The sequence below is a fragment of the Fringilla coelebs genome, assembly GCF_963513975.1.
Source record: "Fringilla coelebs genome assembly, chromosome: 22".
Classification (NCBI taxonomy): Eukaryota; Metazoa; Chordata; class Aves; order Passeriformes; family Fringillidae; genus Fringilla; species Fringilla coelebs.
Genome location: NC_140048.1, coordinates 8,846,504 through 8,984,917, shown reverse-complemented (window position 1 = coordinate 8,984,917; position 138,414 = coordinate 8,846,504). Strand labels below are relative to the sequence as shown.

Below are 138,414 nucleotides of genomic sequence, written 5' to 3'. Positions count from 1 at the left end.
ATGTATGGAAACCATGGCCATGGAGAGCCTCATGGAGCTGGGAGGGAAATGCGGCAGGAAATGCACGGGAAATGCAGCAGGAGATGGGAGGGAAATGCAGCAGGAAATGCATGGGAAATGCAGCAGGAGATGGACTGGAAATGCAGCAGGAGATGGGAGGGAAATGCAGCAGGAGCTGGGAGGGAAATGCAGCAGGAGATGCTTGGGGGATGCAGCAGGAGATGGACTGGAAATGCAGCAGGAGATGGATGGAAATGCAGCAGGAACTGGACTGGAAATGCAGCAGGAGATGGGTGGGAAATGCAGCAGGAACTGGACTGGAAATTCAGCAGGAGATGGATGGAAATGCAGCAGGAACTGGATGGGAAATGCAGCAGGAGATGGGAGGGAAATGCAGCAGGAACTGGACTGGAAATGCAGCAGGAACTGGACTGGAAATGCAGCAGGAACTGGACTGGAAATGCAGCAGGAGATGGACTGGAAATGCAGCAGGAACTGGATGGGAAATGCAGCAGGAACTGGACTGGAAATGCAGCAGGAACTGGACTGGAAATGCAGCAGGAACATCTCCTGCAGGCCCTTCCATGCCCTCTGAGCCCCCGCAGGCACCTCCTGCCCTGGAGCCGCCCCGCACGGAACAATCCCGGCTCGGGCACCCGAGGTCTGGCCGAGCTCCAACCGCAAACCCCCGGGCGCTGCCCGGGATGCTCCGAGCGCTCCCCGGAGCCGGCAGCGATCCAAGATTCTGCTCCAGCAGCGCCCGGGAGCTGCCGGCAGCTCAGCCAGCCCGGGAAAGGCCATTCCTGGATGGAGAAGGCAGCTGGGCTGGGAATCGGGAATTCCAGCCGGGAATTCGGAACCTGGAACTCCAAGCAGAGCCGGGGGAGGCTGCAGGCTTTGCCCGGGGGGGTGTGAAATCCTCCATCCTCTCCCAGGCAGATCAACACCCCCTCCCCGGGTCCCCGCGGCCTGGCAGGGGGAGAAAGGCTTTAATGAAAAATTTAAAGGCCGGCGTCTTAAAATAAATTCCAATCCCGGCTGAAATTTCACAGCGGCTGCTGAATGTCTCTGTCTCTCGCTCCAGGACTTGGGAGAGGGGAGAGAAACAATTGCTCCCCTTCCAAGGGGGTGAAAATGGGCTGGGGGGACCCGGAGCCGGCTGGTCCGGAGGGGTGGGAGGTGATGGATGTAATGAAAAGCCCCGGGGGAGGCAGAAGGGGAGGAGGGAGAGAGGGGAGAACAATAAATGGACGCCGCTTATCTCGCGGCTGAGAGCTGATCTTCCTGGACGTGGAACATATGGGATTTTCAATAATGGATAAACACTTCCAAGGGGACCTGCAAATGCGGGCTTTTAACGAGCTGGGCCTGAATCCCCCCGAATTCAGCTTTTCCCTGCTGCCCCAGCAGTGCCCGGCTCCTGGCACGGCTGCCACAAACCCCGAGGGCTCCAGAGGGGAAATAAAATTCCCCCGAGCTGGATTTGGGCCAGCTCCCCTCCTGTGCTGGGGGGGTTTAATTCCCCTGGAATTCCCAAAGCCCCTCGGGTTCCCCAGGACATTTCCAGCCCCACACAGAGGTCGTGGCAGCCCAGGGGCCCTGGGATTGTGCCTCTGGAAAATGGGTGGGATTGGGAACTGGGGTTGGGAATGGGATTATCCCACCAGCAGGGCTCAGGTTTTGCCGAGTCCCAGAGGTGACGATCGGGAGGAAATGTCCTGGCAAATGTCCTGGCAAATGTCCTGGCGCCGCCCTTCCTGCTGCTCCATCCCAGCACCCAACATCCCCGGGCACCAGGGGAATTCTCATCCCGGAAAAAACGCGGCTCAGTCTCCCAGCCCTGAGCCTGAAATTCCATGGGAACCATCCCCAGATCCCAAACCAGGGAATGCCTGAGGAGCAGAGGGAGCTCCTGGCTCCACTGACTCCTTCCCTGGAGCCCCCCGGGGGCTTTTCCGCGGGTGGGTTTAACCATTCAAACCCCGGGATTTCCTCATTTCCCCCCCAGAGGAAGCTGTGCCCACCCAGCAGAGACCCTGGGAGCGGGCAGAGGTGGAAGGGAATTCGGGAAGGGTTTCCCTCCCTCCCCAAATCCTCGCTCGCAGGGGATGACCCAGCAATTCCCTTGGAATTGCAAAAAGAAGGGGGATTTGTGGAACTCAGCTGAGGCCAGAGGAGGCAGCTGGGTGCGGGGGTGGCAGCGGGTTCAGGGTGGGCTCAGGGTGGGCTCAGGGTGGGCACAGAGTGGGTTTGGGTGCCCTCCATCCCCACCCCTGGCAGCTCTGGGAGAAAATTCACATTTTAATCATCTGGGACAAGCGAAGGGGGAGGGAGCAGTGCCCAGCTCCTCGGCAGAGGGTTAAAGCAAATCCACTTTGGAGCTCAGCTTTGAGCTGGCACAAATCCCCCAGAGCCCCCACGCTCCCTTTTCATGCCCTAATCTCTGCTCCTGTGCTGGTGCCCGGGATTGTTGGGCATTTGTGCCCGGGATTGTTGGACATTTGTGCCCAGGATTGTTGGACACTTGTGCCTGGGATTGTTGGACATTTGTGCCCGGGATTGTTGGACATTTGTGCCTGGGATTGTTGGACATTTGTGCCCGGGATTGTTGGACATTTGTACCTGGGATTGTTGGACATTTGTGTCCAGGATTGTTGGACATTTGTGCCTGGGATTGTTGGACATTTGTGTCCAGGATTGTTGGACATTTGTACCTGGGATTGTTGGACATTTGTGCCCGGGATTGTTGGACATTTGTGCCCAGGATTGTTGGACATTTGTGTCCAGGATTGTTGGACATTTGTGCCTGGGATTGTTGGACATTTGTACCTGGGATTGTTGGACATTTGTGCCTGGGATTGTTGGACATTTGTACCCGGGATTGTTGGACATGTGTACCTGGGATTGTTGGACATTTGTACCTGGGATTGTTGGACATTTGTGCCCGGGATTGTTGGACATTTGTACCTGGGATTGTTGGACATTTGTGCCCGGGATTGTTGGACATTTGTGCCCGGGATTGTTGGGTATTTGTGCCTGGGATTGTTGGACATTTGTACCTGGGATTGTTGGACATTTGTGCCCGGGATTGTTGGACATTTGTACCCGGGATTGTTGGACATTTGTGCCTCTCCTCCATCCCCTGGGCTCGCTCTCGCTGCTCTGGCCTGAGTTTGGTGCCTGGGTTGGTTTTTGTGGGGTTGCCCTCGTGTCTGACAGTCCCTGGGGAAGGAAAAGTGAGCTGGAGCTCATCCAGGTTTTATCTGGTGGGTTTAAATCTGGAGAGCTCCTGAGCTGAGCTTGGGGAACGCTGGAGCTCATCCCATGAGAATTTAAATTGGAGAGCTTCCAAACTGGGCTTGGGGAGCTCTGGAGCTCATCCCAAACGTGGGATTAAATCTGGAGAGCTCCTGAGCTGAGCTTGGGGACCTCTGGAGCTTATCCCAAACATGGGTTTAAATCTGGAGAGCTCCTGAGCTGAGTTTGGGGACCTCTGGAGCTCATCCCACATGGGATTAAAGCTGGAGAGGTCCCAAACTGATCTTGGGGAGATCTGGAGCTCACCCCATGAGGATTTAAATCTAGAAAGCTCCTGAGCTGAGCTTGGGGACCTCTGGAGTTCATCCCATGAGGATTTAAAGCTGGAGAGGTCCCAAACTGATCCTGGGGACCCCTGGAGCTGATCAAACCCCGCACCCCCGGCTCCTCGGAGCCCCCCCGGCTCCCCCATCCCCAGCTTCCCTCCCTGGCAATCCGGGGGCGTTTGGAGCGACCCCAAACCCGCCGGAGTTGGGGGCGCCGCCCCTTTGTGGCAGCTCGTTAGGGGCGATCAGCGGCCCCTGCCCATCTGTCAGCCCCGGGCACGGAGCTGGCACCGGGGGCTGGGAAAGAGGCGCTGGAGGAGCCTTAATCCGCTCGGCTCCGGCAATAATTACAGCCCAGTGACAGAGGCAGTGAGTGGAAATTGATGAATGTAATTAAAATCCCAGGGGGAGAGAGCCGGGGAGATGGGGAAGCAGGGAGGAGAGCAGGGAGGAACCGAGGGAGGTGTGGGGAGAGGAACCTGCGCTGCTTTAATTAATGAGAAAAAAAAAATCTAGGAACTTATTGCTGATAAATTCTTGTATTTTCTTCTCTTAAAAATTTTTCAAAATCGCGGCCTGAAGGACAAATGGAACCAGCAGCTCTGAGCTGATGTGGGAAGCCAGGATTGCTCCAGCCCTTCCCTCCACAGAATCTGGGGGTGCCAAAGCCACGGTGCCGACCTTTGGGGTGCCTCAGGCTCCAGGACAGCCCTGGCTGGGATCCTCCCGAGCTTCCCCACAAATCCCAGAGGATCCCATGGAAGTTCTGTGTGGGGCGAGCTCGGGGCACTGGGGTTGCGCTGACCAGGCCTGGTTGTTCTCCCTCTTCTTCCCTCTTTAAAATCCCCTTTTTTACCCTTTTCAGGGCATTTCCCCTCCTGCTCAGCCCCTTTGGAGAGCTCTGCAGAACTGGGGTGGGTTTTTGGTTGGCTTTGGTGGGCGAGGCTGGTGCTGAGCAGGTTTTTCCTGGAGGAAGGCATCCCCAGGGGAAATCGTGGAATACCCGGGAATGGGGGCTGCTCTCCTGGCCCTGGTGCTGCCCTGGAGCTGGGGTGGGAATTCCGAGGGGGATAAAGGAGCAGGGACGGAGCATCTGCTCCCAGCTCGGTGTGTCCCAACCCCTCCCAGCCGCACCTCAGGGCCCGGGGGAGTCTGGATTCCACAGGGAAGGAGGGAAAGGCCAGGGAAAGGTTTGCGTCCTCACCTCGAGGAGAGAGAACTTTGTGGGAAGCCGCTCCCCACTCCCGTCCCTTTCCAGAGGGAGATGTTGTCCCCATCCCCCTCGGCCGCCCTCCCCTCGCTGGGGACGGACGGGAAATGTGAGGAATGCTCGGATTTGACTCATTAGCCCAAGCTCCCGCTGGCCCCGGTTTAAAACAACCTGCAGGGGCTTCCCTTGATCGGTGATGGATGCGTGGCGGCCGCGGGGCAGGGCAGACACCGAGCCCGCCTGCGGCCGGGCTGCCTCCCCTTCCCTTCCCTTCCCTGCCCGGCCCGGGACCGGCACCGGCACCGCGGGGGCTCCCGGCACCGGGCCGGGCTCGCCAGCGGCCGGCGAGGACCTTCCCGGCTGCTCCAGCCCGGCTGCTCCCTTGCCTTGCCCCGGGGCGCTGGGCAGGGGAGGGGAGAGGCTTGGCAGAGACGGGAGCGCCCGAGGGATCAGGGAGGGCACTGGGATCTTGTTTGGGCACCCCGAAGATCAGGGAGGGCACTGGGGATTTATTTGGGCACCCCAAAGATCAGGGAGGGCACTGGGGCCTTGTTTGGGTACCCCAAAGATCAGGGAGGGCAGTGGGATCTTGTTTGGGCACCCCGAAGATCAGGGAGGGCACTGGGGACTTGTTTGGGCACCCCAAAGATCAGGGAGGGCACTGGGGCCTTGTTTGGGCACCCCAAAGATCAGGGAGGGCACTGGGATCTTTTTTGGGCACCCCAAAGATCAGGAGGACCTTGTCTGAGCAGCCCAGGGATCAGGGAGAGCAGTTGGACCTTTTTGAGCACCCCAGAGAACTGGGAGGGCAGTGGGGACTTGTTTGGGCACCCCAAAGATCAGGGAGAGGAACGGGGCCATGCTTGGGCACCCCAAAGATCAGGAGGGCCTTTTTTGAGCACCCCAGAGGTCTGGGAGGGCACTGGGACGTTTTTGAGCCCCCCAAAATTCAGGGCAGGGAATGGGATCTTGTTTAGGCGCCCCAAGATCAGGGAGGGCGGTTGTGGGTTTGCCACAACCGATCCAGCTCAAGCCATGGAATCCCGGAGTCCCAGCCTGGTTTGGGGTGGAAGGGACCTTAAATAATCCCTTAAATAATCCCTTAAATAATCCCTTAAATCCCGCCCGGTGCCCCGGGAGCGGCTGCGGCGGGCGGGATCCGCCGCCCTTCCGTGCGGGGCGTTGGGGCTCGGGGTTTTGTTGTTGTTGTTGTTGTTTTTGGGGAGGGGGGCACTCCCTGGGGCTTTCTTGGAGCGCGTCCCCGCGCTCCGTGACGGGAAGGAGCTGGCGTTCCATGAAAGCCCCGGCGCTCGTTATTTAGCGCTCCAGCCCTTCAATTAGTTTCATTGGATTCCCTTTGATGCTTTTGTTCGCCGGCGTTTCCAGCGCGCACGGGGGAGCTGCTCCACCTCTCCGGGGCTGCCCCACTTTGATCTCCGAGGGCCTCCTGCCACTCCCGGGCGCTGCCACGGAGGCATCCAGCCACAGCATCCCCTGCCCGGGCGCTGGCACCGCCGCTCGGGTCCCCCCCCCGCTCCTGTCGTCACCCCCATCTGTTCCAAAACCAATATTGACTCGGGAGCGGCGCGGCCTCCCCGCCAGGCCGCTTTAATCAAAGCTGGCCCCGGCAAATGAAGTTTTTCCGAGGGGGTCTCCAGGTGCTGGGGCTCGCGGGGAGGGGGACAATGCCCAGAACGGGGGGAGCGGCCGCCCTGGCGAACGAGGGGGGCTCCGGGGGCCCAGACAGAGCTCGGAGCCAAAACACGGAGCCCTCGCGGGGTGATGAACGGGGAGGGGAGGAGGAGAGGTTCCAGCACCGAGGTGGAGAAGTTTTGGCAGCGAAATTCCTTCTCGTGGGAATTCTGCAGCGCTGCGTGGCAGAGCCCTGCACCAGAGCCCCCCAGTTTGCCCACAAAGCCTTCCCATCCCCTTTCCCATCCCCATTCCCATTCCCATCCCATTCCCATCCCCTTTCCCATCCCATTCCCTTTCCCATCCCCATTCCCATCCCCTTTTCCATCCCATTCCCATCCCCATTCCCTCTCCCTGGGCTCAGGACAGGCTGGCAGTCCAGGACATGTCCCCAGCACAGGACAATTCCCAGTGGGATTATTCCCCCTCTGAGCCGGTGCAGAGGAACCAATTTCCCCGGAATCCTCCTCCTGCCTGCCCTCAGCCAGCTCCGAGCGCAGCAATTCCAGCCTGGAATTGGCTTCCCCCGGAGCAGTGCCATGTGGAGGGGAGAATTCCAGAGGGAGGAATCCCGCCAGAGAGGCTCGGTGCCCTCTATGCCCTCAAATATCCAGGATTTCTGCGGCTCTCTCTCCCTGCTGGAGGTGCCAGCCCTTCCTGGAGGGCAGCCAGCTTTGGATAAACCCCCACCCTTCCAGCCGGGAGGAAAAGGGATGTGCAGGAGCAGGGGGAAGCTCCGGAGCGCTGGGAAGGTGTCGCGGAGCTGCTGTGCCTTCACTCGGTGACAAATGTCACCCGGGGACACACGCAAGTGACAGCAGGGAGCGGCTGCCGGGCCGGCGGCGCCTGCGCTGGGAAATGCGGGCTGGTGTCAGCATCCATTTGGGAAAGGCTCCGTCAGGCAGCGCTCCGGGAGAAATCCAATTCCCCGCTGGGCAGGAGCGCGGCCGATCCGCCCCAAAGCGCGCCCCGAGCGAGCCCGGGCGGCTGGAGAGGAGCCAGGGCAGCGATAACGCCGCTTATCAGCTCCAGCAGCTGCTGAGTCAGCGCCAGCATCGCCCCCCAGCCCGGCTGGGGCGGATCCGAGCCCCTTCCCGCTGATCCATCCCCCGGAACCCCCCGATTCCCCGGGACCCCCCGATCCCCCGGGAACCCCCGGTCCGCCCGGCTGCGCCTTTTCCAGCCGGGAATGCGGGCACGGCTTTGGCCGCCCCTGGTGGGTGGCACCGCGGCGCGGGGGTCGCGGATGTCGCCGGGGGTGGCGGCAGGGGCAGGAGGAGCGGGCAGAGCCCCGGGGGCAGCAGATGGGCAGAGCCGCAGGTGCCGGGGCTGGGAGGAAGCGCGGCAGCGGGAGAGGGAGGAGCGGAACGGGCAGGGACTGTCACCCTGCCGACGGTGACATCCCGCCGCTCTGGGAGGCTGTGCAACCCGAGCGCCGCTGGGGTTTGCCGGAATGCTGAAAATCACCGGCGAATTCAGCTCCCTGCGCTGGGCAGGGGCAGCTGCTCGGTTTGGCCACCCTGGCTGAGAAATCCCAGGGAATTTCTCCTCCCTGCCGCCCCTCCCATTCCCACGGGAGCAGTGGGAGTCGGTCCAGTTGAATCCCAGTTGCTGGGAATAAGCCGGGAGAGGGAGCTGGGAGAGCTCAGCGGGATGAGAGTGAGGCGGGAATGCTCTGGAAGGGCTCGGGGTGTCTGATTTCCCGGCAATATTTACTGTCTCCACCTGGCACTGCTGGATAGGATCGGGATGCTGCTTTCCCAGGGCCTAGAGTTCCCAAATTTCAGCTCCACTTCTAATTTAAAGCCTGTGACCCGCGGTGCTTTGGAGCTGAAGCAGGTCTGGAAAAGGCAGAGTTTTTTGAGGTTTTTTTTTTGCAGAGCACAAACTCAGCTCCGTTTCCTTCCTACTCATCTTTCAAACCTCCACAGGTTCTTCCCCAGCGAGCTTTGCTGCGCGTCTCCCTTTTCAATCCATCACAATTCCCGGGGTTTAACAATGCCGTGAGAGGCAGGAAAACCCCGGGCCAGAACGTTCAGTGTCTCTGCAGCTGGAGCTGTGGGGGAGCAGAGAGGGTGGAAATTTCCCAGCATGAGCCACACGCTTCCCCCACCCCCCCAAAAAAAAAAAAATTAAAATTCCCTGCTATAAAAAACAGTGGGAAAAGCACACAGGATGGTGAGAGGGGCTGGGGACTCGGAGCAGCTCATTCCAGGGGATCCCAGCCAGCACCTGCACATCGTTCATCTTCTTTTATTGCCCTCTCGCAGCTCCTGGCTGGATTTTAATGCAAAGCCCGACACCCCCTCTGCAAAGAGACATTTTCCAGGCCTTCCTGAGGGCTTGGGAACGCTGCTGGCCCTGTCTCCCAGCCAGATAAATAGGCCAGGAGAAGGATTTGGGAGCAGGGATGTGATGAAAGTGTTTTCCCCATCAGAACTTCCCTCAGGTTGTCCCAGGCAAAGCCTTTGTGATCCAAACCCAGACTTTCTGGAATTGCACCTTGGCACCGCTCAGCCCTGAGGAAGCACTGGAGCTTGGGTCTGAAAATCAGGATTTTCTCCCACTTCCAGGATATTTTTATCCTTACAGCCTTCACCTTGAGCTGGGGGGGAGGCAGTGCTGGGACTCCTTGTCCCCAGATCCCCTTCCCAGTGGGACCATGCTGGGATCCAGTGTCCAGCACAGGGGCAGAGCTCCAGAAGCTCCACGGAGTGCAGGGCTGGCTTATCCAAGGGGCTGGAAGGGCTGGGACAAGGGGGGATAATCCTGTCCCCAGCCCTGGGGGGCAGCAGGTGTGGTGTGACATGTTTGGGGCTAATCCCTTGTCCTTATTTTCTTCTCAGCATGGGAAAGCAAATCGCTGCTTTTAATCCCATTTTCCAGCTCCTGCTCCAGAGGGGAGCAGCCCCAGGTGAGGAGGGGGCTCGGGGTGTCCCCTGATCCTGCAGGGGGGATGGTGACAAGGCTGGGGCCACTGGGTGACCTCAGGGCAGGGAGGTGACACGGCAGGGAAGGGGAGGAGCAGCGCCAGGGGCTCCTGGAAGGGGTCCCTGCTGGAAGGGGTCCCTGCCCACGGGTGGGGTGGGAATGGATGGGATTTAAGGCCCTTCCAGCCCAAACCACTGCACGGTGCCGTGATACGGAATGTGACGTGGATTTTGTCTCACCTGTGCGTGCTAAACCTGAATTTTAGCACCGACAGAGCCTCCTGCACCTCGATCCCAGCAGAGCCGGGATCCCCAAAACTGCCGGAGCAGGGAGGGGAGATAAAAGGGGAGCTGCCCTTTGCCCAGCTCTCCCCTCCCCTGTCCTTGTCCCCGGTGACCCCAGAGCCTCCCCCTCCCTCCCTCCCCTGCCCGGGAAGCCTCTCCTCCCTCTGCAGCTCCTCCCGCAGCCGCGATTTGCAGCTCCTGCGCCGGCAGCAGCAGCTCCAGACGCATTTTGCGGCCACACGCAGAGCCAATAATCACTGGCAGTCTGGCCCCGGCGCTGCCACCAGCCTGGCTGGCTCCGGGGACGGGTGGTGGCAGCGCTGTCACCCGCGCCGGGGCCGGGCTGGCCCCGTCCCAGCCCCGGGAAGGCTCCGGGGCCGCGGGGCTTGAGGAGCAGCGGGGCTCCTGCAGCCCCACATGGCTCTGCCGGGGGCTGGAACGTGACTGGGGAGGGTGGGTGGGATGAGACTCGCACGACCTGGAGCCAGCGAGGCGTGGGCAGCATCCCGGGGATGATTAATGCGGGGGGAGGCGGAGAGAGCCCCAGCCGGGAGGGAGGAGGGAGCGCTGGCAGAGACAGCGACAGTGACAGCGAGGACCTGCCTGTCAGTCACGGCCAGAATTCCCCCCCTCGGGAGATGATAAATCGGGTTTGCCACCTGCTCCCACCTCTGCTGACTCAAACCATGGGATACCTGCGCTCCCACTCCGAGATTTCCCGGGTTTGTTTATTGGGGGATCGTCATTCACAGGAGAAAATGGGAAATCTGCTGTGGTGCCTCTCCTGTCACAGCTGCCTTCCATCCCCTGAAGCACACCAGGATCCAGCTGCTCCCTAAAACCTCACTGTGGGTCCAGCTGCTCCCTAAAACCCCACTGTGGATCCAGCTGCTCCCTAAAACCTCACTGTGGATCCATCTGCTCCCTAAAACCACACTGTGGATCCAGCTGCTCCCTAAAACCTCACTCTGGGTCCAGCTGATCCCTAAAACCTCACAGTGGGTCCAGCTGCTCCCTAAAACCTCACTCTGGGTCCAGCTGCTCCCTAAAACCTCACTGTGGGTCCAGCTGATCCCTAAAACCTCACTGTGGGTCCAGCTGATCCCTAAAACCTCACTGTGGATCCATCTGATCCCTAAAACCTCACTGTGGATCCATCTGATCCCTAAAACCCCACTGTGGATCCAGCTGCTCCCTAAAACCTCACTTCCAGAGGCTCTGGAGAGCTGGATCCTGGAGAATCCCCCCGGAGGAGGGTGGGGGGCAGGAGTGGGATGAGCAGAGGTCGGAGCAGAGAGCAGCTCTGGGATGCTCTGGGGATGCTCCTGCAGGACCGGGACCCTGCTGGTCCAGCACCTGGCAGGACCTGGCAGCCGAATTAAGGAGCTCATTAGCAATCAGTGCTTCTGCCCTTCTCTTTGTGGCCAGCCAGGACCTGCTGCCGGCCGGGAGCCTCCGCGGGAGCCCCGGTGGGATCAGCCGAGGAGCTCCACGGGCACATTCCCGGCGGGATCTGCAGCCGCCCCCTCCCCACCGCGGCTGCATTTGGAACAGAAGAACATCGGCGCCTTCTGAGGGTCCCGTCCGGGCCGGCTGAGGGGGAGCAGGGCGGGCAGGGACGTCCCGGAGCCACCCCGGAACCGTCCCGGAGCCGCTGCGGCGGCGCGGCCGGGCTGCGAGTGCCCCCGCGCGGTGCCGGGATCGGGATGGGGATGGAGCCGGGAAAGGGGTGGAGATGGAGGGATGGAGCCGGGATAGGGATGGATGGAGATGGAAAGGGGTGGAGATGGATGGATGGAGCTGGGATGGGGATGGATGGAGATGGGAAAGGGATGGAGGAGCTGGGAAAGGGGATGGAGCTGGGAAAGGGGTGGAGATGAAGGGATGGAGCCGGGATTGGGATGGATGGAGCTGGAATGGGATGGAGCTGGGAAAGGAGATTGAGGAGCTGGGAAAGGGAATGGAGCTGGGAAAGGGGTGGAGATGGATGGATGGAGCTGGGATGGGGATGGATGGAGCTGGAAAGGGGTGGAGATGAATGGATGGAGCTGGGATGGGGATGGATGGAGCTGGGAAAGGGGATGGAGGAGCTGGGAAAGGGGATGGAGATGGACAGATGGAGCTGGGAAAGGGGATGAAGGAGCTGGGATTGGGATGGAGATGGAGATGGGTTTAGGGATGAAACTGGGTCTCGGGATGGAGCCAGGAAAGGGGTGGAGATGGGAGGGATGGAGCTGGGATCAGGATGGAGCTGGGGATGGATGGAGTCAGGAATTAGGGATGGATCTGGGAATGGACCTGGAGAAGGATGGAGTGGAGAGTCAGGGGTGGAACTGGGGATGGATGGAAGAAGGGGTCAGGATGGAGCTGGGAATGGGGATGGGGTTGGGGATGGAGTTGGGTAAGGATGGAGTTGGGAATTAGGGATGGAGCCAGGAATGAGGATGGGGATGAGGATGAGGATGGGGATGGGGCCAGGAATGGGGATGCAGCCAGGTTTGCTGCAGTGATGGGAACAAGACCAAGAGGATTTTCCCTGTGCCTTTTTTCCTCCAAAAAATCCTTTCCCGTCACCTCCTGTGCCCCTTCCAGTGACCCCTTTGGTGGCCACCTCGGGCCAGGGTTTGGCTCAGCAAAATTCCTCAGTCTTGGAAGGGGATGTGTGCAGCAACTGGGCGCCCATACATTAATTAATTAATTAATTAATTGGGCTCTTACAGACAAATTAACTGGCCGACGTAAATAAATTAATTTTGCGCCCACGCATCAATTAATTGGGTGCCCATGCACGAAATAGCTGTGATGTAATTGGGCATTCATGCGTAAATTAATTGGGTGCGCGTGCATGACGTCATTGGGCGCTCATGCATACATTAATTGGGCGCTCATGCATACATTAATTGGGCGCCCATGCATAAATTAATTGGGCGCCCAGGTGTGATGCCGAGGTGGTCCTGAGGAGCGCTCAAGTACGGCCTAATTGAGCAATCAAACATGAATTAATTGCGAGGGGCTCATCAGGTGCCTGTGCTAATTGGGCCCTCGTGCATAAATTAGCGGGGTGGAGCATTGGGGTACAGAGGGGGGGTGGGAAGGGGCTGGATCCCACTGGGAGGGGTTGGGGTTGGGGTTGGGGTTGGGGTTGGGGTTGGGGTTGGGGTTGGGGTTGGGGTTGGGGTTGGGGTTGGGGTTGGGGTTGGGGTTGGGGTTGGGGTTGGGGTTGGGGTTGGGGTTGGGGCCCCACCGAGGATGCTCCATCCCCCAGGTTCCCTTTTTGGGGTTTTGGCAGCAGGAATTCCCCAGCATTCCTGAGCTGTCGGTGATGGAGAGGTCAGGCTCAGCTGGAAATTTGGGAATCTTCATTAATTGACCCAGAATTCTCGTTTCAGGACTCGTCCGCAGCCTCTGGAGCCTCCCGTGTTCTCAGGAATCTGAAAAAATCCCACCCAGGCCTTCCAACCAGCTCAGCGGCACTTGGGGAGGAAAAAGCTCAGTAAATTACACTTAATTAACATTTAATTAATGCATTTGATGGCTTCCTGTGTTTCCATGTTTTCCTCTTCCCTGGATCTGCCTGCACAAGAGGTTCCAGGATTGTGGAGGTGGAAATTGGGAACCTTTCTGTTCTTTCCAGGGGGTTGGGTCCCTTTTCCACCTTTGCCATGGGCTGGGAATCCCAGGATGGTGGCGGCTGTCCCACAAATAATTTATGAATAAAATTCTGATATCATCAATAAAATAATTTATAAATCGAATCCTGTCAGAATTTATAAAATAATTTATAAATAATATTCTTGTAAAATCTATAAATTATTTATAAATAAAAATATTAAAATGAAATGTATAAAATATGTTATAAAATTCTGATAGAATTTATAGAATAATTTATAAACAAAATTCATATAAAATTTATAACATAATTTATGAATAAAATTCTTAAAATATAATTGATAAAAGAATTTATAAATAAATTCTGATAGAATTCATAACGTAATTTATAAATACCATTCTTAAAATGAAATTTATAAAATAATTTATAAATACAACTATCAACTATTAAAATAGACTTTATAAACTACTTAGAAATAAAATTATTATAACATTTATAAAAGAATTTATGAATAAAATTTTAATATAATTTATAAAATAATTTATAAATAGAATTCTTGTAAAATATAGAAAATAATTTATGAAAAAATTCTTATAAAATTAATAAAATATTCCTGTGGAATGCTGGAATTTCCTCCCAGCCTCTCTCTCCAAACAGCTCACGAGCGCCGTTCTTTTAATTATTTTTTTCCCCCTTTTCCATATGGTGCCCAGCCCAGCTCGGGCCGGATTCCCGCTGGCAGCCAGCTGGGAACAGAGGGAGAGCAGCGCCCGGCGCTCCGGGGCTGGCGGGGGCCCAGCGGGGCGGGAGAGGGATGCGGGGCCGGGAGCGTCTCCCTGGAAACCGCAGCGTGGGAGCCGCGTCCTTGTCCCGTCCCTGCCCTGTCCCTGTCCCTGCTCCGGGATCCCTGCCTCGCTCCCTTCGCACGGGGCCCGGAGCCTCCCGCCCCAAAGCGCGGCCTTAGGGGCTTGGAAAAGCTCGGGTTTAGCTCAGCCGGGACTTGTGGGGGAGCCTCGCTCATGGCAGGGAGGGAGGGAGGGAGGGAGGTCATGGAAAGGGTGCGCGGGTCCCGGAGGGGATCCTCGGGAAAAGCAGAGCGGGGAGGAGCCCTTGCATCGTTGGGTCCTAAAAAAACAACAAACAAACAAAAAAAGACCCCAAAACAAACAACCAAAAAAAAAAACCCCAAAACAACCAAATCCCCCCCCACCCAACCCCTCCAAGAAGTGGGGATTGCTCCCAGGGAAGGGCATCCAGGCTTTTTCCCAGCAATGGAACCACCCCTGGAGCTCCACCCCTTTGCCTGCTCCCTTTTTATGCTTTCCCCCATCTTTATTTTTTCTTTTTATTTCTTTTTCTTTTTTTTTTTTTCCTTGGTTATTCGAGAAACGAATTTTAAAACCTGGAATCACTTCTTCCTTTTCGTGGGATTAACCCCCTCACCATTCAGAGCAGGAAACAGAGGGGGTTTTATTTTAATTTTTTTTTTTTTTTTTATTCCAGCTCGGAAAGCCCCTGGCTCTGAATGACCCCCGGGCCCTGAATGAGGAGCCTCTCAATTAAAAGTTTCCCATTGATGCCGCCTGAATGAGACCTTGCTGGGGAATTCTCCGCGCCTCAATGGCCCGGGCCCTCATCAAATATTAAGGGGCCAATAGATTTCCCACAATATTTGTACACCTTCCTTTGTGGGGATTTTTCCCTCCGCTGAACCAGAAACCTTTAACACATCCGCTCCCGACGTGCCGCTCATTAGGGGCCGCCTTGGGGACAGCGGTGGCGGTGCCACCCCAGCGGCCACCGCCTCGGGTTCATCCAGCCCAGCTGGGAATTCCATGGAAAAATGGGATTTTTCTCGCGGGGTGGGAGCGAGAGCAGCTCTGCTCCATCGCAGGGCGAACCCCCGCGCTCGGGGAAGGCTTTTGGTGGCCCCAGGGAAAGCGGAGCCTCCCCTTCCGCTCCTGCCCGCCACAAAGGGGACTCAAGTCGGGGACAAAAAAACCCCCGGGACACTTCAGCATCCCCGAGAGCCCGGCTGACAGCTCTGATTGTCACGGCCTCATTAAGGATGCTAATTAGCGGCCGTGCCGCGCGGGCTGGCGGGGGTGGGCTCTGCATAATTTATTCGGGTTTAATCTCATTAAAGGCGGGTGAAAAGCGGGACAGGGGAGCGCGGTGCGCCAGGAGAGGAGCTGCTCCCGCCTCTCCCGCGGCCCTGGGACTCGCCCCGCTCTTCCAGGTGGGGACAGGAGGGGTGATGGAGGGAGCTGAGGATGCTCAGGGGTTATTCCCACCCTAGGAGAGGAAATCCAGGGGTTATTCCCATCCTAGGGCTGAAATCCAGGGTTATTCCCATCCTAAGAGGGAAATCCAGGGGTTATTCCCATTTTAGGAGGGAATTTCAGGGGTTATTCCCATCCTGGAGGGAAATCCAGGGGTTATTCCCATCCTAAGAGGGAAATCCAGGGGTTATTCCCATCCTAGGAGGGAAGTTCAGGGGTTATTCCCATCCTGGAGGGAAATCATGGAGTTATTTCCACCCTAGAAGGGAAATCCAGGCATTATTCCCACCCTAGGAGGGAAATCATGGAGTTATTCCCACCCTAGGAGGGAAATCCAGGGTTATTCCCATCCTAGGAGGGAAATCCAGGGTTATTTCCATCCTGGAGGAGAAATCCAGGGTTATTCCCATCCTAAGAGGGAAATCCAGGGGTTATTTCCATCCTAGGAGGGAAATCCAGGGTTATCCCCATCCTGGAGGGAAATCATGGAGTTATTCCCATCCAGCCCAGTCTGAGGTTGCAGACCAGGGTTATAACCCCTAAATTCCCCTCCTAGGATGGGAATAACCCCTGAATTCCCCTCCTAGGATCGGAATAACCCCTGAATTCCCCTCCTAGGATGGGAATAACCCCTGAATTCCCCCAGACTGTGGCCAGACAAGCCCCTGCTCCCCACGGGCTGAGTGAGGGGTGCGGGAGGTGTGACCTGGATGAAATCTGGAGTTTAAGCTGTTCCCAGACCTCAGGAATCCCAGGAAATTCAGGCATAAATCAAGGTCAGGGCAAAGCAGAGCGAGGAAAGGGAGTCCTATTTAATTTTTTGCTTTCATTTTTTCCTTGCTCTAAGAACATTCCCTCTATTCCACAGGGGCATCATTCCACGAGCTCGGCACCGGCCTTGGCAGCTGGAGCGTGAAGTGGAAAGGAAAGAGCTTTTCCCAAGGGCTGTGGGGAGAAAATTTCCTGGAGAAATCCCTGGAGAGGGCCAGGGAAGTGAAGGGCAGGAGCAGCAGCTGCTGCCTGACACCCCTGAGGTGTCTCTGGGGTGGGTGGGAGAGCTTTAAGATCCATCCCAACCCGAATTTCCTCGTGATTTTATGATTTTATCTTTTTTTTTTTGTGCACAGCTTTTCACCTGCTCTCCTCTAGGGCAGGGGGATGTGGGGAACCTTTGGGGAATGTGGGGAACCTTTGGGGAATGTGGGGCCTTTGGGGAATGGGACCTTTCCCAGCTGGAATTTGTGCTCCTGCTCGGGGATGAGGAGGGATCTGGCTCTGCTCCTCGGGCTCAGAGCCACCCTAAATCTGCCTCCAGGGCCGTGCTGGGGGCTGGGAAAGCCACATCCTGTGGAGCAGAAGGACCAGGAAATTGGGAACACGTTCCTGCAGCTCACCAGGCTGCTTTTTTTGGGGACAATCAGCCACCTCTTCCCAGCCCTAATCCCACTGCTGGCTCCACGGATGTGGGGAAATCTGGGAGTCAGCTGGGTTGGAGATAGGGAAGGAGGAATCTCAGTCTGGAGCTGGGGCAGCAGAGCCAGACCAGCTCAGCAGCTCTGTTCCCACCCAGAACCAGGCTGGGACAACTGGGGGGGCTCAGCCTGGAGAGGGGAGGATGCAGGGAGATTTTGGAGCCTCTCCTGGTGCCTAAAGGGGGCTTTAAACCAGAGGGAGCCTCCTTTTTCCAGGGGCAGGTGGAGACAGGACACGAAAGAGGAGAGATTTAGATGGATTTTTGGAAGGAATTCTTCCCTGGCACAGGTGATTCCATGGATTCCCCATCCCTGGAGGTGTCCAAGGCCAGGCTTGGAGCAGCCTGGGATGGTGGCAGTCTCCCTGCCACGGCAGGGAGGGGACAAGGGGGATGTTCAAGGTCCCTTCCAACCCTTGGCTCGTGCACAGCTGGGATGAAGGAGCCCAACAGGAGCCTGGGGATGGAAGCCAAGCACGATTCCAGGCCGGGAGTCCCTCCCCAGCAGCTCCCTGGGGCCGTGGCCCTGCTCAGGGAGTCCAACAGTAGCACTGGCAGAGCTCTGCAGGCGCCCCTGGCCTGCCCTGCCCTCCCTGGGGAGCCATCCATATGGGGAGCATGTGGAATTCCCTGCTCCATGTGCTCTGCAGATGGCTGCAGCACGTGGAGGGGATGGTTGCAAAGGCAGGGGACCCAAATGAGGAAAGAAATAAATTGAATTAATGCCCGTGATGAAAAAGCTTTAATCAGCCCTCCCTCTGCCAGGCTTTGATGCTTCCCCACAGCCTTTGGAGTTTTGAGGGATGGGGCTTGGAGCGTCCCAGGAAGGTTTTGTGGAATTGGAAATCCCGGCTCCTGCTGTGGGGAGGATGGAGAAATCCTGGAGTCTCCATCCCAGGGTGCTGTGGCCCCCTCAGGGGTCTGCAGGTGAGACAGGGAGCGGGAGGGGATCCACAGGGATCAATCCAACCTTCATCCCTGCACACACATCCCAAAATCCCACCCTGGGAGCGCTGTTCTCCTGCAGCTCCAGCAGCCTCGGGAATGTTCCCATTCCCTGGGGGGTGAGAGAGAATTCCTTCAAACCCATCCCAAGCTCCCTGGCACAGCTCCAGCCATTCCCTGCATCCCGTCCCTGTCACTGCGAGCCTGTCCCGCCCCGAGGGAGCCGCGCCAGGGGCACACAGCTGGAGCCAGGGGCTGCCGCAGCTCCCGGGAACAATCCCGCTTTTTATGGGAACGCACGGCTGACATCCGGGAGCCAGGGGCTGCTCCGGCTCCCGGGAAGGCTCCGGGCATCGGGAACAATCCCGCTTTTTATGGGAACACACGGCTGACATCTGGGGGAACAGGAAACAGGAAACTCCCCAGCAACGGCGTGTCCCTGGGACACGGGCATGGCACTGGGGATGGCACTGCAGATGGCACTGGGGATGGGACAGGGGATGGCACTGGGAATGGCACAGGGAATGGGACGGGGGATGGCACTGGGGATGGCACTGGGGATGCCATTGGGAATGGCACTGGATGCTACTGGGAATGGCACTGGGGATGGCGCTGGGAATGCCACGGGAATGGCACTGAGATGCTACTGGAAATGGCACTGGCAATGCCACTGGGGATGCCGCAGGAATGCCACTGGGGATGCCACTGGGGATGCCACTGGGAATGCTGCGGGAATGGCATGGGTAATGGCACTGGAAATGCCATTGGGAATGGCACTGGGGTTGCCACTGGAAATGCCATTGGGAATGCCGCGAGAATGGCACGGGGAATGGCACTGGGGATGCTGCGAGAATGGCATGGGAATGCCACTGGGAACATCATTGGGAATGCCACAGGAATGCCACTGGGAGCGCCGCGGGAATGCCGTGGGGATGCCGCGGGAAATGCCGCGGAGCTCGGGCATTCCGAGCCCACGGCGCCCGGGGGACGGGCCGGGCTCCGTGCGGAGGAGGGGGTCGCTCAGCGGGAAGGGGCCGAGGGCGCTCCCGCGGTGTCGCCGCCCCGTCCGTCCCCGCGGCTCCCGCGGGCCGCTCGTGCCCTCTGCCGGTCCCTGCCCGGCGGAGCGGGGACGGAGCCCCGCGGATCGGCAGCTCCCCGCGCTGTGAAATCCCTGCAGCAGCCTGGGAGAGCGAGGGAGGCGAGGGATGGTCCATCCCAGCCGGGGCTGCGTTGGGATGCAGCTGCAGCCGAGCCGTGAGAAAGCGGAGTGACAGAATCCTGGCATGGTTTGGATGGAAAGGACCTTAAAACCCATCCCATTCCCTGGGCAGGGCCACCTCCCACCGCCCCAGGGTCTGTCCTTGGACACTTCCAGGGATGGGACATTTCTGGGCACCCCCTTCCTGTGTCTCACCACCCTCACAGGGCAGGATTTCCTTCCCCTAATTTATCCTAAATCCCCCAGTCCGGATCCTGCGATGATCCATGGATCTGCTGGAGCAGGGATGCCCTTTCTCAACCTCCTGCAGCTCCGGGTGGGGAGGGAGATGCCCGCGCTGTGCCCAAATTTCCCTGCTCGCATCCCTCCCTGGCAGCAGGACCCGGTGTGCCACCGCTCCCAGGGCACGGTGCCAGCCCTGGTGTCCCCAGCTGTCCCCACCTGCCTTCCTGGGGACCTTCTGCTGCCCCACAGCTTTTTTTCCCCGCAGTTTTCCTGCACTTTTCATGGAGCTGCAGCACAGTTTCCATCCACGAGAGGCCACTTTCCTCTCGCGTTTGCTGCTGCGGCGCCAGGGAAAGGCTGGAAGAGGAACCTGGCGCTGGATGTTTCTCCCAGTTCCTCTGGATGTTCCTCCCAGTTCGTGGCTTTTTGGGATTTCCCGCCCAGCTCCTTCCCAACTTTTCCTCACTTCTTCTCACTAGGAAGAGAGGAATTGGTTAGAAACCTCTCTGGAGTTTTTCCTTGGAGTTGTATTTCCTTAAATAATTCTTTTGGCATTGCAGGGAGCCAGGTGGGAGCAGAGAAGCCTGGAGGTTTCTCACCTCTGGTGTCAGCAAATCCAGCGTCCCCTGCCATGGGAAAACCTCAGCTGGGAATTCCGGAAGGGTTTGGGCTGGAAGGGACCTTCAATCTCATCCCATTCCAGCCCCCGGCCACGGGCAGGGACCTTCCACTCCACACTTCCAGAAGGATCTGGGGGCAGTGCCCTCCAGGGTGAGCCTGCAGAGAGCCTGGAGCAGATCCCAGAGCCGCTGTGATCCTTCCCAAGCTTCCCCATTCCATGAATCCCACTGTGCCCTGCTGGGATGACCCTGGCAAGGAGGGCAGTGACCCCTCCAGTGTGCCCAGGGGACGGGAAGGGACCAGAAATCGAAGTGGGAAAACTTCAAAGCCTCGGGGGGCAGGAAATTCCCCCTGGGCAGGAGGAAGAACTTCCCTGGGCAGTGCCCGAGCCCTGAGAGGGGTGGGGATGCTCCAGAGGGGTGGGGATGCTCCAGAGGGATGGGGATGCTCCAGAGCCAGCTGGGCACCATCGTGGGCTGGTTCCCTGGCCCTGCTGAGATGGGCTCTGGGGTCCCTCCTGGGACTCCGTGAATCCTGTGGGGGAGCAGAGGGAGGCTGGGCTGGTCTCACCCTCCTGGTTCCTTTTCCTCTCCTCTCCCTGTGCCAGCACTTCCATCACTCACCCCAAATCCCCAGTTTCCCTCTGCACTGCGGGATCCATTGATTTTTCCAGTCACTGGGAGTGACACCCACTCTCATCTTGGCTGTTCCCCACTTTTGGAGGTTGATGGGATTTCATTCCACTCAGCCCTGCTGCTGCCAGGGGCTCCAGCCAGCCCTTCCATTAAATCTCCTGGCTCAGCCCTGTGCTGATCTTTAATTGAACGTTCTCTGCCTCCTGCTCATCCAGCCTTGGGTGGCTTCCAGGGCTGCAGGGAAGGGAAAGGATGGAGGTGGCACTGGCAGAGGGACCTGCCCTCAGTGGGGTGAGGAATGAGGTGGGAGCTCTTCCCTCTGCTGCTGCCTCTCAGGGGGGATGGATGGAGGTGTTTTCTCCTGGCCGTGGCACGGGGAAATCCGCTTAGATGGGATTCCTGGGAGGGAAAATGGATTTCCTCCTCGCTGAAGGAGGGCAGTGAAGGGGAAAGTCCTGAGGAAGATGGGATCAGCTGTCAGTTCCTGATGGCACCGGACAGGTTTCCCAAAAATGCTGTGCCTGTCCCTGCATTTCCCCAGGGCAGGCTGGAGCACCCTGGGACAGTGGGAGGTGTCCCTGGAAGGCAGGGCTGGAATGGGATGATCCGGAAGCTCTTTCACACCCCAAACCATTCCCTGATTCCATGAAAACAAGGGAGGGAGCTTCACCTGCAGAGAGCTTTGCCTGTCCTGGGCTGGGGCCTCTTCCCTCAGACCCCTCTGCCATGTCAGGCTTGATCCCTTCTGATCCCAAATCCAGGCCCAGCTCTGGGATCGGGCCCATCCTGAGGCATCTCCTTGGCTCTGGCAGAGCGTTGGGAGAAGGGGAAGGGGCAGGGATGCTGCTCCCACCCCCCTCCCCAGCTCCTGTCCTGGGCTGGAGGGGCTGCCAAGGCCTGCACCACCCAAACTGGGACAAAACCAGTACAAGAAGGATGAACCCAGCTTTAAACTGGTTTTTCACTGGGGTGGAGCAGTGTATCAGAGGAGGTGAGGGTTTCTGTGCAGGGCCCAGCACCAGCCAGCCTGGTTTGGCCACGTTTGCTACAAAAAGCAGAAATTTAATGAATATTTGTGCCCTGCGAGCCTTTCCCAGGCTGAGCATCCTCACAGGAGCCGCCTGCCCCTTCCCATGGAGGTTCCTGGGGCACTCCTGGTTTCCAGCAGGATTTGATTGACTCAGTTATGAAGCCAGAAGAGAGAGGGAGCTGCTTGCAGCAAATCCTGCCTGACTGGACTGGGAGCAGGCCCTGGGCAAGGCTCTGGTCCCAGGCTGAGCTTTGATTTAAGCTCAGCCTGGGCAGATTTCCTTCCCTTTCATCAAAGCCTCTGGATTCAAACTTCAGCCTTTTCCATTTTGGAATATTCTCCTTTGTTTTGTTCCTGTGAAGGGGATGGGATCCGACAGCTCTGCAGGACAGGATCCTGTTCCTGACCATAGACAGGTTTGGGGTGGAGGGGGCCTTGAAGGTCACCCCATTCCCATGGGCAGGGACACCCCCCAGCACCCCAGGGTGCTCCAGCCCGGCCTTGGACACTCCCAGGGATGGGGCAGCCACAGTTTATCCAGCAAATCTCCTCCAGCGCCTCCCCACCCTCACCTAAAGCTCTTCAACCCTGGAATGGAGGAAAACCAGCCAGGATCCTTCCTTGGAGCGGGAGCCGAGCTCCTGTGGCCTCAATCAGCTCCTGCACCCCCAGAGCCCCCCTCGTGCCCGAATGGCCCCCGTGCCCCTCAGCCCCGCGGTGTCAATGGTGCCACTGTCGCCGCCCGGGCAGGGGACACGGGCGGGGCCGAGGCGCTGCTCCGCTCCCAGCCCGGCTCTCCAGCCGGGATTATGTGTCTGGACAAGCCCTCGGCAGCTGTTTTCCAGCTCTTGCCTAACAAAGAGCACTTTCATGGCTCCAGGAAAAGAGCAGGAGCCGGGTTTGCAGCTGAGCCAGGAGCAGAGGGGCTCAGGAGCCCTCTCGAGGGGGGTGTGGGCACTCAGGGTGGCACCCACGGGCTCTGTCCCCCCTGGCACTCCCCTCCCTGCCTGCCCCAAAACATCCCCAAGCTTTCCTGGACACTGCACCAGCCCCACTTTTGCTGCTAAAACCGAGCCCAGCCAGCCTGGGGCTGGGAAATTCGGGTTTCCCTGGTGGGCTCAGCTTTTCCCCCTCTGCCCCCTGCTTGTCCCCCTTTTCCCAGCTGGAACACGGCAGGAGGAGAGGGGGAGAGCTGGTCTGGAGTGCCTGAGTCAGAGCAGCCCTAATGGATGAGGCTGCAGCTCCTGGAGAGCACTTTGGATAATTGGAAGGCTGTGCCAGGATGTGCTGCCCTGACAGCTCCTGAGCAGCTGACACAGAATCTGGAGGCTCCTTGGCTCCTCTCCCGCTCCCTGCAGCAAACTCGGTGGCCTTGGAGGGACTGGGGTGCCTCACCAGGTGGTTTTAGCTTAGCTGAGGGCTTAGGGCAGGTTTGGGTCCTGGCAGAGCTGAGGGAGCTTCCCTTGGCTTCCCTTCTCTTCCATAGCCCAGCAAAGGAGATTTGGAGGGGAAAGGATCAGAGAATCATGGAAAGGGTTGGGTTGGAAGGGCTCTTTAGAGGCCATCCAGTCCCGCTGCCCTGTGCTGAGATTTCCCCTGGATTTTTCTCTTCCTCTCCTGCCACTTTTTGTTGGGGCTCTAAAATTCGGATTCAGCGCTTTGCAGGGGATCCAAGTGGCAGGTTCAGGGAAAGGAGCTCTCCATCCCTCCATCCATGGATCCATCCATGGATCCATGGATCCATGGATCCATGGATCCATCCATCCATCCATCCATCCATCCATCCATCCATCCATCCATCCATCCATCCATCCATCCATCCATCCATCTCTCCCTCCCTCCCTCTCTCTATCCCTCCATGGATCCATCCATCCATCCCTTACTCCATTTCTCCATGGATCCATCCATCCATCCCTCCATGAATCCACCCCTCCATCCCTCCATGGATCCATCCATCCCTCCATGGATCCACCCCTCCATCCCTCCATCCTCATCAACCTCCAGCTGGCATTTCCTTGGCTGTTCCAGCCCTGGGAAGGGGATTCCTCCCCAAACCCCTCTCACTCCCTGGCCAGCAGGTGCAGAGCACCCTCAGCTCCCCTTTCCCTGCTCCCTCTCTCCCTGCAGGGCCTGAGCTGAGCCAGGAGGGAGGCTGGGAATGATTCCCGTGGTTTTGGGTGCTCCTGCCTGCCTGGGACAGCATCCCCGGCGTTGTCCCCGTTTCAAACCGGGAAGAAGCGGGAGGAGAGCACGGGCAGGGGCAGCATCCCGGGAGGAGCAGGCAGGAAGAGGTTAAACCCGTCCTGCTGCCCGCTCGCTCCGTGTGTGTGCGGAATGACGAATGCAGAGCCGAGCTTTGGGCAGATTCAGATCCCGGCGCTGCCTCCTCTCAGCGTGGCCCCGGCAGGATGAAATATTCCCTGGTCATTCCCTCTGTGTGACTCACAAACTGATTTCAGAGAGGAGAAATCTTTTCAAACCTCACACTTTCAATGTCTTTTTTATTCTTTTCTTCCCCCCCGCTTCTCTCTTTTTTTTTTTTATTTTTCTTTTGCCCACGCAGCAGCTGCAGGAAGGGTTTGGGATAAAATTCCACACAAAAGCCTTCATCTCCTGGAGAGCCTGGGCCAATAAATCCTGCTCGGAGGACGAAATGGGGTCGGGAGAGTGTGAAACCACGATTTGGGAGGGCTGGGTCCCTCTGTGCCCAGCCCTGGGCATTCCAGCCCTTCTGGGAGAGGCTCCAGCAGCTCCCCAGGGGTTGCCAAGGGCCCTCGGAGGGACTGGGAAAACCTTGGCTCCTTCAAAAAAAAGAGGGAGAAAGGGAAAAGCTGGATCCCTGCATGCTCTGAATCTTAATCTTTCCTCTTTCAGGTCATTCTGCTTCCCAGCACAATCCGTGTTTTCCACCAGGGAGCTCCTGGAAGCTTTGGGAGCCTTTGTGGGATGGGGCAGTGCCAGCCCTGGGCACCCGGGGACCCCCTGGGATCCCCCCGGAGCGCAGGGAACGTCACTGGAGGGAACTGGGACTGCCCTGGCTCTGGGATTTCCCAGATTCCTGTGGGTTCAAAGATCATGGCAGGAGGAAACCTGTGGGATTTGCCAGGAGGAGCTGTGGATTCACCCCTGGAACTGTCCAAGGAGCAGCCTGGGATGGTGGAAGGTGTCCCTGGAATGCAGGGGGAGGGATGGGATCAGCTTTTTGGTCCCTTCCCACCCAAACCATTCCAGGATTCCCCATTTCCCTCGGACAGGGCCGGGTTCTCAGCTCCTTGTGATAAATTTGAGCCAAATTTGAGGGTCCAGAGATGGTGGCATCCCCCAGATGTCCTTGGCACGGCGTGGCCAGCTGGGAAATCCAGACCCAGACAGCTGGGAGCACACTGGGACAAGGCAGGGAATTCTGGAATTTAAGGCAGGAAAGGTTTTTGGGGTTTGACTCCAAATATTCCTAATCTCTGCATCCATCCATCATATCCAGGGAATTCTGGGGTGGGATGACAGGAGATGTCCCGTTCCAGCTGGACAAAATTCCCAGTGCCCCTTACACAGAAAATAGGCTCAGAAATTCTCTGGGATTTAAAGCAGGAAAGGTTTTTGGTATTCTCCTCCAAATATTCTCCATCTCTGCATCCACAGCTCCCACATTGAACCCAGTGTGTGGGGTAAGAGTGACGTCCAAACCCCTGGACAAAATTCCCAGCGCCCCCTTACACCCAACACAGGAATCCCTCTGGAATTTAAACCAGGAAAAGATTTTTGTGCTCCATTCCCAACCTTCCTCAGCCCCCCTGATGCCCCCACCCCAAATCCTGCTCCACATCCCCAGGCTGAGCCTGCCAGGGCTGAATTTCCCCTGGCTGGCAGTGCAGAAATGCTGTGGCTGCACTTTCCCTGCCCAGCTAATCCCATTTGTCTCCTGGCTGCTCCCAAAATGCCTTTTAAGGATTCCCAGCAATGCAGCAGAGAAATCCATTTGCAGGCACGAGGCAGCCAGGAGGGGAATTTTGATTTCCCAGTTATTAGCGGATGACAAGGTGAGGGAACCGGGGGAAGATTGATCGCCCAGAGAAGCATTTTTACTCTCCCCAATTAATCCTGGCGTGGCTGTAATCAATCCAGGGGCGGGAGGAATCAGGTGGGAACGCTTCCCTCTGCTGCTGCCTGCCGTGGGGGGATGGATGGAGACATTTTCCCCTGGATGCAGCGCAGGGAAATCCACTTAGGTTGGGATTTCTGGGAGGAAAAAAACGGATCTCAGGGGGCCAGGGCTCTCTTTTCCCTGCAGGGAGAGCAGATTGAGGCCATCAATCCACATTAGGGAGGCTCTGTGGCCACATAGAATTCCAGCAGGAGGAATTCCAGCAGCCCCCCGGGCGTTTTTGAGGGTAGGATTTGATCCCGGGGGATCCTTTGCCCTCAAGTTCACGCTGGGTTTTCCTTCTGCTCCTCTCCCTTTTTCCCTTTGGATTGTGGTTCAAAGAACCTCTCCCTTTGCCCCTTTTGATTCGGGTTCCTTGTGGTTCACTGGGTGCTTTTGCCCCTGAGCTGGGGTTAAGTTTAAACCCTGCTGGAGGCTCAGGGCCGCTAAACCCAGCCCTAAAACACCTGTAGGGGTGCGGGGGGCTCTGAGCCCAAGGATTAGGGGTTAAAAATCCCAGAAATCCCAGCCCTTGATCCCATTCCAGGCTGAATTCCTGCCACCCTGTCATTAGAGCCCAGAACCCGCCCTGGTTTGGGGTTTTCTCCTGCAGTCCCGGGAATTTGGGCACATTCAGCACAATTCCCCGGATCCCAGGGGCTCCAGGAGATCAGCTGGGAATTTTTAACCCTGTTTTCACCCGGTTTTTAACCCAATTCAAGGCTGCTGGCCCGATTTGGGGAAGAAAACACCGAATTCTCGATTTTTTTTTCCCCTCCAGGATGTGAATTTTGGTGCTCCACTCCAGATATTCTTCATCTCTGCATCCACGGCTCCCACATCAAATCCTGGGACAACCCAGGGAATTCTGTGGCGGGATGGGAGCAGCAACTGAGGATGCCCAGTTCCATCTGGACAGAATTCCCAGTGCCCCTCACACTGCACACAGGAATTCCTCTGGAATTTGGGGAGGGAAAAGCCAAATTCTCGATTTTATTTTTTCACTGGGATGTGACAGATCTCTGTGAGTTCCTTGATTTTTTTTTTTGGGAAAGGCCCACATTTTCCTATGAGTTCCTTGCTTTTTTTTTTTTGGGAATGGCCCACGTTTTCCTGTCCCCCAGCCCAGCAGAGGGACAGAGTGACCCCCCTTGGGTGCTGCATGGCCGAGGTGAAGCTGCTGTGGGGCTGCTCTCAGCCCTCAGCCCCGCTCTAATTAACAGATTTACTAATTTGGGACTCATTATCCCGGAGCATCCCAGGGGCAGCCCGTTCCAGCTGCTCTTGAGTGACATCCAGAGGGTTCCTAACAGCACACAAAAGGAATTTGACAGTGGCAAGAAGCACCGGGAGGGATTAAACTTGAAAGAGAAATAAGGGGGAAAATCACATTAAATCATTTCAGAGCTCACAGGAGTGGGAGCAGGGAAGGAATCAGGGGACGCTGGAAATCAGGGGTGGGGACGCTGCTGTCACCTCTGGGGCTGGGTTTTCCTCCCCAGTGCCTTTATTTGCTTTCCAGGCAAATATTTGGCTCCAAACCCTGAGGGGTTCCTGCCCTGACGTGTGGGCAGTGTCAGGCCCTCCCTTCCCTTCTCCCTTCCCTTCTCCCTTCCCTCCTCCATTCAGCCCCCACTCCCTCCAAAAAAACCCTTGGAATTCCCACCCAAAATCACGCAGCACTGTCGGGAAGCAAACCCTGCCCAATTCCTCGCAGTTTTTCCCAGATATTTTGATTTTTCCCAGGGGCAGACTGAGCCACCTCTAAAGGCATTTCCAGGCGTTTTCCCGAGCCCCAGGTTCCCGGGACAAACCCCGGTGTTTTGTGTATTTTTGGGAGCTGCTGTTTATTTGTTTTGGGCGCTGATTTGCCGAGGAATTTGCCTCAGTTTTCCCACAGAAACATCCCAGGTTTTTTTTTTTTCCCTCCTGTTTCTCCTTTTATCAGCAATTCCCTGTGGGAATGTGCTGCTCCCTGCACATCGGCCCTAAAAAAGGTGATTTTGTTATTTTGGAAAAATCCTTGTCCTCCTGAATCCCATGAAAACCCCACAAGCAGATCGAGCTCCTCACATCTCACCTCCACCAAAAAACCCCTCAAGGCCAAACAATTCTCCTCAAACCACACCAGATTGGGGCAAAAACGTAAAAAAAAAAAAAACCAAAAAAAAAAAACCTGTGAAATCCATTTTCCTCCTCACATCCCAGCTCTGAAAGCAGATGGAGGGGTGGGGCTAAAAGGAGACAACTCGAACCCAGAAAATTGTCAAAACTGAGCAGAAATAATTCCTCCCCTCTGCTTCTCTGCCAGGTTCTGGAGCAGGGAGTCCCAGCTGAGCTTCTTCCTGGGATTTCCACTCCAGCAGTGCTCGAGGAATACAATAAAAATTAATTATTAAAACAGCAGGGTAAAAAAAAAAAAATCAGCTGCCAGGGCTCTGAAATATTTTTAGCTGATTGCTGGAGTTTAGAACGACGACAGAAATGGAGTAATGGAGCTCCCCTGTCAGGAGTTGTGGGGCCTGGCCTTGGCTTTGAGGCCTCCCAGTGCCCCTCAGCCAAAATCCACTTTTGGGGAAGTTTTTGGTGAGAAAATGAGAATTTTCTTCAGGTTGCTTCATGCTCCAGCTTTTTTGGAGTTTTACAGTGTAGGGAAGTCTGGCAGATTTGGAAATTGTTCACTGAGAGGTTTCCTGCAGGCCTGAGCAGGCTCTGGGCTGCTTTTTTGGTGAAAATGATCTCCCCAAAGCCCTTTTTGATAAGGATTTTATAAAACCCTGCCTGCTTTGGATCAGGCAGCCTTCCCTCACTGCTGACCGGGGAAATACAATTTTCCAAGGGAGAAGTGGAAGTTTTGAATGGAGAGAGAACTGGGAGAAGCCGTGGGGTTGCACTGTGAGAATAAAAATAATAATAATAATAAAAATAAAATGTCCGAGGTGCTTTCCCTGCAAACCCCACAGGATTTGGGATATTTCCAGGCAGATTTATGGGACCTGTGGTGCTCCATCCTCTTCGGGGACAAACTATGGCACGCTCAGCAAGATTCATTTATTTCTGTATGTTACATAAATAAGAGAAAGGGAAATGTGGCGCCCACAGGGGCAAACAGCACAGAGAGATGGAGATTTAGGGGATTAATTCCACTTAGGGACTGAATTATTTGATAATTTCGGGGAGGAGGGGAGCGCACGGGGCAGGGCGCTGCTGAGGGCTGAAATGGGCTCACCACACACGGGGACACCTCAAGTGTCACATCCTCGGCTGGCAGCCGGTTAAACTTCACCCTAGCACCGAGAATCGGCCGGGTCACACCAGCAGACTTTTTTTTAGGGCCATCAAGTGAAACGAGGAGTTTTTTTTAGGGCCATCAAGTGAAACGAGGGGGTTTTTTAGGGCCATCAAGGGAAGCGGCCTGGTCAAGGCCTCTGGGGCCCGGCTGATTTATGGAGGGCACAAACAACATCCCTCCCCCGGTGCCGCTTAACTTTTCATTTTCTGCCTGCCCTAATTGCGGGGAAATCACCCTGCGGCCCCCGGGGAGGGATGAGATGGTTTTAAAGTTCTTTTCCAACCTCTCCGTGGCTCCTCGGGGTGCTCTGTCGCGGCTCGTGTCCCCAGGGATGGACCCGTGGGGTCCCAGCGCAGCGGGACCAGCCCTGCCTCAGTTTCCCCGTGGGGAAAACACGGGAGCATCTTTGGGGTGGAACTGGGGGGTGACAGGGAGGGAAATGCCACCTCTCTTTGAGCGCCTCGGGGGTGCGGGATGGAGGGGACAGGGGTGGGGACACCCCGGGACAGGGCTGGGGGTGACAGGGAGGGAAATGCCACCTCTCTTTGAGCACCTGGGGGTGCAGGATGGAGCGAGGGACACCCCGGGACAGGGCTGGGGGTGACAGGGAGGAAAATGCCACCTCTCTTTGAGCACCTCGGGGGTGCGGGATGGAGCGAGGGACACCCCGGGACAGGGCTGGGGGTGACAGGGAGGGAAATGCCACCCCTCTTTGAGCACCTCGGGGGTGCGGGATGGAGGGGACAGGGGTGGGGACAGCCACTGCTTGGGCTGGGGGTGACAGGGAGGGAAATGCCACCTCTCTTTGAGCACCTGGGGGGTGCAGGATGGAGCGAGGGACACCCCGGGACAGGGCTGTGGGTGACAGGGAGGGAAATGCCACCCCTCTTTGAGCACCTCGGGGGTGCGGGATGGAGGGGACAGGGGTGGGGACACCCCGGGACAGGGCTGGGGGTGACAGGGAGGGAAATGCCACCTCTCTTTGAGCACCTCGGAGGTGCAGGACACCCTGGGACAAGGCTGCGGGTGACAGGGAGGGAAATGCCACCCCTCTTTGAGCACCTCGGAGGTGCAGGACACCCCGGGACAGGGCTGCGGGTGACAGGGAGAGAAATGCCACCCCTCTTTGAGCACCTCGGGGGTGCAGGATGGAGAGAGGACAGCCCAAAACAGAGCTGGGGACAGCTGCCACTCAAAGTGGGGGTGACAAGGAGGGACAAACCCTCCCTTTGGGCATCTCGGGGGTGCGGGACGGAGTGAGGACAACAGAACGGCGCTGGGGACAGCTGCCACTCGGAGTGGGGAGTGACACGGAGGGACAAACCCTCCCTTTGAGCATCTCGGGGGTGCGGGACGGAGCCAGGGACACCCCGGGCCAGAGCTGGGGACAGCTGCCACTCACGGTGAGGGGGTGGCGGGGCCGGCTGCGGTCCCTACACCTTTAAAAGTCTCCTCACGTTGCGGCGCTGATTATCCATTAACCGCGGCTCCCTTTCCTGGGGGCGGCGTTCGCACCGAGCGCAGCCAGCAGGGCGGGCGGGCGGCCGCGCTGCCTTCCTCCCTTCCTTTCTCCCTCCCTCCTCTCCCCCCTAACCCCCGCTCCCTCCTTATCAGCAATTCAGATTGCATGCAAATCTGCGCGCTTTCTTCCAGGGCCACGGCAGCGAGCGCCGAGCGCTCCTCGGCGCCTTCCAGATCTCCTCCTCCTCCTCCTCCTCCTCCTGGGATTTTCCTCCTTCTCCCCTCCCCTCGCTGCCTCCCTCCCTCCCTTTCCCTCCCTCCTCTCTTTCTTTCCTCCTTTTCACCTCCTGGAACAAAAGTGGCCCTTTCGGCTGCGCCAGCGCTGCCTGCGAGCGGGGCCGCTTTGTCTGCCGGGCTCCCCGGCACCGCCACCGGGCCGCCACCGCCGCCGCCACCATGGGCACCGGGCGGGCGGCCGGTGGCCGGGCGCTGCCGCCGCTGATGGTGGTGGCACTGCTGGCGCTGGCACGGGCCAGCTGCCCCGAGCGGGAGCTGGAGCGCCGGGAGGAGGAGGCCAACGTGGTGCTCACGGGCACGGTGGAGGAGATCATGAACGTGGACCCGGTGCACCACACCTACTCGTGCAAGGTAAAGCCGCGCGGGGAACTTTCGCCCCGTGCGGTTTGGGCTGGAATCGGGGGTTTTTAGGGTTGCGGAGAGGCTCCAGCTGCTGTGTGGCCGGGGGGGTGGGGGGGGGGATCTCCAGAGGTTGCTTTTTATGGGCATTTCCCTCTTCGGCTTTGGCGTGATGCGGAGCTGCCTCCCAACTTTCCGGGAGGTGCTGGGAGCCTCTCCTGTTGACTTTAGCAGCATCTCGAGTTCCTGCAGCCCGAGCTATTGTTTAACCACCAACCTGGCCTCGGGCTCTGGGGTTTTTTTATCTCCCCCCGAAGCGGAGAGACGCTGAAGTCCCGAGCAACCTGAAATCCCATCCGCCCGCTTGACAGAAAACGTGCCGGATGCCTTAACCCTTGCCGGGGCAGGAATCTGGCTGGCAAGGACACGCTCCTCCCTTGCCTTTCCCTCTTCTCCCCGTCCCCCTTTTCCTCCTAAAAGCCCTGCTTTTGCTCGGTGCCGAGCAGGGCCAGGGCCGATCCTTTGGTGGCAGAGAGGAAGGTGAACTTTTCTTTCCCGCGGAGCTCTGGAGCATCCCCCGAGCATCCCCCGAGCATCCCCCAGCCCCTGCCCGCTCCCAGCGCACCCCGACCCATCTGCAGCTCGCAGCCCCCCCGGGCGAGAGCCGGCACCGTCTGTTTGCAGAGTGTCTGGCACATCCTGGGTGCTCCGCCGAGCATTAATGAGCTGTGCCTGTGGGGCACAGATGGATGTGGCCACCTGAGGCCGGCGCGAGGTGGCCACAGGAGGTGACCCGGTGGCGCTGGTGGCGAGGCAGAAATGCCAGGGTGAGAAATAAATCCCTCTTCTCCCCACTGCGGACTCGCAGCGAGGTGTCTGCCTGGCAGAAAATCATCCTGCAGCAGCAGGGCAGGACTCTGGGCCGGGGAAGAGCTGGGATGGGGGAAAAGGTGGGATGGGGGAAGAGCTGGGATGGGGGAAAAGCAGGGATAAGAAAAGCTGGGATGGGAAAAGCAGCTCTGCCTTTGCAAGGTGCAATCCAGCCCCAGCTGGAGCAGCCAGGAGTGGGATGGGGCTGCCCGTGGTGGCTTTCTGGGAAGCACAGTCTGAATTCCTTACACTCTGGGGAGGGAATCTCTTCCCTGGCTTTCCCTGAGCAGTGCCCGGGTGAGGTTTGTGCTGCTCGCTCTGGAGTTTAGGATTTTGCTCCTGCCCGTTCCTGGTCTGCAAAGAGCACAGAAGGGCCAGGACAGGTTCCTGAGAGATCGTTCCAGCCCTGGAGTGGTGGAAAAGTGAAAGCAGGAAAGCTTTCATCCCATCCCATCATCCCGCTGTGGCAGTGCTGTGACATTCGGGAATTTTCACAGGACAGCGGTTCCCTGTCCCTTTCCCTGCCCATCAGGCCTTCCTGTGTCATTTTTAAGTGGCATTCCGTGGTGTCTTTGCAGGGCAAAACAGCTTTGGAACGGGATTTGGGGTGTCCCGAGGACCGGGGAGCAGATAAATCTCCTGTCACTGCAGTGACTTGGGGATGTGCGGCTTTGCAGCAGCTCTTGGCTCACTGCCCTCCTCAGATCTTCCCAAGTCTTGGAATTGCAACTGTGTGGATTTGCCATGCCTGCAGTTTGTTTTCTTTTGGTTTGGTTTTGTTTTTTAACCTAAATTCCAGCAGCAGCTCGGGATTAAACCTGACCCCCGGCTCCTGCTGTCCTTGCGCTGCCCCCGGGGGAGCTGGGAGAAATCCAGGATCTCGTGCTGAGGAAATTCCTGCCCCAATTCCTTCTGTCCTGCCCTCGCCGCTCCCCGGACCCCGCCGTTATCTCCTGTCAGCCTCTTCCTTATCTGCAGAGGAAAGGCGCGTGCGGGGAGTTCCCACACCCAAAATCCCGAGTTTTGCCGGAGCTGGGTGGTCCGGGAGGGAGCGGGCACGTGGGGATCCGCGAATTCCGTGCTGGGGCATTGTTCTTCCCAAACCCTCCCAGCTGAGCGCTTCGATGGACGCCGATAAGCACCGGGAGAAATGTGAAGTTAATGTTAGATAAACACCCCGAAATAGCTGCCAGCCGTGCCTGGGCTGCCAGGGGAGCTGGGGGGGGGGGAGGAACGGGCTGACAGAATTCCCAAAAAGCGGCTGCTGTGCCCGTTTTCCAAGGGATTTGGCATTCCTGCCTGCCGGTCTGACTTCTGCCCAAAGCTGCTGCTGTTGCCGGCATTGTCCCTTCCTGCTCCGGCCCCCTGAAGTGCCTTTTTCTGGGCTGTCCCGATGGTTGGGAAGGCAGCTGCTATTTATAGGATAAATCCAGGTTCTGCGAGTGCCGTAGGAAGTGTGGAAAAGGATGTGGATCCTGTTCCGGACAATGGAGCACAGATTTTGGGGGGGTTTTGTGGGTCCTGGGGAAGGGGCAGGGAAAAGGCACAGGGAGAGACAAAAAAGGTGGAGGGGGAAGGGTTGGAAGCAGAGCTGATTCTGGCTTTTATCTCCCAAAAGTTCGTGGAAGCGGAGCTGATTCTGACTTTTATCTCCCAAAATTTCCGGGTGATCCCTTTCAGTGCTTCCCATCCCAAGTGACAGCTCCTCCAGAGGGGACTTTGCTCCAACTTCTCACCTGGCTTTACACAACCAAACCTGGCATTTCCTGCGGCGTTTTCCTGGCAGGAATGTTCCTGTAGAGGTGCCCTCCTTCCCTATTATGGCATGCACCCCCCTGGCATGTTGGAAAATCCTTTTTATTTGGGGGATTTTTAGTTTTTCTCCTGGATAAAGTTGTGGCTACTTCTTCTGTGCCTCCGCGGAGCTTTGAAACCCCCTTAAAATCCAGCGTTTTCTGTTCTCCCTGGAAAAACAGAGCTCTCCAGGGCAGGGTCCTCCTCCAAGCAGGTCCCAGCCCCATTTTTTCTCTGTCTCCCTTCCTCTTCTCCCCCGATGCTCGCTGCCGCCGGTGAGTCAGCGGTGACAAAGTCTTAATTGCGCCGCGCTGATGAATGGGATGCCCCGCAGGTAATTGCCGGGCTTTGGAGCCTCGCACATCCATTCATTAGGGTGGGGAGGAGGCCGCCGGACTCTGATGTTTCTGCGGCCTGGCTCGGAGCTGCCTGAGCGCCCCAGCCACGCCAATTAACGCCAATCCCCATCTGCTGCAGAGCTGGGGGAGAATTCTGCTTTTCCCCACCCAAAAAAAAAAACCAAACCCCGAGCTGTGAAAATGCCCCGCACGCCGGAGCCAGCCCCGGGCTGTGTTTTCTGCTGCTGGAGGAGGGGTGGTTTTTTTCCCATTTTTCCTCCTTTGTCTGGCTGGGTTTTGCCCTGGTTTGCTGCTCACCTCCTCCGGAGCCTGCCCCGGGGCTGCGGGAGGTGCGGCTGCGGGAAGGTGTCTCGACTTGACTGCGGGGAGAGCAGCTCAGGGCCGGGCAGGAGGCGGGAGGAGCGGCTGGGGAGGCGGCAGGGCTGGCTGAGAGCAGGGCTGTGCCCTCCACGCCTTCCCCCGGGCTCGGCTGGGCTGGCCCGTGGCGCTGCGGGTGCCGCGGGTCCTCTGGGCTCAGGGCAGGGAGGCTCCTCCCGGCTCCGTCGGGGAGTCCTGGAATGGTTTTGGGGTCGGGGGGGACCTGCAAGGAGGAGAGTCTGACTCTTATCCCGGCAGAAATCCCACCTGGGCATCCCTGGGAGCAAATTCCAGTGTCCCAGCACCCTCAGGGGGAAAGGAAATGTCCTGGTCTTCATCCTAAACCTCTTCATCCTAAACTTCTCCATCCTAAACCTAGACCTCTCCATCCTAGACCTCTCTATCCTAAAACTAAACCTCTCTATCCTAAACCTCTCCATCCTAAACCTAAACCTCTCCATCCTAAACCTCTCTCTATCCTAAACCTAAACCTCTCTATCCTAAACCTAAACCTCTCTATCCTAAACCTCTCCATCCTAAACCTAAACCTCTCTCTATCCTAAACCTAAACCTCTCTATCCTGAACCTAAACCTCTCTATCCTAAACCTAAACCTCTCTCCATCCTAAACCTGAACCTCTCTCCATCCTAAACCTAAACCTAAACCTCTCTCCATCCTAAACCTGAACTCTCCATCCCCAATCTCTCTCCATCCCAAACCTCTCTGCATCCCAAACCTCTCTCCATCCCGAACCTCTCCTGGCACAGCTCCAGGTGTTCCCTCAGGTGCTGTCCCTGCTCCCAGCCAGCAGAGATCAGAGCTGTCCCTCCCGGGGCAGCTGGAGCCTTTCAGGCCCCTCTCATTCCCAAATATCCATGGAAATGCTGCTCCTGCTCCCGGGGAGGATGAGGAGGAGGATGAGCAGAGTGGGGTTTTTTTGAGTTAAACCTCAGTAAATTTCAGGGAGATTTCTGCCCTCTCTGCTGGGATTGGGGGTTTGAGCACTCCTTCCACCCTGCTGGGAGCTGGGCTTGTGCTGAAGGACCAGGAGGAGAGAAAATCCCGTGGAGACCTCGGAGCAGCCCCTCAGTGGCTTTGCAGGAGGAGCAAAACCTTGTCCCTGTCCCTGTCCCTGCCCAGCAGCTCGGATCTGGGACATGCAGGGAGGGACACATCCCTCGTAGGAATTTTTCCATTATTATTTATTTTGTATAAAAATACTTTTTAATAAAAATACTTTTTTTTAATAAAAATACAGTTTTATAATTCTATATTTATAACTCTATTTTTAATAACTCCATTTTTATAATTCTATTTTTATAACGATTTAAAAATTCTATATTTATAATTCTATATCAACAATTCTATTTTAAAATTCTACTTCTACAATTCTATTTTTACCATTCTATATTTTTCTATTTTTATTTATTTTTTTCCTTTGGGAGCTTTGGGGTGGCTCAGCCCCCCCGGGGGACCCCCACCTTCCCTGCTGGAGCATGAAGCAGGGTGGGAGCACGTGGCTGAGCTCTCCACGCCTGGGAGCAGCCGAGGCATGTGCAGCTCCAGAGGAGCTGTCACAGCCCTGTTTGCACCTGGGCTGCTCCTGCAGCTCAGGTATGCGGCTGGGCAGGGAGGCTGCAGTTGTTGGGAGGATAATTGGGGTAATTTATTGCTTTTTTTGGACGGCTGTGCTGCCTGGGGGCTCAGACCCCCCAAGCCCGGGGTCCTGCTCCGAATATTTCAACAGCAGGAGAAAGTGTGAGGAAAACGGGAGGCTGTGAGGAAGAGATAAACTCCTAAACTCGGTTCTTCACCTTGATTTGTGCCTGCAGGGCACAGGCAGTGTGGAATTTATGCTGAATTTATGCTGAATTTATTCCCTTTTCCTGCTTGGCAGGTGAGGCTCTGGCTTGTGGCTGCCGTGGCCACAGGGAATGTGGGAATGACCCCATTCCCATCCTCCCAGCCCTGCCAGGGACACTCTGGAGGAGTTTGGCTCAAGCTCAGTGTGAACTTTGGAGCCTTTTCCATCAGGGCTGAAATTCTGGAGCTCAGGCTGCAAAAAATAAAAAAAAAAAAAAGAATTAAATTTCCGAGATTGATCAGGGATCAGAGGATTTGCGTTCCCCGGGGCCCCAGCGAGGTTTCAGCCCCTGGTCTGAACTCTGCAGCCTCAGATCTGGGCTGCTCAGGGAGGAATTTGGCACAGGGGAAAAGTCTCTGTGCCTGAACAGCCCCTCGGGTCTGGGGGGGACACCTGAAGGGCCACCGGGGCACAGGCAGAAAACTGGGAATGGGTCCTGTTCCAGGGGGAGAAAATCTGTCTGCCAGGGCCACCAGGAGCCCAGGGAGGGGAAAGAACAGCTCAGGAAGGGAAAATGGGAGCCCAAGAGGGAAAAGAGGAGTCCGGGAAGGGCAAGAGGAGTCCAGGGAGGGCAAGAGGAGACCAGGGAGAGAAAATGGGAGCCCAGAAGAGGGGAGAACATCCCAGGGAGGAAAAGAGGAGTCCAGGAAAGGGAAAGAGGAGCCCAAGAGGGAAAAGAGGAGTCCAGGAAGGGCAAGAGGACACCAGGGAGGGAAAAGAGGAGTCCAGGGAGAGAAGATGGGAGCCCAGAAGAGGAAAGAGCAGCCCAGGGAGGAAAACAGGAACCCAGAGAGGGGAAAGAGGAACCCAGAGAGGGAAAATGGGAGCCCAGGGAAGGGAAAGAACAGCTCAGAAAGGGAAAATGAGAGCCCAGAGAGGGAGGAGTCCAGGAAGAGTAATAGGAGTCCAGGGAGGGAAAATGGGAGCCCAGAAGAGGGAAGAACATCCCAGGGAGGAAAAGAGGAGCCCAGGAAAGGGAAAGAGGAGCCCAGAGAGGGAAAAGAGGAGTCCAGGAAGGGGAAAGAGGAGCCCGGAGAGGGAAAAGAGGAGACCAGGAATGGCAAGAAGAGTCCAGGGAGGGAAAAGAGGAGGCCAAAAAGGAAGAGGAGTCGAGGGAGGGAAAATGGGAGCCCAGAAGAGGAAAGAGCATCCCAGGGAGGGAAAAGAGGAGCCCAGGGAGCAGAAGAGGATCCCCCAAACCACGCCAACGCGGTGACCTCTCCCCTCCCCGTGCCAGGTGCGGGTGTGGCGCTACCTGAAGGGCAAGGACATCGTCACCCACGAGATTCTGCTGGATGGGGGCAACAAGGTGGTGATCGGGGGCTTCGGGGACCCCCTGATCTGTGACAACCAGGTGGCCACGGGCGACACGCGCATCTTCTTCGTCAACCCCGCGCCGCAGGCGCTGTGGCCGGCGCACCGCAACGAGCTGATGCTCAACTCCAGCCTGATGCGCATCACCCTGCGCAACCTGGAGGAGGTGGAGCACTGCGTGGAAGGTGAGGACTTTGGGGGTTTTTTTTGGGTTTTTTTGTGGGGTTTTTGGGGTTTTTTTGGGGGGTTTTTTGGGTGGTTTTTTGGGGTTCGCAGCCCCTGAACAGGCAGTTCAACTCCAGCCTAGTATGCATCACCCTGCGCAGCATGGAGGAGGTGGAGCACTGAGTGGAAGGTGAGCACTTTGGGGGGTTTTTTTGGGGTTTTTTTGGGTTTTTTTGTGGGGTTTTTTGTGGGGTTTTTTGGGGTTTTTTTGGGGAGGTTTTGTGGGGTTCGCAACCCCTGAATGGGCAGTTCAACTCCAGCCTAGTACCCTGTGCAGCCTGGAGGAAGTGGAGCACTGCATGGAAGGTGAGGCTGTTTTGGGGTTTTTTTGGAGGTTTTTTTTTTGGTTTTTTGGGTTTTTTTGTGGAGTTTTTGTGGGATTCCCAGCCCCTGCATGGGCAGTTCAGCTCCAACTTGATGCGCATCACCCTGCGCAGCCTGGAGGGGGTGGAGCACTGCGTGGAAGGTGAGGCTGTTCTGGGGTTTTTTTGTGGGGTTTTTATGGGGTTACCAGCCCCTGGATGGGCAGGGGTGGTGGCTGAGGGGTGTCATGCTGGTTCGTGTGTGTTTGGGGTGGTGGCACTGATTTTGGGGTCAGTGGGTGATGATTTAGGATCCCTGCCCTGTCCCATCCCTGTCACCCCCAAGCCCCAGGGTCCCTTCCCTCCCTCCCTGTGGCAGAAATGTGAAACACCCCCGGGCTGGTGGCAGGAGCTGAGAGGCTCCATTTGTTGAGCAAATTCCTGTGGAATTTTAATCTGGAGTGGGAGGCTGGGACATCCTGCAGCACTTCCTGCAGGATCAGCTCCCGAGGCTGCCAGCCCGTTCCTCCCGCCCAGGAGCCCTGCACTGGGCAGGGTTTGCCCAGTAGCCCTGCCCTGACCAGTTTCTCTTTTCCCAGTAGCCCTGACCAGTTTTTGCCCAGTAGCCCTGGCCTGACCAGTTTCTCTTTTCCCAGTAGCCCTGACCAGTTTTTGCCCAGTAGCTCTGGCCTAACCAGTTTCTCTCTGTCCAGTAGCCCTGGACTGGTCAATCTTTTCCCAGTAGCCCTGAACATTTCCCCCTGCCCAGGATCTCTGGACTGACTAGTTTTCTCCTGCCCAGTAGCCCTGGACTGCCCAGTTTCTCTCTGTCCAGCAGCCCTGGACTGGTCAGTCTTTGCCCAGTAGCCCTGACCAGTCTCTGCCCAGTTTCCCCCTGCCCAGAATCCCAGGACTGACCAGTTTCTCTCTGCCCAGGAGCTCTGGACTGGTCAGTCTGTGCCCAGTAGCCCTGGACTGGTCAGTCCCTGCCCAGTCCCTGCCCAGGCTGTGTTCCCATGCCCTGTCCTGGCACAGATCCTGCCCTGCCAGCCTGGAATTCCAGCTATGCATCCCTGGGATGCAGGGCAGCTCCCCTTGGGACCCTGCCAGCAGCTCCCGGCACTTCCCAGGAATCTGGGCACTGCCAGGGCTCGGGAGGTGCTCCAGGGAATTTGGGCACTCTCCAGGGCTGTGAGGGGAAAACTGGGGAGCCCCGTTGGTGCCTCATTTCCAGGGAATTTGGGGAATTTCAAGGGATGCAAGAGGAGTTTTGGGGAGGTGCCACTGCTCCAGGGAATTGGGGCGATTGCCAGGGGTGTGAGAGGATTATTAGGATTATCACTGGTGCCTCAATTCCAGGGAATTTGGGGAATTTCCAGGGATGTGAGGGGAATGTTGGGGAGCCCCATTGGTGCCTCTTCCAGGGAATTTGGGCACTTTCCAGGGGTGTTTGATTGCCAGGATTATCCTTGGTGCCTCAATTCCAGGGAATTGGGCAATGCCAGAGCTCACCGAGTGCTCTGAGGGGAAAATTGGAAACTTTTCCCTGCCTGCTCCAGGGAATTGGGGCAATTTCCAGGGGTGTGAGAGGATTATTAGGATTATCATTGGTGCCTCAATTCCAGGGAATTTGGAGAATTTCCAGGGGTGTGACTGGGATATTGGGGGGACACCATTGGTACCTCATTTCCAGGGAATTCGGGCAGTTTCAAGAGGAATTTTTTGGGAGGCGCCACTGCTGCCTGCTTCAGGGGATTTGGGCAATTTCCAGGGATGTGAGAGGAATATCAGGAAGGCACCACAGTGCCTCAATTCCAGGGAATTCAGGCAATGCCAGAGCTCACCAAGGGAATACTGGGGAGGCACCTGCCTTGCCCAGAGCAGCTTTTTCAGGATGGTTTTTCCCAGCACGCTGGATCTGGGCTCTGCTGCGGTGCTGGGAGTGGAAAGCAGCTGTGCTGTGGTTTTTCCACGGTGCTGGGGCAGCTGTGCCCTCCATGGAAATGGAATTCTTTCCCACTCCATCTCCCGGATGTGTCCCGTGGCGAGGTTTGTTTGGTGTTTTTATCTCCCGTGGCCCAGCTTTGTTTTGGAGCTGCTCAGTGGAACATCAAAGGCTGGATTTTCCCACCCACTCACTCAGGAAAACACTGGGGGCTGGGCTGGGTTTGGGTCCAGGGCTGTTTTTTTGGGTCCAGAGATACTTTTTTTGGTGCAGGGCTATTTTTTAGTCCAGAGCTGCTTTATTCCAGGACACATCCCAAGTCTGCTGCCTCCTTTGTCCTGCCTTGGACAGACAGACAGACCCAGGTTCCTGCTCTGCTCCCCCAGGATTTGCTCAGGGGAGGGGAAAGCACCTGGAATTTCCCTGCTGCTGGAGTGGGATGCAGCTTTTTTTGGGATGCAGCACCAGGAACCTGTCAGGGTTTCGTGTCCAAATCGCTTTGGACACGACAGGATCCTTCCACTTGGAAGTGATGGATAAAAACTGCTGGGAGGTTTGGGAGGGGTTTCAGATTGAGCATTCCTGCCAAATTCCCTTTAAACTCTGCATCCCAAAGTTTCTCCTGCCTCCAGCTGACCCTCCCTGTGCTGCTGTGGCTCGTGGAAGCCCCGAGCTCAGCGCTGCTGGCCAGGCCCCAGTTCCCAGGCACTGAGGCAATCCGCAGAAATCCCAGCTGGAATTGTTTTTCCTTTCTCCCAGCCCTGCTCAGACCCTGCACTTGTCCTTTCTGTGCCCAAGGGAGCCTTTTCCAGCCCCTGGAGCTGCCAGGATGCCTCAGCAGTGTCCCTGCTGTGGGTTTGGGGGTTCAGGCTCCAGGCTGGTGCTGGGGCTCCCTCGGGATTCCCCCCAGCCCAGATCCTCCTTTTCCACCGAGCTTTGGTCCTGCAGGCTGGGCTTTCCCAACCTGGGGAAAGGAGGAGTGCAGGAACCCTTTAGGAGGCTGAGGGACGTTCCTGCTGCTGCAGCCTGTGCATTATCCTCCTCCTCTTCCTCCTCAGGAGCATCCCATGGGAGCATCCCCGGGCACTGGGAGCACTGGGAGCACTGGGGGCACGGGGCTCTGGTGTTTCCACGGCCTGTGCAGCAGCAGGAGCTGTGTGTTGACAGCCCTGCTGCCTCCCCAGGGGGAGGATTTCGGACATTCCAGCCCCTCCAGGCGTGGGAACCCTTTGGAGGAGCTCTGGAATCCGTCCCGGAGGTGGAGGGAGCAGCTGAGGGGGCTGGAGCTGCTGTTTGGGGACCCTGGGGACGCTCTGGCTGCCACATCTGTCCTGATAAGAGCAGGGCCCCGCTCCAGATCCAGAATCCTGCTTTCCACACACACAGCCCAGGCCTTTTGCTCCCTTTTTCCTTCCAGCAGGGATTTTTTCTTCCTGAGAGCTCTGAAGCCTGACCCCGTGCCCTGGGATCTGCAGGACAGACACTTCCCAGCTGTCTGTCTGTCTGTCCGTCCAGAGGGCTCCCAGGGGGTGGCCCTGTCAGGAAAAGGCTGGAATGTGTCCCCAGGGGCTGTGACCTGGGAATGGCCTGGGGCAGCTCAGGGTGCTGATCCTGGAATCCAGGCTGTGGGTGGTGTGGCCAGAGGGAGGGGGGAAAGTCACATCTCAGCTCTGGAATGGGTGGAGAATGGATAAAAAAGGATAAAAACGGATAAAAAATGGATAAAAAATGGATAATTGGCTCTGCTGGGTCGTTCCAGCTGCACCATAACAAGGAGGTCAGACCTCAGCTCCTCAGGGGACTCCTTGTTCCCTTCCAGTGGGGAAATTCAGGCTGGATATGGGGAAGAAGTTTTTGACAGAAAAGTGATAAAGGTTTTCACAGAAAGGTGATAAAGTTTTTTACAGAAAGGGTGATAAAGTTCTGGAATGTTCTGCCCAGGGAGGTGGGTGTGTTTAACAAAGCTTGGATGTGGTTCTGGGTGCCAGGGTTGAGCTGAGGGGTTGGGGCTGGGCTGGACTCGATGGTCTTGGAGGTCTCTTCCAACCTGGGGATTCTGAGAATTTGGGGGAATTCTGTGAATTTTGGGAATAAACAGGAACCAGGGAGGTGGTGGAGTCACCATCCCTGGATGTGGCTCTGGGTGCCAGGGTTGAGTTGAGGGGTTGGGGCTGGGCTGGTCTTGAAGGGCTCTTCCAACCTGGGAATTCTGTGGATTGTGTGGATTGTGTGGATTGTGTGGATTGTGTGGATTGTGTGGATTCTGTGGATTCTGTGGATTCTGTGATTCTGTGGATTCTGTGGATTCTGTGGATTCTGGAATTCTGTGGATTCTATGGATTCTGTGATTGTGTGAATTCTGTGGATTCTGTGGATTCTGTGATTCTGTGAATTCTGTGGATTCTGTGATTCTGTGGATTCTGTGGATTCTGTGATTCTGTGATTCTGTGAATTCTATAGATTCTGTAATTCTGTGATTCCTGCTGTCCCTGCCGTCAGTCCCCGGGCAGGGGCTGTGCCCCGGGATGCTCCTGGGGAGCAGCCAGGTGCCTCTGGTGGCTCTGGGGTCATTGTCCCTCCTTCCCTGGCAGGCACATTCCTGGGCCCTGACTTCAAAGGCTGTTGGTGGATAACAGAGCCCGGCAGCCTTGGCAACCCTGGCACCGGCCCTGGCAGCAGCAGCTGCTGGGCTGGCCCTGCTCCCCTTCGGCCCCGCTGATTTGGGACAGGAGAGAGCCCTCCCCTGCTCCTGCTGGCCCCCTGCCCCTCTGGGGGGGTAGATTTGGGGGTCACCCCCTGCCCCTCTGGGGGGACAGCTTTGGGGGTCACCCCCTGCCCCTCTGGGGGCTGCAGCTCTTGGGGGGACCCCTGCTCCGGGGGCTGCAGCTTTTTGGGGTGACCTGTGCTCTGGGGGTTGCAGCTTTTAGGGGTGACCCACTGCTCCTCTGGGGGCTGCAGCTTCTGGGGTCACCCCTGCTCTGGGGGCTGCAGATTTGGGGGTCACCCCCTGCTCTGGGGGCTGCAGCTCTTGGGGTGACCCCTGCTCCTCTGGGGGCTGCAGCTCTTGGGGTGACCCCTGCTCCTCTGGGGGCTGCAGCTTTGGGGTCACCCCTGCTCTGGGGGCTGCAGCTTTGGGGGTCACCCCTGCTCTGGGGGCTGCAGCTTTGGGGGTCACCCCCTGCCCCTCTGGGGGGACAGCTTTGGGGGTCACCCCTGCTCTGGGGGCTGCAGATTTGGGGGTCACCCCCTGCCCCTCTGGGGGCTGCAGATTTGGGGTGACCCCTGCTCTGGGGGCTGCAGCTTTTGGGGGTCACCCCCCTGCCCCTCTGGGGGCTGCAGATTTGGGGGTGACCCCTGCTCTGGGGGCTGCAGCTCTTGGGGGTGACCCCCTGCCCCTCTGGGGGCTGCAGCTTTGGGGTCACCCCCTGCTCCTCTGGGGGCTGCAGCTTTTGGGGTCACCGCCTGCTCCTCTGGGGGCTGCAGCTTCTGGGGTGACCCCCTGCTCTTGGGGGTGAATCTTGGGGGAAATGTAGGATTTTTGGGGTGAATCTCTGGGAGGAAATGCAGGGCTTTTGGGGTTAATCTATGGAGGCTGCAGCTTTTTTGGGGTGACCCCCTGCTCTGAGGGGCTGCAGCTTTTGGGGGTGAATCTCTTGGGGGAATTGCAGGATGTTTGGGGAGAATGTCTGGAGGGAAATGCAGGGTTTCCAGGTGAATCTCTGGGGGGAAATGCAGGATTTTGGGGGTGAATATCTCAGGGGAATTGTAGGGGTTTGGGGTGAATTTTTGGGGGGAATTGCAGGGGTTTGGGGTGAATTTTTGGGGGGAAATGCAGGGGTTTGGGGTGAATCTTTGCCCTGGGGGGGCTGCAAATGTATTGGGTGCCCCCTGATCTAGGATGCTGCAGAATTTTGGGTGAATCTCTGGGGGTACTGCTTTTTTTGGGTGGGGGGTAGAATTTCTGCAGGGTGGGCTGGAGCTTTTTTGGGGGAAATCTCTCCCCTGAGGTTCTGCACCTTTTTGGGGGGAATCTCTGCTCTAAATGGAGGGGGCTGCAGCATTTTTGGGGTGAGGGTCCAGCTCCTGTCCCTGCCCAGCAGAACCACCCTGGGCTGCCCAGGCAGGAGCAGGGCTGGGCCCTTTTCCTGAGCAGGATTTCCCCTGGTCTGATCCAGCTGTTTTCCCTGTTTTTTTGTTTTTTTCCATGTGCTGCCCCGTCCCTGGTGGATTGTGGATTATTCATTAGGTAAGAGCATCATTCCTCTTCTCTTTGGGATGGAAAGTGGGGCAGGGGAGGCCACACAAGGAGGGTTTGTGTGGTTCCTGAGGTTGTGTGGGGGGATTCCTTGGATCTGCCTGTTCCTTGGAGCTCCCCTGGGCAGGAGACACAGAGGGGACGGGATAAAACCCCTCTCTCCTCCTTAGAGGGGTGTGGATAAAAAACTCCCTGACCAAAGGGAATCCCAGGGATGCTGAGGATGTGCTGGAAAGGGAGGTGTGAACTCCCCTGCCCAGCATTCCCTGATAATTCCCTCCAGGAAAACAAACCCCACGTGGCTCTGGGATTTATGGAGCCTGCTCCAAATCCTCGGGGTCACTTGGTCAAGTGGGGTAAATTGGGAGGGCTTTGCCCAAGGGTGTGACAGTTAATTAACTCCAGGCTCCCTGGGAAACCTGAGCCTGTCCCATCAGCCTCTGGAGGGCTGGAAGGGGCTGGGAAGCAGCTGGGAAGCAGAGGGTGCTCCCAGAAAAGGGTTTGGTGGCGTTTTAAGAGCACTAAAAGCAGCTCTGTCCTTAATTTTTTACTGTTTGTTTTAATGCTGTGTGATGGTTTCCTCAGGTCATTCCTCAGGTTATTCCTTTGGTTATTCCCTTAGGTTATTCCTTAGTTATTCTTTAGGTTATTCCTCAGTTATTCCTTAGATTATTCCTGAGGTTATTGCTGAGGTTGATCCTGAGGTTATTCCTCAGGGTCAGGGAAGATGGGATGCACAACAGGAATAGCTGGGGATGAGGGATTTTGGGAATCCCACCCCAAAATTCCTGTAAGGAAGGGGATGAGGGGCTGCAGCCCTGGATCAGAGCGGGATCCCATCGTCCTGGGAATGCAGGGAAAGACTGGATCCATCATCCTGGGAATGCAGGGGAATGCAGGATCCATCATCCTGAGAATGCAGGGAAATGCAGGATCCATCATCCTGGGAATGCTGGGGTGCTGGGAAATGCTGGATCCCATTATCCTGGGAATGCTGGGATGCTGGGAAATGCTGAATATCCATCATCCTGGAATGCAGGGAAATGCAGGATCCCATTATCCTGGGAATTCAGGGGAATGCTGGATCCCATTTTCCTGGGAATGCTGGGGTGCTGGGAAATGCTGAAAATCCATCATCCTGGGAATGCAGGATCCATCATCCTGGGAATGGAGGGGAATGCTGGATCCATCATCCTGGGAATGCTGGGGTGCTGGGAAATGCAGGATCCTCCGTGGGCTGGAGGAGGCAGAGCTGCAGGATTGCTGCTGGAATCAGGAGGGGATGGGATGAGCAGGCTGATGGATCTTGGGGTCTCCATGGAACAATTCCGGGGGAATCTGCTCCGGAGGTGGATCCTGGGAAGGGAGGCAGCTGCCCTACATGGGACTCCGGCAGCAGCAATTCTCCAAAGGGGAAGGGCATGAATTTTAATGGAATCTTGAAAGACTTTAAATTTTCATGCTCCCCTCAATTATTCAGGGCGGCGGAAGAGCGGCTTTAAAGCGGCGTAAAGAGGGAAGGGAAAGGAGAGGCCGTGGGATTCCTGCAGGGGATCTGCATTTGGGGACATTGCCGGGAAACGGGGACCTTGGAGAGGCTCTGCTGCTGGGGAGGAGGGAGTCTGGGAAGCTGGGATGTGCTCCTGGGTCCGTGCTGGGAATGTGGGCTCAGAATTCCCGCTGGGAGCTGATCCCAGCCGGTGTGAGCGTCACCAGATCTGTGCCAGCAGCAGGAGGGATCTGGGGGTGTCCGTGCTGGGATGGTGGGCACAGGGATGAACCCTGGGACATCATTCCCAGTTCCTGCCCTGGGAAGAGAAGGGGATTTTGGGATCCTGGAGCCCACCCATGGTTCTGTCCCTTTGGGATCCGGGCTGGGAATGTGGGCTCAGAATTCCCTGGGGGAGCTGATCCAGGGGGAATTTGGGGGTGTCCGTGCTGGAATCCATCCTGGATCCATCCCCAGTTCCTGCCCAGGGAAGGTTTTGTTGGGATCCTGGAGCCCGCCCGTGCCTGTGGCACAGCCTTTTCCTGGCCCAGGCTGGCTCATGTCCCAGTCTGTCTGCAGGGCTGTCCCCATGTCCCCATCGTGTCCCCATCTGTGTGCGGGGCTGTCCCCATGTCCCCATCTGTGTGCGGGGCTGTCCCCATGTCCCCATTGTGTCCCCTTATGTGTGCAGGGCTGTCCCCATGTTCCCATCTGTGTGCAGGGCTGTGGCTGTCCCCATGTCCCCATGTTCCCATCTGTGTGCAGGGCTCTGGCTGTCCCCGTCTCCCCATGTCCCCATCTGTGTGCAGGGCCATGGCCATCCCCATGTCCCCGTGTCCCCATCTGTGTGCAGGGCTGTCCCCGTGTCCCCATCTGTGTGCAGGGCCGTCCCCATGTCCCCATCATGTCCCCATCTGTGTGCAGGGCCGTCCCCATGTCCCCATGTCCCCATCTGTGTGCAGGGCCGTCCCCATGTCCCCATCATGTCCCCATCTGTGTGCAGGGCCGTCCCCATGTCCCCATGTCCCCATCTGTGTGCAGGACTGTCCCCTTATCCCCGTGTCCCCATCTGTGTGCAGGGCCGTCCCCATGTCCCTGTGTCCCCATCTGTGTCCAGGGCCATCCCCATGTCCCCGTGTCCCCATCTGTGTGCAGGGCCGTCCCCGTGTCCCCATGTCCCCATCTGTGTGCAGGGCTGTCCCCATGTCCCCATCTGTGTGCAGGGCCATCCCCATGTCCCCATGTCCCCATCTGTGCCCAGGGCTGTCCCCAGCAGGCTGCTGTGGCCTTGCCTCCCTGCGTGGGTGCCCCCCGGCTGCTCGGGGGGCTCGGCAGCACAAACGGGGCTTTGATTGCTCTGCTGGGAGCTGCCAGCCCTGGCTCCCTGCCCAGGGAACAGCGCCAGGCTCCAACACAGGCGCCCTTTGTGCTTCCAGCGCGGGGGCTGCGCTGGGGACAGGGGACAGGGGACACCCCGGGAGCCCCTCGGCTCTGCTGGCCCCGCTTGTGCTGCTCCCACCGAAAATCGAGCGGCTGCAGCTCCTCCTTGGAGCCACCCAGGGGTTGGTGACAGGCGCGGTGTCCCCAGCAAAGGCACCTTTGTCCCCAGGGCTGCCCAGGAAATGGGGCCCCCAGGGCTGGCACCGTGCCCCACCCGGGGCTGGGGGCCTGTCCAGGTGCTGGGAGTGGCACTGGGGATGGGGGTGTGGTGACAAAAGGCTGGTGCAGTTCTGTGTGCCCCCACCACCCCCCTGGCTCGGTCCCTGAGGGATCCTGCAGGGATCCTGGAGGAGTTTGGGATGCAGGGAGCTGCTTCCCTGTCTGTGATCACCCCCCAGACCCTCAGCAGGGCTCGGCTCAGCCCCATGGAGGGGATGGATCCAGCGCTGGGGACAGCAGGGTGGGAGGAGGGATCAAATCCAGCACTGGTGGGGAGAGCTGTGGAGAGATCCGTGCCATAAATTGGGAATTCTGTGGTGGTTTCATGGGGAGGAGTGGGAACTCAGCCCGAGAACAAAGAGGTGATTTAGGGAGCAGGTGGAAAATCACACCTGGCATGGGAAACTTGTGCAGCACAGGGGAGGGTTGGCTCGGGGTGCCACGGGGCCTTGGGAAGGGCTTGGATCCCATCCAGACCCCAGGAAACTCTGAATCCTGCCTTGCTTTGGGTCTCCCTGCTCTGAGCCTGTTCCCTGCCAGGACCTGCCTGCTCTGAGTTCTGGGATCCAGCACTGGAACCCAAGGAAAAACTTGGAACCCAAGGATGGGGCAGGGACACCTGGAGCTGCTGCCACGGCCCTGGAGGAGACCTGAGCTGTGGGGAAGGAGCTCCTGGAGTGTCCCAGGATTTGGGGAAGGAGCTCCTGGAGTGTCCCAGGATTTGGGGAAGGAGCTCCTGGAGTGTCCTGAGCTCTGAGGAAGGAGCTCCTGCGGAAGGAGCTCCTGGAGTGTCCTGAGCTGTGGGGAAGGAGCTCCTGGGGTGTCCCAGGCTCTGGGGAAGGAGCTTCTGGCATGTCTGGTGCCTGTTTTCCCCCTCTGGAGTCCAGGAGGGTGCCAGGGACTGTGCTGTGAGCCCATGTCACTGTGAGCCCATTTCCCTCTGATCCAGTTTCCCTCTGATCCAGTTTCCTTCTGATCCCATTTCCCCGTGATCCCATTTCCCTGTGATCCCGTTTCCCTGCGATCCCATTTCCGTGTAATCCCATTTCCCTGTGATCCCATTTCCCCGTGATCCCATTTCCCTGCAATCCCATTTCCCTGCAATCCCATTTCCCTGCAATCCCATTTCCCTGTGATCCCGTTTCCCTGATCCCATTTCCCTGTGATCCCGTTTCCCCGTGATCCCATTTCCCCATGATCCCATTTCCCTGTGATCCCATTTCCCTGATCCCCTTTCCCCGTGATCCCGTTTCCCTCTGAGCCCATTTCACGACTCATTAGGCCGTGCTCAGGCAGCAAAGTGGGATTTAGGCGGAGTTTTTCCAGCTTAATCTGCCGGGATGGTGTCAGATCCCTCAGCCTGCTGCCAGCCCCCGCTGAACAAACTTTCCCTGCCTTCAATCCCAAATGTTTGTGCAGCACAAACTCTGCCTTCAGGGGTTGTTTTTTCCCCTTGTCCCGGACCCACGGCGGCTCCTTCCGAGTGCTTTTGGTGGTGGTGGCAGAGAGGGGAAACCTCAAATCCTCCCGAAGCAATTACAGCTAATGAGACACTTCCTACACATCTGGTTTCAATCCTGGCGGCCTTTCGGGGACTTGCAGAGCTGGGGAAGGGAGGAAGGTGGGGCAGTGCCGGCCTCTTCCTCTCCCTCTGTCCCAGTGTGGCTCTGGGGATGCTCCTGAGCTCCCATCCCGGCTCTGGGGATGCTCCTGAGTTCCAATCCCAGCCCCTGAGCTCCCATCCCGGCTCTGGGGATGCTCCTGAGTTCCAATCCCAGCCCCTGAGCTCCCATCCTGGCTCTGGGGCTGCTCCTGAGCTCCCATCCCGGCTCTGGGGATGCTCCTGAGCTCCCATCCCGGCTCTGGGGATGCTCCTGAGTTCCAATCCCAGCCCCTGAGCTCCCATCCCGGCTCTGGGGATGCTCCTGAGTTCCAATCCCAGCCCCTGAGCTCCCATCCTGGCTCTGGGGCTGCTCCTGAGCTCCCATCCCGGCTCTGGGGATGCTCCTGAGCTCCCATCCCCACTCTGGGGATGCTCCTGAGTTCCAATCTCAGCTCTGGGGATGCCCCTGAGCTCCCATCCCGGCTCTGGGGATGCTCCTGAATTCCAATCCCAGTTCTGGGGATGCTCTTGAGCTCCCATCCCATCTCCCAGTCCCAAAATCTCATCTCTCAATCCCAAAACCTCGTCTCCCAATCCCAAAACCTCGTCTCCCAGTCCCAAAATCTCATCTCTCAATCCCAAAACCTCGTCTCCCAATCCCAAAACCTCGTCTCCCAGTCCCAAAATCTCATCTCTCAATCCCAAAACCTCGTCTCCCAGTCCCAAAATCCCGTCTCTGCAGGGAGGCAGGCAGGCTGGTGTTTGGTGCTGATGTGCTGTAACGTGCATAATTAGTGTGTAATTAACAAAAGCGTGCCCCAGACTTCAGAAAACTCCTCAATGCCTTGCCAGGCTCGAGGAGAAGGGAGAAACCCCCCGAGGGACGGCAAGGTGAAATTGCTGGGAGCTGCTTGTGCCTGTCCTGACTTCTGCCAGCCCCTCGTGCTGGCCCTGGGCACTGCCAGGTGCCCAACCCCGCTCCCTGCAAGGCAGCAGCTTCCCCTCCTGGGGATAACTGGGTTATAATGTAATATATTGGTTATAATTGGTTAACCCTGCCCTGCCCATGGTTGGGCTGAAGCCACTTCCAGGGCCTCCTTTCCAGGCTGGGCTCTCCAGGCAGGCTTTTCCCAGGAGCAGCCTGCCCAGCTGAGCTTTGCCCCTGGCCTGGATTAAAGCCCAGCAGTGACTCAGGAGCAGCTCCAGGGCGGCTTGGCCAGGCCACACGTGGCTTCCCAGCAGTGCCACTCGCCAGCTGTGAGTCAAAGGCACGTCCTGGGTGCCTCAGGAGGGCAGGGACGGGCAGGGAAGGGCGGCTTTGTCCCACGTGGAAATGCCCAGCTCCATCCTCTGCCCAGGGAAACTTCCCACTGACCTTGGGACGGAGCCTCCCGCCCTCCTTTCGGGTTTTGTTTTGTTTAATCTGGGCTAAAACAAACTCCTCTCCCTCTCTCCTTGATGCTGCAGCTCCGTGAAGGGGAAAATCAAAGCCAGGGGAATTTTGCAGGAGTTGAAAGGAGAGCCGGGCTGGACTCAATTGCACTTTTGTTCTGGAAATCAGAGGGGGACGTGTGAGCCCTGCTGGGCTGGGGGGGGTCTGGATGGGAATTGTGTGGGAAGGGGCTGGAGTGTCCATCCGGAGCTGTGGCTGAGCACAGGAATTGTCTGGAGTCATCCAGGGGTCATCCAGGGGTCATCTAGGGGTCATCCAGGGGTCATCCTTGTCCTGTGGCTCCGTGGGGTCAAGTGTCCAGTGTGGCTCTGGGGTCTCTGAAGGACAGGGGCCGTGGAGAGGACAGGAATTGTGTGGGAATGAGCTGGGATGTCCATCTGGAGCTGTGAGTGGATGTGGCTGAACACTCCAAGGGCTCTGGAGTCCCTGTGAGTGACCCTTGGCTCGTGGTCAAGTGTCCAGTGTGGCCGAGGCCGTCCCAAGGCCCTTTTAACCCTTGTGGGACCACGCTCCCCACCCCAAAGCAGCCCCAGCAGCTCTCCACCCTTTTCCCCATGTTCTCTCCCTCCCCGAGGGCAGGTTTGGGGTTTGGCCTCCAGTGCCAGCTCCATCTCCTCCCTGCCCTGCATTTCCCGGGATCCTGGGGAGGAGATTCCCAGCTGTTCACACTGGGAGGTGGCACTGACACTTTGTCACCAGCACCGAGCCCTGGGGCCACCACAGCCCGGGGGGGACATGGCCAGGGGGAGGTTTGGGAATGCCCAGGAGTGGGGCTGTGTCCCCCTGGCACTGCCCCTCCCTGCTGGCCTCGGGCACGTGTCACCTGTCCCGTGTCACCTGTCCCGTGTCACCTGTCCCGTGTCACCTGTCCCGGGCACATCCGGGCTGCCCTCAGGGGTGTGGTGGCGTGCCAGGGGACACCAGGGAGTGCCAGGGGTGGTGGCAGCAGCTCCTGTGCCAGGCAGAGCTGCGGGAGCACGGCCCTGATGTGGCACCGGGCACTGTGCCACTGTCCCCGAGGTGACAGGCAGAGCTGCCTGACACCCTCCAGCAAACAGCAATGTCCCCAAAACCCCCAGCAGCTCCCTCCTTATCCCCCTGGTGTCCCCTGGGGTGCCACCACACCCTTGAGGGCAGCTCCCTATGTCCCCAAAGCCCCCAGCAGCCAGCCCTGCTGTCCCCTCCTTGTCCCCCCGGTGTCCCCTGGGGTGCCACCACACCCTTGAGGGCAGTTCCCTATCAGGGGTCATGTCCCCAAAGCCCCCAGCAGCCCCCTCCTTATCCCCCTGGTGTCCCCTGGGATGCCACCACACCCTTGAGGGCAGTTCCCTATCAGTGGTCATGTCCCCAAAGCCCCCAGCAGCCAGCCCTGCTGTCCCCTCCCTGTCCCCCGGTGTCCCCTGGGGCAGTTCCTCCCTGGCAGGGCTGGAATGCTTCCCCAGCCATCCCTGCCAGCCTGGCAGAGTGGAGCCCCCCGGGATGGGCTGGGATTTAAGGTCCCATCCACGAATAGCAAAGAGGGGCCGAGGGCTGGGTTGGGTTTCACCCCGGGAGCTCCCCTGGCCGGGTGACAGCTCCTGCTCCCACAGGGATTCCAGGAGTCCCAGGAGTTCCCTGAGGGACAGCCCGGGCTGGGAAATGCTCAGCTGTTAACCCTGCAGCTCCTGGCAGCCCTGCTCTGCCCCAAAAGTGCTGCTGGCCCAGGTGATGCCTCTGGGATGGGACAGGGGAGCGCCTGAAGCCGTGGCAGCTCCGGGTGCAGCTCCTGAGCATCGTCTGGTTTCAGAAAACCATCCCCTGGAGCGGGAAATCCACGGGATTTAACGGGGTTCATGGAAGTTCTGAGTGTCTGGGACATTGCCCAGGATCCCCTCGAGTTCCAGCTCCTGAGGATCAAATCCAGGGCACTCACCCAGGAGCCACTGCTGGGGTTTGTGCTGGGGTTTGGCCTCCTGGGCTGTTTCCCCCTGGTTTTTCCACTCACCTGGGGGCCCCTGCTGGGGTTTGTGCTGGGGTTTGGCCTCCTGGGCTGTTTCCCCCTGGTTTCCCAGGCAGGGTTTGCTGTTGCTGTGTGTGGGATCCCAGCAGGACCCGGCTGTTCCCGTTCCCTGCGGATTTGGGAGCTCCTGGTGCCGCTCAAACCCTCGTGCTGGGAGGGTGGGATGGCAATGAGCTGAAATGAGGGTTAGCTGGGAAGAGCTGGGAGTTTTGGGGCCAGCTCAGCCCGTTCCTGTGCTGGCTGTGCCAGTCCTGCTGTCCCTCTGTCCCTGCTCCTTCCCAGCTGGATCTGGATTCTCCCCGCTCTCGAGCTCCTGGGCTCACCCCAAGACTTTCAGTGCCGACCCCAAAGCAGCGTTTTGGGGTGACTTGAGGTGGGACAAAGCTGTGCCAGCTCTGCCCTCGGGTGCCAGAGCAGCTGAGGAGGATCTGTGGCCAATCCTTGGCCTTGGATTCCCTTCCAGGACCTGCTGCAGGTGGGAAAAGCAGCCAGCTCTGTTCCCTGGGACCTCCTCCTGCTGCTTACCCGAGACATTTGGGATAAGGAATTCCTGCCTGGGGCAGGATCCAGCCTGGGAGAGACACCTGGCAGTGCCCCAGGTGGCAGAGGGGGCTCGGGGAGGAGGAAAGCTTGGGGGCTTCTCCTGTTTTCCTGCTTCTAACCTGATTTCTTCTCTCCTTTTTCTCCTCTGCTTTCTAAAGAACATAGGAAGCTTCTGGCCGGTAAGTGGTGGGGCTGTCACACCAAAAAAAACCCCAAAATTGCCATTTTTCTCCATCCACCATCAGCCTGGCTGGCTTAGTCCTTGTCATCCTCATCCCTCGGGATGTGCTGGAGCAATGGGAGCCCCCGGGGCTGTGCTGCCACCCCCGGGGCTGTGCTGCCACCCCCGGGGCCACCATTGCTGTTAGATCACAGCTGGGGCAGCTCCTGGCTGTCCCCTCCTCCCTCTCCGGGCCTGTCCTCACCCTCAGGGTGTGGAGCTGTGATCTAAGGGCTCCTCCTCCTCCTCACCTAGTACTCGCCTCATCTTCCTCTCCATCTTCAGCCTCTCACCTCCACCTGGGAGGGCGGGCAGGGCTCTCTGGGCTGGCACTGGGGCAAACTGGGAGCACTGGGCTGCTCGGGGGGGAGGTTGGGCATTGCTGAGATCCAGGGAATTCCTGTGCTGGTCCTGGCTGAGCTGGGAAGCTCCAGGCGTGCTGCAATTCCTTGGGAAATTTCAGGGAAAAGCGAGGAGAGGCAGGGCTGGGTCTCAGCTGGAGGAGGGAGGGTTTAGAGTTGATGGAATAAAGGAATTTTAACAATGAGGGTGGCAAAACGCTGGCACTGGTGCCCAGAGGAGCTGCCCCATCCCTGGAAGTGCCCAGGGCCAGGCTGGACAGGGCTGGGGTGCCAGAGGAGCTGAGGAGAAGGGATTGAACAGGGGTGCCCCAGGTTTGGGGCTGGAGCTGCTCCTCTTCCCATTCTCTGCTCCCCCCAGGACTTTTAGGATCATTTTTGGGGTGGGGTAGGACAAAGCTGTGCCAGCTCTGCCCTCGGGTGCCACAGGAGCTGAGGACAAGGGATTGAACTGGGGTGCCCCAGATTTGGGCTTGGGGCTCTTGTTTTTTCCACTCTCCAGCTCCTGTGCTCAAGCCAAGACTTTTAGGTTCAGCCCAAAGCAGCTTTTGGGGTGATTTGAGGAGGGACAAATCCGTGCCAGCTCTGCCCTCGGGTGCCAAAGGAGCTGAGGAGAAGGGATTGAACCAGGGGTGCCCCAGATTTGGGGCTGGAGCTGCTCCTCTGCCCATTCTCTGCTCACCCCAGGACTTTCAGCACCCCTGCCAGCCCAAAGCAGCTTTTCGGGGCGCTGTGGGGCGGGACGAGGCTGTGCCAGCTCAGCTGCCCCTTGTTGCCAGGGGAGCTGGGGGGATTGAACCGGCCCCAGCTGTGGAGGAGCTGGATAAAGCCGGATTTCCTCCGCGTCCGTGGGCCGATCCCGCCGGGAGCGATCCCGAGGGATGCGCTGGGAGCGTGCCCGGGGGACACGGGGACACCGAACCCGGGGACACCGAACCGGGCGGGCGGCCGCGGGCTGGAGGCTGCGGGAGGAGCCCAGGGACGTTTCCCGAGCGCACAGCATCCTCTGCTGGCTGCCGCTCCCGCTCCTCCTGCATCCCGGGAATCCCTCCCGCTCCCCGGTGCCGGGGATGCCGCTGCGGCGGGCGCGGGGCAGCGCCTGGGGGGGGCTGCCCTTGGCTCTCCCGGAGCTGCTGGGCAGCTGGAAAAGGGGCTGGGTTCCTGGGAATGCCCTTGCTGTGCCCCGTGCGGCCCTCGAGCCCCTCGGGGTGCGATGGGCAAGAGTTGGAAGGGTCCCGTTTGTCCCCCGGTGTGTCGCCCTGTTTGTCCCCTCCTCTGTGCGGGTCTCTGGAGCGGCTCCGGGCTCTGCCCCGCTCCCTCTGGAGCTCGCTGCCGAGTTCCTGGCGGCGGGAGAGGCTCGGCAGCGGCGGCAGGTGGCGGTGCGAGCCCGCGGAGGAGCGCGGCCACCCCGGCTGCGCTTCCCCTGCCGGCGGTGCCGGGCTCCGCTCCCGGGGCACCGCGAGGGGACCGGGGACACCCTCGGGAAGGTGTCACGGTCACTGCCCTGCTCTGTCCTGGCCGCTGTTGGGGACAGGGGACACCCTCGGGGAGGTGTTATGGTCACTGCCCTGCTCTGTCCTGGTTGTTCTTGGGGACAGGGGACACCCTCGGGGAGGTGTCACGGTCACTGCCCTCCTCTGTCCTGGCTGCTATTCTGGAGAGGGGACACTCTCGGGGGTTTGTCCCCGTCCCCACCCGGCCCTGCCTCTCTCCTGGCTGTCTTGGGGACACCCTCGGGGGATTGTCCCCGTCCCCACCCCGCCCTGTCTCTCTCCTGGCCGCTCTCCCCAGCGCCTCTCCCGCCTGCACGTCCCGGGAAGGGGAGGAGGTCCCCACCGAGGTTGTGACATCCCAGATTCACTGCCTTGCTTGGAAAACTCTCTGGAGCTGCGGTTCTGGCCGGGAATGGGGTCCCAGAGCTCCGTGTGAGCCGTGCCCGGGGCAGCAGCTCAGCTTGGGGAGGGCTGAGATGAGAGGATGCTCTGGATCCGTGGAGCAGCAGGAATTGCGTGGCTTTAGCTCCAGCTGCTTCCCGAGGTTCCCTTTGGGACAGCGTTTTGTCCTTCCAGACCCTCCAAGCTCTGTGTGCCAACCTTGGTTGGGTTTTTGTGGATTTAGGGGCGAGGCAGAGCCGTGAGAACGCTCCCGATGCTGGGTGGGAATGGGGGGGTCGCACTGAGGACAGGGCTGTGACAGCACAGGAGGAGAGCAGGGAAGGCTCTGCTGGGCTGGGAGGGGGGACCTGGAGTCCCCGGGCACAGATGTGTGTCCCACCACTCCATTCCGGAGCTTTTCCATCCCTTTCCAGGGATTTTCCATCCCTGAGCACATCTGCGTGGGGCAGTGCTGGATCTGCTTGGACAAAGTTCTTCAGTGGGGGGAAAAAACGAGGCAGGGGCAGCGTTTATCAGGAGTGCGTTTTGGGGATGTTTCCTGGGGAAAAAAACCCTTTTTCAGACGAGGCAGGGCAGCGTTTATCAGGAGTGCGTTTTGGGGATGTTTCCTGGGGAAAAACCCCTTTTTCAGACGCGGCAGCGCTTACCCAGCGCTCTGGGAGGGGCAGCTTTTCTCGGGAGCGCGTTTTGGGGATGTTTCCCGGGAATGGTGTGAATTACATCCCCACCCCTCCCCGCACACGCCAGCGCGGCCACCCCAGCCCCGTCTCCCACCCCCGCTCCCTCCCCTCCCGCCGAGAGCCTTTAAAAGCTCTTTATTTCCAGGCGCTGCTCAGCGGGGAGTCAAGCTGGGTCCTGCCAAGTGTTAAATGAAATAATTAAAATCCCCGCTTCCCCCCTTCCCGCTCCTCTCTCCGTAACGCCGGTAATTAGCCGGGAAAAACTGCGGGAGGGGATGGGGAAAGGGAGAAGGAGCGAGCGCCTTTCGCAGGCTGCCTCCTCCTCCTCCTCCTCCTCCTCCTCCTCCTCCCGGCCCCGCGGAGGAAGCGCTCGGCAGGCTCTGGGTGCTGTCAGATAAATCCCAATTAGCTCCCTGCCAAACAGGATTAGCGGGAAGCCAGCCAGGTGGGGAATCAGCCTGGCAACAGCAGGAGCTGCGGCTCGGAGGGCGTGACTGACAGCTGTCAATCACCTCCCGAAGCGGCAGAGCAGGTTTTTGGGAGCTGGGAGGAACGGGAAGGGATTGAAGCTCAGGCTGCTGGCGGTGGTGTCGCTCCCCGAGGGTGGAAGTGTGTTCCTGCTGCTCCCACGGGGCTCCTGGCAGCTCCAGGCTGCAGGAATTTTGGGATAACCCCTCCCCGCTGTCCCCAGCCCCTCCTGTCACCCTCCTGTCACCCTCTGGCCCGGCTGTGACAGGAACAAAGCCAGGAGCTCTGGGCTGGCTGGTGAGCACACAGAGCCCTGGGTGCAGGGAGCAATTCCAGGGGAAATTCCAGGCAGGCCATGAGGATCCGCTGGGAACTGATGGATTTTTACCCTGTGGTGAGGGGCTCCCTTGGCCACCTGTCCCTTGTCCCTCCCTCCTCTGGCACAGCAGCCACGGTGGCTTTGTGCTCCCTGTCCCCTGCTGGGGCTGGCTGTCCCCTGGGCACCTGGCTGCTGCCAGGAGGAGGAGGAGGAGGAGGAGGAGGAGGAGGAGGAGGAGGAAGGCTGTGGTGCAGGGGGGTGATGGATGAATCCATCCCTGCTGCATCCAGAGACAAATGCCAGGCACTGGGCAGGCTCTGCACACCTGGATTGGCTCCCCCAAAGGAGCCAAAGGTGACTTTAGATCCCTTTTTATTTTGCTTTTATGGCTTTCTTTTTCCTTTTTTTCTTTTTTTTTTCTTTTTTTTTTTTTTTTTTTCTGCTTTTCTGGCCTTTTTTGCTTGGCCATCTCTTGCTGGGTTTTCCTTCCTGGCCCCTCATTCCCCAAGGACACATCCCAGAGTGTCCCTGGAAGGGCTGGGTGTCCCTGGCAGGCCGAGGGAGTGGGTGTGGCACGTGGGGTGTCCCTGCTGTCACCGTCACCAAAGAGGTGACAAAGCTGGGCGGCTCTGGGGACAGGGACACTGATGGACCAAAATGCCACCCCGCACTGTGTGGGGTCACAGCAGGGCCAAGAGTGTCAGGTGCCATCCCAGATCCCACAGGGGGCACAGAGTTGGGGTTTCCCAGGAGGGTGAGGAGCCAGCGTGCCCCTGCTGGAGCTGGGGACACAAAGGCTGCCCCTAAAAGTGGCCCCGCGGTGGCTGCAGGGGACAGAAAGGGACGCGGCTGATTTGCATGTGAAAACAGCACGGGGAGGATGCAAACCTCGATTCCCTCTGGGAATTGTTCACAGCCGAGCCTGGGCCCTATCCTGGATCGCTGGGCTGGCTCTGGAACCCTGCCCTGGGGCTGGGGAGGGGACAAGGAGGGGACAGGGATGGTCACAGAGTGGTGACAGAAGGGCAGGGCCCAGGTGGGGGCAGCGGGCAGGAATTGGGCACCTGTGAGCCGGGAAGGATGGAAGGAGAAGACATGGGAAGGATGCAGGAACAGCAGAAGGATGCAGGAGGAGGCACTGGAAGGATGGAGGAGCTGGGATGGCAAGGATGCAGGAATAGGAGAAGGATGCAGGAATAGGAGAAGGATGCAGGAGCAGCAGCAGGATGCAGGGAGCAAGGCAGGTCTCAAGAGGAGCTATCTCTGGGACCTGACTTAGTTTTTTCCCCCTTTTTTCTCTGTTTGTTGTTTTTTTTTTCTTGGAATTGCACCTCAGGATGCTCCCAGCCCTCGGAGAGGAGCAGGGGGGCTTTGTGGGGTGGCTTGGGGGGCAACTTGTGCCCGTCCCACAGGGAGCTGCGGGCTCCTGGAGGAGTGCCCTGCTGGGGGACCACCCAGTGTCCCCCACGTGTCCCCGTGGGAGGGGAGGATGGGAGGATTCTTTAATCTTTGTGTCCCTCGGGCTGCAGATGGATTGCCAAGGTGAGGGAAGGATTCTTGGAAGGGGCTGGGAGGGGAACCTGCCCCCGGCAAAGGTTTTTGTCCCGAGTTGTTGTTTTTTGGAGGAGTGGGGAGCAGGAATCCAGCGGGGAGCAGGAATTCTGAGCAGCCCCCACAGCTGCCTCGATGGAGCCACAGCCCCCAGACCCCCAGAGGGAGAGGGGAAGCTCCTGGAGGCTGCAGGGGAAGCTGAGCTTCCCTCCCTGCTGCTGCTGCTGAGCTCGGGGAAACCGGAGGGGCTCGGAGCAGCTGCTCTGCCTGGAGCTCCCGCTCCCCTCCCCACACCCCTGCGGTGTCCATCTGTCCTGTGAGGGGTTGGAGGATCCCTCCTGCTGCTGCTGGGTGCTGCCAGCCCCTCTGCAGCACCCTCCTGCCCCGTTTTGGGTGGTGACCCAGCCCCTGGCGTGGCACAGCTGCGGGCTCAGCCCAGGTTCTCTGTCCCCTTCCTCTTTTGGGGTTTTCCTGCAGCCTCCAGAGCTGCCCAGTTCCTCCCTGCTGAGGAAGAGCTCGGCTGTGCTGGCTGGGAAATGACCCAGCGTGTCCTGGTGCCCTGAAAGTGCCATTCCAGTGGCAGGGATGGCGTTTGTGTTTTGCCGGGAGTGCCATCCTGGCAGAGCCTCCACCCGCGGGAGGGCGGGGTGAGCTCCTGGATTTGTCTTCGGGGCGGCAGCAATCCCTGCCCGGGGCTGTGGCAGCGCTCTCAGCCCATTGTTGGACCTTCACCTCGCTCTGGCTTTGGCACCTTCCCCATCCCTGCGGAAGCAGGAAAAGCCGGGAGCCCCGGCAGTTCATTCCCCGCTCCTTTTTCCCGGCTGGTTTTGGGGAATCCATGCCGATAACATCCTAAAAAACAATAACGGGGTTTTTCCTGCCATGCCGGGGGGCGATGCCGGGAGAGGTGCGAGCAGCCGAGGGGCTGAGCCCCCTCCCACCCTCCCTGCTCATCCCGGGGGGTCCTGGGGAGGGTCCCCCCACCCTTCCCTGCGCTGCCCCCGCCGTGTCCGGGCGGGGAGCGGCTCCTGCGCGACCCCCGCCGCCCCCGCCCTTTGTCTGCGCCGCGCCCCTGCGCCCCCGCTCCCCTTTGTTGGCCGCCGAGCGCTCGGAGGGGCTCGCCGTGCCCCCCCTCGCCGGGGTCGGGCCGAGGGGCGGGCGGAGGGAGGGGAGGGGAGGGAGGGAGGGGAGGGAGGGTTGCAGGGCGGGGGGGGCGCTCCGGGCTCGCTCCGCGCTGCCGCTCCCTTGTCTGATGCTGCGCGGCCCCTTCCCCGCGCGGGGGGCGCACGGAGACCACCGGGATTAGGGATCCACCTCCCTCCTTCCCTCCCTCCTTCCCTCCCATCCATCCTCCCTCCCTCCCAGCCGCTCCATGCCGGGCTCCGCGCGGAGCCGCGCTCCGGCCGGGCGGCACCGGCATGTCCGAGCGGCGTGAGGCGGGCAGCCGGGCCCCTCCCGGGCCGAACCGGGCCCCTGCCCGCCGGGCCGAGCCGTGCCGAGCCGTGCCGAGGCGCTGGAGAGCCGGGCTGGCCTGGGCAGGGAGCGGGGATGGAGCTGAGAGGAGCGGCGGAGGGCGAGAGGGAGCGTCTGCCTCGGGCTGAGCGCGGCGCGGCTCAGCCGCATCCCTGAATCCTTGGGCTGCTCCCGGAATCCCTGGCTGCTCCTGGAATTTTGGGTTTCTCCCCGAACCCTTGGGCTGATCCCAGAATCTTGGCTGCTCCCGGAATCCTTGGGCTGATCCTGGAATTTTGAGCTTCTCCTGGAATCCTCGGGCTGCTCCCGGAATCGTGGCTGCTCCTGGAATTTTTTTTTTGGGCTTCTCTGGGAATCCTTGGGCTGCTCCCGGAATCTTGGCTGCTCCTGGAAATTTGGCTACTCCCAGAATTTTGGGTTTCTCCCGGAATCTTGGCTGCTCCTGGCTGTGGGGACCTGTGGAGGGTCAGAGGCTGCTGGAGGAGCTGCTGGACAGCGGAGGAAGCAACGTGTGCCCGGAGCTGTGGATCTGAGAGGTGATCCTGGAGGATCTGAGAGGTGATCCTGGAGGATCTGAGAGGTGATCGTGGAGGATCTCAGAGGTGATCCTGGAAATAGGATCTCAGAGGTTATCGTGGAGGGAGGATCTCAGAGGATATCCTGGAGGATCTCAGAGGATATCCTGGAGGATCTCAGAGGTTATCCTGGAGGATCTCAGAAGATATCCTGGAGGATCTCAGAGGTTATCCCAGAAGGATCTGAGAGGTGATCCTGGAGGATCCTAGAAGTTCTCCCAGAGGATATCCCAGAGGACAGCGATATTCCCGATCCTGGGAGTGCTCCTGTGCTGTCCCTGTCCCAGCGCTGCTCCTGCTGTGACATTCCCACCGTGTCCTTGTCCTGGTGGGCTCAGCCGCGGATTTAGAGCCCTCGGCACCAGGATTTTGTTTTGCTTTCTGGGCATTTTGGTTTGCTTTCTGCCAGCAACCGTGGATTGACACCTCGGGGGCTGGCTGAGCGTCCCTGTGCCGCTGGAGCTGTCCCCACGCTGTCCCCAAGGCCACGCCTCTGCCATGGCATCGCAGAGTCCTGAAGGTGCCCCCATCCTGCTGCCCGCCGAGATGGGAACCTCTGGGAAAACTTAAACCGCCAAAACCGCCCGGGGACAGAGGGAAGGGATCCCCGTGAGGCTCGTGGTGACCCCTCCGGGCGGGCAGGGTGTGGGAGCCCAGCATGACGGCGTGCCAGTACCCCATGGCGCCGGGAGCCCTGGAGCGGGACCGGCTGTACCAGCACAAGGTGTCCCTGGTGGTGCGCTACTTCATGATCCCCTGCAACATCTGCCTCATCCTGCTGGCCACCTCCACGCTGGGATTCGCCGTGCTGCTCTTCCTCAATAACTGTAGGTGTCCCTGGGAGGGCAGCGCGGCCGCCCGGGGCTCCTCCCGCGGCTCCTGGGCACAATCCCGGCGTTGGCAGCTCCCTGCCCCACTTTTCCCTGGCAGGGAAGAGGGAGCAGAGCTGTGAGGGCGGCTCTGCGTGGGCCAGGACAGCTCCCACCTGCTGCTGCTGCTGCTGCTGCTCTTGGCAGGCTCCATCCCAAATCTGGGTGGGGATCCGGGGATGGATGGGGGGATTTGGGAAGGGCTGGAGATGATTTGGGGTGTGAGGATTTGGGAAGGGCAGGAGATGATTTGGGGTGTGAGGATTTGGGAAGGGCAGGAGATGATTTGGGGGGATGTGAGGATTTGGGAAGGGCAGGAGATGATTTGGGGTGTGAGGATTTGGGAAGGGCAGGAGATGATTTGGGGTGTGAGGATTTGGGAAGGGCAGGAGATGATTTGGGGGGATGTGAGGATTTGGGAAGGGCAGGAGATGATTTGGGGTGTGAGGATTTGGGAAGGGCAGGAGATGATTTGGGGGGATGTGAGGATTTGGGAAGGGCAGGAGATGATTTAGGGTGTGAGGATTTGGGAAGGGCAGGAGATGATTTGGGGGGATGTGAGGATTTGGGAAGGGCTCGAGATGATTTGGGGTGTGAGGATTTGGGAAGGGCAGGAGATGATTTGGGGGATGTGAGGATTTGGGAAGGGCTGGAGATGATTTGGGGGGGTGTGAGGATTTGGGAAGGGCAGGAGATGATTTGGGGTGTGAGGATTCCCCTGAGCTCTGGCTGTGAATCTGATCCCTGGTGCAGCTGGGTCGATTCTGCCCCTGGGTGTGGATCCAGGTATTTCTGCCTCCTGCTCCCCTTCCTGAGGAACATCCCATCCTCAGGGTGTGGGGCCTGGCTGTGGGGAAAGCCCTGGAGGGCAGGCAGACCCTCCAGCCTGGCTTTGAGGTGTGCAGCTCCTTCTTGGGGTGTGCAGCTGTGCTCGGGGATGAACCCACGGGTGCCTCCAAGGAGCGTGCTGGGGTGGGATTATCTCTGCCACAGCCCAGCCCCATCCCAAATCCCGGGGTTTGGGGGGCTCCCCTGCAGCCTGGGAGGGGTTTTGGAACCTGAGGGAGCTCAGCTCAGCTCCCCTCAGCTCAGGCAGGGTCCCCAAACAGAGGGGTGGCAGGTGACCCTTGCTTGGGGGCCTTGCAGCTCTGCTGCCACTTCCTCCCACTTTTTGGGGGCAGCAGCATTCCTTCTCTGGGATGAGCTGCTGGGTGTGTGTGGGGTGATCCATGGCAGTGGCAGGATTGGCCTCAGAGCCCCCAGGAGATGGGGCAGGACAGGCTGGGGCAGGTCCAGCCCTGCAGGCACCGGGGGCTGCTCCCAGATCCCGCGCCAGAGATGCTCCCCCGCTACCTGGGGCTGTCCCAAACTGGCTTTGGGGGGATCCTGCCTCCTCCTGGGACCTCCTGGGAGCCAGACCTGCTCGAGGAGGGGTGAAACACCACCCCAAAAAGGGCTGGGGGCCTGGTGGTGCCCGAGGAACCCGTGACAGCTCCGTGCTTTTTGTTTCCTCGCAGACAAACCCAACAGTTACTTCACGCAGACGCCGCCGCCGCCGCGGGATGGTGAGTGCAGAGCGTCCCCAAACCCTGGGGACAGCAGGAGCCACTCCTGGGCTGGCCCTTCCCTGGGGGAAACATCTCCTGACCCCACTGATCCCTGGGCATTCCGGGTCCCTTCCAGCCTGGCTGCTCCCTGGCAGTGCTGGGGTGCAGGATTTGGGTGAGGAAGGAGGGCAGGAACCCCTCAGTGCTCCCTTTTCCAGGGAATTTCCTGGGGGTGCAGGATTTGGGTGAGGAGGGAAGGCAGGAGCCCCCCAGTGCTCCCTTTTCCAGGGAATTTCCTGGGGATGCAGGATTTGGGTGAGGAGGGAGGGCAGGAGCCTCCCAGTGCTCCCTTTTCCAGGGAATTTCCTGGGGATGCAGGATTTGGGTGAGGAAGCAGGCAGGAGCCTCCCAGTGCTCCTTTTTCCAGGAATTTTCCTGGCTGGAAGCAGGGAAGGGCTGGAAAAGGTGAATTTCCTGCAGCCTTGTGTTTTCATCCTTGGTCTCCCACCTTTCCTCTGGTTTCACAGAGAACTTTGGGGGTTTTTGTGTTTTTATTTTTCTTTTTTTTTTTTTTGTGAGGTTCTTATCAGCTCCAGGAGCTGCTGGATACAGGGCAGGCAAGCCCAGGCTGAGATAAAACCATCACAGGAGCTTTGTTCCCTTTTAAAACCAGGCTTAAAACCCCTGCCTTTGCTGGCAGGCTCTTCCCCCACCTTCACGTGCACAGATAAGAGCCCAGCCAACAGAAAGCAGCAGCCAATTAATAACCTGCTTGTTGCCTTTTTTTTTTAATTTTTTATTTTTTTCCCGATTTTTACCTCCCCTGCTGGGGGTGGGGGAGAAAAGGATGGGAGATAAAATGTGATTAATCTATAATTGGCCCGGGGGAAAGGCATCTCGAGCGAAAAATAAACCCCCACGTGGGTGGAACTCCTTGCTCAGGGCTCCGAAACATGAACAGCCCAGCCCAGGCAGATGCCAGACTTCCAAAAGATCCCTGCTGCTCCCAGGGGAGAGGGAGAAGTGCCCACTCTGGGAGGCTGCCAGGGCTCCTGGGGAGAGAAATCCTGGGCTGGGGTCTAGGAGGGGTTTGGGGGGACCAGGGGATACAGGGAGAGGGGTCCCTGCTGGGGGAGGGGGGGTTTGATGGGCTTTGGGACAGGGCTTGGGCTTGGAAAAGGCTGGGATTTGGCTCAGGAGCTGGGGGGGTGAAGAACTGGATAAACCTGGAGGTTTGGGGGGGGTCCCTTCCCCTCCCAAAGCTGGGCAGGATCATGGTCTGGCCTAACAAAGCCAGAGCTCAGGTTTGGGGTGCAGGATGGGGCTGCCAAGCTGGGCTGGGTCACTGTCCAGCCTAACAAAGCCAGAGCTCGGGTTTGGGGGGCAGGATGAGGCTGCCAAGCTGGGCAGGGTCACAGTCCAGCCTAACAAAGCCAGAGCTCGGGTTTGGGGGGCAGGATGGGGCTGCCAAGCTGGGCAGGGTCACAGTCCAGCCTAACAAAGCCAGAGCTCGGGTTTGGGATGCAGAAGAGGAGCAGGTGAGGCTCAGGCAGAGCTCGGAGCGGGGTTGGGCGGCTCCTCCTCGCTTGAATATTGGTGGGGCGGGGCCGAGTATTGAATATTGATGAGCAGGGCTAAATATTTGAATATTGATGAGCAGGGCTGAATATTTGAATATTGATGAGCAGGGCAGGGCTGGGCTGGGGGACAGGAGCACCAGCCCAGCCACTTGCCATGGCAACGGGCACCTCGTTCAGGCAGAATTAATTAATGCCCAGCCCGAATTAATTAATGCCCAGCCCTAATTATGAATGCCCACCCCAAGTTAATGCCCTCCCCGAATTAATTCATGCCCAGCCCTGCTGTTCCCACTGCCCCTTTTGGGCACAAGTTGGTTTTTTTTGCCAATCTAAGCTTTTTTTAGGACAGTAAATTCAACAGATGAAACAGGTTAAAACAACAGCTTCATCTCTGTGGGTAAACTGCAAAGTGAATCATTGAAAACGTTCATTGGGGTGAATGCAATCATCCCCTTTTCCATTTAAATCTGAGATAGATTTTTACTTTAAATCAAGAATTAACTCTGTGCCTCAGGAGGGCATGGGCATGGTGGGGGGATGCAGCCCAGCTCTTCCCTTGGCATCCCAGGGCTGCTCCCTGGGATGGGATCTGGGGAAGGAATTCTTTCAGTTCTTTCCTGGCAGGATGGGGAGGGCCTGGCCCTGCTAAAACCATGGATTGCTTTTTTTCCCCCTTTTTTATCCTCTTTTTTTCCCCCTTTTTTATCCTCTTTTTCCCCCCCTTTTTTATCCTCTTTTTTCTCCCCTTTTTTCCTTTTTTATCCTCTTTTCCCCCCCTTTTTTATCCTCTTTTCCCCCCTTTTTTTATCCTCTTTTTCCCCCCCTTTTTAATCCTCATTTTTCCCCCTTTTTAATCCTCATTTTCCCCCTTTCTCCCCCTTTTCCCACCTTTCCCCCTCTTTTCCCCACCTTTTTTCCCCTTGCCTTTTCACCTGCCTTTTCCCCACCTTTCCCCCACCCCTTTTCCCACTTTTTCCCCTGAACCTTTTTCCCCTGCACCTTTTTTCCCCACCCTCCCCTCTCCTTTTTTTTCCCACCCCTTCTTTTCCCACCCCATTTTTTTCCTCCCCTTTTTCCTCCCTTTCCCCTTCCCTTCTCCTCCAAGCCAGCCCCAGCTCCATTCCCACTCTCCATCCCCTTCCCTCGGGATGAATCCCACAATTCCCATCCCCTGGAATTTTCACACCTCATCTGCATTTAAAAAAATAAAAAACCCAAAGAGAAGGAGAGAGCAGCACAGGGAAGTGCAGGAGAGACTCTTCAGAAAATGATGAATCCCTTTAGATCCCACTGGGAGAGGAGGAGAATCCTTTTCCTTTTGATTTCCCGGGATTTATGGGATTTATCTCGTGCTGGGGAGGCAGAGGAGGCGAATCCTTTTCCTTTTGATTTCCCGGGATTTATCTCTGGGCTTGCAGCTCCGGAATCTCCAGGCAGGCAGAGGCAAACTCCTGGGAATCGGAGTGTAAATGAGGAGTTTGATTTTTGCCTTTTAGGATTCCTCTTCTCCCTTTTATGTCGGTCAGGTTCTGGCTCTGACTTGTGGGGTGCCCTGGGAGGGGACACTGGGGGACACTGGGAGGGGACACTGGGAGGGGACACTGAGGGACACTGGGGGGCACTGGGGCAGGGAACACCTCAAGGAATGGATGCAGCTGTCCCAGGGAAGGGGAAAATTGGACTTTAGGGAAAGGTTTGGGGTCCCCTGTTGTGTGTCCCCATGCCCCCTGGCATGTCCCCATGCCCTTGTGTGTCCCTGTGCCCATGGGATGTTCCTGTGCCCACAGGGTGCCAGGGGATGCTTTGTGGGTTTGGTGACCCCCATGTGTGTCCCCATGCCCATGGGATGTCCCTGTGCCCGCAGGGTGCCAGGGGATGCTCTGTGGGTTTGGTGACCCCCCATGGGATGTCCCTGTTCCCATGGGATGTCCCTGTGCCCGCAGGATGCTGGGGATGCTCTGTGGGTTTGGTGACCCCCATGTGTGTGTCCCTGTGCCCATGGGATGTCCCTGTGCCCATGGGATGTCCCTGTGCCCACAGGGTGCCGGGGGATGCTCTGTGGGTTTGGTGACCCCCGTGTGTGTGTCCCTGTGCCCATGGGATGTCCCTGTGCCCCTTGTGTGTGTCCCTGTGCCCATGGGATGTCCCCGTGCCCGCAGGGTGCCGGGGGATGCTCTGTGGGTTTGGGGCTGTGTGTCCCTGTGCCCATGGGATGTCCCTGTGCCCATGGGATGTCCTCGTGCCCACAGGGTGCCAGGGGATGCTCTGTGGGTTTGGGGCCATGTGTCCCTGTGCCCATGGGATGTCCCTGTGCCCGCAGGGTGCCGGGGGATGCTCTGTGGGTTTGGGGCCATGTGTCCCTGTGCCCATGGGATGTCCCTGTGCCTGCAGGGTGCCGGGGGATGCTCTGTGGGTTTGGTGACCCCCATGTGTGTGTCCCTGTGCCCATGGGATGTCCCTGTGCCCATGGGATGTCCCCGTGCCCGCAGGGTGCCGGGGGATGCTCTGTGGGTTTGGGGCTGTGTGTCCCTGTGCCCATGGGATGTCCCTGTGCCCATGGGATGTCCTCGTGCCCACAGGGTGCCAGGGGATGCTCTGTGGGTTTGGGGCCATGTGTCCCTGTGCCCATGGGATGTCCCTGTGCCCGCAGGGTGCCGGGGGATGCTCTGTGGGTTTGGGGCCGTGTGTCCCTGTGCCCACACATGTCCCTGTGCCCGCAGGGTGCCGGGGGATGCTCTGTGGCTTCGGGGCCGTGTGCGAGCGCAGCCCCTCGGAGCCGGGCCAGGCCTCGTGCGTGTGCAGGAAGGGTCCCTGTGCCCCCGTGGTGGCCCCGGTGTGCGGCTCCGACCACTCCACCTACAGCAACGAGTGCGAGCTGGACAGGGCCCAGTGCAACCAGCAGAGGAGGATCAAGGTGGTCAGCAAGGGACCCTGCGGTGAGTGAGGGGCGCTGGCTGGCCCCAGGGCGGGCAGGGACACCGTGGGGTGTGGCTGGAGGGGTGGCACAGGGCTGGGGGCTCTGCGGGGTCAGCAGAGTGTGTTAAGGAGGAGAAATGGTGGGAAAGTGATGGAGAAATGGTGGGAAAATGATGGAGAAATGGTGGGAAAATTATGGAGAAATGGTGGGAAAATGATGGAGAAATGATGGCCACAGGCTGGGCCAGTGACACCAAAGGCTGGGAAAGGACCCCACAAAGCTCTGCTTTGGGGGTCAGCAAACTGTGAGGAGGGAAAACAATGGGAAATTATCCATTGCTGATGGATTGGGGCGTTTGGAAGGATGGATTTGGGGGATATCAGGATGTAGTTGGGTTATTCCATGAGAGGAATGGGAGCACGTCCTGTGCTGTGCCCCCTCCTCTGTCACTCAGGCTCCAAGGATCTGTTGAAGCTGTGGAAAATTATCCAGTGCTGCTGGATTGGGGCATTTGGAGGGATGGATTTGGGGGATATTGGGATAGATTTGGGTTATTCCACGAGAGAAACGGGACACCCCGTGCCGCGCCCTCACCCGTGTCCCCTCCTCTGTCCCTCAGGCTCCAAGGACCCGTGTGCAGAGGTGACCTGCAGCTTTGGCAGCACCTGTGTCCCCTCCCCTGACGGCCAGGGGGCCAAGTGCGTGTGTCCCTCGTCGTGCAGCGGCGTGGCCGAGAGCCCCGTGTGCGGCAGCGACGGCCGCGACTACCGCAGCCAGTGCCACCTGCACAAGCACGCCTGCGACAAGCAGGAGAACGTCTTCAAGAAGTTTGATGGCCCCTGCGGTGAGGAGGGGCTCCAGTACCTCGGGGAGGAGGGGGTTAAAAACGTGCCCACCTGCGGTGGGGGTGTTGGGGGAAAGGGTGGTGGGAGAGGGGTCAAAGAGGGGGGAGAGAGGTCAGTGGGGGCTGGAAAGGTTTGGGGAGAGAAAAGGGAGGTTTGGGCATGAAGAAGGGGGGTTTGGGCAAGGGAAAAGGGAGGTTTGGGGAGAGAAAAGTGAGGATTGGGCAGGAGAAGGGGAGGTTTGGGCAAGGGAAAGGGAGGTTTGGGCAGGGCAAAGGGAGGTTTGGGCAGGGCAAAGGGAGGTTTGGGCATGGAAGGGGTCGGTTTGGGCAGGAACAGGGTCAGTTTGGGCAGGAGAAGGGGTCGGTTTGGGCAAGGGAAAAGGGAGGTTTGGGCAAGGGAAAAGGGAGGTTTGGGCATGGGAAAGGGAGGTTTGGGCAAGGGAAAGGGAGGTTTGGAGAGGAACAGGGTCGGTTTGGGCAGGAGAAGGGGAGGTTTGGGCATGGAAAAGGGAGGTTTGGGCAGGAAAAGGGAGGTTTGGGCAGGAAAAGGGAGGTTTGGGCAAGGGAAAGGGAGGTTTGGGCATGGAAAAGGGAGGTTTGGAGAGGAACAGGGTCGGTTTGGGCAGGAGAAGGGGAGGTTTGGGCAGGGGAAAGGCAGGTTTGGGCAGGAAAAAGGAGGTTTGGGCAGGGGAAAGGGAGGTTTGGGCATGGAAAGGGAGGTTTGGGCAGGCAGGGAGTGACCCGTGCCTCCCCTCCGTGCCAGACCCGTGCCAGGCCGTGCCGAGCGAGCCGGGCCGCGTGTGCCGGGTGAACCCCCGGACGCGGCGGGCGGAGCTGCTGCCCCGGCCCGAGGGCTGTCCCCCGGGCAGGGACCCCGTGTGCGGCGACGACGGCGTCACCTACGAGAGCGAGTGCGCCATGGCGCGCTCCGGGGCCATCCGGGGCATGGACATCCAGAAGGTGCGCTCGGGACAGTGCCAGCCGCAGGGTGAGTCCCGCCCTCCTCCTCCTCCTCCTCCTCCTCCTCCCTCGGAGCATCCCCTGGGTGCCCAAAGAGGCTGCCTAGAACAGAGGCTGTATTCTGGTTAAAATAGTACTAGTTCTTTGCTAAATATGTTCTTTTAATCTATTATCTAATATATTAATATATAAAATAAAATACTTAATATATAAAAGACAATATACGTAATATATTATTATACATTATGTAGTTTTACTAATATATTAATGTTCTAGACAATATAAAAGTATTATAAAAATACTTAATATATTATATAAAAATACTTAAAATATTATTTATTCAAATATACTTAATATATTTACTTAATATATTAAGTATATTTAAATATACTTAATATATTTAATATATTAAGAATATTTACATAAAAATACTTAATATACTTTTATACATAATATATTTTTGTTTATATATTTATGTTCCAGATAATACATTATATAAAATATTAATATATTTTATAAAATGTTATTGTTACAATATATTTATATGTAATATATTTTATATAATATATAATTTATATAATATGTATTTATATATTTTTATATAATATATGAAATATATATAATTTATATAATATATAAAATACATAATAGAAATTAAATATATAAAGTAATTATATTATAATATATAAAATATATAAATTATATTAGATACAATATAATATATTATATTAATCACAGTATATAAAACATTATATAGGTAGAGGTAATAAATATATATACTATATTATGTATAACTATATAATTAGTATAATTTATTGTAATGCTATATATATATATATTAATATATAAAAGCCAAAACTTAAAAGCATCAGTAGAGAACCTGAAAAATATTTTTAAAAACCGCTAAAGCATCAGTAGAGAACCTGAAAAATATTTTTAAAAAATACTAAAAAAAAAATACTAAAGTATCAGTAGAGAACCTGAAAAATACATGAAAAAAATCAGTAGAGAACCTGCAAACGATTCCAAACCAAGCCCCTCAAGGCTCCCGTTCCCGCTGCCGCGTGACCCTGCCCTGTCCCTGCAGACCAGTGCCCCGAGCCGTGCCGGCTGGGCGCCGTGTGCCTGAACCGGCGCGGGGCCGCGCGCTGCTCCTGCGAGCGCATCGCCTGCGACGGCGCCTTCCGGCCCCTGTGCGCCCGCGACGGCCGCACCTACGGCAGCGACTGCCAGCGCCGCCGCGCCGAGTGCCTGCAGCAGCAGCACATCCCCACGCGGCACAGCGGGCCCTGCGGTGAGCGCCGGGTACCGGGGGTGGGCACCGAGCTGGCCCGCAAGGAGGGTGGGCCCCAGGTTGTCCTGTAGGGATGGTGGTCCCCAAGCTGTCCCACAAGGATGGTGTCATGCAGGGATGGCGGGCCCCAGGTTGTCCTGTAGGGATGGTGGTCCCCAGGTTGTCCCACAAGGATGGTGGGCCCCCAGTTGTCCTGTAGGGGTGGTGTCATGTAGGGGTGGTGGGCCCCCAGTTGTCCCACAAGGATGGTGGGCCCCAAGTTGTCCTGTAAGGATGGTGGGTCCCAAGTTGTCCTTCAGGGATGGTGTCATATAGGGATGGTGGTCCCCAAGTTGTCCCACAAGGATGGTGGGCCCCCAGTTGTCCCACAAGGATGGTGGGTCCCGAGTTGTCCTGTAAGGATGGTGGGTCCCAAGTTGTCCTGCAGGGATGGTGTCATATAGGGATGGTGGTCCCCAAGTTGTCCCACAGGGATGGTGGGTCCCAAGTTGTCCTGCAGGGATGGTGTCATGCAGGGATGGTGGTCCCCAGGTTGTCCTGTAGGGATGGTGGTCCCCAAGCTGTCCCACAAGGAGGGTGTCCTGTAGGGATGGTGGTCCCCAAGTTGTCCCAGAAGGATGGTGGGCCCCAAGTTGTCCCACAAGGATGGTGGGCCCCGAGTTGTCCTGCAGGGGTGGTGTCATGCAGGGATGGTGGTCCCCAGGTTGTCCCACAAGGATGGTGGGTCCCAAGTTGTCCTGTAGGGATGGTGGTCCCCAAGTTGTCCCACAGGGGTGGTGTCATGCAGGGATGGTGGGCCCCAAGTTGTCCCACAAGGATGGTGGGCCCCAAGTTGTCCTGCAGGGTTGTTGGGCCCCCAGTTGTCCTGTAAGGGTGGTGTCCCACGGAGTTGGTGGGCCCCAAGCTGTCCCACAGGGATGGTGTCATGTAGGGATGGTGGGTCCCAAGTTGTCCTGTAAGGGTGGTGTCCCACGGAGTTGGTGGGCCCCAAGCTGTCCCACAGGGATGGTGTCATGCAGGGATGGTGGGCCCCCAGTTGTCCTGTAAGGGTGGTGTCCCACAGGGTTGGTGTCATGTAGGGATGGTGGGTCCCAAGTTGTCCTGCAGGGATGGTGTCATATAGGGATGGTGGTCCCCAAGCCATCCCACAAGGATGGTGTCCTGTAGGGATGGTGGTCGCCAAGTTGTCCCACAAGGATGGTGGCCCCCCAGTTGTCCTTTAGGGATGGTGTCCTGCAGGGATGGCGGTCCCCGGGTTGTCCCACTGGGATGGTGTCATGTAGGGATGGTGGGCCCCAGATTGTCCTGTAAGGATGTTGGGCCCCCAATTGTCCTGTAGGGTTGCTGTCTTGAAGGGGTGATGGTCCCCAAGTTGTCCTGTAAGGGTGGTGTCCTGTAGAGTTGGTGGTCCCCAAGTTGTCCTGCAGGGATGGGGTCTCGTGGAGATGCTGGTCCCTCCTGTCCCGTGGGGATGGTGGTCCCCAAATCATCCCATGGGGATGCTGGTACCCCTCATCCCACAGGGAGGATTCTGGTCCCACAGTGATGCTGTCCCATGGTGATGCTGGTCCCCAGATTGCCCCGTGGAGGTGTCAGTCCCCAGATTGTCCTGCAGGGATGCTGTCCATGGGGATGCTGGTCCCCCTCTCCTGTGGGAATGCTGATCCCCCACCCACCCCAGCCCTTCCCAGCCCTCTCCAGGCAGGGTGCCATGCTGGGAGGCTGCAGTGAGCAAGCCCTGGGCTCAGCCTGGAGCGTCCCTGGCCCGTGTTTCTGTCCTTCCAGCCCCCTGCTGTGTGCACGTCTGGCTGTCCTGGTCCTGTCTCTGTCTGCTGTGTGACACGGGGGACACCCATCCGTGTTTGAACCACGTGTCTGTGACCTCCTGCTGGTTTCTGTCCCCCCCCACCACGTTCCCTTCAATCCATGCCATCCATTGCTCCTCCCAGGGTAGTGCCAGTTCTCCAGACCCTTCCATGCTCTCCCTTCCATGCCTGCCTGCTTCTCTCCGCCGGGAACTCTTCCCTCTGTGCCCTCTCTGGAGCTCTCACCGTGTCTTTGTCTCGTCTCTAGGAGAAGCTCCCCAGTGGACCTTTCTCAGGAGGATGGGATGGGATGGGGCTTTGGATCCTTAGGATGCTGGGAGTGTCCAGGGGTGAGGTTAAAGCAGCCCCTGCCCTCATTTGGAGGAGTTACAAGTTGTTCATTCCGGCTCAGTTTGGGTTTTTCCCACCTCTGGAACTGCGTCCTGTTCTTTTAAGCTGGTGTTTGATCAGGTATCAGCTGGGTTGAGCCTCCTGAAGTGCTTGGCAATCAGAATCCCACGCTGGGGATGTGTTTTGTTGGCTTTGTGCTCCTGCTGGAGGATTTCGAGGGCTGCCAGACCCAGCTGCTGGAAAAGAATTTGTCAGGCTCCCAAAATCCCACTCAGAATAATCACAGCTGTTATTTTTAAGCATCCATTTCTCTGTGTTCCTGGTGGGGGAATGGCTGGGAGTCAGTTCCCCAGGTTTTCCCTGTGGGGAGGGCTGTGATCCCATTGGGGGGGATTTTTTGCAGCTCTGGCTCCCCTCAAACCCTTCCCTGTGCCTCGAGAGGCTGAACATTCCCAAATTTCTGGGATGAGCAGGGAATTCACGCTGCTCTGAGCATCAGCCAGGCATCATTTCCACCGTGCTCCGTGGAAAAAGGCCAGGAGCAGCAGGATGAGGTCCTGGTGCACCTGCCATTCCTCTCTGCACCTCCCTCTCCTTGATTTCAGCTCCCTCCCAGCTCCCCTCCCTCCTGCCCAGCACACAGCTGCTTCCAGGAGCTGCATCCTGGTGGGACAGGAGCAAAAATGGAGGAATGAATCAAAACCAGGGCTCTGTCTGCCAGAGCTGGGGTTGCAGAGTGCCTGTGACAGCTCCAGGCAGTCCTGGAGCCCATCCCCAGGAGGTGTGAGCAGGTTTTTTTAGCCCTGTCAGCTCTGGAAAGGAAAAGGAAAAGCTCTGAGCTCAGAGCTGGGGAGCTCATCCGTGCCTGGGAGCTGTGGGAATGCAGAGCTGGGGAAGGGCTTGGCAGCATTTTAACCCCTCACAAGCACCTGCCTGGCAAACCCTGAGCTCTCCTGCCTTTTCCAGCAGCCAGGCCAGGGAGGCAAAGCCAAACCAAACCATCCAAGCCGTTAAAAGGGAAGAAAGTGATTGAAAGAACAATTGGAAAACACATCACACAGGAGTTTCTATTTTGTAGCTAGCTGTTAAGAGCTCGCTTGTTTGTTTGTTTCCAGCTCAGGTCTTCATTCAAAAACAAGTTTTGCAATTTCAATTGGTAAAGTAATAATTCTTCATAAGCATTCATCACCAAATTTTTTGGTTTGAATCCTTCTGGGTGCTGCAGCTCAGAAAGAAGGGATGGGATGAGGCTGACCTGGCCAGGAGTGAAGGAAAGAAGGAAGGAAGGTGTTTGTAGTTGCATCTGTCTTTTCCTCTCTCTGCTGTCCTCTCTTTCTCTCTCTCTCTCTTTCCTGTTTCGTCTGTGTCTTGTGTTTTACAGTGTTGCCTGTGTGGAGGAAGGAATTCTGTCCTGGCACCACCCTCCTGCTCCCTGCCGGGACACCTCTGCGGGGAGCTCGCCTCTGCCCCTCCTCCGTGGCCAGGGCCCCTCCTGGCCCCTCTCACTGCTCCCACCTGGCTCTGGCTTGGCCTGAGAGCCCCCCAGGATGGAGAGCTTGCCCTGGGCTTTGTCCCACCCCTGGCCCCAAACCCTGCTGGAGTGGAAATTGCTCTTGCCCGGTGCTCGCTGTGCCTTCCAGGCAAAGGAGAGTGGGAGCAGAGGTGGGTGCTGGGAGCCCCCCACTCCTCAGCCAGCCCCCCCCGGGCTGCTGCATCTCTCTGGATGCTCCTGGTTGATTTTCCCTCTCCTCCTGCTCCCAACTAACCCCCCTGGCTTCCCCAGCTCCTCCTTCCTGGAGTGCTGCCCCAGCTGTGCTGCCCCAGCTGTGCTGCCCCAGCTGTGCTGCCCCAGCTGTGCTGTGTGTCCTGCTCGTCCCCTGTCCCAGCCCAGGGCTCCCAGCTCCCTCTGCCAGGCTCAGGGCAGCTGGTTCTGCTCGCAGTTGGCTCTTCCCTGGGGATGTTCCCTGTGGAATCGGTGGCTCTGTGTTGGGGGGATGTGATTAGGGGACAAAAAAGGGAAATAAATAGGGGGGGCAGCAGCCCAGGAGCAATTCCTGGTCCTTGGGAAGAGCTCAGAGCTGCAGCAAAGTTGGGGACAGAGCTGGAGCTGTGTCCTTGTGCTTGAAGTTGGGGACAGAGCTGTGTCCTTGTTCCTGAAGTTGGGGACAGAGCTGTGTCCTTGTGCCTGAAGTTGGAGACAGAGCTGTGTCCTTGTGCCTGAAGTTGGGGACAGAGCTGTGTCCTTGTGCCTGAGCTGTCTCCTCTCCCTGTTCCTTTGCAGACCTTGGCTCTAGGCTGGGATTAGGTAGGTCCTGATCCAGGCCCTTCCTGGCTGCCTGGCCCAGGTGTGCCACAGAGGTGCCACCACCGTGCTGGTGGCAGGGGAGGTGCCCAGGGCCACTGCAGGGGACCTTCCCCAGCTCTGCCTCGCTGCCAGGGCTGTGCTGTGTCTGCTGTCGCTCCATCTCCTCCTGGCTGCATTGTCTGTCCCCACCTGTGTCCTTGTCCTGTGTCCTTGTCACTGTCCAGCCCAGGTGAAGCCCGTGCTGTCCTTGCCTTGTCCCAGAGTGTCACTGGGCGGTGCTGGCTCTGTCCCCAGCAGCACGGCCACTCCCTCCCCAGCTCCTGGGGGCTGGGGGGTTCCTGGTTGGGAGCTGGGGCGAACCCCTGGGATGTCCCTGCCAGCAGGGAGTGGGACACGGCCTCTGCTCTCTGCTGGCACTTTGTCACCGCTGGGCATCCCCCAGGGGAGGTGCCACTGCTGGGCTGGGGCTGTGCATCCAGGGGGAACTCCCAGCCCGAGGGCTGGGCTGAGGGAAGGACTCGGGGATGTCCCCATCCTGCCCCACAGCAGCTCCCCGCAAAGAGGAGGGAAGGGAATGGGGTGAGGGATGAGCAGCGTGGTGGAACCAGGTGTGTCCTCCCCAGCCAGCCCCTCCTGGGGGACCCCAGGTGCTTTTCAGGGAGCAGGGTGGTCCCAGGGAAGGGAGCAGGATGATCCCAGGGAAGGGAGCAGGATGATCCCAGGGAAGGGAGCAGGATGATCCCAGGGAAGGGAGGTTTTCAGGGAGCAGGGTGGTCCCAGGGAAGGCAGCAGTGTGATTCCAGGGAAGGGAGCTTTTCAGGGAGCAGGGTGATCCCAGCAGTGAGCCCTCCCTGTGGGAGCTCTCTGGAAGGTTCTGCCAGTGCCGCTGCTCCGTTTCTGGCCAGGGGACGAGGTGGCAGTCCTGTCCCCGTGCCTGCTGCCCATCCCTCACCTCTGCCAGGCACATGCTGAGCCAGGCATGGCAGGGTGGCACGGAGGGCACGGAGCCCCGCAGCTCTGCACACCCACCACGGCTCGGGGCGGGCAGGTGCCCCCGTGGGAGGGACGCTGTCACCTCCTGCCCCGTGCCAGCCGCGCTGTCCCTGTCCCCCCCAGACCTGGGTGCTCCCAGCCCCTGCCTGAGCGTGGAGTGCTCCTTCGGGGCCACGTGCGTGGTGAAGAACCAGGAGGCCGTGTGCGAGTGCCAGCAGCAGTGCCAGGGCCGCTACGACCCCGTGTGCGGCACCGACCAGCGCAGCTACGGCAGCCCCTGCGAGCTGCACGCCATGGCCTGCCTGCTGCAGAGGGACATCGGCGTCAGGCACCGCGGGCCCTGCGGTGAGACACGGCTGGGGGGACACTGGGCTCAGGCACAGGGGACCCTGCAGTGAGATTTGGGCTGGGATTGTGGTGGTGGCTGTGTCCCCAAAGGGACATCGGCGTCAGGCGCCGCGGGCCCTGCGGTGAGACACGGCTGGGATCGTGGGGTGGTGGTGGCTGTGTCCCCAAAGGGACATTGGCATCAGGGACATGGGGCCCTGCAGAGAGATTTGGGCTGGGATTGTGGTGGTGGCTGTGTCCCCAAAGGGACATCGGCGTCAGGCACCGCGGGCCCTGCGGTGAGACACAGCTGGGCACAGCTGGGGGGACACTGGGGTCAGGCACAGGGGACCCTGCAGTGAGATTTGGGCTGGGATTGTGGTAGTGGTGGTGGCTGTGTCCCCAAAGGGACATTGGCAACAGGCACAGGGGGCCCTGCAGTGAGACACAGCTGGGCACAGCTGGGGGGACATCAGCACCAGGGACAGGGGGCCCTGCGGTGAGACATGGCTGGGATTGTGCTGATGGTGGTGGTGGTGGCTGTGTCCCCAAAGGGACATCAGGGACGTGGGGCTCTGTGGTGAGATTTGGGCTGGGATTGTGCTGATGGTGGTGGCTGTGTCCCCAAAGGGACATCAGGGACATGGGGCCCTGCAGTGAGACATGGCTGGACACAGTTGAGGGGGTGGCTGTGTCATCAAAGGGGACATCAGGGTGAAAAGCAAGAGGTCCTGTGGTGAAATTTGGGCTGGGATTGTGGTGTGGTGGTGGCTGTGTCCCCAAAAGGACATTGGCATCAAGGACATGGGGCCATGCGGTGAGACATGGCTGGGGCTGGCAGGGGGGACACTGGCATCAGGGACAAGGGGCCCCGCAGTGAGATTTGGGCTGGGATTGTGCTGATGGTGGTGGTGGTGGTGGTGGTGGCTGTGTCCTCAAGGGGGCATCAGGGACGTGGGGGAGGTGGCTGTGTCCTCAAAAGGGACATCAGGGTGTAAAACAAAGCGCCCTGAGACACGGCTGGGGCTGGGCTTGGGGTGTGGCTGTGTCCTCAAAGGGGACAGCAGGGCGGAGGACAAAGCACCCTGTGGTGAGATTTGTGGGGGATTATTTTGTTGTTGTTTAAAGGAAAACCTCCTGGTTGGGATAAAAAACACCAGGCCAGGATAAAAACCAGAATAAAAACCTCCAGGCCAGGATAAAAACCACCAGGCCAGGATAAAAACCAGAATAAAAAACACCAGACCAGAATAAAAACCTCCAGGCCAGGATAAAAACCACCAGTCCAGGATAAAAACCAGAATAAAAACCTCCAGGCCAGGATAAAAACCAGGACAAAAAACACCAGACCAGAATAAAAACCTCCAGGCCAACAGCAGGAACTGAGCAGGGGGTTGGTGCCTCCTCCTCCCCCATGCCAAGGCAGCAGCTGCTGTGTGCAGGAGAAAAGCAGGAAAAGCACCTTGGAGCCAAATTCCTGGTGAAATGACTGGCAGGGAGGGAGGGGAGGTGTTGGGAGGGGAGGATGAATCAGTGAATACCCAGGAGTCAGGGGATGTGCTTGCTGCTGTCTCCTGCAAGGAGGGAGAGCTGCTTGGAGAGGGGTTTTATACAAAATCAAGGTTTTTCTGTGCCCCCAGAAAAAAACTAATATGAACCTTAATGTGGAGATCAGAACTACACATGAAAGCAGCATGGAATCTGAAAAATGCAAAAGCCAAAACCTGAGGCATGAGTGCAGAATCTAAAAAATGGAAAAGCCAAAACCTGAGGCATCATTTCCCCTCTTTAGAGGCTCGACAAGGCCTTTACCTTGTTGAGTCTCTATTCTAACTGTTTCCTAATAATAGGGAAAAACAATAATGTTATATAAATATTAATATAAAAATACATATATAGAAAAATATAATAATATTTCCTAACAATAATACCTAATAATAGGTATTTAATAACAGACAAGTGGGGAGGTTGCCAGAGAATCTGTGGCTGCCTCATTCCTGGGAGCATCCAGGTTGAAGAGCAGAATCTGTCCTTCAAAAATGAGCAAATGAGCTTTACGTCCAACCCAGACCATTTATATATATATGTATATATATATATATAAAATAATATTCCCTCATATTTTGTAATAATAGGTATTTAATAATAGGTAAGTGGGGAGGTTGCCAGAGAATCTGTGGCTGCTTCATCCCTGGGAGCATCCAGGTTGAAGAGCAGAAGCTGTCCCTCAAAAATGAGCAAATGAGCTTTACCTCCAACCCAGACAATTTATATATATATAAAATAATATTCCCTAATATTTTGTAATAATAGGTATTTAATAATAGGTAAGTGGGGAGGTTGCCAGAGAATCTGTGGCTGCTTCATCCCTGGGAGCATCCAGGTTGAAGAGCAGAAGGTGTCCCTCAAAAATGAGCTTTGCCTCCAACCCAGACCATTTATATATAAGAATATATAACAATATTTCCTAACAATAATATTTAATAATAGGTATTTAATGACAGATAAATGGGGAGGTTGCCCAGAGAATCCGTGCCTGCCTCATCCTGGGAAGTGTTCAGGTTAAAGAGCAGAAGGTGTCCCTCAAAAATGAGCAAATGAGCTTTGCCTCCAACCCAGACAATGAATAGGAATATATATTTTTCTATATGAATATATATTTTTCTATATGAATATATAAAAATACAGCACTATTTCCTAATGCTAGCTATTTAATAACAGACAAGTGGGGAGGTTGCCCAGAGAATCCGTGCCTGCCTCATCCCTGAGAGCATCCAGGTTGAAGAGCAGAAGGTGTCCCTCAAAAATGGCTTTGCCTCCAACCCAGACAATGAATAGGAATATATATTTTTCTATATGAATACATATTTTTCTATATGAATATATAAAATTATAGCACTATTTCCTAATGCTAGCTATTTAATAACAGACAAGTGAGGAGGTTACCAGAGGCTCTGTGCCCGCCCCATCCCTGCGAGCCGCCGGGTTGGGGCACACTCAGAAATGGCTTCCCCTCCATCCCAGACCCCCCTGTGCAGCCCAGCCCGGCCCCAGGAGCTGCCCTAACCCCGTTTCTCGCCCTGCCCTGCCCAGAGCGCTGCGGGAAGTGCCAGTTCGGTGCCATCTGCGAGGCGGAGTCGGGGCGCTGCGTGTGCCCCACCGAGTGCGTGCCCTCGGCGCAGCCCGTCTGCGGCACCGACGGCAACACCTACGGCAGCGAGTGCGAGCTGCACGTCCGCGCCTGCACCCAGCAGAAGGACATCCTGGTGGCCGCCCAGGGGCCCTGCAGTGAGTGTCACAGCGTCCCCGTGGTCCCCCTGCGTTGTCCCCCTCTCTGTCCCCCTCTCTGTCCCCCCGCGTTGCCAACACTCCGCGGTGTTCACCGCGCGCCTTTGGTCGCGCCCACGCCCTGCCTGGGGGATTCTCCCTGATTTACCCAATTATTTCCAGGGTATTTCCAGACTCTCCAGCAGCTTTGGTTTGGTTTCCCCCTCCCTCACTGGAAGTACCCCCCGTGTTATTTGTCTGAGCCAAGCAGAGAAATTGGATTAATGTCCGTGGGGCCAGGGCAGGAATTAGGATAAAAATGTGTTAACAGGCAGCAGCAGAAGTGAGAGCAGAGCTGTGTTTGATCCCCTCCCTCCCTTCCATCCCCTGGGGTCAATTCCTCTTTGTTCCTGCTTTCCTCCCCACTCCCCAGCCCGGGGAGCTGTCTGGGCTAATTTCTTAATGAATTAAAAGCCCTGCTCGGCTCCTTGGTTATGACAAAAGCTGCGGTGATGATTTCAGCCTCACACAAACCTGTCCAGCTGGGCTGAGATTCCCCAACAATTTGGGGGAGGAGGGCTGAGGGTGGCAGCTGCCTCCTAGAATAAATGATGAAATGGGATTCTTTTCCTCCAGAAAGAGCTGCTGGGAATCCAAAATACTCAGGGTGGGCACCCAGTTTGCACAGATTAAATAAGGAATAACGAATTAATAACGAATCGATAACGAATCGATAACGATAACGCCCCCAGCTCTGTGACAGCACCCTGGTGGCCACGGGAGCCGCTCAGGGTGGCTGAGTGTGTCCCTCCCTGTGGCCCAGAGTCGTGTGGCAGCTCCGTGTGCTCCTTTGGGAGCCGCTGCGTGGCTGGGCAGTGCCTGTGCCCGCGCTGCCAGCCCCAGCCCCCGGCCCCCGTCTGCGGCTCCGACGGCGTCACCTACGACAGCCCCTGCCAGCTGCAGGTGGCCTCGTGCCAGCTGCAGAAGAGCATCGAGGTGGCCAAGATGGGGCCCTGTGAGGACGGTAGGTTGGTCCTGATTCTGCATGGGGTGGGGGGAAAGGGAGGAAGGAGGGAGGGGAGCTTCACTTGCTGTGCCCTGCGAGACCCTAAACCCCTTAAAGCGTCCCCACTGTGCCCTGTGAGACCCCAAACACCCCACAGCACCGTGTCCTGTGTCAGTCATGCTCCCCTCACTGTCCCTCTGTGCCCTGTGAGACCCCAAACCCCCAAAACAGCAGGTCCTGTGCCACCCATGCTTCCTCTGTGCCCTGTGGGACCCCAGACCCCCCAGAGCAGCAGGTCCTGTGCCAGCCACGCTCCCCTCGCTGCTCCTCTGTGCCCCAAAGGACCCCCAGCACCCCCCCCCAGTCCTGTGCCAGCCCCTTCTAATTCTAACCCCCATTCCACTATCCCAGTTTTTTCCAATTCTAGCCAAACTACAGGGAGGAATTTTTTCCCCATATCCCACATAAATTTCCTGGTTTTCAGTTGGAATCCATTCCCCCTTGTCCTGTCTCTGCATCTCCTGTAAATTTTCCCTTTTTTTCCCCATATCCCACCTAAATTTCCCAGTTTTCAGTCTGAAGCCATTCCCCCTTGTCCTGTCTCTGCATCTCCTGTAAATTTTCCCTTTTTTTCCCCATATCCCAGATGAATTTCCCAGTTTTCAGTTTGAAGCCATTCCCCCTTGTCCTGTCTCTGCATCTCCTGTAAATTTTCTCCTTTTTTCCCTATTTCCCACCTAAATTTCCTGGTTTTCTAATTGAAGCCATTCCCCCTTGTCCTGTCTCTGCATCCTGTGTTCATTTTCCCTCTCCAGTGCCATCCTTGGCCCCTGGCAGGGGTTTGGGACTGGATGATTTTTAAGTTCCCTTCCAACCCATCCCACAGCTCTGTTGCCTCAGCAGAGCTCCAGGGAAGGCTTTGGGTGAGCCTAAAAATAAAGAACCTGCCGAGTTTTCCCACTCAGGGGAAAGCTGTGGGCTCCTGCTGGCACAGGGAGGGAGCTGAGCTTGCCTGGCACACGTGGGGGAGGACGGCAGAGCAGGGCAGAGCTGAGGCAGAGGGGAGAAGGCAGAGCAGGGTGTTTGATCACAGCCCTGCTCGGGGGATTTCAGGTTGCTGTCCCTCCTCAGGCAGAGCCTGAATAATTCTGTGTGTAATGCCAAAGCCCAGCCTTTGATCACGCCAGAAAAAGGGCCAGGTTCCCCTTCCCCCATCCCTTTTCCCCTTCCAGCAGCCTTTGAAATCAGCCACATCTCTGCTGCTGCTGCAGCTCATCCTGCAGAGCTCCAGGGAGTTCAATCCTCTCCCAGCCCCAAATCCCAGCCCCAAATCCCAGCCCTTCCCCAGCTCCACGTCACCCACAATCTCCCTGTGCACACTTTGGGGTGTTTATTTGGGATTTAGGGTCCTGCATAACTGGGATTTAGGTTTCCTGTTTAACTGGGATTTTGGCTCCCATTTATTTGGGATTTTGGTTTCTGTCTGTTTGGGATTTTGGCTCCCATTTATTTGGGATTTTGGCTCCAATTTATTTGGGATTTTGGTTTCTGTCTGTTTGGGATTTTGGTTTCTGTCTGTTTGGGATTTTGGGTCCTGCACAACTGGGATTTAGGTTCCTGTTTATTTGGGATTTTGGCTCCTGCACAGTTGGGATTTTGGCTCCTGCACAGTTGGGATTTAGGTTCCTGGATCAGGGCACGGGGTGGAATTGTCACCAAAGCAGGTGGCAGCTGGCCCTGCTGGCAGCTGGGTGACTGGGGGCTCCTGTGGGGGAGGAGGAGCTCGGGCCACCTGCTGGAGCCCCTCTGCAGTTGGATTGTCCATCCCCCTCCATGTGGGGAAGGATTTTGGGGCTGAAAGGTGAAATCTCCTGGGCTTTGGAGCAGTGCAGCTCCGGGCATGTCCCCATCCCCTGCACATGCCCCCCAAAATGTCACCGTGGCCATCCTTGTAGGAATGTGCCCCCTGTTGATGTAGTGACCAAATTATCCTTTGTCTGCTTAAAAAGGTGAAAAGCCCAGAAGTTTCTTCAATTTGGTGAACAGACACCTCATAAGACCTTTGAGACCACCTCAAACCCAAAGCTGTCCGATTGGACAGAGGCCAAGAGGTCCCACCTAAATAATTCACAAAAAAAAGAGGAGAACAAAGGAAACAATCACTTCTGTAGAGTTTTTTAGCAAGAGCAAGAACCTCTTCCCCCTAACTCAAGCTTTCCTCTGTAAAACCTTTGTTATTTTACCTTTCATTAAACCTTTTTCCACATCCAACCCACCCTCCAATGACTCCATACCATTCCAAGCAGCAGAACTGCCTCCAGCCTAACAAACTCCTCTTAAAGCTCACCAAACTAAAGGGCTGACCCCCTTCCCTCCCTGTGCCCAGAGTGTGGCTCGGGGGGCTCTGGCTCGGGGGACGGCCGCGAGTGCGAGCAGGAGCGCTGCCGCCACTTCGGCGGCTGGTGGGACGAGGACGCCGAGGACGAGCCCTGCGTCTGCGACTTCACCTGCGCCGCCGCGCCCCGCGGCCCGGTGAGCCCTGCCCTCCTCCTGTCCCCTCCCCGGGGACACGGCCGTGCCAGGGGCTGCCCTGAGCCTGAGTCCTGCCCTCCTCCTGTCCCCTCCCTGGGGACACGGGCTGCCCTGAGCCATGCCTTCCTCCTGTCCCCTCCCTGGGGACACGGCCGTGCCAGGGGCTGCCCTGAGCCTGAGCCCTGCCCTCCTCCTGTCCCCTCCCTGGGGACACGACCCACGGGCTGCCCTGAGCCGTGCCCTCCTCCTGTCCCCTCCCTGGGGACACGGCCGTGCCACAGGCTGCCCTGAGCCCTGCCCTCCTCCTGTCCCCTCCCTGGGGACATGGCCGTGCCAGGGGCTGTCCTGAGCCGGAGCCATGCCCTCCTCCTGTCCCCTCCCTGGGGACACGGGCTGCCCTGAGCCCTGCCCTCCTCCTGTCCCCTCCCCTGGGGACACGGCCGTGGCAGGGGCTGCCCTGAGCCTGAGCCCTGCCCTCCTCCTGTCCCCTCCCTGGGGACACAGCCGTGCCAGGGTCTGCCCTGAGCTGTCCCCTCGCCCCGCTGCCAGGTGTGCGGCTCCGACGGCGTCACCTACGGCAGCGAGTGCGAGCTGAAGAAGACGCGGTGTGAGAAACGCCAGGAGCTCTTCGTCACCAGCCAGGGAGCCTGCAGGGGTGAGTCCCCTGGGGAGGGCACTCCCCGCTCTGGGAGTGTCCTCAGGTGTGTCCCCAGGTGTGTCCCCTGATGGCAGCCACCCCTCCCTGCTGGGTGTGTCCCCAGGAATGTCCCCTGGAGGAGGCCAGTCCCCCCTCTGGGTGTGTCCCTGGGTGTGTCCCCTGATGGCAGCCACCCCCCCCTGCTGGGTGTGTCCCTGGGTGTGTCCCCTAAAGGAAGCCATGCCCTCCCTGTTGGGTGTGTCCCTGGGTGTGTCCCCTGATGGCAGCCACCCCTCCCTGCTGGGTGTGTCTCTGGGTGTGTCCCCTGATGGCAGCCACCCCTCCCTGCTGGGTGTGTCCCCGGGTGTGTCCCTCTAGGACAGCCACCCCTCCTTTCTGGGTGTGTCCCTCTAGGACAGCCACCCCTCCTGACTGGGTGTGTCCCTGGGTGTGTCCCCTGATGGCAGCCACCCCTCCCTGCTGGGTGTGTCCCCAGCTGTGTCCCCAGTGTCCTTTCCCTGGGAATAAGCAGGAATTGCTCTCAGGGGCCACACCCCTGTCCCCGTTCTCTGCTGTCCCCTGTCCCGGGGCTCCCCTCCAGTTCCCAGCATCTCCAGGAGGATTTGTGGGAATGCTGCCACGTCTCGGGTGCCAAGGTGACCTTTGTGTCCCTGTCCCCCCCCTGCAGCCCTGGCCACCACCCCGCCACCCCTGCTGGTCGTGCACTGCAGCCAGAGCGTCTACGGCTGCTGCCCCGACAACGTCACCCTGGCGCTGGGCGTGGGAGCTGCTGGATGTCCCAGTGAGTGCCACCCCTGGGGACACCAGGGGACCCTCAGGGGGGTGGAGGGAGGATCTGGGGTCCTGTCCCCGGGAGGTGAAGCTGGACCCTCCCCAGCTGTAGGGCTGGGGGATATTCAAGGTGGAAAAGCTCTCTTGAGCTGCAGCACCGCTGTGGTCACCACAAAATCCTGTCCCCAGGTGCCACAGGGCTTTGAGCATTTCCTGGGGTGGTGATTCCATTGTTCCCTGGACAGCCCATTCCAAACCTGACCACGCTTCCAGGGAACAGATCTTCCCAAATATCCAACCTGCACCTCCCCTGGTGCAGCTTTTCCTCTGGTCCTGTCCCCTGGGAGAAGGGACTGACCCCTCCTGCCCCACAACCTCCCACTGCTGGTGATCCTCCTGTCCTTCCAAAATCCCCGAGCTAGCTCCCAGGCCTCAATCCCTTGGGAATGCAGGAGGGCAGGGTGCTGGGGGGGACACTTTGGGTGTCCCCAGAGGTGCCTCCAGTGCCTTGGTGACTTCAACCCATTGCTGGGCTTGAGGATTTCCACCTGCCTGAGTGGCAGAATATTCCAAGGAGGGAAACGTGTCACCTGGGACCTTCCAGAGGCCCAGTGACAGCTGGGTGACCCCTGTGCAGGAAGCTGAGCTGGCCAGGGGCTCATTAATATTTATTCACTAATTATCCGAGCCAGCAGGAGCATTTTGAGAGGCTCTCAACAGCTGAGGCTGTGGCTGCCTGATGGGGAAACATCAGCCCGTGGAGACACAACTGCAGGGTGGGGTAATGCTGGGCAGGGAGTGCTGGATAATGGGGGAAAAACAGCTGGATAGTGGGGGAAAGCACAGCTGGGTAATGGGGGAAAGCACAGCTGGGTAATGGGGGAAAGCACAGCTGGGTAATGGGAAAAACCAGCTGGAAAATGTGAAAGGCTGCAGGAGCTGTGGGGTGTTGCCCAGGGGGTGCTCCAGGGGACAGGAGCATTTCCATCGCTCTGGCAGGGACGGCCTTTGGGTTTTCTGATGGAAATTCTGCCCCCCAGTCCGTGGAATCCATGGACACAGCTTCCCAGGATTGCTGTTTCCAGTGGGAATCCTGCCACCCCCCCGTCCATGGACACAGATGCCACCAGACTGTGTCCCACCCGTGTCCCACCCGTGTCCCCCACCACTCAAGGAGCAGCTTGAGCCCCTGGGCCAGGTTTATCCATGGAAATTCCCTTTCCCTGCCCCTGGGATGTCCTCACCCCCTCCCCGCTGCTCCCCAGGTGTCCCTTTGTGCCCTTTCCTGTCCCTTGCTGTCCCCTTCCCGCTGGGACAAGGACAGCGCCTGGCTGTCTATCTTTGGCTGCCTTCCCTCCATCAAGCTGCTCGTTAATGAATTAATAATCACCCTCTAATAGCTTCCTTCCCCTTTGATGCTAATGAGAGACGAGCTCCTGATGGCAGCGCCTTCAGCCTGGGGGCTGATGGAGGAGAGCAGCTGGTGGCACGGGGTGACACGGGTGTCTCTGTGTCCCTGCCCTCAGGCACGTGCCAGTGCAACCCCTACGGCTCCTACGGTGGCTCCTGTGACCCGGGCACGGGCCAGTGCTCCTGCAAGCCCGGCGTGGGCGGCCTCAAGTGCGACCGCTGCGAGCCCGGCTTCTGGAACTTCCGCGGCATCGTCACCGACGGCCGGAGCGGCTGCACGCGTGAGGGACAGCCAGGGGACAGACGGGGACACTGCCCAAGGGGGACAGGGACTGCTGGGGGACAGGGACAGCCGGGGGACACTGCCCAAGGGGGACAGGGAGGGGACAGCCGGCGGACACTGCCCAAGGGGGACAGGGTGTCACCCGACAGGGACAGGGGCAGCCAGGGGACACTGCTGGGGGACAGGGAGGGGACAGCTGGGGGACACTGCTGGGGGACAGGGAGGGGACAGCCAGGGCACTCTGCTGGGGGACAGGGACAGCCAGGGGACACTGCCCAAGGGGGGCAGGGGTGTCACCCGACAGTGACAGGGACAGCCAGGGACACTGCTGGAGGACAGGGTGTCACCCAACAGGGACAGGGACACTGCTGGGGGACAGGGACAGCCAGGGGACACTGCTGGGGGACAGGGTGTCACCCGACAGTGACAGTGACAGTGAGGGGATGCTGCCCAAGGGGGACAGGGGTGTCACCCATGAGTGACAGTGACAGTGAGGGGACACTACCCGAGGGAGACAGGGATGTAACCCACCAGTGACAGCGAGGGGGGACACCCCTGAGGGGGACTGGGGTGTCACCTGCGCGTGGCAGCGACAGCAAGGGAACACCCCTGAGTGACAGGGATGGGGACCCCCTGAGTGACAGCAAAGGGACACTGCCCTCGAGGGGGGCAGAGTGTCACCCCATGAGTGGGAAATGGTGTCATCCCTGAGTGACAGCAAGGGAACACCCCTGAGTGACAGGGATGAGGCACCCCATGACTGGGACAAGGGTGTTACCCCCTGAGTGACAGGGAGGGGACACTGCCCACAGGTGGGACAGGGGTGGGACACTTTCCTGAGTGACACGGATGACACGTCACCACCCCCCTTCCCCCTTCCTCACCCTGTAACTGCATGTCCCCTTTTCCCACCCTATAACAACGGGATTTTCCTCTGTTCCCACCCCATAACCATTTCCCCTTTTGATTTTCCCCATTCCCACCCCATAACTCTGTTCTCTCCCCGTTCCCCACCCCATAACTCTGTTCTCTCCCTTTTCCCCCCCCATAACTCTGTTCTCTCCCCGTTCCCCACCCCATAACTGTTTCCCCCCCCCATAACTCTGTTCTCTCCCCGTCCCCCCCCGTGTCCAGCGTGCCAGTGTGACCCCGTGGGCTCGGTGCGGGATGACTGCGAGCAGATGTCGGGGCTGTGCTCCTGCAGGACGGGCATCACGGGCATGAAGTGCACCCAGTGCCCCGACGGCAGCAGCCTGGGCACCACGGGCTGCCACAAGGGTGAGGGGCGAGGGGCCCTGCTTCTTTGGGGTTTGGGTCCTGCTTATTTGGGGTTTGGGTCCTGTTTATTTGGGGGTTTGGGTCCTGCTTGTTTGGGGTTTGGGTCCTGCTTGTTTGGGGTTTTGGGTCCTGTCTCTTTGGGGTTTTGCCTCCTGTCTGTTTGGGGTTTTGCGTCCTGTCTGTTTGGGGTTTGGGTCCTGTTTATTTGGGGTTTGGGTCCTGTTTGTTTGGAGTTTTGGATCCTGCCTAACTGGGGGTTTTGGGACCTGTTTATTTAGGGGTTTGGGTCCTGCTTATTTGGAGTTTTGGGTCCTGTTTATGTGGGGTTTTGGGTCCTGTTTATTTAGGGGTTTGGGTCCTGTTTATTTGGGGTTTTGGGTCCTGTGTATTTGGGGTTTTGGGTCCTGTCTGTTTGGGGTTTTGGGTCCTGTTTATTTGGGGTTTTGGATCCTGCCTAACTGGGGGTTTTGGGACCTGTTTATTTAGGGCTTTGGGTCCTGCTTATTTGGGGTTTGTGTCCTGCTTATTAGGGGTTTGGGTCCTGTTTATTTGGGGTTTTGGGTCCTGCAGCACTGGGGGTTTTGGGACCTGTTTATTTAGGGGTTTGGGTCCTGTCTGTTTGGGTTTTGGGTCCTGTGTATTTGGGATTTGGGGTCCTATTTATTTGGGGTTTTGGCTGCTGCCTGACTGGGGTTTTGGCTCCTGCCTAACTGGGGTTTTGGCTGCTGCCTAACTGGGATGTTTTCCCGGATCCCCTCTCGCCCTCCCAGACCCCTCAGCCCCCAGGTCCTGCGAGGAGCTCAGCTGTGACTTCGGGGCCTCGTGCGTGGAGCTGAACGGCTTCGCCCACTGCGAGTGCCCGTCCCCGCTGTGCCCCGAGGCCAACACCACCAAGGTTTGGGGACACCCCTCTGGGGCTCGGGGACATGTGGGGTGGGACACACAATCCTGCAGGAACTGTTCCCTGCTGGGCAAGGGGAACACACGAGTCACCGGTGTCCCCTGGCACCCCTGAGCTGCCCTGGGTCCCTCTGTGCCCCAGGGGAGCCCCCCAAAAATGCTGCCAGCATTCAGCTCTGGTGTCCCCTGTGTCCCCAGGTGTGTGGCTCTGATGGTGTCACCTACGGGGACCAGTGCCAGCTGCGGACCATCGCGTGCAGGCAGGGCCAGCACATCACGGTCAAGCACGTGGGGCAGTGCCACGGTGAGTGTCCCCTGGGCAGTGTCACTGAGTGTCCCCAGGGCAGTGTCACTGAGTGTCCCCAGGGCAGTGTCACTGAGTGTCCCCAGGGCAGTGTCAATGAGTGTCCCCTGGGCAGTGCCATGCTCAGTGTCCCCTGGGCAGTGCCATGCTCAGTGCCCCCAGGACAGTGCTATTGAGTGTCCCCAGGGCAGTGTCCTGCTCAGTGTCCCCAGGACAGTGCTATTGATTGTCCCCAGGGCAGTGCCAGCCCCGTGTCCTGAGGCTGGCCCTGCCACCCCACGGGACATCCCCTGGCACAGCAGCTGCCCTTCCCGGCCTTTGTCACCCCCTTGCCGGTGCCACCCCTCCTCAGCTCCCGTGTCTGTGTCCCTGCAGAGTCCATCAGCCACACGAGCCCCCCGGTGTCCCCCACGCCGCTGCCCACCGTGCCCCCGGAGCTGCCCGCGCCCCCTCGGGCCACCCCGCCGCCCACCGGGGCGGCCACCGGCTCGTCACCGCCGCCACCAGCCAGGCCCACGGAGCGAGGCCACCCCACCACCAGGCGTGTGACGACAGCCAGGCCGGCCACCACGCCCTGGGTCACCCACGGCGTGCACAAGGCCACCATCCGCCCGCTGGCCACTGTCCCCGTGGTGGCGGCCACCAGGCAGCTGGGCTACGGCGAGTCCGGCAGCGCCGAGGGCAGCGGGGACCAGGACATGGGGACCAGCGGTGACCTGGAGTCCAGCGGGGCAGGGTCTGCCGGTGAGTGCCACCCCTGGGGTGCCACCGAGTGTCCCCAGGGCCGTGCCATGCTCAGTGTCCCCAGGGCGGTGCCATTGAGTGTTCCCAGGCCATTGAATGTCCCCAGGGCAGTGCAATGCCCAGTGTCCCATGGGCAATGCCATTGAATGTCCCCAGGGCTGTGCCACAGTCAGTGTCCCCCACACCACTGAATGTCCCCTGGCGGCTTCAGCCACCCCCGGGTGTCACCACGAGCGGGGCGGCTGCCATGCAGAGGTGTCACTGCTGGGTGTCCCTTGTCTGTCCCCCAGGTGAGGAGGAGCCGGACGAGGGCCAGGTGACATCCACGCCTGCCATCGAGAGGGCCACATGCTACAACAGCGCCCTGGGCTGCTGCTCCGACGGCAAAACCGCCGCGGCCGACGCCGAGGGCAGCAACTGCCCCGGTGAGCCTGGGGCTGGGGGGCTGGGGTCCCCTTGGGGTCCCTTTGGGGTCCCTTTGGGGTCAGGAGTGGGGATCTCTCAGGGTGGGAGGACACAGAACTGCCCAGCTGGATTTGGGGCTGGTTTGGGAAGGTTTGGGGTCAGGAGTTCGGGATCTTTCGAGGGCAGTGACACACAGAGCTCTCCAGGTGGATTTGGGGCTCCAGGAGTTTGGGGTCTCTCAAGAGGGATGACCCAGAACTGCCCAGCTGGATTTGGGGCTGGTTTGGGATCCCTTTGGGGTCAAGAATTGCGATCTCTCAAGGGGAGTGGCACACAGAACTGCCCAGGTGGATTTGGGGCTGGAGGAAGGTTTAGGATCTTCCTGGGGATCTTTTCTGCTCCCTGATCCAGCTGGGATCTCTCCTCCTTCCCACAGTCTGAGGAAGCACAGCCTCACCTCTGCTCTGTCAGAATATCCTCATTATCCTGAAAATTGTTCCTCAGGGGCCGTGTCCCAGATTTTTCCTCACTCAAGTCCTTCCTTGTTCCTGGGGTTTCCAGTGGAACCTCCCCTTTACCTCTGGGAAAACAGCACTTTCCTTTTTAACCCATAAAGGGTTAAAAGTCCTGTGTGAAGGGAAAGGGAGAGGGAAAAGGAGAAAGAAAGGGAAAAGGGAGAGGGAAAAGGGGAAGGGAGAGGGGAAGGAAAAGGGGAAAAAGGAAGAGAGAAAGGGAACATGGAAGGGAAAAGGAACCTCCTGTGTGGTTCCCACAGCAGGATCTCTCCATCCTCTGCATCCCCAGGGCAGGATCCAGCCCTGGCATTCCTGCTGCAGTTCCAGGCTGGTTTGGCAGGGCTGTGGTTGCCCTGTGCCAGGTGTCCCCCTCGCCCCCAGCCCCGGGTGGCCCCGCTGTGCCCCGTGGTGCCCCCGGGCCGTGGCGTGTCCTCTAACGTGTCTCTCTTGTCACCCAGCGGTGCAGGGGGGCTGCTCTCCGGGCCGGAGCTCGCAGGAACCCGTCTGGTAAAAGCTGCCATCTCCAGCCTGGTCCTTGCCATCTGCTCCAGCACTAATCCTCCATGGCTGTCCCCGTCCCATCCCGACTAACCCGGCACTGGCACTACCCCCACACTGCCATCCCCCCTCTGCCAGGGACTGCGGCGCTCCCTCGCCACCCCTGCCCAGCTCAAGGGCTTTGTCTTGTGTTCCCTCCTCCCCCAGCCACCAAAGTGTTCCAAGGAGTGCTGATCCTGGAGGAGGTGGAGGGCCAGGAGCTCTTCTACACCCCGGAGATGGCCGACCCCAAATCCGAGCTCTTCGGGGAGACGGCGCGGAGCATCGAGAGCGCGGTGAGCTCCGCGCCCCTCGGGGGGCACAGCTGGCACCTGGCACAGAGGGCAGCCCTGCTGCTGCCCCGAGAGGCTGTCCCAGAGCAGAGCTACAGAGGAAAGCAGGGATTTATCAAAAGCATCTCCTCGATGCATACACCTTGGGCCTACACCCGAGATGAACCCAAAATGGTCCCAAAATGGATGATGGTTCCCTGTCCCAATTGATTTATGGATCCCGTTCTTGCCTTGGCCCTAAAGAGCAGCTGGAATTGTAACAGACCATCCCTGTCCTGCTTTATGGATCCTATTCTTCCCTTGGCCCTAAAGAAAAGCTGGAATTGTTTATGGATCCCAGTTTTCCCTTGGCCCTAAAGAGCAGCTGGAATTGTAACAGACCATCCCTGTCCTGCTCTATGGATCCTGTTCTTCCCTTGGCCCTAAAGAGCAGCTGGAATCATTTATGGATCCCACTTTTCCCTTGGCCCTAAAGAACAGCTGGAATTGTAACAGAACATCCCTGTCCCAATTGATTTATGGATCCCACTTTTCCCTTGGCCCTAAAGAGCAGCCTGAATTGTCCCCTGTCCCCTCCCCGTCACCAGGCTGCCTTGCAAAGGCTGGGGAGCAAATCCAAGCCTGGACCTTTCCCTGGCAGGATCCCCGTGCCAGGATCTCCCCCTTAACCCTTTCCTTCCACAGCTGGATGAGCTGTTCCGGGGTTCTGATGTCAGGAAGGATTTCAGGAGCATCCGAGTGCGGGACCTGGGCCAGAGCAGCGCCGTCAGGGTCATCGTGGAGGCCCACTTTGACCCAGGTGGGGCCATTCCCTGGGCACTCCCAGCGGGAATTCTGGCTGGGAAATCTGCCTGGGGAGGAGAAGGAAAGAACCATCCTAAAATTCAGTGGGGTTGGGTCTTTTATCCTGCAAAATTTCCATGTGAGCGGAGATGGGAGGAGCTGCATGCTAAGGAAGCTGGAAGGGTTTTCCTTGGGAAAGGAGGGTTATTTCCTTGGGAAAGGAGGGTTATTTCCTTGGGAAAGGAGGGTTGTTTTCCTTGGAAAGGAGGATTATTTTCCTTGGGAAAGTGGTTTATTTTCCTTGGGAAAGGAGTTATTTTCCTTGGGAAAGAAGGGTTATTTTCTTGGGAATAGAGGGATTATTTTCCTTGGAAAGGAAGATTATTTTCCTTGGGAAAGGAAGAGTTATTTTTCTTGGGAAAGGTGGTTTATTTTCCTTGGGAATGGAGGTTTGTTTTCTTTGGGAAGGAGGATTCTTTTCCTTGGTAAAGGAGGGTTAGTTTCATTGGGAAAGGAGGATTATTTCCTTGGAAAAGGAAGATTATTTCCTTGGGAAAGGAGGGATTTAGGGAGGTCATGGGAAGGCAATTCCTGTTGGAATGCTCACTGTTGCTTCCCTCCTTTGCCCTCCTGGCTGGGATCAGCCACGTCCTACACGGCCGCCGATGTCCAGGGCGCCCTGCTGAAGCAGCTCCGAGCTGCCAGGAGAAAAACCATCCTGGTGAAGAAGCCCCAGCAGGAGCACATCAAATTCATGGATTTTGGTGAGCCCCCCCGCTTGCTTTGGGGTTTCAAAATGCCCGGGGGGCTCTGCTGGTCTTACCAACCCTTCAAAACCTTCCCTGGGTGGGTCCCGGAATGTTTGGGGTTGGGAGGGACTTTAGAGGGGTCTGGATATGAGCAGGGATCTTTCACAGGGTGCTTGGACATTTCCAAACCCACACCTGACCCTAAAACTAACTCATACCTGACCCTAAAACCAACCCTAAACCTAACCCATACCTGACCCTAAAACTAACCCTAAACCTAACCCATACCTGACCCTAAACCTAACTCTAAACCTAACCCACACGTGACCCTAAAACTAACCCATACCTGACACTAACCCTAATGCTAACTTTAACCCAAATCAATACCTGACCTTAACCCACACCTGACCCTAAACCTAACCCACACCTGACCCTAAACCCAACCCACACTTTTCCCTAACCCATATCTGACCCTAACCCTATCCCACAGTCGACCTTAACTCACACCTGACCCCAACCCAAACACACATCTGACCCTAAAACCAAGCCCCAGCTGCCCCCAGCCCTGTCCCCCAGCCCCAGCTGCCCCCAGCCCTGTCCCCCAGCCCAGCTGACCCCAGCCCCGTTCCCCTGCCCTGTCCCTGAGCTGACCCCAGCCCTGTCCCCCAGCTGCCCCCAAACCTCCCCAGCTGCCCCCAGCCCAGCTGCCCCCAGCCCAGCTGCCCCCAGCCCTGTCCCCCAGCCCAGCTGACCCCAGCCCTGCTGTGTCCCAGACTGGATCCCCCGGCTCTTCACCACCACGGTCACCACCACCACGGCCACCACCATGGCCCCCGGCCCCACGCGCAGGGTGCCCGCGGCCACGGCGGCCCTGGGGCAGCACGGCGAGCCCGGGGGCAGCGCCGGCCCCGTGGGCAGCACCCGCAGCCCTGGCAGCAGCAGCAGGAGGGGGAAGCCCACCCAGCTGCCCCCCGGCCCCCCAGGGCCCTGCGAGTCCCAGCCCTGCCTGCACGGCGGCACCTGCCAGGACGACGGGCACCGCTTCACCTGCAGCTGCCCCGCGGGCACAGGAGGGGCTGTCTGTGAGAAAGGTAGGTGGTGCTGTGAGAAATCACACATTTGGGGTCCTAAAAATCACTTCCCACCCCGTGACGTGGGTAGGATGCCACCTCCCCGCCGTGCTAGGTTGTGCCAAACTGGGTTTGGGCATTTCCAGAGATGGGAAACCGCTAAAAACCAACTCACCTGGAGCTCTCCTGGCTGTGGGTGTCCAGCCCTGCTGGTTTAATGGGATTTGACCTCACAAATCCCATGGAAAACGACAGCGGGTGCCCAGCCCTGCTGGTTTAATGGGATTTGGAATCCCAGATCACCTCAAGGGAGGCACAGACAAGTTGCCCTTTTCATGAACCCAAGCTCAATGAAAGTTGCCTTTCCCCCCGCCTTTTTCCCCTGTTTTCTTTCTTCTCCCTTTCTTTCTTTTTCCTTTCTTCTCCCTTTCTTTCTTCTCCCTTTCTTTCTTCTCCCTTTCTTTCTTCCTCCCCTTTTCCTCTCCCCTTTTCCTCTCCCCTTTTCCCCTCCCGTTTTCCCCTCCCATTTCCCCCTCCCGTTTTCCCCTCCCGTTCTCTCACCTTTCCCCCCCGATCTTCCCCCTGTTCTTCCCCCCGTTCTCCCCCATTCTTCACCCATTCTTCACCCTTTTTCCCCTCTCTCTCCCATTCTTCATCCATCCTTCACCCTTTTTCCCCCCTTCCCCCCCCTTTCCCATTTCCCCCCCCGTTCTCTCCCCGTTCTCTCCCCGTTCTCTCCCCGTTCTCTCCCCGTTCTTCTCCCCGTTCTTCTCCCCGTTCTTCTCCCCGTTCTTCTCCCCGTTCTTCTCCCCGTTCTTCTCCCCGTTCTTCTCCCCGTTCTTCCCCCCATTCTTCCCCCGTTCTCTCCCCCTGTTCTCTCCCCATTCTCCCATTTTCTTCCCCCATTTCTCCCCGTTTCCCCTTCCCTTTCCCCCCCATTCCCCCCCCCGTTTCCCCTTCCCTTTCCCCCCCATTTCCCCCCCCATTTCCCCTTCCCTTCCCCCCCATTTCCCCCCCTGTTTCCCCTTCCCTTTCCCCCCATTTCCCCCCCCCATTTCCCCCCCGTTTCCCCTTCCCTTTCCCCCGTTTCCCCCCCGTTTCCCCCCGTGTTTCCCCCAGCCCCCGGCGGGTCCATCCCCCGTTTCGGGGGCAGCTCGGTGCTGGCGTTCCGGACGATGCGCGCCTACCACACCGTCAGGATCTCCATGGAGTTCCGCGCGCTGGAGCCCCGCGGGCTCCTCCTCTACAACGCCCAGCGCCACGGCAAGGACTTCATCTCCCTGGCCCTGCTCGGGGGCTTCGTGGAGCTCAGGTCAGCTGGGATGGGGTTGTGTCCTCAAAGGGGAGATTGGTACCCCAGCACGGGGAATTGGCATCCTAAAAGGCCTCAGAGTGGACAAAAATCAGATTTTTTTGGGGGGGAGGGAGATGTGGCTGGAAAGCTGAAGAGCTCATTCCCTCTTTCCAGTGAAGTGAACTCACTTTGAGTGAGTTCAAAAAGCTCCCAAGTGTGGGAGGTTGGGTTTTCTTGGCAGGTTGGTTTTTTGGCAGGTTTGGGTTTTTTTTGGCAGGTTGAGGTTTTTTTTGAGAGATCTTTTTTTAACCGGGATGGGAAAAAAAAAAAAGAGAAGAGAGGAACGAGCCAGAGCGGCTTTTTTTGTATTCCAGAATCCAAGGGGGATGGGTTTGGAGTGAGGGAGGGGGAGGGCAGGGCAGGGAGGGAGGGAGAGAGAGAGAGGGAAGGGAAGAAGGAGAGAAGGAGGGAGGTGAAGGAGACAAGAAGAGAAAGAGGGATGGAAAGAGGGAGAGAGAAGGGGAGGGAGGGAAAGAAGGAAGGAGGGATGGAAGGAGGGAAAGATAAAGGGAGGGGAGAGAGAGGGAGAGTGGGAGAGGAGGGAGGAGAAGAAAGAGAGAAGGAGGGAGAGAAGGAAGAAGAGAAGGAGGGAGGGGAGGGGAAGGAGACAAGAAGAGAAGAAGGGATGGAAAGAGGGAGGGAGGGAGGGAAAGTGGGACAGGAGGAAGGGAAGGAGAGAGAGGGAGGGAAGGAGGGGAAGGAGACAAGAAGAGAAGGAGGGAGGGAAGGAAGGAAGGAAAGAGGGAGAGGGTCCCCAAGTGCCCGCAGTGGCAGTCAGCCCTGGCACAGCCCAGCTGGCACCTCGGGGCACCCACGCCGTGCTTTGGCAGGTTTGACACGGGCTCGGGCACGGGCACGGTCACCAGCCGGGTGCGGGTGGAGCCGGGGCGCTGGCACCGGCTGGTGGTGACGCGGAACCGGCGCACGGGCACGCTGGCCGTGGACGGGGAGCCCCCGGTGAGCGGGCACAGCCCCCCGGGCACCGACGGGCTCAACCTGGACACCGAGCTCTTCATCGGGGGAGTGCCCCACGAGCACCTGGCGCTGTGAGTGCGGCACGGGCACCTGGAGGGGGCACGGGGCCTGCGAGGGTGGCACGGGGACAGGGACGGTGGCACAGGGACCGGGAGGTGGCACCGGGCCTGCAGGGATGGCACGGGGCCTGCGAGGGTGGCACGGGGACAGGGAGGGTGGCACGGGGACCGGGAGGTGGCACTGGGCCTGCAGAGATGGCATAGGGCCTGCAAGGGTGGCACGGGGACTGGGAGGTGGCCCTGGGCCTGCAAGGGTGGCACTGTGAGTGGGACATGGGGACTGGGAGGTGGCACTGGGCCTGCAGGGATGGCACGGAGCCTGCGAGGGTGGCATGGGGACAGGGAGGTGGCACTGGGCCTGGTGGGTGGCACTGAGTGTGAGGGTGGCATTGTGAGTGTGGCACAGGGACCTGGAGGGTGGCATGGAGACAAGGAGGTGGCACTGGGCCTGCAAAGGTGGCACTCTGAGTGTGGCACGGGGACCAGGAGGTGGCACTGGGCCTGGTGGGTGGCACGAGGCCTGCAAGGGTGGCACTGTGAGTGTGGCATGGGGACAGGGAGGTGGCACTGGGCCTGCAAGGGTGGCACTGCTGCTGGGAGTGTGGCACTAGGCCTGGAAGGTGACGCTGTGAGTGTGAGGGTGGCACTGTGAGTGTGACACTGTGAGTGTGACACTGTGAGTGTGAGGGTGGCACTGGGAGTGTGGCACAGGCACCTAGACGGTGGCATGGGGCCTGCAAGCATGGCGCTGGGCCCGTGAGCGTGGTGCTGAGTCTGGGAGGGTGGCACTGCCCCACGAGTGTGGCACTGGCCCTGTAAGCATGCCACTGCCCCTGGGAGGGTGCCACTGGCCATGTGAGGGTGGCACTGCCACTGTGAAGATGGCACTGCCCCCATCAGCATGCCACTGCCCCTGTGGCAGTGCCAATGCAGAGCCATCTCCCATCTCACCCTCACCTCTGCCCTCCCTCCCACCGTGCCCACCCTGGCACTCCATGGCCATCACCGCCACCCCCTTGGGGACAAACTGTGCCCCTGTCCCCTCAGGGTGGCCACCCCCCTGGAACAAACTCTGTGCCCCTGTCCCCTCAGGGTGGCCGAGCGCACGGGTGCCACGGGCGGCCTGCGGGGCTGCGTGCGGGCCCTGGGCATCAACAACCGCGGGCACGAGCTGCACCAGGGCGCCGGCGACGTCCTGTACGCCACGGCCGTGGGCGAGTGTGGCACCGACCCCTGCCAGCCCAGCCCCTGCCACCACGGCGGCACCTGCCACGCCAGGGAGGACGACATGTTCCACTGCCAGTGCCCCGAGGCCTACACGGGTACGGGCTGGGCTCTGAGGGGGGTTTGGGGTGGGCACCGAGGGGTCTGAGGGGGTTTTGGGGTATGGGGTGGGCACCGAGGGGTCTGAGGGGGGTTTGGGGTGGGCACTGAGGGGTCTGAGGGGATTTTTGGGGTACAGGGATGGGCACTGTGAGGTTTTCACCCCTCTAAAGGCTTCTGAGAGGGTTTTTGGGGTATGGGATGGGCATTGTGGGGTTGTCACCCCTCTGGGGGGTTCTGAGGGAGTTTTTGGGGTCGTTGTGTCAGTGCCTTGATGCCTACATGCCCATGGGAGACCCTGGGGACGTTGGACACTGGGGATATGTGGGACAGGGGGGACGCTGGGGCCGGGGGGACATTGGGGACACACGTGTGTGGGTTGGTGACACTGAGCCTGTCCTGCAGGCCCCACGTGTGCCTTCGAGAGGAACCCGTGCGAGCCCTCTCCGTGCCACGCCTCTGCCACCTGCCTGGTGCTGCCCGCCGGGGGAGCCCTGTGTGCCTGTCCCATGGGCCGTGAGGGGGACCTCTGCGAGCGAGGTGGGACGGCAGGGATGTCCCCAGCCCCGCGTGGCCCTCGGGACGCGGGCCGTGCCCGGCGTCCCTCACGCTGCCCGCTTTGTGCCCAGTGACAGAGCAGGACCAGTCCGTGCCCTTCCTGCCCGAGTTCAACGGCTTCTCCTACCTGGAGCTCAACGGGCTGCAGAGCTTCGTGCCCGACCTGCAGTGAGTGCAGGGACAGGGAGGGACCAGGCCCTGCCCCACAGCTGGCAGGGCTGGCATTGCTGCCACACCCACGGCCTCGGGGTTATCCTGAGAGCGGCTGGGTGGGAGGGAATCCACAATCCATAACCCATAACCCATAATCCATAACCCATAATACATAGCCCACAATCAATAACCCATAACCCATGATCCATAATCCATAACCCACAACTCTCAACCCATAATCCACAATCCATAATCCATAACCCATGATCCATAATCCTTAACCCACAGTTCACAATCCATCATCAGTAATCCATAACCCACAACTCTCAATCCATAACCCACAACCCATAATCCATAATTCATAACCCACAATCCATAATCCATAACCCACAATCAATAACCCATAACCCATGATCCATAATCAGTAATACATAACCCACAATCAATAACCCATAACACATTATCCATAATCCATAACCCACAATCAATAACCCATAACCCATGTCCCTAATCCATAACCCACAGTTCACAATCCATCATCAATCCATAACCCACAACTCTCAATCCATAACCCACAGTCCACAATCCATAATTCATAACCCACAATCCATAATCCATAACCCACAGTTCACATTCCATAATCAATAATCCATAACCCACAACTCTCAATCTATAACCCACAGTCCACAATCCATAATCCATAACCCACAATTCAAAATCCATAATCAATTATCCATAAACCATAATCAATAACCCATAACCCACAACCCATAATCCATAATCAATAACCCACAATCCATAATCCATAACCCACAATGAAAATCCATAACCCACAGTCCATAACCCACAATCAATAACCCATAACCCCTAATCAATAACCCCTAACCCACAATCAATAACCCCTAATCAATAACCCCAGCCCTGCTGTCCCCAGGGACAAGATGTCCATGGAGGTGGTGTTCCTGGCCAAGAAGCCCAGCGGGATGATCTTCTACAACGGCCAGAAGACCGATGGCAAAGGGGACTTTGTGTCCCTGGCACTGCACGAGGGCCACCTGGAGTACAGATACGACCTGGGCAAAGGGCCAGCCCTGCTCAGGTGAGAGCACTGGGGGCACTGGGGCACTGCTCAGGTGAGGGCACTGGGGGCACTGGGGCACTGCTCAGGTGAGCCCCGGCTGATGCCTTGAGAGTCTGCCCTAGAACAGAGCTAAAGAATAAATCAGGGATTTATGAAAAGTTTCTCCTCCATGGATCCACCTTGGGCAGCACAAGAGCCCAGCCAGGGCTGCACCCAAGGTGAACCAAAATGGTCCCAAAATGAACCCAGGATGAACCAAAATGGTCCCAAAATGAACCCAAGATGAACCAAAATGGCCCCAAAATGAACCCAGGATGAACCAAAATGGTCCCAAGATGAACCCAGATGGTCCTAAAATGAACCAAAATGGTCCCAAGATGAACCCAAAATGAAGCCAGGATGAACCAAAATGGTCCCAAACTGAACCCAGGATGAACCAAAATGGTCCCAAAAAATGGATGATCGGTCACAAAATTGTCAGTTCTGCTCCATTTGCATCTTGGAGTGAATTGTCCCGTTCCAGCTTCAGCCCCTGCAGTCCCACCCTTGTTTTTCTCTCTCCAGCCCACGGGGTTTGTGCTCCTGGGCTGAGATTTGGCTCATTTGTCCTCGGTGCCCAGCTGGAGCAGGAATTGTTTTGTCTCCCTGCTCTGTGCACAGAGCTCCCCATCCCATGATGTGAGCCCAGCCCCACACACTAAAGCAGCTCAGAATGTGAAAAACAGAAAATCCAAAACCTGAGGCATCAGCATAGAATCTTAAAAATAGAAGAGCCAAAACTTAAGGCATCACCTGCTCAGGGCACCTTTCCAGGCTGGTTTTGTCAGTTCTGAGGGCAGAGTTTATAACATTGGCAGCAAATAATGACATTATTCAAAGTTTCAGCAGCAAAAGCCTCACTTTGATGTTACAGCCTGTTTTTATCCAGTTTTCCAAGTTGTTGTGTTTAATTTCTAATTTCAGCTATTGTGTTTTTTCTAATTTCAATTTGCTTGCTGCTCAATTTATTGCTTGGGAGGTACTTGTGTCTGTACATGCTGAGATTCTTTTTACACAGAGAGATACTATATTTTTGATTTTTTAAAAATAATTTTATAATATTTTTATAGGTTTTTAATATTTTCTTCACAGATTCTCACAGACTTTTTACTGTCCACAGTTGCAAGCCTGTTTTTCTTACCAGAACAGATTGTTCTGCAAACTGATTTTCATTCTTGTGATTCTTTCTCGTGGGATCTTCACATGCTCATTCAGCTGAACAAAGCCTGATTTTAGAAGGTTTTTAAAGCTTTTTTTCTTTTCCCTTTTGCCCTCAGGAGCAAGGAGCCAGTGCCCCTGAACACGTGGGTCAGCGTCCTGCTGGAGAGGAGCGGCCGCAAGGGCGTCCTGAGGGTCAACAACGGCCAGAGGGTGACAGGGGAGTCCCCGGTGAGTGGGGAGGGACCCCAGCCCTGCCCTGCCCTGCCCTGCCCTGGGGGGATTTCTCAGGCTCCTGGGCTTTAAATCGTGGGTTTGAGTGGAGTTTCTTGGGTTCCTGGGCTTTAAATTCTGGATTTGAGTGGAATTTCTCAGGCTCCTGGGCTTTAGATCGTGGATTTAAGTGGAATTTCTCAGGCTCCTGGGCTTTAAATTGTGGATTTGAGTGGAGTTTCTCAGGTTCCTGGGCTTTAAATCGTGAATTTGAAGGTGGAAGAGTGGAATTCTCAGGCTCCTGGGCTTTAAAATGTGACTTTGAGGGTGTAGAAATGGAATTTCTCAGGTTCTTGGGCTTTAAATTCTGGATTTGAGGGTGGAAGAGTAGAATTCTCAGGCCCCTAGGCTTTAAACCATGGATTTGAAGGTGGAAAAGTGGAATGAAGGTGGAAAAGTGGAATGAAGGTGGAAAAGTGGAATTTGTCAGATTCCTGGGCTTTAAATCGTGGATTTGAGTGGAATTTCTCAGGTTCCTGGTGTTCAAATTGTGGATTTGAGGGTGGAGAAGCAGGCAGGGAAGGATCCCTGCATCCCTTACAGCCCCTGTCCCTGGCCAGGATCTCAGCCAGGTTTCAGGGATGCCTTGGATGAGCCCCCCACCCTCTCCTGGACCCCCCATCCCTCATTCCAGGTCCTCACCCGTTCCTGTGTTGGGACAGCTCTGTCAGGCACCCCTGGGTCAGTAATTAATGGTTAATTAAGAGCCCCCCAGCAGTGAGAGGAGCTCAGGGAGCAGGAAAGCCCCAGGCCCTGCTGCTGCTGCTGCATCCCCTGGTGCTTGCTCTGCTCTCCTTCCCACTGGGAACTGTGCAGTTCCAGCCTCTCCCTGTCCCTGCATTCCCGGGGGTCCCTTCCCTCCCTCCCTCTCCAGGTGAAGGCAGGAACAGCCCTGCTGCCTGCTGAGCTCATCCCCAAACCCACAGAAGCAACCCAGGCATTTTCCTCCCCTCACTCTGCTCTTTCCAAGCTCCTCTCTGAGCAAAGCAGGTCCCTGGGTGGCAGTGACCCTCCTGCCACCCCCAGAGCCACCCAGCCCTGGTGGCAGCGGGGCTGTGGCAGCCCTGCCTGTTGCAATGGCACCCCACTGATGTCCCTTTTCTCTCTTTTTTTTTTTTTTCTCTCTCCCTTTGATTTTCCTTTGTATTTTCCCCTCCCCTGCTGTCTGGATCCCAGAAATCCCGTAAGGTACAGATAAGTATGACCCCCCCCACGCCTCCATCTCATCTGCCATTGGCACCTCCTTCCTTCCTTCCTATTTTTATGTTTTTCATCTTCCCCATCTGGTTTAGGATCCCTGTAGCTTAGAGCCCCTCATTCCCTCTCCTGTCCTTCATTCCCAGCCAGTTTTCACTTTTTGTTTTGGGACCATTTCAATTAATCTGGTCATTTATTTTGTGTTAATCCCACAAAGCATTAGTTAGTGCTCCATGTCACCCCGTCCTTGCTGTGGCTCTGCCTCCATCCCAGAGAATTTCCAGGAATCCTGGGGCTGGTGACAGCAAGGAGGGAATTTTCTCCTCAAAGACCACCACGTGGGGTGCAGGAGAACCTCCTCATGCCATGGGGTGCAGGAGAAAACCTGAACCTGCTCCTCAAACCTTGGGGCAGCCAGGCTGGATCCCTCTGGAAGGGGCTGGGATTGAGCAGCAGCCCTGCAGGGGCTCTCAGCAGCGTCTGGGTACCCCAATTTTGGGGGGCACACAAAAGCAGAGCCCCCCTCCAGGCCTGAGGGTGTGGGAAGAGCCTCTCCCCAAAATCAATCCAGGGGAAACCTTTCCCTGCTGGGGGTGGGACCTGGCAGTCCTTGGCATGAGGAAGTTTCCTGGAGGCTCCATCCATGGAATCATAAATAAAATTTCATCAAATAAATTACCATAAAATAAATTATCATCCAGTCTCCCAGATGGAGAGAGGCACGAGGATGATCCAGGCCAGCTCCTGGGACAGCCAGGGACGAGCTGACACCTTGTCCTTGATGTCCCTGTTCCCCCAGGTGCCTCACATGGTGCTGAACCTGAAGGAGCCCTTCTACGTGGGGGGAGCCCCCGATTTCTCCAAGCTGGCTCGAGCAGCTGCCATCTCCAGTGGCTTCGAGGGAGCTGTGCAGAGGGTGAGGTCCTGCTGGGACAGCCCAGTGTCCTGCTGGGTCAGCCCAGTGTCCTGCTGGGACAGCCCAGTGTCCTGCTGGGACAGCCCAGTGTCCAACTGGTCACCCCAGTGTCCAGCTGGGACGGCCCAGTGTCCCCTGGGAGCTGTGAGATGTTGAGGTCCTGTTGTCCAGCCCAGTGTCCTCCTGGTCACTCTGGTGTCCCACCTGTCCTGGGATGGGCCCAGGAGCTGTCCTGGTGGTGGAAAAGTGGCGCCAGTGGGGGACAGAAGGGGAGTTTGGGGACACTTGGAATGGATTGCCACCACCTCGTCTCAGGGGTGGGTTCCCATCATCTCGGGATGGATTCCCATTTTAGGGATGGCTTCCCATCATCTCAGGGATGGATTCCCATTTTAGGGATGGGTTCCCACCTCAGGGATGGGTTCCCACCTCAGGGATGGGTTCCCACCTCAGGGATGGGTTCCCACCTTTGGGATGGGTTCCCACCTCAGGGATGGGTTCCCAACTCAGGGATGGGTTCCCACCTTTGGGATGGTTTCCCACCCCACCCTAGGGATGGGTTCCCATCTCGTCCCCACGGACACTGCCTGGTGTCCCCAGATGAGCAGAGGTGGATGGGGAAGGACCATCAGAAGATCCCAGCCTGGTTTGGGTTGGAGGAACCTTCAAGCTCCCCCTGTGCCATGGGCAGGGACACCTTCCACCATCCCAGCCCCATCCAGCCTGGCCTGGGATGTGCCAGGGATGGGAATTCCCATTTTTCTGGGAAATCCCTGCCAGGCCCTGAGCAGCTCCCGGCTGAGCCCTTCCTGCTCCTGCAGATCTCCCTGGGCGGCGTGCCCGTGCTGAAGGAGCAGAACATCCGCAGTGCCAGGGAGGTGTCCCCGTTCCGGGGGCACCCCTGCACCCAGAAACCCAACCCCTGCCAGCACGGTGGCACCTGCAGCCCCAGCCTGGGCAGCTTCCAGTGCTCCTGCCACAGGGGCTTCTCGGGGGCACACTGCGAGAAGGGTGAGTGCCAGGGGGCTGGGGGTGGCACAGGGGGGCTGGGGGTGGCACAGGGGGGCCATGGGGGGCCACAGGGGGTGGCCATGGGGAGCTGGTGGTGGCTCTCAAGGTTGGAGGTGGCCATGGGGACCTGGAGGTCGCACAGGGGGCTGGGAGTGGCCCTCGAGGTTGGAAGTGGCCATGAGGATAGGAAGGTGCCACAGGGAAGGTAGAGGTGGCCATGGGGGGCTGGGGGTGACACAGGGGGTTGGAGGTGGCCATGGGGACCTGGAGGTGCCACAGGAAAGGTAGAGGTGGCCCAGGGGGTTGGAAGTGGTCTTGAGAAGTTGGAGGTGGCCATGGGGACCTGGGGTGGCCCACGGAGCTGGAGGTGGCCCTGGGAAGCTGGAGGTGGCACAGGGAAGGTGGAGGTGGCCCAGAGGGCTGGAGATGGCCATGGGGAGCCAGAGATGGCACAGGGAAGGCAGAGGTGGCTCAGGGGGCTGGCGGTGGCCCAGGGGGTTGGAGGTGGCCATGGGAGGCTGGATGGAAAACCTGGAAAATCTCCAGCTGAAGTTCAGCACATCCAGCAGGGGTTGTGATGAAAATGAGCACAGTCAGGAAGTTCTGGGAGAGGAGAACCCTTGGAGAGCTGGGCTGGGGAACCACGGAATGGTTCCTTTCCCATCTCCCAGGAGCTCCCTGGCCATTCCTTTCCCATCTCCCAGGAACCCCCTGGGTTTCCTGGCTGTTCCTTTCCCATCTCCCAGGAACTCCCTGGGTTTCCTGGCCGTTCCTTTCCCATCTCCCTGTCTCCCCTCAGTGATCATCGAGAAGGCAGCAGGGGACACCGAGGCCGTGGCCTTCGATGGCCGCACGTACCTGGAGTACCACAACGGCGTCACCAAGAGGTACCTGCCCCAACCAGGACCTGCCTGGGGAGGAAAAGCTGGGATCCACATGGGGCTGGATGTTCCTCATTCCCCCCTCTTGGTTTCCCCCAAATTCCCAGCTCCAGGCCTGGCTGTGGTGCTGGGAATGGGGTGGAGGTGGATCCCGAGTGTCCATCAGGGATGGGACTGTCCCAACCCCGTGCTGGGGTGGCCATGGATGTGCTGCTCCTTGGGAATTCCTCTGGGAATGAGCAGAGCTCCCCCTGAGCTGGAAATTCCTCCTGGTCCTTGGGAACTCCCTCTGGAATTCTGGAATTCCCTCTGGGAATGAGCAGAGCTCCCCCTGAGCTCCTCCAGGCTGGAAATTCCTCCTTCAGGAGACTCCCGTGTCCTTATGCCTGTCCCATTCCTGGTGTCCCAGCCCTGCTGGGGGGGTGTCCATGTGGAGCTGCTGTCTGTCCCTCTCTGGGTGTCTGTCTGCCCCTCTCTGGGTGTCTGTCTCTGTCTGTCCCTCTCTGGGTGTCTGTCCCTTCTCAATGTCACTGTTTCTCTGTTTCCAAGCCACCTGAGCAATGAGATCCCAGCGTAAGTACGGCCCTGCCACCCTCACCACGTCCCCATTGTCACCCCAAACCCCGGGGCAGCTCAGGGCAGGGCTGGGGGAGGAATCTGGGGCCTCTCCCAGGGTTTTTGGTGGAAAACTCTTCCCATTCCAGGGGGAGGAGGGCCCAGGTGCTGCCAGCAGCTTGTGGGGCCGAGCAGGAGCTGCTTCACCTGTGTCACATCCAGGTGTTGTCCCCACCCTGCCACAGCCAGCTGCTGTCCCCCCAGCATGCCTCAAGGGAATTTTTAAGCATGACTTTAATAAGGATGAGCACAGAGAAGGAAAAATCCTGTGGTTTCCTGCTCCAGCAGCAGCCTGAGGTGTTGGAGATGGAAACTGGGGGGGCTGATCCTTGATTTTTCCAGTGTGGATGTGGCACTGGGAACCCCTCAGAACATCTCAAGTGTGGATGAGGAGTCAGAAAAAGGGTCAGGGCAGGAGGATGGGGACAAATCCCAATCCCTGCAGAGCTGAGATTTGCTGTGTGTCTGTCCTGCATGGAAGGGAAGCCCTAAAAGGGATCCAAAAATTCCCTGCTCTGTGCAGAGCGTTCCCTGCTGTGGGAAGGGGGGGATTTGGGGGGATCCCTGCCTGTGCCATCCCATCCCATCCCACTCATTGTGTGCCCTCAGGGCTGGGGGGCTGAGCTGTGCCTGTGCATGGGGGGCTGCAGAGCCACCACCTGCATGTCCACACCATTGGGAGGGGCTGCAAAGGGATTTTTAGGAATTTCAGGATTATCCTGAGCGTCCTCCTAAGCTGGGCAGTGCCCTCCAGCAGTGTGAGCTCACAGCTGTCCCTGTGTCCCCTCCCTGAGCCACATCCCTGCTGCCCTGTGTCCCTGCAGAGGGAATGTCACCATTCCCAGCCTTTTCCCAGGCTTTTCCCAGCCAGTTGGGGCTGTGCTTCTCCCAAACCCCTGCTGGGTTTGGCTGCCCATAAAAGTGGATTTTTCCTCCTCCAGGGAATCTCCAGGGTGAGGAGAGGAAAGAGGAAAGAGGAAAGAGGAAAGAGGAAAGAGGAAAGAGGAAAGAGGAAAGAGGAAAGAGGAAAGAGGAAAGAGGAAAGAGGAAAGAGGAAAGAGGAAAGAGGAGAGGAGAGGAGAGGAGAGGAGAGGAGAGGAGAGGAGAGGAGAGGAGAGGAGAGGAGAGGAGAGGAGAGGAGAGGAGAGGAGAGGAGAGGAGAGGAGAGGAGAGGAGAGGAGAGGAGAGGAGAGGAGAGGAGAGGGAAAATGGAAAGGGAAAAAGGAAAGGAAGGCAGGAAGGGTCTCCTCGCTGCCCCTCGCTTATGGCTCGCTCCCCTTTTCTCCCATCCGAGTCCCGAGGCGCTGGATTTCCCCTCGGAGCCCAGGTGAGTGTCCAGGTGTGCCTGTCCCCTGCTCTGCCCGTGCCTCAGCATGTCCCTGTGTCCCTGTGTGTGTCCTCTGTGTCCCTGTCCTGGCTTTTTATCCGTGAGGGATGAGCTCTGCACAGGGGGGATGGCAAAGAGCCACCAGCCCCAGGCTGAGGGACCCTGCAGGGACAGCAGGGCCGTGTCCCACCCCCTGGATGCAGCATCCCTCAGGGATAAAAAGCTCTCTGTGGTGTCTCTGTGTCCCACTCCAGTTGTTGCCAGGGTCCTTGTGCCTGTTCCAGAGGCAAAAATCAGGATCCAGCCCGGGGAAAATCCCATCTTTCCTTCCCTCCTCCCCTGGGAAAAGGTTTTGTTGCCTCCATGCCCTTGCTGTGACAGTCCCCAGGGTGCCACAGCTGCTGTGTCACAGCTGGCAGGGATTGATCCTCGTGCCCCACGAGGATAAAAGCAAGGAATCTCCAAAGAATCTCCTTCCTGTGTATCCCAACCCCAGGAGTGGGATGGAGGTTATCCCAAAATCTGCCACCTTTAGGGTACCAGGTGGGAGAGACCCCATGGGTGAATCCCAGGAATGGGGTGGAGATGATCCTAAAATCTGGCAGCAAGTGGGCACACACCCTTCCTGTGTATCCCAGGAATGGGATGGGAGCTATCCCAGCTCTGAGCTGCTTGGTGGGATGGAGATTATCCCAAAATCTGGCACCTTTAGGGCAGCAGGTGGGCACAGACCTTTCCTGTGAATCCCAGGAATGGGATGGGATTATCCCAAAACCTGGTACCCCCAAAGGCGGCAGGTGGGCACAGACCTTTCCTGTGAATCCCAGGATTGGGATGGAGGTTATCCCAAGATCTGGCACCTTTAGGGCAGCAGGTGGGCACAGACTTCTCTGTGTATCCCAGGAGTGGGGTAGAGGCCATCCCTGCTCCGAGCTGCTCGGTGGGATGGAGATTATCCCAAAACCCGTGGCCCTCCAGGCCAGCAGGTGGGGACAGGCGGGGGGTTCATCCCCCAGGGAGGAGGAGGAGGAGGAGGAGGCTGCTGGAGGAGCTGCCCATGGTGTTTCCCTGCAGTGAGAAGGCCCTGCAGTCCAACCACTTTGAGCTGAGCATCAAGACAGAAGCCACGCAGGGGCTGCTGCTGTGGAGCGGGAAGGGGCTGGACAGGTCGGATTACATCGCCCTGGCCATCGTGGACGGCTTCGTGCAGCTCAGCTACGACCTGGGCTCCAAGGCCGTCACCCTGCGCTCCAGCGTGCCCGTCAACACCAACCAGTGGGTGCACATCAGGGCCTCCAGGTCAGCACCGCCGGAGCGGGAGCGGGAGCGGGACTGGGATCTGGATCGGGGTCAGGATTGGGGGTGGGATCTGGGATCTGGATTGGGGTCAGGACTGGGATTGGGATCCGGATTGGGGTCAGGATTGTTATTGGGATCTGGATTGAGGTCAGGATTGGGATTGGGATCTGGACTGGGGTCAGGATTGGGATCTGGATTGGGGTCAGGACTGGGATCTGGATTGGGGTCAGGACTGGGATCTGGATTGGGGTCAGGACTGAGATCTGGATCTGGATCAGGATTGGGATCTGGATCAGGACTGGGATCAGGATTGGGGTCAGGATTGTTATTGGGATCTGGATTGAGGTCAGGATTGGGATTGGGATCTGGACTGGGGTCAGGATTGGGATCTGGATTGGGGTCAGGACTGGGATCTGGATTGGGGTCAGGACTGAGATCTGGATCTGGATCAGGATTGGGATCTGGATCAGGACTGGGATCAGGATTGGGGTCAGGATTGTTATTGGGATCTGGATTGAGGTCAGGATTGGGATCTAGATTGGGGTCAGGATCGGGATCTAGATTGGGTCCAGGATTGTGATTGGGATCTAGATTGGGGTCAGGATTTGGATCTGGATCTGGGTTGGGGTCAGGATTTGGATCGGGATTGGGATCAGGATCTAGATCGGGGTCAGGATTGTGATTGGGATCTGGATTGGGGTCAGGATTTGGATCTGGAACAGGATCGGGATCTGGATTGGGGTCAGGATTGTGATTGGGACCTAGATTGGGATCTGGATGAGGATTGGGATGGGGATCGGGTCTAGATTGGGACTGGGCTCTAGACTGGAATCAGGATCTGGATTGGGATTGGGATCTAGATTGGGATCAGGCTCTGGATCAGGATTGGGAGGATTTGGATTGGGATCAGGATCCAGATCTAGATCGGGATTGAGATTGGGATCTGGATCAGGATTTGGATCAGGATCAGGCTCTGGATCAGGGTGGAAAAGCTGGGAATGAGGCAGCTGAGCCCTCTGATCCCCAAGGATCTTCCCTTGGATAAGAACTCTTAGAGTTTGTGCCTGGAGGCCAAAGCTTAAAGTTAAACCCAGGATTTGATCTGAGACCTTGGAAAAGGCTTCCAGACTTAGGTGCTAGAAGTGAGACTCTGGATTGAGAGTTTAAAGCAGAGACACGTTAAGTAAAGGAATGTTTACAGTTTGAGAGTTTAAGATACGGCAAAAATAAAGTAACTCCAGCCCTGCAGCTGGATAAGCAGTGGTGGGGATATCCCAGGAATGGGGTGGAGGTTATCCCAAAATCTGTCCCCAGTGGTTCCCAGTGTCAGGGCTTGCAGGGAGCAGCTCTGGGCTGGCTCTGGGGGCGGTGTCTGAATTCCTGCTGTTCCCATCCCTCGGGAGCAGGGTGCAGAGGGAAGGCTCCCTGCAGGTCGGGAACGAGGCCCCCATCGCCGGCTCCTCTCCTCTGGGGGCCACGCAGCTGGACACGGACGGGGCGCTGTGGCTGGGTGAGTCTGGGAGGGGACAGAGCTGCACTGGGCTGGGCATGTTGGGCATGTCCCTCCCTCCTTCCCTCCCTCCCTTCAACCCTCTCAGGTGGCTGAAAGGTGCCCTGTCCCCTGTGCTGTCCCATCTGTCTGTGCCCTATCCCCTGCCCTGGGCTGATGCTGTGCCATTTCAGGGGGGCTGTCCCCTGTCCCCTGCTACGTCCCCAGTCCCAGCTGACCCTGTGCCATTCCCAGCAGTGCTATCCCTGTCCCAGCTGTCCCCTGCTCTGTCCCCTGCTCTGTCTCTGTCCTTGTGCTGACCCCATTCCATTCCCAGGGGGTCTGGACAAGCTGAGTGTGCCCCAGCACCTGCCCAAGGCGTTCAGCACGGGTTTTGTGGGCTGCATGTGGGACATGTCCCTGTCCCCTGCTCCATCCCTGTCCCAGCTGTCCCCTGCTCCATCCCCTGCTCTGTCCCTGTCCCAGCTGTCCCCTGCTCTGTCCCTGTCCCCTGTGCTGACCATGCTCTGTTCCCAGGGGGCCTGGACAAGCTGAGCGTGCCCCAGCACCTGCCCAAGGCCTTCAGCACGGGTTTCGTGGGCTGCATGCGGGACGTGCTCGTGGACCGGCGGGAGCTGCACCTGCTGGAGGACGCCCTGAACCAGCCCCGGATATTGCACTGCTCGGCCAAATAGAGCCCAGGGACCTCCCTCCCTCCCACCTCCCTCCCCCCTCCCTCCTGCCTATTGCTGTAATTATTTTCTATTTTTGTAAACTTATTGCTTTTTATATTTTTGGGGGGGACAGGGAGGGCAGGAAACCCTTTTTGCTTTCGGGCTCTTGGCGAGGCTCGGCCCGAGCAGCGGAACAGAGCTCGAGAAGTGACACCAGAACTCTCCCACTGCAGCGTCGATCTTCTTCATACTTGAAGCTTCTTTCGTTTTGGGGTTGTTTTCCCCCCTTTTTTCCTGGTGTTTTCGGGGGGTTTGTTCCCAAAAACAACCCTGTTTTCCTGTGGGGGAAACGCTGCTGGTGCTGGCGAGGCCTCCACGGATTCACGGGGTGGGAATTCCCACCCTGCTCCGGGCTCTGGCTCTTCCAAACCTTCTCCTGGCCCCGTGTTCACCTGATTCCTGCTGCCCCCTGTTCCTCTCACTGTAATTTATGTGTGTAAGGATCTCAAGTGCTTTTCTCCTCCGAGCTCTGCTCAAATCAGGGATGCCACGCACTGGAAGGGAGAGAGCCGGGCCCAAGCTTCGCTCTGCACTCGCCTCGGGACTCTTTGCTGGACTCAGAGGTGCTGGGGAGGCAAAAATGTGGATTTTTCCAGCAGTTCTCCTCCTCCTCTTCCTCTTGGACACGCGCAGGAGCAGCTGTGAAACCTCATTCCCACATTTTGTGTTCATCCAGACACGTCCTGACCCCTCCCCAGCCACCGAGCCTTGGCCTCCCTCATGCTGGGGATCACTTGGAGCTCCTCCCCAAGAGCTGGGAATTCTCTCCCAAGAGGACCAGGAGATTCCCTTTTCCCTCCTCAGAGATCTCCTGGATGTGTCCTTCCATGCCCCACAGCATTCCCAGCCTCTGGCTCCCAGCCTGGCAAGGCAGAGCTGCCACTGGAGCCTCTCCCACCAAGAAAATTTCGAATTTTTCACCTTGGACTTGGAGTTTTTGGGTCTTCCACATCCTCTGGATGCTGCCAGCCCTGCAGGAACGGCTCCAACGGGAGCAGGAACGAGGCTGGGAGTATCTGGGGGGAATTTGAAGCATTTTCTTCCAGGAAAGGAAAATTTTGGGGCCAGTTGTGAAGTTTCTGGGGTGTGGCTGGATCTCCTGGATGTGGGGAAGAACAGCTGGATCCCAGCTCTGGAAGAAATCCAATCTTCCATTGGGATTCCTTCTCCATGGAAGGATTTCCTGCTGGTTTGTGGCCTCTGTGTCCCTTTCCCACCCTCAGCTGGAATTTCTCTGTGGAAAAACAACTTTGGGGATTCCTCTGCAGGGTCCCACCAGGTTCTGGGTGGGAGTTCCTGCCCAAGGTGCCAGAATTTGGCTTTTTTTTCCCCTAAATTTCTACCCCATCTTGCAGGGCACCCAAAATGGGGGTTTTGGCACCAACTTTTGAGCCAGGAAAGGTCAAATTTCTTCTCTCAGGGTGAGCTCTGAACAAAGGTGGAACCAAGAGGGAAAACCAATAGAAAAACCACTTGGGTCTGCTTTGATTTAGTTTATTTGATTTAAAAAAAAATAAATATTCCCAACCTGTGACATTCCTGTGGGAAATGCAGGGTTGAACATTCCATGGGGGCTGTGCCCTGTGTGGGGTGAGGGCTCTGCTGTGCCTGGGGGGTTCTGTGTGTGCCAAAATTCCCTTTTTTGGGGGCTGCTGGGGCCAAATTGGGATTCCTGGTGGGAAGTGCTGGGGTGGGATGGGAGGGAGGGGTCTGGGAGTCCCCCAGTCCCTGTTTTGGGAATGGCATTCCCAGCCAGGCTGGTGTTCCAGCTCCAGAGGGACGGGGAAGCTGCTGATTTTCAGGAGTGAAGTCAAGAAAGCGCAAAAAAAAACCCCAAGAATTGAACAAAAATAAATGTAAAAACTCATTCTGCTTTTGCTGGGGCTTGGAAATGCCTTAAACCAGGATTTGTGTCCTCATGGGGGAGCATTTGGAATTTCCAGCAGTGCATTCACCTGGGCTTTATTTTTAACAACATTTCCACCACAGAACGTGCAAAAAAAGCAAAAAAAAAAAAAAAAAAAGACATTGAGGTTGGGTTTTTTCCTGGATTTGATTTTTTTTTTTTTTTGGCTTTTTTTTTCATTTAAAACCCCTGAGGTGTCCTTGGAGAGGGTGAATCCCTGACTTGGGGAGCTGCTGGCTGAGTTCTGGCGGGCGATGGGCAGTAGAGGAGCAGCATGATGTAACCATTACTAACTCGTGTCTTTCGTCAAATCACCCAGAAATAAAGTTTGGAACCGATTAAAGAGGTTTTTAAGGGGCCTGCTGCTTCTTTTTTTTCCCTAGGATAAGGGAGAATCCTGCTGTTTTGGTGCTGTTTGCTGGGCAGAGGAGGGGGAAGCTCCTGCACCTCCTAAATTCAGTTTTTCCAGGAATCCCAACCCCAACCCCAGGGTTTTGCAGGATTTTTGTGTTTTTCCTTCCTCTCCTCTGTGGTTTCAGCTGGTGGGAGTCTCCACTTTGACTTATTTGTCTCTTTCATCCCCTCAGCACCAGGGAACCTTCCCAGCCTCTGGAATTTGGGTGTTTCCCCTTCCCAGCCTCTGGAATTCAGGTTTCACCATCCCAACCTCTGAAATTGGGGTTTCACCTTCCCAGCCTCTGGAATTCTGGTGTTTCACCCTCACAGCCTCTGGAATTCTGGTGTTTCCCATCTGTTCAAATCCAGCCCTCCCCATCCCAGCTCCTCATGGGAATAATCACTGAGCTACTCCAGAAAAAAAAAAAATCCCTTTATTCCCTCAGGAGCTGGAGGAAGGGGGATCCTGGGCAGCTCTGGGTGCATTCCCAGCCCTGCATTCCATGGAGAGCCTGGCAGCGGGATGCACGGGGACATTCCAGTGGCACAAGGACATTCCAGAGGCACTGGAAGGACATTCCAGTGGCACAAGGACATTCCAGAGGCGCAGGAAGGACATTCCAGAGGCCCGGGAGCGCGGTGAGCGGGATGTGGGATCTGCCGGGGATCCCGGGAATGCAGCGGGTCCTGCTTGGCACCAACGCCCTGGGGATGGAGCCGAGATCCAGGAAAGGCTTTGTCCTGTCCCTCATCCCTGAGCAGATCCAGGAAAGGCTTTGTCCTGTCCCTCATCCCTGAGCAGATCCAGGAAAGGCTTTGTCCTGTCCCTCATCCCTGAGCAGATCCAGGAAAGGTTTGTCCTGTCCCTTGTCCCCCTGGAGCCCAGCAGATCCAGAGGCTCTTGGTGCTGCTGGAGGGGTTTTGTCCCAAACCCTGCCAGGGCAGCAGGTCCTGTCCCTTGTCACCGTGGAGGTGAGCAGATCCAGAGGCTCTGGCTCTACTGGAATGGGGATTTTGCCCCAGATTCTGTGAGGACAACAGGTTCTGTTCCTGTTCCTCATCCCTGAGCAGATCCAGTGGCTCTGGCACTACTGGAAGGGTGGCCGTGTGACAGATCCTGTCAGGGCAGCAGGTCCTGTCCCTGTCCCCATCCCTGAGCAGATCCAGAGGCTCTGCCACTACAGGAATGGGAATTTTGTCTCAAATTCTGTCAGGAGAGAAGGTGCCATCCTTGTCCCTGTCCCTGAGCAGCCCTGTCCCTACTGGAAGGGTGGTTGTGTCACAGATTCTGTCAGGAGAGAAGGTGCCATCCTTGTCCCCATCCCTGAGCAGCCCTGTCCCTGCTGGAAGGGTGGCTGTGTGACAGATTCTGCCAGGACAGAAGGTGCCATCCTTGTCCCCATCCCTGAGCAGCCCCAGGCCGTGTCCCTACTGGAAGGGCGGCCGTGTCACCGCCGCGGCGGCCGCGGTGGCTTTGGGGGGCAGCAGCTCGGGCCGGCTGACGGCCGCAGTCCGCGTGAAGCAGCGCAGGTTGCCCGTCTTGAGCGCGCACTGCACGGGCCACAGGATGACGCAGAAGAGGATGATGAGCAGCGCCGAGAGCAGCACGATGCGCTTCCAGTCGTCGCACAGCTCGCACCGCGACAGCCGCCCCGCCAGCCCCGCCGGGGCCGCCTCGGCGCTCTCGGCCTTGCTCAAGGCCACGTCGATGGACACGCACGAGTCGGGGTTCTCGGCGTCGGCCGAGGCGCGACGACAGCAGAGCTTGGTGCCGTCCATCCAGAGCTCGCGCTCGTGCTGCAGCTCGGGCGGCAGCGTGGCCAGCAGCTCCTTGCTGGTGCGCAGGCCGGGCGCGCCCTGGCTGGGCAGGTCGGTGGGCTGGCGGCAGAAGGGGCACGGCAGCAGCTCCTGGCCCGCGCCCAGCGCCGCGCTCAGCCGCGCCACGCACTCCAGGCAGAACACGTGCGAGCACTGCAGCAGCTTGGGCGTCTTGAAGGTGTTGTCGTAGGTGTTGAAGCAGATGGAGCACTCGACGGGCGAGGCCGGCTTGGGCGAGCCGGGGCTGGCGCAGCTCGGGGAGCCCGCGGGGGAGCGGCCCTTCCTGCGGCCATCGCCCGGCGACGGCAGCGCGATGGGGCTCAGCGGCACCGGCGGCGCGGGCACCGGGCTGGACGGAGACTCCGGCGTGCTGGAGTGCCACAGCTGCGGGAAGCAGGACATGATGGAGCCCCCCGAGAGGAGCTGAGCCCGGCGAGACTCTGCAGGGGAAGAACAGCACGGCATTCCGTTCATTTCATTCTCTTAGCTCTTCATTTTATCTTATTTTATCTTATTTCATCTTATTTCACCTTATTCTATTCTATTCTATTCTATTCTATTCTATTCTATTCTATTTTACTTTATTCTATTTTATTATTTTAATTTTTTACTTTATTTTATAATTTTCTTTTATTATTTTACCTTTTTTTCTTTTATTATTTTATTTTATTTATGTATTCAGAATCGCCCACTTTTTACTTCCTTCTGTTTATTTTATTTATTCAGGATCACCCGCTTTTTATTTCCTTCTATTTATTTTATTTTATTTATCCAGAATCATCTGCTTTCTATTTTATTTATTTATTTATTTATTTATTTATTTATTTATTCGGAATCACCCGCTTTTTAATTTCGTTTCAGTTATTTCATTCTCTTTCTTTTATTCTATTTCTCTATTCAGAATCACCTGCTTTTTATTTCGTTTTATTTATTTTATTCTACTCTATTTATCTATTCAGAATCACCCACTTTTTATTTTATTTATTTTATTTTATTTTATTTTATTTTATTTTATTTTATTTATTCAGGATCCTCCACTTTTAATCTTATTCATCCTATGTTATTTTATTTTAGTCTCTTACTTTATTTATTCAGAATCACCCGCTTTTAATTTTATTTATTTATTTTCTTTTATTCTCCCAATTTTATCTGGCCTTGGCTCTCAGGTAGCCCCAAAAATCCCATCAAGGAAAGCAAAGAACCCTCAGAGATCCCCCCGACCCTTCCCACCAGGAAATCCCCTGGAATTGCAGGGACAGGAGCAAAATTCCCACCAAATTCCTCCTTTTGGGGCAGAAAAATCCAGAACTGGACCTACCCCGGCTGCTGGGAGCTGGGAGGAGAGCAGAGGATTCCATGGGGGAACCTCTTAGTCCTGGGCTTATGGAGCTTGAGCCAGGCCTAAGAGACAGACAACATTTTCAGCGGGGAGGAAATGGGGGAAAAAAGCTTTTTTTGGGGAGGTTTGTGATCCTGGGAGCTGGAACTCCAGGGGGAAAAAATGAGGGAAGGGCGGAAATTCAGGTTTTTCCTGTTAAAAGTGAGGAATTCTCAGCCTGGAGCTGCAGCTCTGGGCTGTGACTGCCAGGAGGAAACGGCTCCTGTCCCTTCATCCCCCTCAAAACCCCCCAAAATTTGGGGGATTTTAGGCAACATCAGCACCCAGAGCCAAAATTTCAGCTCCCATCCCTTCGTCCTTCCTGGAATCCCCCAAAATTCAGATTATTTTAGGGATCAGCTGTACCCAGACCCAAAATTTCAGCTCCTGTCCCTTCATCCCCCCCAAAACCCTCCAAAATTTGGATTATTTTAGGCAACATCAGCACTGAGAACCAGCTTTGGAGCTTCATCCCTCCTAAAATCCCCACAATTTTGGGTTATTTTAGCTCCACCTGCATCCAGATCCAAATTTTCAGCTACATCCTTCCTGGAATCCCTCAAATTTTGGGGCATTTTAGGAATCACCTGCATCCAGACTCAAATTCCACCTTTTGTCCCTTCATCCTTCCTGGAATCCCCCAAAATTCAGATTATTTTAGCAACATCTGCACCCAGGCCCAAATTTTGAGCTTCACCCCCCTTGAAATCCCCTAAAATTCAGATTATTTTTGGGACCAGCTGCAGCCAGACCCAAATTTTGAGCTTCATCCTTCCTGGAATCCCCCAAAATTCAGATTATTTTTGGGACCAGCTGCAGCCAGGCCCAAAGTGCAGCTCCTGTCCCTGAGAGCTGCAGGAAATTCCTGCTGACGGCTCCGGGCTGGATTTCCCAGGACATTTTTTTGGGATGTGTCACCCAGCTTTGCCATGCTCAGCTGGTTCCTGTAATTACAGCTCAGCCCAGCAATTAAACCCGAATTTGAATTAAGAAACACCAAATATTCCTGACATTCCACAAGGAAAAAAAACCCCAAAAAAATCTCCATTATTTATAATGATCACGATTTATAATTTTTAAGTTCTAATAATTATATTGTTTCCCCATTATTTCTATTATTATCTCAATATCTATTTATTAATCTAAATTATTTCTATAGTGTGTATATTCATTTCTATATTTATATTTATGTTTATATATTTATTTATAGCTACATATATTTAAATACCTAATTATATATTTCTAATAATAAATTTATATATGTACATTTATTTATTTATTTATTTATAGATAACTCCCCTCACAAGCACACTTCAGAACTTCTCTTTTTTTGTGCTTCTCTCCATTTTAAATAAGGATTTTTATTTTTTTTTAGGGTGCAGCTTCTCCTGGGGTTAAATTTTGTGCATTTCCAGCTAATTTTAATGGGTTTTAATCTATTTTTAAAATTTTTTCCTGCTTACAAATAAATCACAAATCCAAGCCCAAACTGGCCCAAAGATGAGGAAAACCTGAGGGAGTTTTTGCCTTTTTATCTTTCTTTTCTTTTCTTTTTTTTTTTTTTTTTTGATAAATATTCCCTTGTTTTCCCATCCCCTAAATGCAGATTTTTGCAATTCCTGGGTGTTTTTCAGGGATTTTCAGGAATTCTGAGCAGCTGAGAAAGGGAGAAGCCTTGGCTTGCCCAAGTTCTTATTGCACAATTATGAATTATGAAATTATTAATTATTAATGATGAATTATGACATTTCAGCTGCTCTCAGGAGCTTTTTATTGGTCTGGCCTACGTCAGCTCCAGCCCAGCAAAATCCTGAATTAAACTCTAAATTTACCCCAAACTTTGCTTTTAAATAGAAATTCAAACTTTGCCATTTGCTGAATGCAATTGTGGCGTTACTGAAGCCTCTTGGTTTGATTAAATTGAGATTTTGCTTATCTTTATCCTTTTTTTCTGCTTATTTTTTGTTTGCTATTTTGATTTTTGGGGTTTGTGGATCAGTTGGAACCCAGAGATTTGGATCAAGCTGTGGATGAGACATTTTAAATTCCATTCCCTTCCCCTCCTGCACCTTTTTAACAGAATTCTTTGATTTTTAGGGGCTTTTTGTTTGATTTTCTGATTTTTTTTTTTAATTCAGAGCCTCTCCTTTTCCCTGGTATTTACTGGGAATTTCCAGAAGTTTTGGGAAATAACAAAACCATCCAGGAGAGGGACACAAAGGAAGGGATTCCATGATTTTTGTAAATTCCAGGAATCTTTTTGCACCATAAAAGCAGAGAGAGGGGGTCAGGTTTAGGATGGGGTTAAGGATTTAGGATTAGGATTTGTCCTGTCCCACTGATCCCAGTTCCAACAATCCCCGTGATCCCAGTGATCCCAGTCCCAGATTCCCATTCCAGCAATCCCAGTTCAGTTCCAACAGTCCCAGTTCCAGTGATCCCAGTCCCAGTGATCCCACTCCTCCAATCCCAGTTCCAGCAATCCCATTCCCAGCGATCCCAGTTCCAACAATCCCTATTCCAGTTCCCCAGTTCCAACCATCCCAGTCCCACTGATCCCAGTTCCAACGATCCCAGTTCAGTTCCAAGAAATCCTATTCCAGTTCCCCAGTGCCACTGATCCCACTGATCCCAGTTCCAACAATCCCTATTCCCGTTCCCCAGTCCCACAGATCCCAGTCCCAGTGATCCCAGTTCCAACAATCCCAGTTCCAACAATTCCTATTCCAGTGATCCCAGTCCCAGTGATCCCAGCTCCCCAGATCTTATTGCAACAATCCCAGTTCCACTGATCCCAGTTCCAACAATCCCTATTCCAGTTCCCCAGTCCGAGTTCCCTGGTCCCAGCGATCCCAGTCCCAGTGATCCCAGTTCCAAAAATCCCCGTGATCCCAGTCCAACAATGCCTATTCCAGTCCCGCGGTCCCAGTTCCTCGATCCCAGTTCCCTGATCCCAGTGATCCCAGTCCCAGTTCCCCAGTCCCAGTTCCCCAGTCCCAGCGATCCCAGTTCCAAAATTCCCCATGATCCCAGTCCAACAATTCCTATTCCAGTTCCGCGGTCCCAGTTCCCCGATCCCGGTGATCCCAGTTCGAGTTTCCCAGTCCCAGTTCCCCGGTCCCAGTGATCCCAGTGATCCCAGCGATGGCTCAGTGGGATTTTACCCCCAGCCCCACACATACCTGTCCGGGCGCTGTCAGAGGACCCAAACCATCTCCCGCTCTGCCAATCCCCCGGGAATGCCGCGGGAATGTCCCGGGAGTGCCGGGGGGATGCGGGGCCGGGGCCGGCAGCGAGCGGGACGTTCGGCGGGGATCCCGAGCAGGAAGCCGGGCGCTGCCGGCCCGCCTCACTTTTATCCCTTCCTGCACAGGTGACTTTTCCTGCTCCGCCTGCCCGGCCCCATCCGCTGAATCACGGCTGGAATCGCGGCTGGGATCAATCACGGCCGGCCTGGAATGCTCCGGGGCCGCGGGGAAAACACCCGCGACCGCGGGCGCGGCTGGGGGATCCGAGTCTGGGGATGCTCGCAGCCTTTCCTCTCCTTTTCCATCCACTGCCGCCCGCGATCCCTCCTTTCCAGCCTGGGAAATTCCAGTTTGGAAGGGTTTTTTAAATTTTCCCTAATTTATCCCCTATTTTACAGGTTAGGAAATGCTATTTTTGAGCATTATTTAACATTTTTCCCTAATTTATCCCCTATTTTACAGGTTGGGAAATCCTATTTTTGAGCATTATTTAACATTTTTCCCTAATTTATTCTCTCTTTTCCAGGCTGGGAAATCCGAGTTTTGAGGGGTTTTTAAAATTTTTCTCTCATTTTTCATCAATTTCTATCACTCTTTTCCAGCCTGGGAAATTCGATTTTGGAAGGGGTTTTTTTAAATTTTCCCTAATTTATTCCCTATTTCACACGTTGGGAAATCCGGGTTTTGCGGGGTCTTAAAATTTTTTCTCTCATTTTTCATCAATTTCCATCACTCTTTTCCAGCCTGGGAAATTCTGATTTCCAGGGAGTTTTTAAAATTTTCCATCAGGGATTCCTCTTTTCCAGGTGGGGATATTCGATTTTTGAGGGTTTTTTTTTCTTTTTTTGTTTTCCATAATTTATCCCTCTTTCCCAGGCTGGGAATTCTGGTTTCCAGGGGTTTTCAAAACTTTCTGTCAATTTCCATCGTTGACCCCTCTTTTCCAGGTTGGGAAATTCTATTTTGGAGCATTTTTAAAAATATTCTGTAATTTATCCTTTTTTTTCCAGGGTCCCTAGAAGTATCCAGTGCTGGGAAACTCTGGTTTTGAGGGTTTTTCAAAATTTCCCGTTGTTTTCCATCAATTTCCATCACTGATCCCTCTTCAGATTGTCTGGCAGGAACAGAGCAGGGGAAAATAAAATAAAATAAAAAATACAATATACAATACAATAAAGTTAAAAATATATAAAATTTAAAACAAAGCAAAATAAAAAATTAAATTAAATTTTAAAAATAAAATATAAAATACAATAAAATGAAATTAAATCTAAATAAAATCCATGCCAGGGTCAGCTCCAGGTTGATCTGGTGACTCACCAGTTCCTTCCTGGCCAGAGCCAGCACAGCCTCTGGAATTCCCACTGGAATTTGACATCCTGGGAACTGCAGAGCCAAGCCCAGCCAGGAGGGAAAGCCTGGGAACCTTCCCTGCTGGAGCACCGGGAATTCCGGGAATGCTGCAGGGACAGAGCTGGGAATTGCTCCTCTGGAGCCGGCAGGAGAAAAATTTGGGAAGCATTCCCTGCTTCCAGCCTGGAGAGGGAATTCCCGGCCTCGGATTTCTGGGAATGCTGCAGGGACAGAGCTGGAGCTCAGGGAATTGTTTCTCTGGGAATTCCCTGCAGATGGAATTCCTGAGAATTCCGGGAATACTGCAGGGAGAGAGAGCTGGGAATAGTTTCTCTGGAGCCAGGAGCAGAACAAGCCTGGGAGCTGTTCCCTGCTTCCAGGCTGGAGTGGGAATTCCCAGGAATGCTGCAGGGATATTTCCAGCCTGGAGCAGGAATTTCTGGCCCCAGATCCCTGGGAATGCTGCAAGGACAAGGAGCTGAGCTCAGGGAATTCTCCTCTGGAGCCAGGAGGAGAAAAGGCTGGGAACCCTTCCCTGGCAGATCCGTGTACCTGGGGCAGGAATTCCAGGAAAGCTGGGAATTGTTTATCTGGAGCTGGGAGGAGAAAGTTTGGGAACCGTTCCCTGTTTCCATTCCTGGAGCGGGAATTCCTGGCCTCGAATTTCCTGGAGTGCTGCAGGAACAGAGCTGGGAATTGTTTACCTGGAGCTGGGAGGAGAGCAAGGCCGGGAGCTGCTCCCTGATGGAGCTGAGCACCTGGAATTCCCTGTTCCAGCCTGGAGCAGGAATTCCCAGGAATGCTGCAAGGATAGAGCTGGAGCTCAGGGGATTTTTCTCTGGAGCCAGGAGGAGAAAAGTTTGGGAACCGTTCCCTGGTTCCAGCCTGGAGCGGGAATTCACAGCCTCAGATTCCTGGGAATGCTGCAGGGACGAAGAGCTGGAGCCCAGGGAATTTCTCTGGGAATTGCCTGCAGATGGAATTCCCAGAAATGCTGCAGGGACAGAGCTGGGAATTGTTTCTCTGGAGCCAGGAGCAGAACAAAACAGGGAACCATTCCCTGATGGAGCACCGGGAATTCCCAGGAATGCTGCAGGGACAGAGAGCTGGGAATTGTTTCTCTGGAGCCAGGAGCAGAACAAGGCTGGGAACCATTCCCTGATGGAGCACCGGGAATTCCCAGGAATGCTGCAGGGACAGAGCTGGGAATTGTTTCTCTGGAGCCAGGAGCAGAACGAGGCTGGGAACCGTTCCCTGGTTCCAGCCTGGAGCGGGAATTCCCAGGAATTCCCAGGAATGCTGCAGGGACAGAGCTGGGAAAAGCTGCCAGAGGGAGGAGGAGAGCTCAGCGTGTTCTCCCTGGATATTTCCAGTCTGTTCTCCCTGGATTCCAGGAGCTGGCGAGTGTGGATGCAGGAGCTGCTGGAAAATCAGGAATAAATCCGAAAAAAATCTGAAATAAATCAGGAATAAATCAGAAATCAATCAGAAACATCAAATACAGAACGAACACGCAATATTTCTGACGTTATTGTTTATTTGTAGGAGGTACTGCTGACATTGTAACTCATCCCAAATCCCGGCTCTCCCGCTCTCCCAGCAGCTGCCCGGGGCTCGCTCATTGTCCCGTGCCTGTCCCGTGCCTGTCCCGGTGCCATCCCGCGGCCCTGAGTCACTTCCCTCGCCCGGGAATGGCCCGGGAATGACTCTGGGAATGACTCTGGGAACGGGAATGCGCCGGCAGCGCCTCCAGGGCCCTCCTGCTGCTCCTCTCCCGCTTTTCCCGACCGGACCAATCCCTCCGGCCCTCTGCTGGCAGAATTCCTGCTTTTCCAGCCGGGATCCATGGGATCCTCGTGGCAAAAGGATTCCCCATTCATTCCTGCTTTTCCTCAGCCCAGGATCCCCCATTCCTGCTTTTCCTGGATCCATAGGATCCTCACAGCCCAGGATTCCCCATTCCTGCTTTTCCAGCCGGGATCCATGGGATCCTCGTGGCAAAAGGATTCCCCATTCATTCCTGCTTTTCCACAGCCCAGGATTCCCCATTCCTGCTTTTCCTCAGCCAAGGATTCCCCATTCCTGCTTTTCCACAGCCCAGGATTCCCCATTCCTGCTTTTCCTCAGCCCAAGGATTCCCCATTCCTGCTTTTCCACAACCCAAGGATTCCCCATTCCTGCTTTTCCTCAGCCCAAGGATCCCCCATTCCTGCTTTTCCTCAGCCCAGGATCCCCCATTCCTGCTTTTCCAGCATCCATGGGATGCTCACAGCCCAAGGATCCCCAGGATGTTTTGCCCTGCCCAGAGCACATCCAGGTGGGAAGGAGGAGCTGGGATTCCAAGGAATCAGGAATTCAGGGAATTCAGGAATTCTCCATCCCCATTCCCATCAATCCCCAATCCTATTCCCATATTCCCAATTTCCCACGTTCCCATTCCCATTCTCATTCCCAATTTCCCACATCCTATATCCCATATCCATCCCCATTCCCAACAATTCCCAATCCTATTCCCAATTTCCCACATTCCCATCTCCATCCCCATTCCCATATTTCCATTCCCACGTGAATTTCCAACACAGAAATCCATCCAGGAATTCCCCAAACCCCGGGAATTTCGAGGCTTTCCCACCTCCAGGGATTTTTTTCCCCCCTTTATTCCAGGAAATAAGTTGGAAAATCCTTCATGGATTTTTTTTTTTAATATTTATAATTTTTTTAGATTTCATTTTGGAGCTTCAGGAGTGATTCCCCATCTCCTTTTCTCCCTCCTTCCCTTTTATTTTAAAGAATAATATTTACAAAGCCATGGAAATGAAGCAAGATTACCTCGTTAGCTGTAATTGGGATAATTACCATATTTTATGAATATTCATGGAATTTTTCACCTCCTACCTTTACAAATATTTGCATTTTGAGGCAGTCTTGCTTTAAAATACAGAAAAATCCGACAAAACCAATCCATATTTTGTGTATAATTTGCAGCTTCCAGGACTAAAAAAGTTTAGGGAAGCCATCCAAAACCTCCAGGAATCTTTTCCATGATAATTTAAGCGGAAAAACAGATTTTCCTCAAAATAAAGGCAAGGAGCAGCTTCAAATTTATCTAAATGAGGCCTTTGAGGTTTTTTATTTATGCTTTTGTCAGGAAAAAAACAAAACAAAACAAAACAAAAACCAACCAACAACAACAAAGAAAACCCTGAGGGAATTCAGGAGCTGGCTTGGAAATGCCAAATTTAAATGGATTTTTGCTCCAAGGAATGAGGAAAATTCTGGGATTGCGGAAGGAGCTGCTCCTCATCCTCATGCAAAACAACAAGCGGTTAAAAGGGGAAATAAACCACATAAAAGGAGATTTTTAGGGGAAATAAATCACATTAAAAGAGATTTTTTTGGGAAATAAACCACATTAAAGGAGATTTTTTTGGGAAATAAACCACATGAAAGGAGATTTCTAGGGGAAATAAACCACATTAAAAGGAGATTTGTAGGTGGAAATAAACCACAGAAGAAGGAGGTTTTTAGGGGAAATGAGTCACAGAAGAAGGAAATGTTTAGGGGAAATAAACCACCCGCTTTCCTTCATGGAATTATGGAATGCTTTGGGTGGGATCTCGAATCCCATCCAGTCCCACCCCTTTCCCTGGGCAGGGACACCTCCCCCTGTCCCAGGCTGCTCCAGGCTGGCCTCGGGCAGTGCCAGGGATGAGGCAGCCTCATCTGGCGCAGCTGTTTTTCCCGATTTTCCCGAATTCCCGGGATTTTGGGGCGCCCAGGCCTCGACCCCGCCGCCTCCTCCCTCCCGCCGCGTCAGCGTTGCCAGGCAACGCCTAAAATGGCGGCGCGCGCGCGGGGCACGCCGGGAGTTGCAGTGCGGAGACGCCGCCGCCCCCGCGCCCCGCCGGCTGCGCGGGACTCGCTTTCCCAGCAGGCACCGCGGCGCCGCGCGAAAAGGCTGAGAGAGCGTATTTACCTGCGGGGAGTGGGGGACAGGTGGGGCTCGCCGCGGGTGCTGTTGGGAATTGTAGTTCTTAGCGGATCGACCGCTAGGCGAAGCGGCGAGGCGGGCGGCGGCCGCGGGACTACAACTCCCAGGGTGCCGCCGGGCGCAGCGGGCTGGGCGCCGGTGGAGGGCGGGGGGTACGAACGGGAACCTCGGCGGTGCCGGGGGGATGCTGAGGGGAGCCCTCAGGTGAGGAGGAGGAGGAGGGAGCGGGAGGGGGAACGGGCGGCGGGCCCCGGGGCGAGCGGCGAGCCCTGGGTGGGGCCCCATTGTTGGCGGTGGGCAGCGGTTCCTCATGGAGTCACCGAGTTCTCCGGGGAAATCGGCGCCAGGGCGGTCGGAGGGGTTTGGCTTTGGGATTAAAAGTCGCCCCTTGTCCCTGCTGCGTTCGGAAAGGAATTCTCTCCTTCTCACCTCCCCCCCCTCCGTGAAACTTTTATTTCCTAGTAATTTGACTCGGTTGAAGAGGATTTTTTGCCGGTCTGGGATTGTTGGGGCGGTGGGTGTTCGGTGATGTTATTTTGGCGTGGTTCTCCTGGCTGAGCTTCCCCCAAATGCCCATCCCAACAATCCGAGTTTTGGTGCACCGCTTAGGGGTGAATAAAACCCCAAACTGGCCCTAGAAACATTGGGATTTTGAGCCTGGAGAGGGGAAGCTTTGGGGCGACCTCACAGCGACCTTCCCGAGCTGCAGGAGGGGGAATTCCCAAGGGATGCAGTGACACAAGGGAGAATTAACGCCAAGCCACAAGGAGCGGGTTCAGGCTGGATTCTGGGCAGAGATCCCTCCCTGGGAGGCTGCTGGGGTCCTGGCACTGGTTATCCCAAGGATATCCCATCCCTGGAATGCTGGACAGGGCTGGGAGCCACCTGGGGCAGAGCAAGGTGATGCTGCATGCCTTTAAATCCCTTCCAGCCCGTTCCTTTATCCCATTCCCAAACCACTGTTCCCTGTATAATATACATCTCTCATTCCCCAAACCACTTTTCCCTTTATAATATCAATTTCTCTTCCCAAACCTATTTTCCCTGTATAATACTAATTTCCCCTTCCCAAACCACTTTTCCCTGTATAATCTTCATTTCTCCTTCCCCAACCACTCTTCCCTGTGGAATATTCATCTCTCCTCCTGATTTTTCCTGCTGCAGCAAGCGCTGCAAGGGCAGAAGGTGTCCCAGCAGTAAATATGAATGAATGTTTGCTCAAGGCAGGTGTGGAGCAGCTTTTGCAGCAAAGCCTGGCTTAAGGTGGCTCTGATTAAGCCCAGCTTTTAATCGCTGAGCATTGTTACAAAACCCCAGCTGTGGAAAGGGCAGGACTGAGCTCAGCTCCGAGCTGGAAAAACGAGTCCTGCTCCAGCAGGGATTGATAAAAGATTGTTTTGTTCCACCTCTCTCTGTGCCACGGCAGGTTCCTGCTGAAATGAGCAGCAAAGCAGCAGCCTGGGGTGTTTGCTGGCAGCTGGGCAAGGTGCACAGGGCTCCTGGGGGCCTGCAGGTGAGTGACACCTGCAGCTCTTAAACCCTTCCATGCTTCTCTGCTTCATCATTGCAGTGCTTCAAACCCTTCCATGCTTCTCTGCTTTATCATTTCAATGTTCTAAACCCTTCCATTCTCCTCTGCTTTATCATTTCAGTGTTTCAAACCCTTCCATTCTTCTCTGGTTTATCATTTCAATGTTTTAAACCCTTCCATTCTCCTCTGGTTTATCATTTCAATGTTTTAAACCCTTCCATTCTTCTCTCAGTTTTATCATTTCATTGGCATTTTATCGTGGCCAACTTTTCTCCTCAGTTTTTTAATTTCAGCTTTTAAAACCCATTCTTCTCTGGTTTATCATTTCAGTGTTTAAAACTCTTCCATTCCTCTCTCAATTTTATAATTTCAATGTTTAAAACCCTTTCATTCTTCTCTCAGTTTTATCATTTCAGTGTTTAGAACCTCTCTGGTTCTGTTCTCAGTTTTATTTTCTCAGCTTTTCCAACCCTTTAATTCTTCTCTCACTTTTATAATTTCAATGTTTAAAACCCTTTAATTCTTCACTCAGTTTTATAATTTCAACTTTTCTCCTCAGTTTTATCATTCCAACTTTTAAACCCTCTCTGATTCTGCTCTATTTTATCATTTCAGCCTTTCCAACCCTTGATTCTTCTCTCAGTTTTATCATTTCAGTGTTTAAAACCCTTTAATTTTTTCCTCAGTTTTACCATTTCAGCTTTTCCATCCCTCTCTGGTCCCTCTCTCAGCTTTATCTCTTCAGAATTCAGCAGCTTTTGGGTGTGATGTGCTTTCAAACCCAGGCAATTGTGAAACCACCTGAATTTCAGGCACAGTTTCTCTGCACTTCCATCCTTTCCCAGCTGCTGAAGCAATTCCCAAGCTCCAGCAAGAAAAATGCTGATAAAGCAGCAGAAAAAAAATGGGAACTGTGGAGATAAGGAGAACATTTTGCTTGCAGGAGTGGGAGGAAAGCCCTCAGTGTTCCTGAGTTGTTTGTGTTGCTTTTGAGACACAACAAGAGGCAGAATTCCCTCCTGGGATCCGTCCCCGTGGGCATCTGAGCCGGCAGAGATTTGGGATTTGTTCCAAACCTGACACCCAGGTTGGGAAATCCTTGTTGGAATTCTGAAATCTGAGCTGCCAGGAAAATCCTGAGGGGAAAATATCTTCTAATTCAGGCAGAGGCTTTATATATATATATATATAATCTTTTATTATTATTATTTTTCTTCTAAATTTTTTTTTCTCAAATCCACAGGGAAAACGCTTTTGGGGGAATTTATTTTGCTGTGGGTGTTTGACCCTGAGGAAATTTGTGGGCAATTTTTGTAGCACAGAATTTTGGGATGGGATGGAGGGAATTTAAAGCTCATCCTTTCCAATATCCCAGGTGGTTCCAACCTGGAATGAGGCTCAAAGGATGATATTCAAAATTCCTTCCCAATTTCCCACCCAAACCTCCCCTCACGCTTCGCTTCTCCTCAGGGCTGGTGGATCCTCAATCTCCTGAAGGTTTTAGGGTTTCTTTTTCCTCTCTAAATTTCAATTTATGAGGTAAAACCTCATCCATGGAGGCAGCAAAATGTTGTATTTGACCAAAAAATGCTAAAAGTTGTTGTTCCTTGCCAGGGTGTAAAATCCTTATTGGAATTCCAACATTTTCCTCCCCTGGTGGGAAAATCCTGAGGGAAAAATATCTTCTAATTCAGGCAGAGGCTTTATATATATATTTATTTATATATATAGAATTTTTTTTCCCCAAATCCACAGGAAAATGCTGTCAAACATGGAACAGAATTTTGGGGGAATTTATTTTGCTGCGGGTGTTTGATCCTGAGGAAATTTGTGTGAAATTGTCAATTTTGGGATGGTTCAGAAGGAATTAAATAGGAATAAAGTAATTTTAAAAATTAAGTGAAAATTAGGTTAAAAATACTGAATGTTTTAAGTGTTTAGAAGCTTTAAAGCAGCTTTTTGAGCTGGGCTTTGCTCTCAAACTGGCTCAATAAAAAAGCCCAACAGCTCCAGAGCCATCAAATGTTTCCAAATTCTCTCTGGCTGATGGAAATAAAAATTATTGGCTGGTGGAAATCAAAAGGATTGATCAGAGCTGGGCTGGCTGCAGGGCTGGGGTGGGATCCTCTGTGTCCTGATGTGTTCCAGGGATGGGAATCCAGGGACTGAGCTGACTGAGCCGTGCCCTTCACCAGGAGCATCCAGCACCTCAAAGTGGATTTCCCACCCACGTTTCCCCCTTTATTATGACCTGTTCCCCAAGGGTTTTCTTCTAGGTAAGAACAATCCATTTTTTAAATAATAATTTAATTTTAGTAATTTTTTTAGTCAATAATCCATCCTCATCTGTGTTTTTTTATTCTTTGAATAAGGAGATATTGACAAAAATCTAAATAATAATTTAATTTTATTATGGTTTTATAATCAATAATCCTTTTTCATCTGTGTTTTCTTCCTCTTTCAATATTCAGATACTGACAAAAATCGAAATAATTTAATTTTATTATATTTTATAATAAAAAATCCTTTTTCATCTGCTTCCTTACTTTTCCTGCTCCCTTCCCCTCCCCCCTTTTTTTTCTCCTAAACTTCTTTAAAAAAGGGAGGCAGAATTCCAATGTCATTAATAAATTATTTTAATTTATTCCCAAATTTTCTCCAGATCTGTGTTTTTCCTGGGAATGGAGGTGCCCTTCGTGCTTCTCCTGACCAGGCTCGTGGCAGAAGTGGCAGGAAAATCCACGGAGAATTCAGTGGGTGCTGCAAGAATTTTATTATTTTATTTTATTATTTTATTTTATTATTTTATTTCATTATTTTTATTCATATTATTTTATTATTAATTTTAAAAATTTTAATTTTTATTTTTAATCCCACATTTTCTATAATTTTTATTTAGAAAATAAAAATCAAATATATTGATGAAGGAAAAATAAAATTGATTAATAAAAGCAAAATAAAAGAGATTTAAAAAAATAAAATTTATATCTAAAATAAAAACAGAATGAATTTATAAAAATAAAATTGATTTATAAAATTAAAAATAAACCAAATTTTTCTTCTCCAGTGGTTTTTAAGTGAATTATCCCTTCATTTCTGTGGGGATTTTGAATTTATTTTTATATTTATTATCATTTCCTCATGGAAAAGTGGGAATTCCTTGGGAATTTCTCTCCTCAGGTGCCCGAGCCGGAATGTTGTGTGGAAATGTTGGACTCCAACAGCTCCTGCCCGGTCAGCCAGGAGTGCAGCCCAGGTAGGGATGGGCTGGGAGCAGAATTTGGGGTGGAAAAGCCCTGAAAGATCTTTTAGAGACCTTGGGGAACTGCAGGGATCCAAAATTCCCCGATTTTTGCACTTTAATACCAAAATCCAGCGGCTGGGAGTGCTAATTAACTCATTAATAAATATTATTCCCTTCTAATTCCTCCTCCTTCATCCCTTTGGAAAGTTTTATTTTTCTGGGATAAACACCGAGGTCTTGGAGAATTCCAGGGATAAAAAATTCCAGGGATAAAAAATTTCCAGATTTTCTAGACTTGAACACCAAAATCCAGCAGCTGGGGAGTGCTAATTAACTTGTTAATTAATTATTTCCTCATAATTCCTTCTCATTTTTCCCCTGGAAAAGTTTTTTTTTCCCTGGGATAAACACTGGGGTCTTGGAGAATTCCAGGGATAAAAAATTCCAGGGATAAAAAATTTTTGTTATCCCCTTTTAATTTTTATTCCTTTTCCACCTTTGGAAAATTTTAATTTTCTAGGATTATCACTGAGGCCTTGGAGAATTTCAGGGATAAAAAATTTCCAGTTTTTCTGGACTTGAACACCAAAATCCAGCAGCTGGGGAGTGCTAATTAATTTGTTAATTAATTATTTCCTCATAATTCCTTTTCATTTTTCCCCTGGAAAAGTTTTATTTTTCCTGGGGCGAACATTGGGAATAAAATTTTGGAATAAAATTTGGGAATAAAATTTGGGAATAAAACCTCATTAGAGTGGGAAAAGAGGAATCAGGTGCTGTGTGTAACCCCCCCAAAAAGGGAATTTCTGCTTTTTTTCCCCTCTAAAACCTGGGAATCATCAGGAAATTGGGAATTTTGTTGCTTTGCTCCATTTTCCATGTTTTTTTTGGGCAGGATGCTACAGGAGGTGGAATGAGGATGGGAGCAGCAGCTGCATCAAGTGCAGGAATGAGACCCTGCCCAGCCCCTCTGGGCACAACCTCAGCGAGTGCAGGAACTGTGAGTTTCAAACCCATCTTTATCAATTAATTTTTAATTAAATTAATTGGAATTAGTTGTAATAATTTTTGTTAATCAATTTGTATCAATTGCTGCAAAAACTTCACCAAAACGCAGCAAAAAATGAAGATTTTTATCCCAAATCCTGGAATTAATTTGAATTTAATTAACTTTAAATATAATTATTTTTGTTAATTATTGGCATCAATTCCTGCAGCAAAAAGCCCTCAGAAATGCAGCAAAAAATGGAGATTTTTTTAAATCCCACATCCTGGAATTAATTTGAGTTTAATTAAATTGAATTAATTTTAATTCTTTTTATTTATTAATTGCCATTTATTCCCACAGCAAAAACTCCTCAAAAATGCAGCAAAAATTGAGATTTTAATTCCACAGAATATAAAAAACTTTCCCAAATTCCTGGTGGGACTTTGAGCAGTGGGAATTTGGGAATTTGTTGTGCAGGAAGGGGAAAAATGGCAAAATTTGGGCTGGGGGTGGATTTTAGTGTAAATTTTCTGTTTTTTCCCAGCTGGGAGCAGAGTGATGAATTCCCACGTGAACGTGAGCTCTCCTTTCATCCAGAACTTTGGTGAGAACCTGGAATTTTGGGAGGATTTGGGCCTGAAAGAAGGGGTTTGATGAGTTACAAGTGCTAAAATGAGTTTAAAAAGGGATTTAATGAGTTAAAAACGAGATTTAACGAGTTTAATTGGAGATTTAATTTGTTAAAATGAGTTTAAAAAGGGATTTTATGAGTTTAAAAAGGGATTTTATGACTCTAAAAGCAATTTAATTTGTTTAAATGATTTTTGAAAGTGACTGAATTTGTTAAAATTAGTTTTGAAAGTGATTTAATGAGTTAAAATTGATTGAATTTGGTAAAATTATTTTAAAAGGTGATTTATTGAGTTTAAAAAGGGATTTAAGGAGTCAAAAAGGATTAAATTTGTTAAAATGAGTTTTAAAAGGGATTTCATGAGTTAAAAGTGTTTGAATTTATTAAAATTAATTTTAAAAGTGATTTAATGACTTTAAAAAGTGTTTAACCAATGAAAGTGTTTTCATTTGTTGAAATGAGTTTTTAAAAAGTGATTTAATGAGTTTAAAAAGCGATTTAATGAGTTTAAAGTGGTTTAACCAGTTAAAATGAGTTTAAAAAGTAATTTGTCAAAACTGATTTAATTGATTAAAAGATGTTCAAACCGATTTAATCCCTGAAATTGAAACTCAATTTCAGGCACCTGGAATGCTCCAGCAGCACCTAAAAATTAGGAAATTCTCTTTATTTGGATGTAATCCTATGATGGAAAGAGATTTTTGCTCCAAACCTGATTTTCTCTCTTTTTTGATCATTTTTCTCTCCCAGGGGGCCCTGAAGTCGCCGCCTCTCTGATCCTGGGGACGTTTTTCCTCAGTTTATTGCTGATCCTTTCTGTGGCTTCTTTTTTCTACCTCAAACGAGCCAACAAACTCCCAAAGATTTTCTACAGAAGAAACAAAGGTGAAAAAACCCTTTAATTGTCCATTCATTAATGAGCTTTGTTCTGTTAATTGACTGAAATGGGCATTTTTCCTTGAAAATTCCCATTTTGGGCTGCTGAATTCCCATAGTGTGGAGAAAATCTCAGTTTTGTGCTCAGAAATTCCCATTTTGGGCTGCTAAATTCCCATTTTGTGGAAAAAATTCCCCATTCTGTGGAGAAAATCCCAGTTTCCTACTCATAAATCTCCATTTTGTGGAGAAACTTCCCATTTTGGGCCAATAAATTCCCCTTTTCTGTGGAGAAAATTCCCATTTTGTGGTGAAAATTCCAGTTGTGATCTCATAAATCTCCATTTTGTGGAAAAAATTCCTATTTTGGGCTGCTAAATTGTTATTCTGTGGAGAAAATCCCAGTTCTGAGCCCATAAATTCCCATTTTGTGGCAATAAATTCCCATTCTGTGGAGAAAATCCCAGTTCTGAGCTCATAAATTCTCATTTTGTGGAGAAAATTCCCATTTTGTGCCAATAATTCCCCATTTTGTGGAGAAAATTCCCATTTTGTGCCTATAAATTCTCCAGTCTTGAGAGTCCTACACCCAATGAATTTTCCAAATGGGATTTTTGAATATTTTGGTTGGATTTTGAAACAAAATTCCTTTTTTTAACAAGGAAATTATTCCTCCCATGGCTGTATTTTTGGAAAATGAACAATCTTCAAATTAATTAAAATAATGGTAACTAATTTGTTTTTTCTTTCTCTTTTAGCATCTGTTCTCCAGCCCAGTGAAACAGTGAGTGAATTCTGCTTTTATAGGAACATTAAATAAACAAGAATTTGCATTTTAATTAACAATAATTTCCATTTTAATTAACTAAATTGGGACTTTATTAAGCAACTCCTTAATTGATGATTGAGACTGAAATAAAATTAAAGATATTTTGGTGTTCTTTGGATCCAAACTGGGACAAAAATGGGAAAATTGAGGGTTTTTTCCAAGAAGAAACTCTGTATACAGTAAAAATTATAGGAATCCTTAAAAATTCCTATTTTTTTTTAAGGAAAAACTGTTTAAAGGTGCTTTTTTGACATGAATATTCCTGGAATTGTAAAAAAATCCTGTTTTTTTAAAGGAAAAACAGTTTAAAATTGGGGGTTTTTTGACATTATCCTTCTGTTCCACAGGCATCCATGATCTCTCCTCCAGCTTCTTCAGGTGAGGAAATTTGCCCTGGAATGTGCTAAAAATAAACAGAAAATCCCAAACATTCCTGGGATAAGGAACAGAAATCCAATCCAACAGGATTTGTTGCTTTAATTCATGCAGGGCAAAAGATTGGTGGGATTTCTGGTGGGAAATCCATCTGTGGGGTTCTGGCTGGGTTTTGTGGGGTTGAGTTTGGGGTTCTGTGGGTTTATTTGGGTTTTGGGGTTGAGTTTTGTGAAGTTAGGGGTTCAGTTTTGGGTTTTTGGTTGAGTTTTGTGGATTTAGTTTGGGTTTGGGGGTTTAATTTTGGGTTTTTGGTTGAGTTTTGTGGGTTTGGTTTGGGGGGTTGGGTTTTGAGGATTTAGGTTTGGTTTTGTGGTTGGGTTTCAGGTTTGGGTTTTGTGGGGTTAAAAACCACAAAACTCAATCCCAACCCCACAAAACTCAACCCCAAACCCTGCTGCACCTCAATCCCCACATCCCACCTCCTCTCCCTTCCCCATCCCGTTCCCAGGGATTTTTTTGGGATATTTTGTTGCGGAAGCCGCGCTCAAACCCAAAACCTAACCCAAAACCTAACCCCAAACCTAAACCCATACCCCCAAAACCCAACCCCAAACCCCACTGCATCTCAATCCCCACATCCACATCCCTCTCCCTCTGGGAATTCCCTCTGGGGTCCCATTCCCAAGGATTTTTTTGGGATGCTTTGTCCCAGCTCTGCGGAAACCGCACTCAAACCCAAACCCACAAAACCCAACCCAAATCCCAAACCAGAACCCAACCCTAAACCCTGCTGGGCCTCAATCCCCACATCCCACCTCCCTCTCCCTTTGGGAATTCCCTCCCTGTCCCATTCCCAGGGATGGTTTTTTTGGGGGATATTTTGTCCCAGCTCTGCGGAAGCCGCACTCAAACTCAAACCCACAAAACCCAACCCAGAACCCAACCCCAAACCCAAATCCCAACCCCAAACCCTCCTGCACTTCAATCCCCACCTCCCACCCCTCTGTCCCTCTGGGAATTCCCTCTGGTTCCCCATTCCCAGGGGTGTTTTTGGGCTGTTTTGTCCCGGCAGTGCGGAAGCCGCGCTACGTCCGCCGCGAGCGCTCCCTGGGCACGCCCGGCTCCGCCGACAGCCGGGTCAGCAACGTCTGAGCCCGACCCCGGAGCGTCCCCAGGAAATCCCTGGGAGCTGCTGATCCCACAGGAATCCCAAAGGGTTTGTGCCAAATCTCACCCCCGGCACCGTGGCAGGGCCTTGGAGGGTCCTGGTGCTGCTCCGGGGCTTCCTGCCCGAGGATGGGGAAATTCCTGAGGGATTCGGGGGGGTTTTGGTGTTGGGGGAGAATTCCTGAAGGATTTGCGGGATTTTTCCTGTTGGGGGAGAATTCCTGAGGGATCTGGGGACTTGTGGAGAGAATCCTTAAGGAATTTGGGGGATTTTCCCTGTTTGGAGAGAATCCTTAAGGAATTTGGGGGATTTTCCCTGTTTGGAGAGAATCCTTAAGGAATTTGGGGGATTTTCCCTGTTTGGAGAGAATCCTTAAGGAATTTGGGGGATTTTCCCTGTTTGGAGAGAATCTTTAAGGAATTTGGGGGATTTTCCCTGTTTGGAGAAAATCCTTTGAGATGTGGATCCATTCCGGGCCGAGCACTTGGCAAAGGGATCCTCTCAAGTGCCACTGCTTTAACCTGGGACAGCAATTAATTATGCTAATTAATTATGCTAACTAACCATGCTAATTAATTATGACAATAATTAAGATGCAGAATCCTTTGGAAGCAAATCCCAGATCCCACTGGGAGCGTTTTCCCGCTCTCCTGGTGCTCAGTCCAGGCCTGATCCCAAGACTTGGGATTTTTTTGGGAATTTTTCCAGCTCAGTCCTTGGATTAAATGGGATAATCCATTCCTGGAATTGGGAATTCCTGCTTTTGGGGCACTCAGGGATTTTTGGGATGAGCCACAGGGATCAGGACAACTCCTGCTGGTGGAAAAATGGGATTTTTGCTGTGGGAAATCCTTGGAATTTGAGCTCCAGAGGCATTCCCCAGTTCCAGGCACCAGCCTCAGCTTCTCCCATGGATCTCATTCCTGCCTGAGGAATTTTGGGAAGTTCAAAGGGCTGGAAAAGGATTTTTTCCTGGCTGGGTCTCCCTCCTGCAGCTTTGCCATCCAGGCCTGAGGGTCCTAAATCCATGGAAAAGTCCTACATCCATCCTAAATCCATGGAAAAGTCCTACATCCATCCTAAATCCATGGAATTGCAGCTTTTCCTCCTGGATCCCAAATCCATGGAATTTCTCTGTCACCCCCTGGAATTGCAGCTTTTCCTCCTGGCTGGGCTGGATCTGGGATCCATCCCAAATCCATCCCAAATCCCTGGAATTTCTCTGTCCCTCTGGAATTCCAGCTCTGAGCATTCCCAGTGCTGATCCCAAAGAATTCCTTTGGCTCCTCAGCATTCCCTGCCAGGATGGAAATGGGAACTTTGGTTCTCCTCTTTTTTCCCAAATTTTTTAATGGGAAAATGAGAACAGAACTCTTGGATCTGCCTCCCACCTGGAGAATCCGCATTTCCCTGGGGTTCAAACCGTCCACCAGGAGAATTTGGGATGGGAAGAAATCCATTTATCCCATGGAAAAATCCCATTTTTTCTGGGAATTTTGGGGCAGCTGGATTTGGTTTTATCTCCTTAAAAACAACAAGATTTTGGTGGAATTTTTAGGGATAAAACCCAAATCATGGAGAGGCTCCTGTGCCAAAAAATTTCAAATTTTTCCTCTTTATTATGATAAATAAAATTCTTTTCCTCCTGGCCAAGGAATTCCAGCTGAAATTCCCAATTTTTTGGAGGATTTGGGAAATTCCAACTTGGAATTTTGATCATTTCAATTTTTTTTGTGCTGCTGAGATTTTTTTACCCCTTCCCAAGCAGGAAGGTTTTATCCTGGAATTCAGAATTCCTAATGATTTTCCAGATTCCTGAGGATTTTCTGAATTCCAAAGGGGGGAAAAAAAGGAGGAACTATGCAAATAATTCCAAGGAATTGCACCTCTGGAGCTGGGAATTCCTGTGTGTTAATTCCTGTCCTGCTTAATTGCTGAAATTTTAATTTATTGAAGGATCAGCTCCTTTTTCTGTCTCTTTTTGTGTGGGATTTGCTTTAATTGTTGTCTAAAAATGGGATTTGTGACATTAAAAATGGGATTTGTGTAAACATCTAAAAATCTAATTCTGTGTGTGATTAAAATCGAGTTTTTCTCAGTGATTTTTACCCAGAAAATGTTCAAATCCCCACATTTTTACTCATCTTTGGGGTGTGGTTCAGCTTTGTCATTGCTGTGAACTCCTGGTTGAGTTTGTGGGGTTTAGGTTTGGTTTTATGGGTTTAGTTTGGGTTTGGGGTTGAGCTTTGGATTTTGTGAGTTTAGGTTTGGTTGGGGGTTGAATTTTGTGGGGTTGAGCTTTGGGATTAAGGTTGGGCTTTGTGGGTTTAGTTTTGGGTTTGGGTTTGGTGGGTTTGGGTTTGGTGGGTTTAGATTTGGATTTGGGGTCAAGGTTTGGGTTTAATTTGGGGCTTTTTGGTCGAATTTTGTGGCTTTAGTTTGGTTTTATGGGTTTAGTTTTGGGTTTGGGGTTGAGCTTTGGTTCTGTGGGTTTAATTTTGAGTTTTCTGGGTTTCTCCTTCCTTTCCACCTTCAAATTCCCTTCCCAAATTGCTGCTTTGGGTTGAAAACAATAAAACTGTGCTTTAAAACTCAGTTTTAACCCCCCAATATTTCCTGCATTTGTATCTTTGTAAACAGTGCCAAAATAAAGAGATTTAAACTTTTCTTTTTTGGCTTTTCAGCTTTTTTGGGGGGGTTGATTAGAAAATAAAGCAGGAAAAAAATGTTGGGAAAAATCAAATTCCAAGCCTGTGCTGGCCCTCAGGGAGAGCTGAGCAGGGAAATTTCCTTGTGGAAAATCCCTGAATTCCAGGAGCTGCAATTCCAGAGGCTCTGGAGTTGGAAGAGTTTTAATTAGGAGTAAGTAATTAGCATGGGCTTAATTAAGGTGTTTACATCAAGCAGGCAAAGCCAGGCTTTAATTCCCTTTTTCCCTCCCAATTCCCCACTGGGATTGGATTTAGGGTTTTGGGGTTGGGATTGGGGAAATTCCCACTGCAGTTCCCAATTCCCCTTCCCAAGGATGTCATTTCCACTGTTGATTTTTGGCTGATTTCTTTTGAATTTTATGGATTTTCTTTGAATTCCATGGATTTCTTTTGGATTGCCTTTTCATTTCATGGATTTCCTTTAAATTTCATTGATTTCTGTGGGATTTCTTTTAAATTTCGTGGATTTCTTTTGGATGTCCTTTAATTCCACAGATTTCCTTTAATTCCACAGATTTCCTTTTAATTTCATGGATTTATTTTTAATTTCACTGGTTTCTTTTGGTATTCTTTTTAATTCCACGGATTTCCTTTTAATTCCATTAATATCCTTTTAATTTCACGGATTACTTTTGAATTTCTTTTTAATTCCATAGATTTCCCTTTAATTCCACAGATTTCCTTTAAATCCACGGATTTTTTTCGATTTATTTTTTTTAATTTCATGGATTTCTTGTAATTTCATCAATTTCTTTTCATTTCACCCCCGGAAATCCCTGGAGCTGTGGCCACTGGGGGGAGTAGAAGGCAAAGAGAGTCCTGAGAAGTTGAACTGGGAGCTCAATTTTCCAACAATTCCCAGGAACAGGTGAATCTTTCTGGAGCTGCTCATCCTGTGGAATTCCTAGGAAAAACCAATTTGTTTATTGCCTTTGGACCAGCAAATCCCAGGATTTTGCCTCTGGATCAATCCTGGGATTTTGGCCCAGGGCTTGGAGCTTTTCCCGCGCTTTTCCCGGGAATCCTCTGGAGCTGCTCATCCCTGGAAAAAACCAGTTCGTTAATTGCTGCTGCCAGGCCGGGCTTTAATGAGCCGAGCCCAGGCTCTGCTATCTTATCTGGGCCTGATAAGCACCAAACGTTCCCGGGCGTTGCCAGAAATCCAATAAAAAATATTCAATTTTATGGGTCCTGATGAAAAGCTGCGCTCTGCTGGGGCTGTTTGCTTGGCCAGGATAAACCCAGCTCCAAAAAAATTCCTGGCACAAGAAAAAAGTTTCCCCAAGGCTTAAAAAACCTTTAAAAATAGCTTTAATTTATTACAAAACTCTGAGCAAATGTTAAGAGTGGGGATAATTTGTATTTGAGGGGATAGTTCCCTTTTTCTCTGGA

The 138,414-nt window shown here is 55.4% G+C and overlaps 3 protein-coding genes across 3 annotated transcripts; 2 read left to right on the top strand and 1 right to left on the bottom strand.

The window, feature by feature from the left end:
- Nucleotides 1–31,058: 31,058 nt before the first annotated feature.
- On the top strand, nt 31,059–110,600 carry AGRN (agrin). Its single transcript, XM_084220044.1, has 36 exons — nt 31,059–31,281; nt 37,751–38,012; nt 63,227–63,274; nt 67,557–67,772; nt 68,373–68,597; nt 69,361–69,585; nt 70,645–70,851; nt 76,429–76,650; nt 79,726–79,920; nt 80,723–80,923; nt 83,292–83,437; nt 83,987–84,092; nt 84,763–84,876; nt 86,393–86,557; nt 87,694–87,837; nt 88,608–88,732; nt 88,936–89,041; nt 89,417–89,785; nt 90,076–90,210; nt 91,411–91,538; nt 92,220–92,334; nt 92,963–93,082; nt 93,841–94,158; nt 95,257–95,449; nt 96,322–96,537; nt 97,618–97,847; nt 98,254–98,388; nt 98,478–98,574; nt 99,494–99,658; nt 100,957–101,068; nt 103,107–103,223; nt 104,045–104,234; nt 105,034–105,121; nt 108,132–108,356; nt 109,763–109,866; nt 110,383–110,600. The coding sequence occupies exons 1-36, from the start codon at nt 31,090–31,092 to the stop codon at nt 110,538–110,540; spliced, it is 6,114 nt and encodes a 2,037-aa protein (XP_084076170.1). The 5' UTR covers nt 31,059–31,089; the 3' UTR covers nt 110,541–110,600.
- Nucleotides 110,601–114,309: 3,709 nt separating this feature from the next.
- On the bottom strand, nt 114,310–115,164 carry RNF223 (ring finger protein 223; the record flags this gene model as incomplete). The annotated part of the gene is made up of 1 exon (XM_084220407.1): nt 114,310–115,164. One exon carries the CDS (start codon nt 115,162–115,164, stop codon nt 114,310–114,312), a length of 855 nt encoding a protein of 284 aa, XP_084076533.1.
- Nucleotides 115,165–126,128: 10,964 nt separating this feature from the next.
- Nucleotides 126,129–134,352, top strand: LOC311162161 (uncharacterized protein C1orf159). The gene is made up of 10 exons (XM_084220355.1): nt 126,129–126,182; nt 128,349–128,476; nt 128,863–128,953; nt 129,381–129,456; nt 130,340–130,444; nt 130,977–131,036; nt 131,814–131,948; nt 132,698–132,723; nt 133,116–133,146; nt 134,216–134,352. Exons 3-10 carry the CDS (start codon nt 128,882–128,884, stop codon nt 134,293–134,295), a joined length of 585 nt encoding a protein of 194 aa, XP_084076481.1. The 5' UTR covers nt 126,129–126,182; nt 128,349–128,476; nt 128,863–128,881; the 3' UTR covers nt 134,296–134,352.
- Nucleotides 134,353–138,414: the final 4,062 nt, after the last annotated feature.

Bases quoted from the DNA above. Each gene is read 5' to 3' on its own strand.
- AGRN (XM_084220044.1), top strand. From the start codon at position 31,090: ATGGGCACCGGGCGGGCGGCCGGTGGCCGGGCGCTGCCGCCGCTGATG. The intron at 79,921-80,722 runs GTGAGTGTCACA...CCTGTGGCCCAG, and splicing joins GGCCGCCCAGGGGCCCTGCA to AGTCGTGTGGCAGCTCCGTG. The intron at 95,450-96,321 runs GTCAGCTGGGAT...GTGCTTTGGCAG, and splicing joins GGGGGCTTCGTGGAGCTCAG to GTTTGACACGGGCTCGGGCA.
- LOC311162161 (XM_084220355.1), top strand. From the start codon at position 128,882: ATGGAGGTGCCCTTCGTGCTTCTCCTGACCAGGCTCGTGGCAGAAGTG. The intron at 129,457-130,339 runs GTAGGGATGGGC...TTTTTTGGGCAG, and splicing joins CAGCCAGGAGTGCAGCCCAG to GATGCTACAGGAGGTGGAAT. The intron at 133,147-134,215 runs GTGAGGAAATTT...TTGTCCCGGCAG, and splicing joins CTCTCCTCCAGCTTCTTCAG to TGCGGAAGCCGCGCTACGTC.